Below are 144,179 nucleotides of genomic sequence, written 5' to 3' on the forward strand. Positions count from 1 at the left end.
TGTGAAGATCAAGAGAGATGAACCTCTAAAATGTGACCGGCCTTGGAGGACTTTCCATTTTCAGTGGAAATTCAGCCCTTTAGTGTTTGCCAAAATGAATCACAATTCCACTGTTCAAAGGAACGTTTCCTCTTGGTAATGACTTGAGCATGGCAGTAATTTAGACACTTAAGAAAAGGAGAATTCTTTTCATTGTCAGGATGCTGTGTTTGTAGTGCCAAGGAGGAGATGTATTTTGGGGAAAGAAGCCTGCAGCTTAAACCCTAAAACACCGAAATGGAATTATGGGCTGCTGAGTCTGTATTTGACAGTGGTGCTGGTCAGGATGCACATTTGTCTCTGGAACCAATATCCAGAAGTGCACCTTCCGGAACAGAAAAAGAAATGGCTCTAATTTTTGCAATGAGAGCTGCTCTAGGCTTGCTTATTTTAAATGAAATTTAGGGCATAACGTTCTCTTCTGCCACAATCTAGACTAAATTAGTTTTCCTTTAAATTAGTTTCTTACTGTGTTTGTTTTTTTCTTGTATAGGCACTAAAAATGGTACGGAATGTTGATTCCATGCTAACTTTAATGCATATTACCGAAATCCAGTATCGTGAAATCATGTAAGTGCTTCTAATGTTTGGTTTGGGATGTTTAATAAGAAAAACTACCTTTATTGAAAAACAAATATTTATGGATGTTATTGCCTAATGCCTGCATCTATTTGAATGAATCTGGAATTTACCCCTTTCTTGGACCTTTTCCTTGGTTTTGCTTTTATTTTACCTAAGGTTTTAAGGTTTACAATGTTGCTAGGTTTACTAGGCTTCCAATAAAGGATTTTTTTTTAAATAATGATTTGAAGGTGTGTGGGGTTTTTTTTTCTTCATGTTATAGTTCTACATTTTTTTTAAAGTATGATCTTCAAGCCTGTTTTTGCAACAACCTACTCACTTAGGAGACTGATCCAAAGCTCTCTGAAATCAATGGAAAACATCCAGCAGGCTTCATGAGCTTTGGTTAAGGCCTTTTTTGAGAGCCTAAGAATGAAGGCTTTTTCAGTTTTTCACTGTTGCATTCTCAAATCTGAGTAAGTAGAAAATTGGATTTATTATTCATAGAAGTGGATCTAAGTAACAAAGGACCTGTAGTTCTCTACTGTAAAGGATATAGTTTGGAAAGATGTGCAGCAGGTAACTCTTGTGATGTGAAAAATGTAGACAACTGGAATTAACTGTAACTGAACATACCCTGGAACCAAGGCTGTAATTTATAATACAGTCAAGAATGCATTGCAGACTCCTCAATCGATAAGCTAATGAGAAAAAGGTCTGTAATTAATTACAAATCAGCTGGGTCAATATTCTGTAAATGAAATATATGAAATTACTAACATTTGGATGAAACCTCTTTGCCAAGTATATTTATAAACCTCATATAAAATATGATATTTATAAAAAGAATAAAAGCTCCTTTCACTGTTCAAAGGCAACACCATGAATGCTTGATTTCCTTTTGCTCTGAAAATTCAACTGACTTTATTTCAACCAGTTTCCTTCTCTGTATAAAGTAACTGAAATAGTCTTTTACCTTTAATTTGATACCTTACAATGAAGCATAAGAGCTATAAATAGGACTCTCGGGGTGCTGCTACTTATGACTTACTGGTCAAAACATCTAAAATGTTGAAAGTTTGTAGCCAAATGATTCTCCTACTAGAATGCAGGACCTGAAGCATTCTAATTGGTAAACTTGGCTATCTAACGCCTTGTCACATTGATAGAAATAGTCCCAAAAAGGACAGCTGGGGAGTAAGGACATGGGCTAATACTGGTGCTTGAAAGCAGCACATTGTCTGCATGGGTCTCCAACTACGAACAACTCTGTGCTTTTATAACTTGCAAAACTGGGAGTGCTGCTCACCCGAAATCCTTTTCATCTGGCAGTGGTGATTTTTTGCTTATGTATTTTATAGTAGTTATGGTTTTTATTAAGAAGGCAGAGGGTAGTCATTTCAAAGGAGGAAACAATAGTGTTAAACATGTGAATCTACTTTTTTGTAAGATAAGTTTTATTACCTTGCCGCACACTTTTTAGTGTCTTTTTTGTGGAGGCAATGAATAACGGAGGATTATATTGTAATTATACGCAACATCAATGAGAGTTCAACTGAACAATGACTATTCTTAAACCGTAACACATTCATTGATATTGGAGACTTTTTTTCGAGCAGATGGACAAAATGCCCTAAAAGACATTGAGAATAAACAAAAAGGTTAGGCTTTTATGACTTAGTTTCCTCCCTGTATCTTCACTGTAGATGCTGCTGGATTTAATTTTTGTCATCGTAGGATTTCACAGAGTTGTTACTAGGCTTCTTGGGTTGTCTGAGTTTCCTAGAGTTGCTTGTTCACATTAAAAATGTACCAGTGCTGTTTGTTGTTGTAGAGAACAATTTATTTGGACACGCAAACAAGGAAATCAAACTCTGCCCACACAATGTTTCTGGTTTTGCCATGGAAATCCAAACCACAGTAGCCATGGGAGTTGCTGAGATATGATGTGTGAACAGGATCCTTTTGTTTTCTTCATCTTTCAGGGCAGACTGAGGCTGCACTTTTCAAGTTAGTGGAAGAAAATATGAAAATGAGGAAAGAGAGAATCTAGAAGAGCATGTGGAAGTCACTGAGCACTGAGGCCCTGAAAGACGGTCTTTTCTTTACAAGGGACAAGTGTCTGCAGTAACTCTGAGAAGCAAGTACAGGAATAAAGATCTTTACTAACTTTTTTTAGGCTTTCCAAGTTCAAAAGTGTGTTGTCGCTCAATTTTTCTTTGCCACTGCTTTATTAACTTTTAAGAAAGCCCCTGCAGCCCCTTTTTATTGAATAATACAATACTAATAAATCAAGGTCTTTTCATTTATATTAAAATGCTGGTATTCATCATGTAGACTATTGACTGCAGGTTTAAAACACCAGAATGTTTGATACAAAAATGTACTAAGTCTTGAGTCTTTTCTTATACATTGGGAAGGATATGTAGTAAAAAAAATATATCTAAGGTATGTAGTGTTGCGTGGTTTTAGAGAAAAATATGTCTGTTCGACAGCGTACATCATAAGAAATGATGGGGTGACATTTGACTCCTGTCACTGTCTTCAATTGCAGCTCTAGCTTAGTGCTTTTTCTGTCTGGCTTCAATGCAACTATCATCACACCTGAAGTCAAGACTTTCGTGCCTACATTTGAGGAGCACTGAGTTGTTGCTTTTCCATCTCATGCATCTTGATGTTTAGAACATCTTTCTTTTTTTCTTTCCTTTCCAGATTGTAATGATTAAGACCTACCCAAGCCTTCAAAGCCGTATGAGTAGTCCCACGAGGGCAGCAGTGAAGGAACCCTTCTTGGAGTCTTGGCTGCTGTGTGGGTTTCCTGAGACTTCCATGAAACCTCTTCAATCTGGGCTGTGGTTTTCTTTTCAAGTAGCACATTGCTGAGCTAGGCTAGCTCTGCTGAGGCTAGGAGTATTAAATCATGACCAACGTTGCAATTTCTTAGGTGAGGGAAGCATGGTCTGTCTCTACATGAATGATGTCCTTGGCTCACAAAACACTTTTGTTACTTGAAACAATACTGGGACCTGTTTCTAGTCCTATTTGTTCTTTCTTGCCAGCCTCTTCCAACAAAATCTTGGGTTTTTTGGTAATGTATAATAAAATGTAGGTATGATAGTATATTGTAATGGGTTCATTAATCTAAAGGTAGGAAGAAAACCATAACGACTGTTCATGACTACATCAAAGAAAACCCTTCTTCGAATGGAAAATGTGTGTCATGATGGTTGTGTGTTATCAGATCAACTAGAATTTCCTGTATGATTTAATTCTCTCAGTATATGTTATTAATATACACAGCCGAGAAGTTGTCCTGCCATATATTTTTCACTTCGACTTCTAGTACTTCTGTCTTGGTCATTTAATCTCTCTAAAGATTCAGGTCTGATTTGAGTTGCTATTTCTCACTTGCAGTGAGAAGTATAGTCACTCTCACTTGAAAGAAGCATCGCTGGTGGTGATAGACACCTGCAAATTACTAGAGAAATTACCTACATTTCACATGTATAGAATTAGCACTGCAGAGCTGGGACTGCTTGTATTTCAAACACATTTCACCTGTGCAGGATGTTGCAGATAGATTAGAAATGTCCATGAAATCTGTCCAGGAAGAAATTCTGTTACAGTACCACTAGTTGATTTCCATTCAAGCTGGAGGAGCACAATCATTTTTTTGTCTGCGTTTTCCTCTTTAGATATTCCAACAAAATTTAAACACATGAAATCTACATTACTATGAATATATATTTACATTAAGCTACAGAAACTAATTGGCACTGAAATTAGATTTTACATACAATTCATGAAGTCTTTCGAAAAGCTGAAACCTAAAACAAACACAAGAAAGCCCAATGAACCAAAACCTACTAGCACTTTTACATAGCGATATCCGCATTTTTAGTCAACTAAAGAACGTTGCCTCCGCAACTCCATTGTAGGCCGCATGTCATTTCTTTTGACTTTCTCTTCAGTCATTGTGTTTCCCAAGTATAAGTGCATTATGATAATATGTTTCAATTTAAATGCATTCCTTAGTTTATCAATTGAAGCAATCTTCAAGGTAGCATCACAGACTTTTTTCCCATCTCTGTCATTGTTTATTCAATTATTCTGTTAGGGACAGACTGCAAAACTTTTACATTCATTAGTATAATTCTTTTGGCATTGATTGGTCTCATGGTGCAAATGGGAGAAGAAAAGAGTCTCAGTATCACCTTTCTAATGAATTTTTAAGTGATGCAACACATATGAGTTGAGAGACCTGGAATGGGGAGACATCTTGAAATATGAAGCTAGAGGTAATTTTTTCTCTTATATACTGCTATTTCAGGAGTTGGCAGTGGTCAGTTATTTTTTCTTTTCCTTTTTCTCTCTTGTTTTAAAGAAAAATGAAAGAAAATACAGCAGTATTATAGGCTGCTTGTACTTCTTGTACTTTTTTGTTTTAATGACTAAAATTCTGAGACATATTACAGTATGGCCATTCAATAGCTGAACAGATGACAGCAAAACAGTCAAAGCAGCCTCCTTGGTGGGGTTATCTCTCACCGTATAGGCATATTTTTCCATCTAAATTTCAAAAGTAATGCAACACTTTCTTCTTTTAAAAATGAAAATAAAATAAAATAAAATAAAAAGTAGTATATATTGCCCCTTTGCAGTTGCATATTCCTCATTTCCAGCAAGAGCAGTGACTTTTGTGTTGGCAGGTGACGTTAAGCAACAAGTAACGCTCTGGACAGCAATGAGCTCTAAGGAACATCTGCTGTATGGGGAAGGCATCCACCAAAAAGTGTGTCATATGTGTGCTGCTTATATCCGGTGGGCTTAGTTAAAATAAATAGTGAGATAAGATTTCTTGCTTTGATTTTCAAGTCTGCTGTTATTTTTTTCCCCCCTCACCTTGGTCAATTCAGTTCAGTTTGCCTAGTTGTAAAATGTGTTCCATAATATTTACTTGATTTACTGTGATTAAATCTTCTGTTATTAGTTTAGGTCCCCTTTGTTCTAGTTATTGTATACATTTATAAAAAATCAAAGTCTCTGCTTCAGGGAAAGTATTACCTTCATAAATAACGTAGGCAGAGGTAGCAAGGAATTCTAGGATGTATAAAGGGAAGCTGCGCAGCTGGGAACACAGCTAAAACAAAATCACCATATTTGCAAATAAAGTCAGGAGGTGTTTGGTATTGAACCAACATCTAGTAATTCATCAATATGTATGCTATCTACTCTTTCTTATAAAGGGGTTAATTTAAATTCTCTCACAATTTGGTAAAGGATTTTCTGAAATCCTCAAAAGCTTCCAAAAGTAATTATATAAGCCAAATATGGTTTTTTATGTGGGCAGTACAAAGTAAGCCATATAAAACAATATATGTTAGAAGTGGGCTTTTTTAAGCATGTATTTTATCAAATTGACAAATGGAGAAATGTGTATTTTTTAAATTGAAACAACAATTTTTCACTAATTTTAACATAAACTAACTTTTGTTCTTTCTTCCTTTCATGCCTCATGGAATTTCTGGAACTGGTGTTAGCAGCTATGTAGATTTATTTAAATTCCATATCTGGAGTCAAATACTCCATCCGATATAGCTTTTAAGTTAAAAATACACATTTGTGGCTCATACAGAAATCAGCCTATAACAAAGCTCAGCTTTATTATTCAGTTCTCAGGAGATAACAGTGTAACAATGTTATACATAGGTTACTTGAAACTAACTAAAAATATAGAGCACTCTCCTGAATCTTTAAAATCTATTTGAGTGTCCTGACACTGTGTCTCTTTGGTATAAACTGCCGCCAACAATAAATATAAATTAAGTGTGTTCCCCAGCCTGTTTTGTGAAATTATGGCACAATATTTTGAAGTTCTGCCAGTTTAAGATACAAGCAAAAGTGCTGCTGGCTCTGGCTTGCTACCGTAAATGTAAAACACTAAAATGATGACTAATAAGAAATTGATGGAATTCAATCCTGCCCAGGAAATTCAAAGACCTAACAAGAAAAGGAGATAGAAATATGTGCCATGGCTCTGAGACCTGGTTTGTTTTCTTGAAACTTGATTCTCCCCTGCCTGAAATCTACTGGAATTTAGGGAAGATCAATAGCATTTGATGGTGCACCCTAGGAAGGAAGCGACTGCTCTAGATGGTGGTGAGTGGTAATTTGATTTTGGCACTGTTTTTCCTCCCCTCTCTTTTCCCATCTGCCAAATTCAGGTTACTTTGGCACTGTTTGGTCTGTGACCTTTTGATCCATCTTGCTTCTGGAGGTTGTTAGTTATTTTCCTTCATCACCCTCACCATCTAATCTGAGTGCTTGCCACTGCTTATACACTCTTCTCCAAAGGTAGGGATCATTATCCAAATCCATGAGAAAATGCTTGGCCAGCATGAAGAGCTAAACATCAGCTAGTGGGTCAAAATCAAGCAGACTGAAGAGTTGATCAACATCAGCTTTTTTCCAGATTTTGACCGTGGTTAAGTGACAGCTTGGAGAGTTTCACTTTACTGTCTGAGAAACTGCTTATTCTTTTCTTGTACTGATTTCATCCCTCTTCTAAAGGTTTCTGTGGCTACCTCTCACCTTCCTCAGCTGTAAAATAGCACTAACAAGCATGCCTAGCTGCTGCTCAGCTGAGTGAACATGTTTTCAAATTCCATTCAACACAGGAAGTGTTATTACTTATCCGTTGTTATTTTCCTGGTGAGATTCCGCTATAGGCATTTGTTTTAATTGCTCAATATATCTTCCCTATAGTCTGGGAATGTGGATGGATCAGGATGATGTACAAGCAAAATCTGACTTGGGACATACTGATATGCATAGAAGATATATTGATATGTTCCTTTAATGCTATATTTATATGACAGGTGAAGTCAAGAGAACAGTTATGTCATTTATGCCAAAGACTCTTAGAAAAACGGTATTCACTGACACTAGTAGAATTATCCACAACTTCATTCTGATCACATTTAGGTAACTTGGTACTTTTGTAACCAGTATTTTTTGTTTTCTGATTGTGTAACAAAATTGAAAAGAAATAAGTAATATATTTTGGGTGAATTTCACATCGCTAAGTTGAAGCGTATCATTTCCTTAAAAAAAGTTAATGTGCCAAGAGATTTAAAATGTTTGTTAGTTAATAGATACAAATTACTATAATCACATTGAGATATAAATTACTGTAATCATGTCCACTGAAATCTTTCAGTGATTATAATGCCATCATTTCAGTGTCATGCTTCTAACAAGGTATTAACTTCATGTCGCAAGTAGTTTTGGAATTGATAGCTGTGTATCTTAAAGCCCATTGGTCTTTGGGGAGACAAATGTCACTTTTAGTGGGGGGAAAAAAAAAAAAGGAAAATTCATAAAAGCAATAGAAATTAGTGTAGGTGGATGTGCAAGTCAGATAACTGAGTCCACACTGACCAACTGCTGGTGTGCCATGCCATTGCTGCACCTTCTGGGAAGCCAGTTGTGGTGGTTACCCAAGGAAACTGGAATCCAAGGAGGAATCCAATACTAACATAGTTGCGACAATGAAAAGGGCTGCTACTTTCTACAAATGTAAGGATGAACTGCTATCTGGCTCCTGCCTTCATCAAAACTAACGTAGACTTTTGTAAGGCAAAACAAGGGAGAGGAGCCTGTTTTGTAACATTTTTCCCAGCGTGGCCAAGGGAGAAGGAACTGTTTTGCACAGGAGGCTTTTGCATTGTAGTCAAAGGAGAGGTTTAATGCTTTCACAAGTTACATATGTTTACTGTGTCAATGATTTTCTTTTTCCTTTTAGGACAATTTTTTTTTAAAATAAGTTTTTAAAATACATTTTTAAAACTGCTCCCTTAAGCCTAAACTGATTTCCAAACTTCTGATTTAATTTTAGTGAACTCCTTGCTTGATAACATCTTTGACTATCTGTAATTTAAATCATTGTACTTTTGAGAAATGTATTGTCTAGTGAAAGCTTCTCATTTCTTCTTAATGACTGCCCCTGTTCATTGAGAAGAAACATGTAAACAGAGTTATTAGCAGGGAAAAGAACTAATAGCCTTTAGTGGCTTAAATTGTTTGAACAATCATGCCCATGAGGAACTCCTTACACAAATAGTCCTGGTAAACTCAACAGGATTCTTCATATGGTGAAAGTACTCATACAAGTAAGTGTTTGAGAGCAAAATGTCAGTATTTCTCTCCCACATTCTTCCTGTTCCTCCATGAAAGAAAACCAGCACATGAACATCAGAAGACATTTTTAGTGTAATATGTCCCAAGCAAGGATTTAATCTAGACTAAAAAACTGCTTTGAATACTTGCTGTAACTATTAATTATTGTAAATGTTTTGATTTTTTTTCTATTACTTTCCTAGCTTTTACTTCTTGATTTAAATCATTTGTAGTGTTCCTACTTATTGTGTTCACTCAGTATTTAATGTTTCTTATATCTGTTTATTACAATTTAACAACCTCTACAGTCAGCTGCATTTTACTTAAAGTGAATTGATTACTCTAAAAAGGTTCTGGAATTAGTGATTTATCAAAGAAGTAAAAATAGCTCAAGCTTTGTGTCCTTCTAACAAGGCACTGTATATTTGTTTAATTGTGAATGCATGTTCAAAGCATATACAATAAGCCATCAAAGACATACTGCCTGTAAAAAGCTGTTATTTTTGTCTGACATGAGGTTACTCCAAAAGTTGCAATTTCCCTTGCAGGTACTGAAATAATCTTGTTACACTTCTTATTTATTTATTACAATTAGTGCATTCTTGGTACAGCTACTTCATGGATACATGTCTTAATTAATTGATAAAATAGCTATTTTTCTGAACCAGGTAGCAAAACAGGTCACAATGGACATGTGAGATTTTGGACGTAGATATGCAAAATTTCCCATAGTGCAGTGGTTTTGGGGTTTTTTTTTTGTTTGGTCTGGGTTGGGTTTTTTTGTTTGGTTGGTTGCTCTTTTGGGGTTTTTTGGGGAGTGGAGGAGGTCTAGTGTTTTGGATTTTTTTGTTGTTATTGTTCACTGTATTATCCTTGACCTAATGGCAAAATAAAAAGGAATTGTATTTAATTTAGGCTGATTGAGAGTCAGCTCTGTATCTGATCTACAGCTGCTGAGGAAGTTAACTCGTTCACCCTGTAATTAGGTCTCTACAGCACCTTCCTCCTACATAAATGGGCAGATGGATTCTTGGTTGTTTTCCTGTGGTCACCAATGCAACCAAGGGACCCATCGAAGTGACAGGTACTTAAATTAATTTGGAATTTTTAATCATGGCTTAACACTTGTCAGCTTCAAACTATACACTGTTGGGAAATCAGTGTCACATTATGTGATACAGTGGTTGTAAGTCTGCAAAGAAAACAGATTGTTTGATTTCTATTTTTTTCCCCCCCTATTGCTAAGGTTAACTGTCTGGACAGCTGTGAGTCGAGCCTTCAAGACACGCTGCTTTATCTGATTGGTCTCAGTCTTGATCTGGCACATGAAAGGAAACGTGAGGAAGTTTCAAGCAGAGATCATTTTGCAAGTCCAAAGATGAGGGTAAGGTCAAGTTCGCTTGCATTTTCACAGTATCTCATTTTAAACATAAAACAAAGTGCCATGCAGACAATATGAGATTTACTTTTACCCTCAGGAGATACACATTGCTAGAGTATTTTTCATGTTCTGTTTACCAGCATCAAAGAAAAATACCACAATAGAGAAAGAGCAGTTATATTTTTGAAAGGTGATTCTTCCTTCTAGGGAACAAACATGAGGTGACTCTGAGTTTTGATGTTCAACTTGCACAGATCTTGCCAGCATCTCATGGGGCTGCAGGGCAATGACAGCATTTACATAAGGAGAAAGTTGTCATTACTCATGTGACATGATTTTAACCCACAATTTTACTTTCCTTCTGTAGGAAACTACTACTGCTTCCATGCATTCAGAACTGTGGAGGTTGATGGGATCTATGGGATGGAAAACTAATATATATATTATATATATATTTATATATATATATATATACACACATATATATATACACATATACACACACACATATATGTATACATACACACACACATATATATATATACACACACATATATATATATATAAACAGTGTACCTTATGGTTATTGTGAGCTATCTATGAAACTTAAGAATTTTAGCCTGCAGGGTGGAAGGACACCTTTCCTAATCCTTTCGGTATCACTGTTCAGAGAGGTAATTATAACAGTGCAAACTATAACATAAAAGTGAAATTGAACTAAAGTGGATGATGCGTCGCTCAAAAAAACTTGAAAAGACACAGCATTAATCTGTTAGAAATTAGCTATGGTTTTATTTTATTATAAATTTGCAAATTCTCCAAGGTTTCTGTCTGTTTGGGATTTGAAGAGGGGTGGGCGTGGTGGTTCTTTTGTCTTCAGAAAAGCATGGTTTATAATGAAAAGAGCACAGTTTTGCGATGCTCTGGTCACTTGGGTGGTTATTAGGGAGAGCTGTGCACAAGCTGGAAATAAACTAAACCCTCAGTTCAAATTCCCACTTTGTTCTGAGAAGAGGACTAAATACTAAATACTAAAAGGATCATGATATGTCCTCCTATCTCCCTTTCTTGCCTTAATAGGTGCAGGGAGGATTCTGTGGGCAATAATACATCCATGTTCAGCTGTCATAGAGAAATCAATACAAATGTGCCCTCATGTTAGGTGGGGGCAGAGTATGTTTGAAAGGCGTGATGGATTAACGTGTTATGGCAATTCCCGTATAGTTTTTATTTGCTTCCTTTACGAGTCCCTTCATTTACAAATACTGAGAACCCAAAAGAATTCCTCTGCTTTTTTCTGTGCTGTTTTGATAATTTTTTCATAATACCATGAAACTATGTTTAACTTACTGTAGCACTTTCTTCCAGGGAGAGCTGATCTCCACACAAATTTATCCTGATCAATCTGCCTCCAATCTGTTACTGGCTTGATCAGATAGAAATGGATGATATCAGTGAAGCTGGTAGATTGCTCCTAACCCTTCCTGATGGTATATTCGATATCTGAAAATAGCAAAGGTCTAAATTTAAAGGATGTTCTGTAAAATCATTGTCCCCTTTCCAAGAGAAAGGGGCAAGTCTTGTAATACGTCTCTCTCTAAAAGTCTTAGTTTGAAACCACTTTTTGCTGCTGTTTGGTCTTTATTCCCATTTTACTTCTAGGGTATGCTATAGCCTACCAAGACACAGCCCTGACTTTCAACTTTTCCTAATTATTTTCCAGGTTTTTATAGGGTAAACTTAGGGAGCATCTGCCTTTAAGCAGATCTATTTTTCCTTTCCAAAGCGGTGTCTTTCATTATTAACTTTCAAAGAGCAAATCAATCCCACTAAGCTGCCACACTTTTAATCCTAATTATTTTTCCATTTACTGTGAGTGTTTCTTATTCCACATCTGCATTAATATAATTTTGATCTTCTCCCTTTTAAAAATAATATTACTAATCGTTTATGTCACTTTACTTTCCAGTTCTATTAAGGCATTATTTACTCTCACCTTTGTGAATGTTTGCCCTTGAAGTTTTTAGTATTTGTGCTAAACATGCACTTTTGCTGCTATCATTAGCTGGTATTAGCCATAAATTAACTACTTCAGCTCAAATTCAGCTCCTAGTTCTCCTCAGGTACCAGCAAGAATCCTGCTCCTAGCCAGCCTTACACCCAAGGAGCTGGAAGACCAATTTCAGCAATTTAATAGCTCTGTCTCACTACATTCTTGTTTGTAGGCAAGAATGTCTCCTCCTTAAGTATTTTCTTACTCTTTCTTGGCTAATGGAAAACCTCTGGATATTTCTGATAGTGTTTGCCCCCTGTACTGTCTGTGCTAAAACATCCAGACATTCCAAGACAGGGGTATTATGAGCCAGAATTGTAACTGTAGTAAGTTTTTGTGGGTTACTGCCTTTTTAGTTCTCTGTGGCAGATCATATATTTAATATATGCAATCAGACTCTCCTCTGTTGTCATGTCTGTGACTGCGGATGAAAAGGATAGCTGCCCAGTAACATAATACGTTCTAGTGATTTATACTTATGGCTTTTCTACTTCTGAGGTGTGTTTACTGACTACAAGAAGAATCTGGCAAGATACAGGTTCTTATTTTTGCCCTTGGAAAAAAATGTCATGCCTTCCATAAGCATGTGATGGACTATATGAAAGACAATATTATTTGTGTTTGTCTGAAAATGTACATTTGAGCTCATTCAGTCAGTTGTTTGAGTTTGAAAAGCAAAGAGAAAAGCAAATAAAAGATGAGTTTTGGAGAGAAGTGAGATCCAATCCGTGACACTATTCAAGAAAACCTCAGGGGTCTCATGAGTCAATTGTAAGGAGTTAAAAATATCTTAACAAGGTCCCCCTGTCAACAGTTTATATTTTACAAAGTCCGTATATTTTGTTGTTGTTTGGTAATTGATATTATACACACATATATTTTTAGCAGGTGAACAACACAGGTTGTTTAGGTCTCCTGGCAAAGCCCATTTGTACATCATGTACAATAACTTGACCTCACTACAGTTTAGCCTTTTTGTTCCTTTCCTCTCCAGTTCATCTGGATTCCTTCTGTGCTGATATTTGTGCTCATGATGTGTAACTTTATCTAAGGTTTTAGAAGACTAGTATTAGCATCTTCTTACTGGAACAGGGGAGACATCTGTCTGGGTTACAAGTTGAGAAGGCAATCTAAAAAGCTGCAGAACCAGGTTTTAAAATCTTGGGAGAAGCTAGAGCAGGATCAAGTGATCCTAGAGTATTTGATTCTGCTGCAAAAAGATGTGCTAGACTCAAATACATTGGAAAGCTACATATTAATACGCTTTTATAGGGTCAGTCTGTGGGGAGGTGCTGCACTGTATAGGCGGGTACAATCTGTCTCTGAACACAGGCTGCCTAAGAAACCCAAATGCTTTGTTGCCTGATTTTTTTTTCATTCTACCCAATGTGTGGATTCCTTTGCTAAGGTTATTCTCTAATTTACTCATAACTCTGCCAGCCCCTTCCTGTTACTGTATATTTTAGAAGCATAATGAGAAATCTTTTTCTAGGCGTGAGCCAATTTTTTTTCCCCCTAGCTTACAAAGAAATACTGACTAGATAATATAATCGTTGAAGCACACTGAGATGACCCTTAAATATACATCTTGTATACCTGTGCACGTTGCAAGCTAACGAAGAAATCTGAATACAACCTATCCTTGGCAGTCATGTAGATTCTTCAGGTATCTTTAGTGTATAAAATGAAATAACCCTTATACAATTAATAATGATGACAGAAAAAGTTCTTAGGATGTAACTTTCCTAGCAAATACATCCTCCAGTATTTCAATATATGCTACAGTTAATGCCTTTAGGAAGGTTGCAGTAAAGTTCACCCTACACTGACTGTAAGAAAAGAGATGTCTGTGGTGTGAGGGCTGCTACACATACCTATCTGTTCTCCTGGAAACTTGAAAGTAAATGCTTCTCTTAGGCTCATGTAGGTGTATGTGGACTTTCAGGAGGGACATTCACATGTATTTCATATTCCCTGGTAAGGAATGGACATAATAAGTGGAGAAGTGTTAGGAGAAAACGCTCACCATATGCCTCTGAGCCAGTCAAGGTGGTACTTTGGCAGCCTTGTGCAGGACTGATTTTTGTGTGAGGCGAGGATGTCTTCAGTGACAACACAAATGACTATCAGGAAACTGAATTCACTATATTGTTGTCTAAGGCTTTGTTTCATTTCTGGAGGAACATAGAGGAAATGCATGGAGGAAAAACCCACCAAGGGATATTTAACAAAAAGACAATGTCTGACTTGAAGTCCATGAGCCAGAAATTGCTGGAAGCTAGGAGAGGACACCTGGGAAAGTATTGTTTATTCTCCTATTTCAGTCTTCTGCATTGTATCATCTATCACAGAGGATAATTTGGCTTAATGTAGTGCAGCTGTTCTTACGTCTTGCACTCAGATTCATATGGATTTATTGATACATATTGGATATTTACATGTCCATTTTGGCTAACATGTGGTAGACTTCTTCCTAAATCCCCTGTAGAGCCAATGGTGGGAGCAAAATATTCCTGCAGAAAGTGTTTCAGAGAAAAAGTCTAGCTTGCATTCTCTTTTTTTTCCAGGTAATCCCCTATCCAGTGATAGCAGAAGGAGATAAAATAGCTGAGCTATACTGAATGTACCCGCTTAATACAGAACATGCATAAACTGTGGCAAGTCCTGTGTAACCAAAATTTGTGTTGTGCTGTATCAAAATACCACATCAGATTTAACAGAGAATAACAATCATAATGCAATTACCCTATTTCATAGCCACAAGGAGAACAAGGCACAAAGGGGCTTTTTGTTGGGTGGATGTGTGTTTTTATCACTATTAAGCTGCAGTGTAAAACCGCCTGTATCTCTCAAGCCCCCAGGGGACATCTCTTGACCCTTCCGACTGCTTCTCGGCATGGTGGATTGGGCAGCTCGGCGTCTCTGTGAATAGCTGTCATTCTGCTGGCGTGCTGTTTGCTGCCAGCACAGCTGCAAGCAGGGAGCCCAACAGAGAACCAGCCTGCAAAGATTTGCCGGCGCAGGGTGGGACAGAGCAGGGACACTGTGGTACCCGGGGTGAGGCTACCTCAGTTTGGACTCACTGGTGTGTTGATGGAACATGCACCTTGAGCTGTGCTGGAGCTGCTTTGGCTTCTTGTTCCATGGGCTTCCAGCCCTGCATGTGTTTTCTCACTTTACATGAGGAGAACCAACAGAATAACAAAACTGTTACTAACACACTTCACTGAGGTTTGGTTGTTGTTTTGGGGGGTTTTTGGTTGGTTGGGTTTGGGTTTGTTTGGGGTTGTTTGGTTTTTTTTTGATTGCTTGTCTGATTTGGGGTTTTTCCACTTCTTCATCTTGAATTATTCTGAAAATAACTTAAACCCTAGTGCCCTCTTCTGATCTGGAAATAGGTGTCGGATCTTGACACAACTGTCCCTGCAGCTCCAGCTCAGCAGATATTGCAAGCCAATTGCTTGATGTTAGAAAATCATTTGGGGACACAGATATTTTAATTTGTAATCAGCTTTAAAGGCTTCAATGTTTGCTCTGATCAGAAACAGAAGCTTAGGCAGAAATTAGTCTGTCTTATTTATAAAAACCATTTTTTTTCTCCCCTGGCAGAAGCAGTAGGCTTGATCTTAAGTCCACTGAAATTAAAGGGATAAACCCTTATCAGCTCTGGCCCAGCCCTCCACACAGCAAGTCCTTGGGCCAGTAGAGCTACTGAGCCTGAAAGAGCCGTAATATTACCAGATCTTCAAGCGACAAATACTAATTAAGGATAATTTGTAGAAAAATGTTACTTTTGGGGGCATAATTAACATAGGTAACACTGGTAAGTGATAATTTTACAATTTCTTCTCTTGGGAGGCTTTTTGATGCCACTAAACCAAATTTGGTTTGTGTGCATACCTCTAGACAGATGTATGTAATGCATATAAGGTATATCTCTTATGTAGGTGCATGAATAAGTTCATTCATCGCATATAGGCTGCCACCTCTGGGCTGGAAGGCAGCAGTTGTCCTGGAGCATGCAGCAGCCTCAAGGCGTATTCAGAAACTCTGCATTGTAGGGTGATTCCATCCCAAGGGAAATAGAAACCCCTTCTCTATAAAAATGTTGTTTTGTTTTGTATTTTTTCTAAAATCATCTTAAAATCATATTTTTTACTGAGCACCGTTCAAAAAAATTCTAATAAATTATTTGATTTTAAGGCACTGATACGCCTAAAGTATTTTAAACGTTACTAAATCTTGTAACACTAAATGTAGTGAGAAAAAAAGGTTATGAGTTAGTTTTCACAGTACTGGCTTTTCTAAACTGCGGCTGTTTGGTTATGTTTCAAGCAGTTAATATTCTGCAAACTGAGAGTTATGCAACTGCAAATAAACGTTCTCTGCTGACAAAACTATTTGTTGATAAATTTAGATGGGAATTGTTGAGAGACTGATGGGCAGATTAACACTAGAGGCCTCTCTAGCAAACGGTTTATCAACACATTAAGCAACAAAAGGGGTTTGTATAGTATTTTTCTGGAATATGCTTTTTCCAGCTCTCTATTGCCATCTTGAGTCTCTTGCCTTCTTCAGCAGAAAATCCAAGTTGGGGCGTAACACATATAAAGACAAAGGAAAAATAGATTTCCAGTCCTGATGACTAGAGCCTTTTCCAGACATCAGCTACAAGTCACCAAGTACAAGAGAAACAACATTATTTAGTTAAATTGAGATTATACACATCATGAGAAACTATAGCAAGAGGTGAAGTAGAATGCCAGGACAGTGTGATAGTGGAAATTCGTTGTAAGGGGTGGCAGAATAAGGTTCCTGGAAAGCACCTGAGATCAGGTCCAATGTGGAATTCTTGGATATGTGTATCATGCAGACACCACCAGCAGCAGCTGTCAGAGGAACTAATCAGAGTTCAGAATATATTTCCAGGGGAATAGAGAAATACCGAAAGCATTATCTTTCCTGTTATGCAGATGTTTCAATACCATTCGCTTTGTCCTAGAATTGCCCTTCACAAATTTTTCACCTTCCTCTGATAATAAATAAGATAGGACAGATCACGTACTGTCGCTTTTATGATCCTAACTACCTGCTAAAGAAAATCTACAGATTTCCAAGTCCCTTGGGATAGATGGCATTAAAAGTAGAAGCCTGAGGCCTCGGCATTTCTCCAACACCTCCTGCTTTCTACTTTGTAATGTTAAGATTTCTTTTTATAGGTTTATAACTTTAATAAGTCTTATTCTTTCTCACTGCCTTATTTCACACTTGATGACAGTATTTTCAGCCAGTATTCAGAACTCAGTATTTTATGAGTAATCAGTGTTCCAGGCAGCAGGAATATTATTGTGAGATCATTGTTACTAATTGAATACTTGGTGGGGGATCTTTTCCCCTCCACTGGGTGCTTGACATATGCTAAAAATAGGTTGCTAAAATTTGATTCTAATGAAATCTACTGTCCATTGCCCATTTTGGAGTCTGAACATATTTAGGCATAATATTAGCAATCCCATGTACTTTCCTCTTCCAAACAGAGGGTAGTGGTTTAAGGTACCATTTACACTCCTTTCTAATAAATCTCATAGTAGCAGCTGGCACTAACAGATTTTAAACTGTGCCAGCACAGGGTTAACTTAAACCCTGATGGAAACAATCTAAGCTGGATTTTCCACCCCGCTTTCTGCTGCTGCTCTACTGCAGCAAATATTGATCCTCCCTCTTAGCTTGTTGACCTGGGAATTTCCGCAGTGTGTGCCAAGCCGGTACAACCAGCTTCTAGACCCTCCTGACCAGTGCAGGGGGGTCACTCATTAGTGCCCAAACACGAGTAAAACTTTGAAGGTGTTAGGCCTAAAGAACATTACACTGGCACAAAGGAAAAATGTATGTTTTGCAGCCACCACAGCTGAACAAATAGGTGTCTCCCCAGTCCTCTAGAAACCTAAATTCACTACTCTGTGTGTGTGTGTGTGTATGTGGTTTTATACTCATTTCTGTGCTCATGTTGCCTTCCTGGGATTTGGGTGGCTCTTCAGATGCTGGTTATATATCAACCTTACTATTTCTTCAAAAGAATAGCTTAATTTATTGAATCCTGCCTTCCTTATAATGACTGCTGGTAATGGTCTTCCAAAGAGCTACTCAGGTACTTGTTAGATGCACCCATCTTAGGCTCTCAGAATTCATAGAACTGATTATGTTTAATAACATTCCTGGGAATAATCTTTGCATGGTGAGTATTTATATTTGATGTTACCACACTGCTGTAGTGCTGCCTTCAATGCTACTTTTTAGGTATTTCCTGCTAGTGCCACATTAAATGATTACTGGATTCTTGGAAAAACAACAGGAAGTGATATAATCATGCCCACAGGCTCTGCGTATTGACTTTTCCACAGACTTGGTAGTCTCTGAGTCTAAAAATTGTTGGCAAAACAAAGGTATTTGAGCTTATTCTCTATTCTTGATTCTTGTTGCTAGAAGCCCTGACCTTTGTTTGCTTTATTGGGGCGTGGGGTTGTAGCTTGGGGAGAGAGAAAAACAACTAATTATAGGTATTATTGCATTTTTTTATTACGAGGCGAGCTGTTTAATTTTGTTGCTTAACATTCCCAAGCAAATATTACCAGGAATTCACATGAACACACTCTGTTACCTGCAAGTAAGTTACAGCTTGCATTGAGATGCAGCAGAAACGTCTGTATAATGGAATCAAAGCACTGCTATAAAATTCGTATGACACGGAATAAGTCATTGCTTTTTAAGCCTACCTCAGTGTATTCAAATCTTAAAGGATAACACATAAAAATGGAGGAAAGCTACAGGGGAAACTGTTGTTTGTGGCGTTGTTCCTTGGTAGCCTTACAGGGGTCATGAGCTGTGGAGGACAAGACAAAGATTTCAGTGGAAAATTATAGAAAATCACTCAATGCCAACATCACAGAAGCAAGAATAGCTGGAAGGTCTGTGCTTTTGGCCATGTCTAATGGTATCTCAAAGCGCTTCTTGGAAGATTTTCAGTATTTATAGCTGAGAATTCAAAATCCTTATCTTTTTGTTGGCCTGAAAATAGCTTTGCTTTTGAAGATATGATGACTCTTTCTGGTTTATTGTGGTGAATTTAACAAATAACTTTCTTATGGGTTTAGTTTCCATCTGACGGATAATTTATCCCCTAGATGCTAGCAATAAACAGACCTATTACACAGCTTAGAGCCTTCCAGCCTCATTTGGATAATTCCTTCAGTAAATTCCCTCCTCATCCGGGATGATTCCTCAGTAAATTCCCCAGGCCAAGTTGGGTTTTCACCACATTCCCTTACAGGGAAATCACTGGATGAGTCCCAATAGATGTATTAGATTAGTCTGGCAAAGTATTGGGGTGGTGAAACCGCATCCTTGCCTGCCAGGCAAAGTGCTGGCTCTGCACTCGTGCCCTGCTGTTGGCAATGGCTTGTTAGGGGCATTCATCAATGCTCCTACCTCGTGCATTCCCCATATATGTTTCTTTAGAAGATATGAATATAGTTTAAACCGATAGCCACAAAACCCAGGAAATGAAAAGAGCAGTCTGTCTTCCCTGAAACCTGCAATGAATTCCTTCATTGTGTTAAAATTACTCTGGTGCCAGGAACAGCGTAACCTCACCAGGATGAGGTCAAAAAGTGCTATTTTACCCTAAAGCAGGATATTCTACCCAAGCAGTAGATGGAATAAATCTTTCCAGATCTCTCCGTCGTGACTGCTGGATGGCTTCCAAGACTCAAGCAGGCCTGCGTAGCATTAGCTTGAGGACCTCAGGATGCCTGTTGTCCAAAAAAAGACATATCCTATATAAACGCTGCTTCAGCTCTTCATTCATTGCACTGGCAGCTCTGTAATGAGGCAGAGGACAGAATGCAGTGGCAGATCTTGGCAGTTGCATTTTCTGAGCCTTTCAGAAGGGCTCAAACCAAGAGCAGTTGCCCTGGTTATAGTTCTATCAGTCCCAGGCTTTACCCTCTCTAGAACAGAGGCACTGACAGTTGTCCTAAATCGTTAAGTACCTTCATGATGATTTGAAATATATATATAAAATAATAAAGTAATATTTTTAAAACACCCACACCTACACAAAACCACAACTACTTGATGTGCAAGTACTATGATTTGCTTTCACTTTCCTGTAAAAGATGTAAGCTCTGACCTACAAATATTATTATTTTTCCCTTTGAAAAATCTAGTCTTCTTTCCCCACCCCTCTCCCTTTTTTTTTCCTTTCCCCTTGTGAATTGTCCTATTGATGGTCACTGATTATGTAAAGGTCATCCTGGATTACTGGTGTTTTGCATACAAAGTAGTAACGGTAACAGCGGGGTCACAATTCACTGCAGAATTTATCCCCACCTTTGACTTTTTTTTTAATAATTTCAGTTGTAGGGGCTTCTGAACATATATTTTATGGGGACACTGATGTCACTCAGACGGTTTAGCTATTTAATTACTATCATTGCCATACTATATCATTTCCTTACTAGGCTGATTTTACTCTGTTGCAATGATAAAAACTAAACCATGTTTTTGTTTTTTTGAGGACATATTAACTCCACCAGCACCACATTCTCAGACCCACTGTGGTTCCCAAGTTTCCTTCTTCACAATTAATTGAAATAGAGTGTGGATTTGTATTTTCTGAATAAGAACAGCCCCTCCTCAGCATTTATTTTGTTAAGATAGACAACGTGCAACATAAATTCTGGCTAAAACCAACATCAGCTCAATGTAGTAATACACTGAACAGAAAATTTACAGAAAAACAAATGCTGTATTACTGTGCTACAGAAGCTATTTGCTTTCTACTGCTTGGGAGTTTAGACTGTTTGGAAAGTCTGCAAATGAAAACAAAAAACATTCAAAACCTAAAAAAATATCACCCTTATTTAGTTGTTCACTTAAAACTTTTGTCGCAGCAGATTTTTGTAGCCATGTTATGTTACTATCAAAAAGATTTGACTTAACTGAGGAGGTAAAGGAGATCAATGTGTTTGTCAAAATCGAGAATGAAGAAAAATGAAGCCTCTTTCCATTGTAAATACTTGTTGGGTACTGCAAAAATTTGCTTTGGGATAAGTGTTTACAGTGGAAACACTGACCACTCTTTAGTTGTAAAGTTCTGAATGTTGTTGCTAAAACTTAGTTACTCTTTCTTCTTTGTATTGTGACAGACTGTAGGAAATGACAGATAATGTGCTTTCAGAGCATGAGCCATCATGCCACTTTATTGTTTTAATCAGTGTGAAAGGAATTATTTAGTTCACTATCCAATTACATTTCTAAGTATTCTTATTTTAATAGGCTGAGTACCTGAGAACAAGTAGGTCTGATTGTTTGTATGCTGAGAGTTGTGTGTACTCACCTACACATGCACCCATAAAGGTCAGGAATTCACTGGTTAATGTAGCTTCCTTAGCAGGACTTAAATACCAGAAATAAAAATAAATGTAATGACAATAAAGTCAGTTTATCATATAATTAAATTGTTCTTGCACTGTTTCAGAGAGGTGTTCTTTCGCAAGGTGAATAATTGTATGTATTTTCATTGTAGTGCCTGTTACTGTAAATGGATTCATGTATCTTCCCTGGAATGGAACATAGTTTTCTGAAAATTTACCACCTGGAAGGAGTTGGGAAAGGTGAGATTAACTTATAGCACTATCACAAATTTGTTCAGCAAATATCTGCAAATTTTATATATAAATCAAGGATTAGTTTTGTTAGGATCCCTTCCTCCCATATTAAATGCCTGAAAACATTGCCCATTGTTCTTCTCTAACATAAAATAATCCTTATTATTCGTTTATGGGAATTTTGGGTATTATTGATTTCTACAGCATTAACTATATAGCTAAATATTTATTAGAAATAAGCCAGTGCTATTAAATGAAGGAGGCTTTTTATATGTCTAAAATTCGTTGATGTTTTTATTTGAATCTGCTATGAAGATAGTACTAAGAAAGAGGTTTCTAATTAGCCTCAGATCACACTGCTAAATAGAACTAGTCTCAAAACTAATCTGTTTTATTATATTATTAGGTGCTTTCATAAAACCTTGACTATTAATTTCACTACAAATGGCCATGCTTGGACACGATAATAATGTTCTGTTTCCTGTTGGGCTATTCTTAGATGTAGAAAACTAAGCTTCCCAGACCTCCCTGGAAAAAGACTTATTCCCAAAAAGAAAAGCTGACAAGAAGAATTATTAACATACCCAAAAGCTAACTCCTACTCTGCAAGATAAATAGAAATAGTTCAACCATCTGCAAAAAATGTCAGTAGAGTTAAACGGCTTATATAATAACTAGAGTCAAGAAGAAAAGATAGAGAAATAATAAGTCATCTTATATAATACTTTGGCAGCTACAATATTTAGGAAGGTACATATAGACTAAGCATAGTTTTGATGTCACTTACAAGACATCTCCGAGAGAAATTATATAATCTTAACAGAGCTCCTTTAACTGTGATGAAATGTCTGGTTTGATCCCTTCTTGGAGAACTATGTCTTCATGTTCCAGGATGGTGTACTTGTTGCTCAGCTTTTTGTTTTTGTTCCCAGATATGCAGTGAGACTTGACTGACAAACGGCAAATGTCATAAGCCTCCTCCTCACCCTGCAACCAGAAGGTTGGGTTTAAAGTGGGAAGGAAGAACAGGAGAGGAATAAATGAGAGCACAAGAAATTGGGCAGCATCAGAAATCTGTATGTACAGTGAAGTGCTGAATGACGCATTAAGGCGAACCACCTTAATTATAAATTACATGTGGTAAATTACAAGATAAAAGTATTTTAGAAAATAAATCCACCCCATATTGGTATGTTCCTTATCCTGAAGTGATCCTGGGCAGCCAAATGTTCTTGCAGTCTGTCCTTGGCTCCTTTTTGTGCTATACGGGTTACTTAGCCAAATTTGCTAAGTTACACATCTGAGCTGTCAATAAAGATCCCCAAAGCCTACTGTGTTCTCCTTGTTCTAAGATTCCCTTCACAGTGTGGCCCCAATTGAACTAAGTACTTAATAAGTACTTAAGTCCCACTTAAATCAATGAGATTTAAACATTTGCTTAAATGCTTTGCTAAATCATGGCCTATTAAACTGTCTGTGTTGGAGATCACATTTCAATTTATATTGCTATGATTTTTTTTTTTTCCTGGTGTTAACATGAGACCCCAAACAGAAATATATAATTTCTGTATTCTTGCTTGAACCAAAGCTGGAGCTGCTTAGAGAGAATGTGTGCATGACCTGTATTCATCAAGTGCAAGAAATAGGTTTTAATTATTTTGGGCATCAACTACTGTGAATTTGTGTTCCTGATAAAGTACACTAAACGTTTTTCAAGCACCATCATTTTCAAGATTAATAGCATGAAACTTTCCTTTTTGAGTAATGATTACACCGCCTGGTAAGTGTGGGGACATATAGTTTTTATAGGATGCAGATACATGAAAATATTTGAGGATGAAGAGAGTTAAGATTTTGTTCTTCGGCTGACTTGTTGGTAATCTTGTCTCCACTGTTTATTCCACAAACGCAACTAGGATTGACAAGGAAATCAGCCTTTTGTAGCAGAGGAGTTGGCAAGAGAAGAAGTTGCCAAAAGGGCCATCAAGAATCCCCAAGTAATTTGATGTGTACAGAAAAATGTGTCAAAAATATTGCAACTGTATATGCTATAAACTTTTTAGAAGAGAGTCACATGTCCCATGCCACCTAGAGTCCCTAAAGATATTATTCTGGCCTTATAACTGTTTTTTTGGAAAAAGAGTGAGGATAGACAGTGGGAAAGTGAGGACTTGTCTTGACTTGTGCTATAATGCAAACTCTCTGCTTGTAGTGGCAATCAGCCAAAAGACGACAGCTCATATGCCAAGAAAGCCCAAATTAAGAGATGAGTTGAAAGTACCAAATGCTTAAATTTGTCTTGGATTCTCTCAAAGATGCTAATACTGTTTTTTTGCTTAATTAGCCAAAAAAAGAGGATGGTTTGTGCTTCTTTCATGTACGGATATTTCTTGGATGGTATAAGCATGAGTTAGCCCACCTCTAGGGCACTGTTGTCCATGTAAGAGGAAGAGCTAGGTGTTGGTTTCTTAGTTAAACAAAACTAATAGGAGATAATTGCTGCAGAGCGCATCCCATTCTCCTCACACCCACAACACAGCTGCCCTGCCAGAATTGCCCCAAGACTGGGATTTCTGAGACAGCTCGTTGTCTAGAAGTTAGTTTAGGTTTCTATCCTGGAAAGAAATTACTCTCAATGGATATATTTTTCCCAACTAGGCAAGATTTATTTCTAGTCAGTGTTGAGTCTGTTGTTCAGAGCTTAGTTTTCTTTCAGGCAGCTAGGCTTTCCCAAGAGATCTCAGTATTACGTCTATAACCTCCAGGGTGTGGGTGGAAAAATAACTCTACCTCTCTTGGACATGAAGTCACCTTTCTGTAAGGGATGTTTTTTGTGGGCATCCGTAAGCATTCTTAAGTGATTTTGTACCTCCTGAAAGGTAAAAATAAGTCAAACATGCATTAAGGTTGTTTAAATGTGCAGAATCATTAATTTACTTCAGAATGTAAAACATTCAAAAAATTAGAGTTCATCTCTGATTGACAATGCTTGTTATGTATTAATTGATATATGTTATTAAAGTGTTTCTCACCAGGATTTCTTAACATATCTAGTGAGCTATAACAGGACTTCTGTGAAAGGGGGAAAATAGTAATCTGTTGAGCAGTGGAAGTAAATCTTTTCTTATACTTCATCTCATTATATGATTTCTTCATCTTTATGTGTTCATGAGGAATCTTGCTTTTGTAACTTCCGTTATTCCCAAGCCTAGATAAAAATTATTACTTCTTTTAAAAAAGCCTTCTAATATTGCAGTGCACTTTATTTCATCCCAAAGGCTGATTTGTGAATTGTACGCAAATGTGTTCCAGGTTTTCATGTTGGTTTTGAAGATTTAATGTTTCCCCAACTATTTACTACTACCCACTCTTTTCTCACAACTATGAAGTCTGGATATAAAAAAGATGTCCCTTCCTATTTTCATACTCTTTATCACATATCAAATTAAATTAGAAGGGAAAATGGAAAAGAAATTAAATTGCAATTATATTATTATCTTCAAATTATCATCCTTTGATTTAATTTCAAATAAAATATTAATAAAGTATTAATTTTTCTTGGTGGGAAATTCCATTAACGGAACAGTTTCCCAGATAAACAGAAACAAAGTGATTAACTGGCCTTTCTGTTTTAGTAATGAGATATTTCTAAAATAGTTTTGGCTGGTTTAGCATTTGTCTCTTACGTATTTATGCACAGGCCTAAGACCTCAGCCTACACATGGTATGTTGTGGACCTTATTTTGGGTGTCTCTCAACTCTCTGTCTGTTGTAATTCTCACACCTTTTAGAGGTTGTAAATTGGAAACAGAGGCTACGAAAGAGTCTCCTTCAGAATCTACAATAAGAAATACGGAAAAATCATACACATCTAATTTCAGTGACACAATGACCGAAATACAGATGAGAAATATGTCCAAATGCAAATCCTCATGAAAAGCTTCAGAGTTTCAAAATTAGGTAATTTTCATGTACACTTATGGTTGTTTTTCAGTTAGAAAATTAAACTCCAGAAATGTCCCCCCTAGCTAAATGAGGTTTCTGCAATGTTGAGATTAATCAATCAACTCTTCAATAAGAGCCAATCCTCAAATCCACAAGCATGAAACAACAGCTAGTAATGGCTATGTAAATTGATTTCAGAAGGTTAAATGTGCACATTCGAGGTTCAGAGAACAAAGTCTATATGGCCTTATCCAGCTGGATATCTGTGTGACTCACATTACTTTGCATGCACTGTAATCAGGAAAATTAGGGACTGGATTTAGCTGAGGCCATCAAGGTTGATTCATGTTGGAAAGTTGGATTTGGTTTTTTTCTGATGAATTTGGTCCATGGAGGTCTGATATTGAATCAGTTACTTCGCTGCTGGGACAGGAATAGGCATTAATATATATATATATATATATATATATATATATATAAATTAACTATGTGTGTAAGGGTAAAATTTTTTGGCTGATGGTTGGGCACATTTAAAGGATAACAATAGCATTTCTCATTAGACCTAGATGAAAATGAAATTTAGCAACTGTAGCTGGCTTCCATGCTAAGGTTGTGGCTGAGGTTGGCATCAGTGTTTTGACCGAAATTTAGAAGAACAGTTTGAAAAATGGGTGTATGGTAAGAAGGGGTTGTAAATCTGTAAGTAATAATTCCTAAAGTCTGATTAGGTAAAAACAGGTTTTTGATTTAATGTTTAACCAAAAGTTTGCTCCAATATAGCAATTTTAAATGGATTTGAATAAGCATAAGACTTTTGAATTGCAGAGAAACCTGATAAGAACTAGATTTCAACTAAGAAAGGGAAAGGGATGCATTTTGGAGAAGTCTTCTGTAGGTTTTCTCTGTAGGATGTTCCAAACTAAGGCTTAATTGAATACAGGATTAAAAAAGGGACCTTTGGCTGTGTTGACATTTAATATCTGTTACGAAAGAGGTTCCCAGGCTAAAATCAATGTCATGTCCTTCAGACCTCAGAAAATTACAATTAGGGTGGATAAGGGCATGTAGATCTCCCTGGACTACAGTTTTAGTGTTACCCACACTAAAAATATTTGGGGTAAGACGAAGCAGAATTTGGATTGCAGCTGTTGGCAAGAAAACAGAATGAGTTGAGTCCTCAGCTTGGATTTCTGTTTAGGTGGTGTCAGTCTTTGTCAGGGCAAGGTTTCCAGAGCTAGGTAACTGGCCGAGATTTTCTTAACCTTAAGTTAGTCTTTGCACTTTACTTGTGTTCCTTGTCTGAATTTAGAGCTTAAGACCCCCAGCCAGTGTCAAGCTAGGGCATGGAATAGGCAATTACCACAATACCAAATGCAAATTGATAGGTGGGTATAGTGACCAGGCATGGTGAACAGTAATAAGAACAGCTGAATGACAGCTGACCACAACAGGAAAGACAAGTTTGACAGAGTAATCAACACAAAAAGCCTCATCGCAAAGGACAGAAAAGTAATGGCTTCAAAAGATCTTCCAGAGAACATTTCTTTCAAAAAAAAGCAGAAAGAAAAGATAATCTGATTGTGATGATGTGAAACGTGCTTATGTAGCATGTAATAATCTAAAACTGAATGAGAAGGGAAAAAAAAAAAAAAAAGAATCAAAACCCACAAACTCATAACAGGAGGAATTGTTTAATTTAAAAATCTCACAAGGCATTTTCATTTTGAAAGAAGCGACTTTCCGGAGCGCCCATGTGCGCTTGAAGCACTTGGAGCCCGGTGACTGAGATTCAGCGCTGTCAGCGGTCGCGCCGCAGCCTCGGCAGCCACCTCGTGGGGACTCGGCGCATATTGCGGCAGAGCCCGGGACGCTCCTGCACTGGGCAGCACGCAGCCTGGTGCGGAATTTCTGCTAAGTGCTGCAATGGCCAGAGTGAGAATATTACCATCAAGAATGGTGCATGAGAATTTTCACTTTTTAAAACACAGATTTGTGATCCAGTGACTTGAACCTTTCCCTTTCAGGTATTCTCAGTTCCTAATTGGTCTATGGCAAGTCACAAGAATGTTAAATGTTCCAGGCAATCAGTCCATGTCATCTCAAATGATAGAATCTTGTTTAGCTACACTCATCTCAGGTTACAGTTGTTCGGTCTCTGTGTGTGTCTGTGGATTTATTCTGTTGTTTTGGTTTTGGTTTCTTTTCTCTTCTCAGAGAAGTGTAGGTTCCTAATCTCATTGATCTGGTTTCTTCATATTAGATCATGTTACAAATTCCAAATCAGATTACCATACAATCAGATTAGTTTCTTCTCCTTAAACAGAACAGCTTAAACGTCTGGACTTGGTACTTAAAAACACATTTTGGAGAATTTGTCTACTTTGAGTGTGCACAAGTAGCAGAGCACTCAGTATTGAATGTATCATCCCCTTAATGTTATTTCAAGGAATCTTTCTGTAGTTAGTAAGCAGCGGATTAAACTAATAGCCTGAGTAAGCAGTTTTCAGGAGAACATTCTGGCAGTTGCAATGTCACTGCTGTTCCCACTGTAAGTATCCTTTGCCTTCTTCAAAAACTCCTGTGAACAGGGTATATCACACGGTCTGCACTCCAAGCTTGTTTTATGATCTGGCACTTGCAATATATTGATTTTATTATTCATCATTACGAGAAGAAAGAAATTTCATCTATGGAAGTTAGACAATAGAGTCACATTTCTAGGAAGCACATTACTCATCTGAGTCAGATGTGTCTCTCTTCTGTATCAAAACATTCAATTACTTATGAGAGCTTCACCTTTCAGTAAAAGGTGTTGTTTCCGTAAATGTATGAATTTGTTTCAGGCCAGAGAACGTTGGGACCAGACTTTGAAGAAAGCTGTATTGCATTCTCGTATTTTCAGCTGCTAAATGACGGGCAATTAATTTAAGGTGCAGTCCTCATATTGTAGAAAGGATATTTCCAAGGTCTTTATGGCTGGAATCTTTGGTCCCACTAGAGCATTTTCAAAGCCCTCAAAAAGCACTGGAACTAAATCAGAGCTAAATACTCTTTCATTTAGTTTAATAATAATAATAATCATCATCATCATTTCCTAGTTATCTGCAGATATTAAGCATTTAATGTGGCATTGAATATTTATGCTGTACTGAAGAAGTAGTGCTTAAAAATTCACTGAAGACTTAAGCAAATGGATAAAGTAAAAACATTCTATTCTTAGTATTTCTGATATTAAAATTAACCAAAAAAAAAAAAAATGAGTCAGCGTTATTGATATTTGAATGGACCATACATTAGAAGTCCCAAATTGTACCAATTACTTGTTTAAGAACTGTCATCGTGGCAGAGTAGTTAAACAAATGGCCAAGGAAAACATTTCAAGTCTTTTAAATGAAGCTGTGATAGGTGAAAATATATATTCAGGTCAGAATATGTCCTAACAAACTATATAACCTTTTTCTTGTTTAGCTGAAAACATCTTCTTTCCAGCGTTTTGTTTGTTTTTGCAAGAGCCGATCTGAATATTTGCCAAAGGAACCCGTTAATTCTGATAGCAAGCAATATACAAGGACCAATTTGGCCACACGGTGGAGCGTTCTGCTTTCTGCAGGAAAAATTGTTCATAAGAGGAGTCTGACTGCCAGAATCCTCCAGCAGAGAGAGCTGTGAAGTCCAAGTTCCAGAAATACCGTTCTTTATGGCGATTTATGCTTCTATGCGCAACAAGAGAGGTGGATGACTTGTTTTCTGTTGTGTTTTGGTGGTTGTTTGTCTTTATGTTTGTTTGTCTTGTAGGTTTTTTGGTAGCTTGGGAGGTGAGGGGTGCTGTGGGGTGTTTTCTTTGTTTGTTTGGGGTTTTTGTTTGTCTAGGGTTTGTTTATTTGTTTTTCCCTGGGCCTGGAAGTTGCATGTAAGGGTGAAACTAATTATCAACACATTTAATTCAGGCCAGCAAATTCCAGTTTATTTCCAGCATTATGGTTGCACTCTTAACCTACTGTCACATGCATATGAAGGGGTCCTCAGACTATGCATCGTCCCTAGGTGCTTCAAATTCATCATACATACACATTTCTTTCACAAATAAAAACAGTAACCTATCCTCACCCTCTTTTCCTCACTGTATTTCTGCCTACAAGAAGTTCATTGTATGTTTTGCCTTGCTCCAAGTTCATCTTATGTCATACTTGACTTGGATCACATTGAAAGGAAAGGCTAAGGACCAGCAGCAGATGCACAAACGTTACTTAATAAATTGCTAATCCATCCTCATTAACAAAGAAGTCCTTCCAGAGTGGGTATTAAGAGAAAAAGCTTTTGGTATTTGTGCAGACTTAAGAGAACATCTGTGTTTGTGATGGCAGTGGATTCATTGTGTGATAATAGAAATGAAGCCTCAAAGAAACATCCTTTTGTTGATTAAAGATTTTTTACAAGAACCATCTTTCATTGTTCTTTTTCTTTTTGCTGATTTTTTAACTTTTATCTTTTCTTCCCTATTGGTAGACACGTTATCCCATTAGAAATGAGTGCTCATCTTAAAAGAACTAATCAGATCATACACTAATACTTTCAGTGGTTCTGTTCTCTCACTAACTTTTCTGTGCTTTGAATTAGAATATGAACTTAAAGATCTGTCTGTACATACAAATGCTCAGGCTGAATTAGATAACCTCCTAATTTGGAACTGGTTCAGTTTAATTCTTTAGGTGTTTAAACCAGTTACCCAATTAAACAAATCAGTATTAGTTACGGCTAAGATGATTCACAAGTATACAAAGGGATTGCATTCATTTAATTAAACCTACAAAAAAACTATTTAATTCCATTGATATAATGTCTGCATTTAGGTTTCACCTCAGAAACATTTGTAAATTGTGAAAAGAACCACACATCTTAAAACTTTGAGAATATATGTTTTTAAAAAACATATGAAAATTATATTTTGGGACTAGAAAATAACTTCAAAATTATACCACAAGCAGGAAAAGACAAAAAAGAAAAAGTCAAAATGAAGCTGATCAGTCTAATTTTGTTGTGCAATGTTAATGAAAAACTAAATATTAATGATAGGTCATGAGCCACAATCCTATTATTAAGACTTAAACTCCTTTGCATGAGCTGAGCTGTAGAGGATGTCCACATGCATCTTCGTAGCACATCTCAGATCTTAGATGAGTGAATTTAGCTAAGCCCATGCTCTCTATTATAGGACTTTTTCAAAGCTTTCCACCTACGCAGCATATTATAAAATATCATGAGACTAGTGAACACAATAGAGGAACTTACAAAAAGTAGCATGTGTTTAATGTGTGCTGGCAGGAAGGAGAAGATCATTTCCACAGTATCTACTTACATAATTGGAGGTTTTTCTTCTAACTTCCGGGCTTAAACACTTGACCTCTGTGACTTCAATGATAACATTTAATTCTGCAGCAGAATAAGGCTTATGTATTTGCAGCATATGAGGTCCTTGGAGGTAAGGACTGTTTTAAATATATATAATATTATTATTTTGTTAGGGTTTGCTTGATGTTTGTAAGCCATATTTTGTGGATTTTTTGCATTGTTTTTATAATCCTTTTGCACTGAGGATAGCACACACAAAAGCCCCCAAATCCAAACAAGCAAAAAAATCCAAGATCTTTATTCTGCACAAATGGTTTAAGAAATTATCTTCCCTTGAAGATGTGTGTTCTGTGCTCTCTTCTAAAAGCTAGGCTAGAAACGTTTAATGCAAAGACTATGGGTCTGACGTACCATCCACTGAAGTCAGAGGCAGAAAAGTGATTTTATTCATCACTGTAGTGCTCCTTCTGTTCAGCTGAATCACGTCAATTCAGAACACTTAAAAGCTCTATAACTTTCTTTTTTCCTTTTGAGACAAAAAGCTACTATGAGGAAATTTGTTATCTTGAAAAAGTGAGGGTGATAATGGATTATTAAGCATCTGGGCCAACCTTACTAGAGAGGTTTTCCTTGGGATAACTCAATTTAATAGAGTATAATAGAATTTTCTAGTATATGTTAGAGTCCAAATGTTGATGTGTAAAAGCAAATAATGAAAGTCCCTTTGAGAAATCTTCTTGATTATTTGAAATTGCTGTAACCTTATAACTCCTTATTCCAGTGATGAGATAATGACATAATTTCGAAGTGGGTGGCTTAGTGTAATACACGTTTTATTTAGATTCTTCCTAATAGGTGACGTTTATTGAAAGCTGACTTTTGAACTGTATTCTGCGCCTTGTGCTCTCTATCTGCCTTGGAGCCGTTGGACTTTGTAATTACATTTTGCTTCATTTCCTGTATAATTTATGTGGAAATCCTTCCATGGTAGGAAAGTACAAAGCCCAGATAATGAGAACATGCCAACATATAAGATTTAGGGTGGTTGTTTAGACTGCAGCTCAAACTGCCCATGACTCATGCACTTCCAAGGTCGTCCAGCACGTAGTGCGCTCAGGAAGAACAGCTCTTCTGAGAGTGTATAAAATAAAAACATTTTGCTGTTATTAATAAACATCAATCTTAACATCATCATTTCTAGAAATAGAGGTGTGTCTTATGGGTAGAGTAAGAAGAAATGCCAAATCTTTTTGTGTTGAATTACTATGGCATTTAGCCACTGGCACACTGTGTGAAGAATATTAAGAATAGTTTTGTGCCAGGGCATAATGTTTTGAAGTCTCCAAAGCTTTGCTAATTTATTTTGTTACACTTTCCAAGTTTTCCCCTTGGCAGTTTCTTGATATGACTAGATGGGGGTGGGGGGGTTAATTAACGTGTTTCTTAATGCCTTTCTTCTCCCCCCCACCTTTAGAAAACTCTTGTAGCTAAATCACGATGCTGCCAGTTCCTCTCGTTACCAGCCTGGTCTAAATTACATCCAGAGACAATAAGCTGTATTTGTTTTCTATGCTAAGGTATTGTATATCTTCATTATGCATTGCTGGCTCCAAGAGTTTGTGGAATTTGTCTAGGTAGAATCTCTGAATCCTGTTTTAATACTGCAGAATCTGTATATACCCAGATGTCTTTCATTGCATTCTTACCATATATTTCATGTGCTAAGAAGCAGAAATGGGCCACACGATAAGTGCCAGTCAGCATGTTGGCCACCAAAAGTGACGTTTCATTCACTTTGCCTCCTTGGTCTACTGAGAAAGTTTGCTCCAAATTCCCTGTAGGAAAACTAAAGGGAGCAACTTTCCCCAGAGAACAGAGAGACTATATTCATTTACTTTCTGTGATTGTAAGTTCCTTGAACTTTTCTTCTAAAATACGAAATTTCTTTTTATTATTTATTTGTTAAATGTTCTAAAATTATCTTCTTCATTTTCACTGAGTCCTAGGTCTGGCTTGTAATGACTCACGTAAGTCTGGAAAATAATTTGGTTACAGTGCTTTCAAAAAGGTCTCTGGTGAAATGAATATGCCTGTGGGATGCACGTCATACTACTGATAGAAAAAAACAGCACAAAATACAGATTCTCTTGTAGGAGAAGTAACTACAGCCTATGACACCTGAAAAATAAGTTTTTGTATGTTGTCTAATTACTTTCTTGTCACCTGAAAGTAAAGAGCTGCAAGTCCCAGGGACAGTGTGTCATGCAAACCAGGGCAGTGCTGCAAACCGGCTGCATCGGTGTTGTAAGAGCTATTGGGGCCTCCTCTGCCTCATTGTGGATACCTGGCTTGGCATGTGGCTGCTTCTGTTTGTCCCCATCCCCTCTCTGCTCCCCTTCTATGTGTCCTTAGCCACTGTCTTAGCACCAGGCTCTAAAATGCTCTCAACAATCTTCTGAATTTGATATACTCTGTTGTGAATTGTACTGTCACAGAAATGTATATTTTAATAGTCATGATACTCATCTATGAATAAAAATAGTCAGGATGATGTAAGATCAGTTAACTGCACAGGAGGAGCTTTTTAACGGAATATTTTTCATGTGGAATGTGAATTCACAAAGAATATTGAACCATGATGGGAGTATTCCCGTTGATGCAAGTCTGATAAATGTCAGCAAGAATTATGAACGTGCTGAAATTGAAGAGCAAAACGTAGTGTATGAAATTAAACTGTCCAAACAGGCTTATGGGGAGACAATGATTTAACAGAGTTCAGTAGATCAATTTTACTCTCAGTAAGTGAAGACAACGGCTTTGGCATTGTTACCCTGGAAATCCCATAACTGCTCTTACATCCAGCTGCACATCTATGATATCTCTGGGGACTAAACAGGTGAACTGAGATTGTAATTTGAGAATGGAATGTCTTTCAAGTCCAACTGGATTGTCTTTTGATCTTAGTTCTTTCAGTTCTAAAAATAAATGTCCTCAAACTAAGGAGCTTCAGTGTTTTCGCATGAACTTGGATGCTGTACATCATCGTTACTTATCACTGGTTTCTATGGGGTTGAATGTTTTTAGCACTACTGATAATTAGTTCACTTAAAGATGCACAAGTCTCCTTTTTTCAGTGCTTCCAAATACCTTATTTCTCACCTGTTTTATGTACTGAAGGATCTGGAGGAATAATATTCGCTTGCTGCAATTTAAACTGAAAGTCTATGGGAATGGACAAGCATGGAGAATATAGCCTGCTGTTTGCTTGAATTTTCACCAAGCAGAGTTCACCAACCCAGATTTTTCCTGGATAAATGTCTGAAAATGCAAAATGATCCTATGGATTAAATTTGAGGCTTCCTGTTACACACCGAGAGCTGCCACTAAGTTTTGCAATAAAAGGTTAATGTCCTGGTTTACATTCAGTTAATGGCAATTGAAATCAAATCTATAATCCTTGTAGTATTCATTCAGAGTAAAACAAACCCCAGTAGGTTTCTGGATTCAATAGAGCATATTGAAATAGGCAGCTGGGTGTTCTGGCTGCTAAACTGCTGAGCTGAAAGACAAAACCAAAACCTTCTTTGTGATTCAAGTGAACGCTTCAGTTCTTTAAAGAGGCCATTGCAGGGGTCATGGGCAACAGAGGATGGCACCAACTTCAAGGATGAGCTCTTGAAGACTGCTTTTGTTTTCTCTTGAAAAGCACTGTGCATCCTTCCGTCAGGTGGGCTCTGAATCCATGAGTCTCTTGCTGCTCGTTGTGCTTTTAGTGTTCAGTAGTAACTTCAGATTATGTATGTGGTTCCAGCACTGTCAGTATTAGAGCTATATAAATGTCAGGCTCAAATTGTTGCTTTTTTTTTTAGACTTCAGGCTTCCTTCTAACAAGCAGAAACAAAATAAATCTTTCTTGTTGACATGTTAAGATATACTCCCTAATTAAATCTATGTAAATCATAAATGTTAGCATTTTAATGGGTTTGGTAGTGCTGTACTACCATCATATTAAAGGATACTGCTTTATCTGTGAAATATCGTAATTTATGTGTGCTACCAATGATGATAAGTCTTAATCTCTCCAGTGTGGTTCCTTCAAAAGAAAACTAAGGTATCCAAAATCCCAGGGAGAAGTAGGAATAGTAATACAGAGGCAGAAATAGCTGAGTTTCTCTCCTGTATTTTTAAGAGATCTAGCTTATATTCTCTAAGGGATTCAGGACATTACTGTGTCAAAACCTACCTTATGGGTACACAGGAGTTTTCCTTAAGTGTCTGTCTGCAGCATGAGTTCAACATTTCTGCATGTAGCTGGAATAAGCAGGCTGCTAATGGACTTTAGTAGATGGACCTGACTAGAGAAGCACTTATTCTCCTGAGTTAAGGCAGCAGAATCTGGCCCCCAATGCTTTGCTGACAGCTGAGGTGCCAAGGAACAATTACAATCCAGGAAATATATTTGAACTGACACTGTTGTTTTTCAGTTGTAAAATGCAAAGCATATCTTGTAGCAAGTCAAAAAAAATGATGATGTGGGCATATTTGCAGTACACTCTGTGCATCAAAGTTCTAAGGGGTGTTTCTGGCATTCGAGGTAGTTCCTCTGTTGTTTCTTTTTCCAGCTGGAAAGAGGTGAGAAGCCTTTTTGGTGGAGACATGTTTCTGGGCTGATACCCATTCCTTTCAGCTGTTTGCTTTTACTTGATGAATGGTCTGACACCCTGAGAGGATGGTAGGTTGCTTCTTCCATCCTGTGATCTAGAAGACGAACAGGTAAACCTTTCCAGCGCTGGTGGATTTAAGTATGGTACAGACAGTTTAATATGTCAAATCTCTAACAGCCTCTATTTTACAGATTTTACTATGAACAATAACAAAATGCATCACAGAAAAAAGTAAAATTTATTATGGTCCACCCTTCTTGGGAAGCTGGAAATTGGAGCCCAAACCCTTTAGTCTCTGTTGTGGCTAAAGGAGGTGTGTACAAGAGATGCTCAGAATGGAGCTGGGACTAGCAAGTTCAGTTCCTGGAAGAACCCATGTAGTAAGTAGAACATGGCTAATTGGTGTTTCCACAAATGGCTTTTATTATGTTTACAACTCATGTACATGTGACAAAAGAAGGGGTGAAAGAGGTGGTGCAGAATACAGCTGCCTGGTTTTACTGAACGCTGAATAGGGGCATTATGGGTATTCTTTATCGTTTGGATGCTCTTCTGCCTTGTGTTAATGGAACTCCCACATTTCTGGGGAAGCCTCAAACCAGACACACCTGGGGCTCTGGGATTTACTATTGGCTACATTTTGGAAATGCAGAGTCATTTTTATATGGTCCTTCCTTGTCATCTAAAAAGTGTGGAGTGAATTACATGAAATGGACTTACTCTTTCAAAACTGTAAAGCTATGTATCAACTCTCGGACTATAAATAATGAGGCTTGTTACTGCTTAGTCCTGTAGTTAATTTAATAAGTATACTACAAGGGGAAGAACCATGATTATGGAAAAGTAACATTTCTCAGCAAGTGGCAATATTTTACACTAACTGAAGGCAGAGGGAAAAAGCAGCCTGTGCTATTCTCTACAGGATATCTAGCAGAGAGAACTTAATGTTCTTTCTTGTCAGGGGCTGCAAATAAAAGTTAATTACAGCAGACCATTGATTTATGTAACTGAAACCCTTGCTGCACTGTGCACAGAGCTATTAAGGAGAGAAAATACCAAGTTAGGAACAAGTAAAGACACTCTGTAAACTTTTCCTTTCTCTCCCATGTTTGAGAGTCAGATTATGGCCAGAGAATCTAATCATATCAAGTTTTCTTGATCTGTTTTAACAACACAACCCAGAATACCCGCAACAGGATTGGAAATGAGGCCTGAAAATGCAAGAATTTGCCCCAGAACATGCAGAGAGGCAGAGCAGTTATTCAAGACAGGGTTCTTGAGCTCACAGCACCATCCATTTGTTGTCTTTTAAAGTGATTCTCTGTTAAATACAGTTTTAGTGCCTATTAAATTAATTTTGTAATAAAATTAAGTAGTAGAGCTGAAGAAATGGAAAATGTGCATCCGATGGTAATGTTTTCTAGTGTTTTAGCTCTAGGAATTGCCATTACTATGATCAATAATCCAGGCAATGCTTATTTTAAGTGTAAAAGATGATACAGTAATTAACGGAATTGAGCATAATTAAGATACAGCTATTGAGAAAAAGTTAATTGCTTGGCAATCTGTCTGAATAGCAGGTATTTTGATACTTCTAAAAGAAAAGCCGTAAATTTAGGTACAACAAGGGGAGGTTGTGGAGAGGTTGGGGCCGGGGCCCAGGAAAGCAGCAGCCGCAGGTTGTGTCAGGGCTGTTCTCTGGGAAAGGATCTGGAAGTCCTGCAAGAGAAGGACATTGCATTTTTCTGTTAATAAAGGCCAAAATGCAAGCTGTCTTGCTTTACCGAAGCAAGAACGTTCTTCTCAAGCACATAAAGCAAAGATATCAACAGCATGTCCAGTGCATTCATTGGAAACACCACCCAGAGCAGTCCAACGTGGTACGGTGTGATGGTGCTTTGAGGGAAAACACCTCATCCACGGCAAGGCAAATTTGGATCTGAATTATAACCCACAGCTGGCCAACCCTTGGACTCTGCTCCCTACCTCACTTCTGGGCATCTCACCCCAAAGTTGCCTGGCAGGGGCTGCTGTGCGCTGCCGCTTTAAGGCAGTGCCAGGCAGCAGGTCCTGTCTGCGGGAGCAGCAGGCAGCGATGCAGGCGGCGATGCGGGCAGCAAACCTCTGCTCTGCAGGACTCGCTGTCACTCGCTGCTCTCAACTTAATAACATTTGGCTGCTTGCGAGACATCTGACCGGCGAGCTAAAGGCTTCCTTCTAGCACAGCAGAGTTCCACCTGCTGCGGGCACAGCTGCCAGCATGGCAGCAGCGACGGGCTCTCCTGCCCCAAAAACTGCCAAGTCCTGCAAAAAGTATCGCACGGTGAAGCGGCACGCCGGCATCTACACCTACCAGGAGCCACCCCACAGGTAAGAGACCCTTCTCTCTCCTGAAGTGCAAATCTGCCTTACCCAGCACAGAAGTGGGGGTCTTGTCTTTGAGCTTTGATTTAGACAGAGCACGGTAAACATGGAGTGTGAGAAACATCACTCTTCTCTCTATATTTAGATCTATTTCAAAACTCTTTTTTATGTGTGTTTTGTTTGGGGTTTTTTGTTTGTTGGGGGGGGGTTTGTTGTTGTTTTTATTTTCACAAAAGTCATGTTTCACACTGCAACATAAATGTTGAACTTAAACACTGTAACTCCCATGAGGTCAAGGGTATGGCAGAGTAAGAAATCTCTCTATATTTTTCCTGTGTAATTACACATTTCGCTTAGATGTCCTCTGTGACTGAGGGAACAGGACTGTGGACTGACGGATCAGTATGTCCTTTCAATGTTATCACAAGGCATGGATTAGGTTATGATTTATTTCTAAATGATTAAAAGGTGTTGCTCTTTCAGCAAAGTTGCAGGGAACTTTCCCAACAAGTACACAGCAATATAATTAGAAAACTTCCTAGCTGGTGGTTGCTGCAGTACATCAGATCCCTTCATTTAATTCCGGGGAGCAGCAGTCACCACAGGTTTTAGACCTAAGTGAAAAAGGTTATTAGGAAGGCGCTGGAGAGAGACTCGAACTCTCGTGGGTTACTCTGAGCAGTATTTATTGTAGAAGATTTGTGGGAACAGCAGGGTTGGATCACCTCCTCAGAGAGTGACAATCATCCAGCAATACAGCTAGTCATTATATAGGATTCTAACAGGTATTAAGCAACTAAGCAAAATTTATCACTGTCTATCACTGTCAATGTCTTCAGGTTCATTCCGTCTCAGTGGTCTGCAGGTTTCACTTCTTTCTTCATGTTCCACTTGGCAAGTACCGAACGAAAAGTCCTTGGGTTGCAGGGCTAGCTTTGAAGTTCTACCTGTCTCATTTGTTATCCATAGTTCATCAGTCTAGTACAGAAATCAGCAAACCTAAGAATAGCATTTATCAATGTCTAAGGGTACAAAGTAAGCATAAGGTAACCAGGCTCGTGGTTCTGGGCAAGGGCTATACAGAGGACAAGCTGAGACTTGCAGCCTTAGCAGCACAGCTTATAACACTGATACAGGCCAAAATCCTAATTCCCTATTTTCCTATAACATTAAGCCTCTACAAGCGTGAATATTGCTGCTGTTTCTTATACAGTACCCTGTTTCAAACAGGGAATTGTAAGAGCTGTAGCTTAACAAATGTGCTGACAGCATCAGAAAAGATGATTGAATAATCATCCACAGAAATTTGCATCAAAGCATATTAATCTTTTTCAAGGACAAGTAATTCTTGGTGTGCGGGTCCCACGCTCCTGTCCCTCTCAGAAAGGAACAACAAAGAGCGACACGATCTAAGCATCTGGTCCCCCCCATTCTTATAAGAAAATATTTTATCGTTACTACAATCAAAATAAAAGGCCAAAAATATGTGGTGAATAAATGAATGTTAAGTGCACTTGCTGGGAATATTTAGACAGCACTTTGCTCCAGAAGAATATACAGAGTGTCTTGCTAGCATGATGTACAAGCTGTATGGCTGCAAATGCTCAGAGAAGAAAGACTGAGATTCGTGTTGGGGAGCTGGGATGGTTTATGACTGAGCAGCAAGCAGTGGAGAGAAAAAGAGGCAGATTCTGGAGATGGGGAAATCATCTGAATTATTTGTCAACTTTTAAACAATAAGGTCATGTGTGTTCCAGAGCTCACTGCTGTTATATTGCTCTAATAGGCAGGACCCTGTGCATATCAACAGTTTGCTGGGGATCTGAATGGGAATAATTTGTCTTATTTTTCTTCTCGTGGGGTGTGTGCTGGGCTGCCAGCAACTCAGATGATGATATTGGTGGAGAAAAGGCTGAGAGCCATGACCCAGAGCAGATCTTTCAGAACATCCAGTACCAGAAGGAGATTATATCCAACATCCGCTGTCGGCCGTGGCCGATGAGGCAGAAGCTGAGGGCACTCAGGTAAGGCTGTTGATAATGCTTAGTAATATGTTTTTTAGATAAATTATTTCACTCTGTCCCAAAAAGGAAAAACTATCTGTCCTTTGCAAGCTAATTGCACGTGTTGATTACATGGTAAGAGGACAGAAGCTGGCCACAATCTCCAGGTAATATATTACAAATGGCAGTAAATACTGGAAACTTGTAGGTTTAAAAGATACATCCAGTGTAGTAATAACACGTTTCACAGCTTAAGACTGCAATTATTATATTAATCCAAATTTACAATGAGTGTGTGCTCTTTGGGCCACCTGCCTAATTTGTGTCAGGTCTTTCACAGCATGATCTGTTTGGGGCTTACTTTATTTTTCTTTTTGTATGGCGTCTTTCTCTTAAAGCCTTGAATGATGCTAGGATGGCATTTGAATCACGAGGAATCCTTACCAGCAGCGGATCCTTTGTGTAAGCTTGTAGGCAGATGCTGTGAGTTGCTGCCTTCCTGCTTCTGCTGATGAGATTTTGGTGGTCCCCATCCACCTTCTGCTGAGGTCAAAGACTGTGTATGACCAGATGACTATGCACCTCTCTGCATCTTACAAGATCATTACAATAGATTTGCAGAAGAAGTGTTAGCATCCACTTGAGATTGACTAGGCTGTAATGACAATATTTTTATATTATGCATTTGGGTTGAAGCATTTCAAGACTTTGAACCAAAGGGACAGAGAGAGAGAAAAAACAAACAAATAGAGGAATACAACTCTCCCTGCAGTCAGACTTTCAAATGCAGAGTCTTCTCAGACAAAATGCTCAGTGGTTTTAGGGTGTCAGTAAAAACTTCAATAGGAAAAGAAAAAAGCTTTGCCTGGGAAAGGATTTTATGGTGAGATGGTCCATGATTGTATTTCAAAGCTTTTCACAACTTTGCCAGTTGCTGCTTGTGCAGAATGAGGGGCTCTGAGTAACACGATCAGTGTAGAATGAACTTCTATGTTCTTGTGCAGACAGGCAAAGGAGATTGTGCTGAAGTATGAAGGGAGGCTCACGAGAACAAGAGGTTATCAAGCCGCTGGTGCAGAGGTACAGCTATATTTTCTTAAACTACAGCTCTTTTCTATACCAACAGTCATCTGCAGTTTTCATTCCCAGAAAGCATATGTTTGCTGTGCAGTCTTGCTCTCCAACTCAAGAACTCTGTAGAGGGAAGAAAATGCAGTTAAAGTATTTTTTTTTTCTATTGTGAATTTAGTAATTGCATTTTTGCAGACTAATTTGATGTGTTGAGGGATGGATGCTCCTCTACCAACGCAGTATAAGCTTCCTTCTCAAATAATCTACAAATATTGGTGCCTGCTAGAGGAGGTGATGGGAATGGGATACCAACAGCACGATGCCAGTATTCTCTGAAGGGCTATTTCACCAAACTCTGGGGCCACAGTTCAATAGTTCTGTATGAAAAATGTGTCTAGCTTTTAGTTTGGAAGATAATCCTACAATAGCATATAGTAAAGACATTATTAAAAAAAGGTTTTAGCTTGCATAATACTCAAAGAATTTTAATCTAATCTTAGTAAATCTATTTACACCACTGAAAATAGACCTTGGCCCTCATTTCTGGAAATTAATAACATATAGGAAATTGCATAGGTATTATTGTTCTGTTGATACTGTAAAGTTATCTAAGTCAACAAATCAGAAACTGCATTCAGTTTTGCACATGTAGATTTTTTTTGTTATCCCCCCCTGCACACCACGCTGTGTGCAGGAAGATGCTTTCCTCTGACCATGCAAGAAATGGAGGTTGAATAAAGACTGTACAAAATATAACCACAGGTTTCTGCAGGTGTCAGATGTCATACACAGAACTGAGAATATAATAGTTAAATTTGCTGCTGTTGAATACAAAAGCTTACTTTTCCACTCCAAAAATGTCCCCTGAGGTATCATATTTCTCTTAAATTTCAGGTTAGTTGTCTGTTCATTTGCTTGTCCTAGAAATCAGATTCATTGTGTGTAGTGTAGCAGGATTCCCTCATAAATTACACAGAAGCCAGGTGTCCTGGCAATGCCCAACTTGGATGATTTCTGCTGCCCGGCCCCCAGCCATGGAGAAGGTGACAGCGAATGGTGCCCATTGGCTTCTTCTGCTGGTTCCTTACAGTCTTTATGTGTAAAAGGTGTAGATTGGTGGCTCTAGACTGTACACTCAGAGGTATATAAAAGATGCTTCTGTTTCATCTTTGTTGGCAATTGAATGGTAAACAGAGTCAAGGACTCCTGTGTCCCACCCCTGCCTCCCCATTTTGTGTGTTTCTAAAACCTACCGTGGTTTGCTTTACCCACAGACACGCTCTAAGGTCTTAGTAATTAATGCTTGTAGTATTTCTTGTGATACAAGATGAAAGAGATGAGAAAAATACTCTGCATTTCTATTTTTCCTTTTTTGTTGTTTGTTTGTTTGTTTGTTTCTAACATACAGAAGTGTCATATTTCTCATTTTTCTGCTTTTTTTTTTCTTCAGCTTTGGAGGAAGTTTATTCGACTTGCATATAACTTTGTGGTAATCTTTATTCCTTGGGAAATGAGAATTAAGAAAATCGAGAGTGAGTATAAAGATTTAATGGTATTGAGCAGTAAAGCACATGCTGGGTCTTAGGGTTTATTTTTGAATTTACTGAATTCAATAGATAATATTTGGGAAAAAGAGTTAGATGTAAACTTTCACCAGTGATGTTTTTGTTTAAAGTTTTGCTTTTTCTTCTTTTCCTGGTGCCTTAGACACGGTTCTCATCTCTGGTCCTAGTGGCAGGTAACTTTTCAAAAGTCAAATTTGTGCCATCGTGGTTCTGAAAATGCAGCAAGATTTCATTACAGTTTATTACAGCCCATGGGGCAACACCCTTGGGCTGACATCCCCCCAGGGTTGTTAAACGTGGTTGTAACCTGCGTCACCAGCCTTTGAGTCTTTGAATGGAATTAAAGCTGCCCTTAACATGACATCCGCAGCGAGGTTGTACATCTGTGCTTTGGTGGTAAAGAAAAGCAGATGCATCATGTTGCCCAGCACAGCAGCCTCATGTGTAAATGCTGCTGGTAATCATCAGACTTCCCCAACAGAGTCTGTGTTGGAATTACGTTTTCCTCAACGACATGTTAATATTTTGTCGAGTTTGCTGTATGCCCTGCATGAATAAGAAGTGGTTTTCTTCTGTTTTATTGTTCAAATAATACTTCATGAATAAATGACGTGAGCTTTAATAGACTGCGTAGCTCAGATAACTGTTTTCTGTGGTTTAAGGTCATTTTGGGTCTGGAGTTGCCTCTTACTTCATCTTCTTGAGATGGCTATTTGGAATCAATATCGTACTTACCATAATGACAGGAGCATTTGTAGTCTTACCAGAGGTAAGAATATGTTGTTAATAGTGACAGAAAAATGTTTACTGTTGCACTTTCCTCTCTGAATTAAACAGATGCCACACTTAAAGGCATACATCAATTTCAAATGTACAATTTAAAATGAATTATTTAAAATAAATTCCACTATTAAGAGTTTTTTTCTGCCAGAGGATAAGAGATTTTTGCTATTAGTGTTAGAGATTATATTTTGTCCACATAGTACTGATGCTTTTACAGAATATGTTTGTATCCAATTACTAAAATGGAGAACCAAATCCTAAAAGCTGTAGTTGGTGTTGAGTATGCTCTAGTCCTCTAAGTGTCATTTACAGGCAGAAAATCCCTCTCTGGGCTCTGAATCATTGTCCATTAGAAATAATTTTCTAGAAGTTCTGAACAGCCACAGCTTTATTTGTTTCTTGCAGGCAAGTAAGTCTATTTGTTAACTTTGTTAAATTATTCATAAATAACATTTTGCTTCTCCTAACCTGTGCTTCAGTAATGTTATCAAAAAATGTGGGAATATCTGATTTTTCTTCTCATTGGCTAAACTAAAAAAGTAAATATCCCCAAAACAAATGAAAAAATAAACTGAAATTAAAAAGGTGTTCAGAGAATCACAGAACGTCAGGGACTGGAAGGGACCTGGAAAGCTCATCCAGTGCAATCCCCCCATGGAGCAGGAACACCCAGATGAGGTTACACAGGAAGGTGTCCAGGCGGGTTGGAATGTCTGCAGAGAAGGAGACTCCACAACCTCCCTGGGCAGCCTGGGCCAGGCTCTGCCACCCTCACTGAGAAGAAGTTTCTTCTCAAATTTAAGTGGAACCTTTGTGTTCCAGTTTGTACCCATTGCCCCTTGTCCTATCTCTGGTTGTCACTGAGAAGAGCCTGGCTCCATCCTCCTGACACTCACCCTTTATATATTTGTAAACATTAATGAGGTCACCCCTCAGACTCCTCTTCTCCAAACTAAAGAGCCCCAGCTCCCTCAGCCTTTCCTCATAAGGGAGATGCTCCACTCCCTTCAGCATCTTTGTTGCCCTGCGCTGGACTCTCTCCAGCAGTTCCCTGTCCTGCTGGAACTGAGGGGCCAGAACTGGACACAATATTCCAGGTGTGGTCTCTCCAGGGCAGAGCAGAGGGGCAGGAGAACCTCTCTGACCTACTGACCACCCCCTTCTAATCCTCCCCAGGCACCATTGGCCTTCCTGGCCACAAGGGCCCAGTGCTGGCTCATGGTCATCCTGCTGTCCACCAGGACCCCCGGTCCCTTTCCCCTACGCTGCTCTCTAATAGGTCGTTCCCCAACCTATACTGGAACCTGGGTTGTTCCTGCCCAGATGTAAGAGTCTAAAGATCTCCAGAGAGCATCCTCTGTGTGGCAGCTCTCGGTGGTTCTGCCCAGCAGCCCCAGGGCAGATGGGGTCGGGCAGCTCCTCAGACCTTCTCTCTTCTTTCCCAGCTCCTGGCCGGAGCCCCGTTCGGCAGCACCGTCAGCAAGACCATTCCCAAGGAGCATATTGAATCTGCTCAAGACCTGGACACCATCTGGTCACTTGGGGCAAGGCTAAAACCGCTCTTTATTGTTTTGCTATCGCTGTTCTCTTGTAACCATTAGTTACTGCTCTTACTTACGGGCTCTGGTCTCTGCAGGGCTACCTCCAGTACTCCGTTTTGTTTTATGGCTACTACGGTCGTGACAGAAAGATTGGGAAAGCTGGATATCGGCTGCCTCTTGCTTACTTCCTTGTTGGAATGGCAGTGTTTGCTTACAGCTTTATCATTCTCTTAAAAAAGTAAGGCTCTCTGTTTATTGTTGTTTATGAGCTTGAGTGTTCAGGCAATCAGTAATGGTATATTTATCTAATTTCCTCTATTAATCCTGCATAGTTCTCTGTTAATCTCTTCAAGCCTGCTAATACCAGGGAGGCAGACTGAGTTTAATTATAGCTTGCCTTTTCATCTTGCTATCATTTGACTTTGTTCTCTCCTCAGTTTCACAGTCTATAAAAGTAGGGCAGAACAGACAATGATCTTTGTGTTTGTATAGTGTAAGGTGCAACACCCATGGAAGTCCTTTCTGTTTTCCTCTCTTCCGGCATAAGTATTGCTACAACAAAAATTTATATTTTAAGTATAATGCTTTCAATGTTATTATTCTAATCTATTGAAAGACAAATATAAAAATTCCATCCTAGATGTAATGTTTGTGGTTTTTTAGCCAGCACATGGCATCTCATTCAAGGGTCAGGAGTAGGAGTTACTCAGCAGAGAGAGCAAGACTACTAGAGTTGGCCATAAATCCAGGATTGTGCAATTCTTGGAGAGGGGCAAGGTCACTCTATTTTTAGCACTTCCCATAATAACTCTCTGATTTGTAGCTGAACCTCCGCTTTTTATTTTCATTCTACCTCCTGGTTTGTGAAAGGGTCACTGATATGTTTGACACCAATCTATTCATTTGCAGTTTCTGAAGATGATTAGCTCTTCCTCTGACTTAGCTCACTGACTCTTAGCTTATCTTCTTACAGTTCCCCTTTTAACATTGTCCTTTTGGATGGCCTTTCTTTCGTAAGCTATTAATTTCATTTCTTACACTTTGTCATATTCTGCCATCTTGCACATCAGAGATTAGCAAGTAGGGGTTTTTTCTGTTTCCCAAGGTCTGTAAAATGGCACTGAGTTTCTATTTGACAATGACGTTCATTCTGAGGGTGAAAGCAATACAGAAAACAAACAGATCTTGTGCACAATAACAAGTTTCGCCGAACTAGCTTGTAATCACAGTAATAGTGATCTTAGTGATAGTATCCTCCAGCTCGATCCTACCCAGAGACTGTAAAATGTTTAAGTCCACAGTTCTAGTGAGATTTATTTGCTTTGTTTTTCAGCTATAAATAGAGTAAATATCAAAATGCCCTTCTGCAGTGAGTCACTTCTGCAACAGAGCAAAAGTGAAGTTCATGCTCTGAACCTCACCCAGTTTTATTTTTCCTTCATAAAGTTGCCAACAATGACCATAATTGCTGCAAACATTTGGTAATTCTAAAGATGTAGACAGCTGAAAACTATGAACCAGACCGGTGATTTCCTTCATATTATCTTCACACATTAACTACCATTGGATATTTGTTTGGATTTTTTTTACAGAATGGCAAAGAACTCAAGAATGAGTTTAGCAAGTGCCTCTGATGAAAATTACACTTTCTGTTGGAGACTGTTCTGCGCTTGGGACTATTTAATAGGAAACCCCGAGGCTGCAGAGAGCAAAGCTGCTGCCATAGTTAATAGCGTTAGGGTGAGAAACTGACCTTCTAATTATTTAGAGTTGATTTGTTTGTTCATCTGTAAATTATATATATATATTATAGATATATATATATCTTTCTTCTCATTCCTTTGCATTTCCTGTTGTTTTCTAGTATTCATTTACAGATTTGTTTGCCTAGGGGAGGGCTGGGATTGCAGTGACATCATACTTGCTGGCACTGTCATTCTGTCCCAGCGAGGCCATTGTGTTCTTCAAGAGTTTTATTTAATGACACTGTATGTGGGACAAGAAATTAGACAACTAGAAACAAATTTCCTTCTGATGCAATTTCATTAAGTAACAGAATCAAATTCATGTTAACCATGTGAAAATGCTCATTTATTTCGTCTCTTCATAACAAATGGTCCAGCGACATCTTACAGGTCTCTCAGTATTAGAAAATTGCTTTAAATACAGATGTTTTCCATTTAGAATTTAAGAACAGATGTTGTTTTCATCAAAAGTATTTTATTTCCCAAATTTGGTGTATTAATTTCTTCAAATTGTGTCAAGGATAAATTAATAAGCTATAATATTTAGTTATTTCAATGACGGAGGATAACACCTGACAATTCTGTATTGTATTACTGACACATGGATTCTATAGGCACATTCTGCAAAATGATCTGAAAGTGTAAACCTCTGGTTGTAGCCTGTTGAACGTGCATGAATGAAAGTGCACAAGTATTTGATTACTATGTATTTGTTTCTCAGAAATTTCCTTTGCTATGTAAACTCACTTATCACTCTAAAAAGGTATGCAGGACAAAGAGGTATTTAACCAGTCACACTTCCAGATTGTAAACTTTTTTCTTAGTATACTTCATATTTTCTGTGAAAGATATGCATGTTATTTTTGCTGAACACTATAAAAATGTTAATGCTGTGTTTCTTTCAAGGAAGCTATATTGGAAGAGCAGGAAAAGAAGAAAAGCAAAAACTTGTATGTATATAAGACCAGAGATACTTTTCAAAGCACTGTTTCAATGCAGATAGCAATGCTAATCTGCTTTGCTCATACTTCTAAAAACAATATTAGAAGAGACTCCTGGTGTCCTAAGACAACCTAGTCTTTTTTTATTTTATTTTCCAGGGCAGTGACTATAAGCTTAAGAATTATTGCAAACATCCTTGTGCTTCTTTCACTTGCTGGTAGTATTTACATCATATACTTTGTTGTGGATCGATCCCAAAGGTTAGAGCGCACCAAAAAGGAGCTGACTCTTTGGGAAAAAAATGAGGTACTCTGTCTTTCTGCCGGTTTAATATTTCCTACATTTTCAGTTTTTATCTTAATTAATAAAGTAATAACTTTAAAGCTACAATGTCTGGAGTAAAGATTCCTGAGTGGTATTCTAGACCTATAATTTTAGATCACAACTATTGTTATTATCAATGTCAATAACAACTTTTCAAAGCATCTCCTCCAAGAAAAGCAGACATGAATGCATGTACATCAGCAATATTTCAGTCAGCACTCAAGGTTCCACAGATCTACATGAAAATCTACAAAAATGCAGCGTCTTTCTGTTTTTCAGGTAAGTGTGGTTGTGTCACTGATTACAATGATTGCACCGTCTGCTTTTGAACTTGTGGCAGCTCTGGAGATGTATCACCCAAGGACGACTCTTCGCTTCCAGCTTGCTAGGTATGGGCATTAATCAGCATAGAAAACATGGGGGGAGAAAGGGAGGAAGAGGAGAGGTGTGTTCTGGTCATATGTTTTAGTCCAGCCAAGACAGAGAATGAATGAGAAGTCCATGGGATGACAATGCCAATAACCCATATCTTATTCTTGCTGTTTTTAGGGTTCTTGTCCTATACCTTGGAAACCTCTACAGTTTAATCATTGCTCTCCTGGATAAAGTGGACAGTATGAGTGTCACTGTAAGTTTAACTTGTTTTCTGATGTGTAAAGCTAGTAGACTTTATAGAGTTTCATTTATTGTGATACATGTGAAGTCAGATGAAAACTTGTTTGGAATTGATGAAAACATATTACAGTTTGACAGAATCGTGAAGTTTAGCTTGTAGTGTTTGTTCACAACTATTTGCAGGTTTTTAGGGTAATTTCTGTGCATTGCTTAATGACTAAAAGCAAAAAAGTCATCACTTTGTGCCAAGTATTTCCAGCCACCTAAATTCAGCTATCAGTACTGTCCTTACAGGTTTCATTTGTATTTGTACATTGACAGCTACTTAACAGTCACCTAATTGCTGCTTGAAAATACATTAAGAAATGCCTCTATGTGTGTATGTTTTAGAAGGGACAGGCATCTGCATTTATGAACAGTTGAAAAAGTAGCTTTTGGGATATATATTATTTCAGGACTCTGACGTTAACAGCGATGCAAGTAATTCAACCAATTTCTTGGCAACTAAAAATTTTTCTAAAGAATACAATTTATCTACAACTATTCCTGATGTACAAATTAAAAGAAACAGCATGGTGACATTGGAAGAGAGTCATGGTCAAGGCTCGCTGGTTAACAAAACCGTTTCCTCCGTCACCCAGAACCCACAGGATCAGTGCTGGGAGACGTATGTTGGTCAAGTACGTAACTGTTTTATTATGTCGTCAACTTATTCCTAATCCATATTTGACAAAAAATAAGTCATGTTGTACTGTGTTCAATATTAGAGCTTTTCTTTGTATAAATTCCAGGATTTAGCTAAGGATTATGTAGAAAAGGTAAAGACTATGCAAGGTCATATGGCCACAGATACAAGCTTTGGTTTTTTGTTCAGTATCTACAATGTGTTCAGTGTTGCACAGATGTTCTTTTGCCAGGCTTTGGCCTCTGTCTTCAACTCTGCACAGGCAGATCTCTGCAGATGTGTGATACAGATCCTATTTTAAGAGGATACATCCTATTAAACTCATACAAAGAAACGCGACTGTAAAAATGCATAAGCGGTAACATGCATCCTGTGCAGATTCAGTTTGCAGCCTGGATAGATGGAGATGAAGACTTGAGCCAAATATGAGATTGTGCTCTTGGTCATTTGTACAATATATCCGAAATCCCTGTTCATTCTGCTTTACTAAATCACTGGAGAATTAAACGTTTTTCACTTCCTTAGAGAGAAAGAGGACAGCAACAAAAGGTTTCAAAATCCTGTCAGTTCATAAGAATGGAGCCAGCTGGGTGGCAGCACCACGTATGCATGTTCCCACAGTTAGGTTGCAGAAAATCTGTGGACTTAACATGACACTTGTTGCCTTCCTACATGCGAAGCTGTCGTTATTTGTGGCCTTTACTTTGAGTGACTAGCAGTGGCAGCGACACATACAGAGAGAAACGTTAACACAAAATTCAAAAGATGCTATTTAACGCAAATGTATTTTGGTCTCTGTCAGTGTTGCACTCCTGTCCAGGCCACTAGATTAAGAATGATGCCTATGGGCTTCTGCCTTGCTCTCAGCTCCTTGTTCCAGAGGAAGCAATATTAAAGGCCTTGTTTGATCGTCTGGAGCAAAGGACTCCTCCTAGGCTTATTAGCCTGCCTCCTGTTCTTGTTTGTAACCCTCCTATTGCATCAGCAAATTTTTAGAATCAGTGTTATTTAGAATCAGTGTTATTTTGATTGTTCGCTTTTTCTTCCAGAGCGGGCTAGAGAATTTAATCTTTTCTATTTAATTGTACATTTTTAAAGCCCAATTAAATACAGGATAACTCCATTCATTTCAAAGCACTAAAAAGGTTTCTTTTATGGCGTGACGATCCTACTGCCACTGGGTTTTGGTTTTGCATGAATAATAAGCATTTCTCACTCTTAGCAAGTATGTTTACAACAGTCAATATGATAAAGGATTGGGTACAATAGCAAAACCAATCCATTTTGGTTTATCTAGATATATTTTCAGAACAGTCATTTAAAAGAAAGCTTGAAGCCATCATGACCAGAGTTTTATTGCTGCAAACAATAGAAGGCACAATGGAAGCTTGATTATATTTGTTCTCTGTGCTAGAACAAAGACAATAAGGGAAAAGTCAAACACGAAAAGCTTAACAGGGAATAATTAATATATTCAAATCCTATTTTATGAGAATACTAAGCTTGAGTCAAAATACAGGTGCAAATGCAAAAGAGCCATACGCAGTCCAGAACAACTCAGTATGTGTGAACAATATGTATTTCAGGAGATGCTAAAGCTTTCAATTATCGACATGATTTTCACAGTCGCAAGCATCCTGCTGATTGATTTTTTTCGTGGACTGTGTGTCCGATATTTAAGTGATTGCTGGTGCTGGGATCTAGAAAGCAAGTTTGTAAGTACAGACTTTATTTTATCAAACTAAAATCCTAAAGATGGGTAGGCTCCTTTCCTTAGTACTGAACATCCTTAAAGCCTTTCAACAGAGAAATAATTTCTTGGTAGCACGCATGTATAAATGCACAGCTCAGACTGAGTTTAAATTGCTGCAACTGGATGTTTTTCTCAAGCCTCCTCCCATGGCCGTGGTGCAAAACTCTTTGTCTTTCCCAAAATGAGATAATGGAGCAGTCCCAGAGTGAAGGATGAGACAGAGGGCATGGAATTACTCCCCATATTTCATCTTCTCTGTAGGTGTGTAATTTATCCATAATGTAGATCGTGGTTCAAGAAACAATAAACAAAAAGCATAAAGCTCTTTAAGAAAATTATAGTGGTTAGCAAGGAGCTGTTGGCATGAAAGGCTGAGGACTGTTCTTTGTCCTTAACTAAAGACATGAAGTAAACTAGAGAGAAATTAGTTTATTGAATCCCCTGCTGCAGAGTAGGTTTTACTGTGTTCCCACTCTGTGCTGTCTGCAAACTGATTCAAATGCTTCTAATAAATTATATGGAAAAAAATAAATAAATAAGACAAATTATTCATCCTATGCTGTGTTTCTTGTAGCCAGAATATGGAGAATTCAAAATTGCAGAGAATGTCTTGCATTTGGTCTACAACCAAGGAATGATCTGGTATGTGGTCCATAAGTGATTTTTCTTGTCCTTTGTTGGCGGATTACTAAGTTAATCTGATGATTTCCAGTGAAACCTATTCAAGTAGGATATTGGCAATGCAAACTTTTATACTTTATTATCATGAGATTGTCTGTTGATAGTGAGCTATTGTTTACCTGATTTGTTTGGTTGGTTTTCATATGTTTTGCTATTAAAATTGCTTCTGGCAACACTGAGCACTGACATGATATTATTTTTCCAGGATGGGAGCTTTTTTTTCACCTTGCTTGCCAGCATTCAATGTTCTCAAGTTGATTGGACTCATGTACCTGAGGAGCTGGGCAGTGTTAACATGTAATGTCCCACATCAGCAGGTTTTCAGAGCATCTCGGTTAGTCAAAATAAGAACAAAAGATAAAGAACAAATCAAATGCAGACAATGGAAATGTCTTTTGTGCATAGGAACAAAATTACAGGATGTTCTAGCTCTTAAAATTGACGATCAAATTTGACAGTAATACTGATAGCAAAGGTCTGTGGAAAAAAAACCATAGTTACTGAGAAACAGAAGGGTTTGTAAAGTGAGGTAGTTAAGGGTGCGCAAGAACTGGAAAATGTCAGGGAATATTACTATGGCCTAACATAAATGCTTTTAATCTGCATGTCTTAACTGTTGCAAGTCCTATTTCTTGATGTTTCTTTCTTTGAAAGCTATGAAGCATCCGATTTTTCCTGTTGTGTTGCACAACAGATGTCCCCATATTTCTTCTATCACAGTTAATATCTTAATTGTTTACTCAAAATGGAAATAATTTAGAACACCTTTGATTCTTAAGAATCGGTTGTTTCTAACATGTTTTGAAGACGAATCAACTTCTGCCACTGTTCTTTTTCTTCCTGAACACAACCAGGCAGGAAGATCAGGTTTGATATTACAGAAGGGTGCTATGAACCACTCTCTGCCTGCAGCAGTGGTATCTGGAAAGCAGCGTAAATAGGATTTTGATCATTAAGAGGCTGTTCAAACTGGCTCTGTTCAGACTTTCTAATCATAGAAGAATGATTTTGATCTTTCAGAAATGTAGATCTTGAACTTGTTAGGTAGACACAGACTTGCACCTTTTTATGTTGCCTCTGTTTTTCTCTCTGATTAGTGTAATCTGAAACACGTCTACACCTTCTTGCAGATCCAATAATTTCTACTTGGCCATGTTGCTGTTCATGTTGTTCTTATGCATGTTACCAACAATTTTTGCTATTGCCCGATATAAGCCATCTTCAAGCTGTGGTCCCTTCAGGTGAGTTATAATGGACTAATGAAAATTGCAAAGATTTTATTTCACCCTCTTAGAATAAATTGATCAAGTTCAATAATACTAAAATTACCAATTAAAAAGAAAAAAAAAAGTTGATAGACAGGACAGTTTTTTCTGCTGCCAGTGTTTTCCAGTGTAAGATATAAATAGGCGAATATGTCAACATTCTGAATGAGGCTCAACATTTTGCTTAATGCACATGGTTCAGTTATTTTATAAGTTTGGGATGAAACTCTTTGTTTATTCAGTGCAACAGTGCTTAACAAACTGATGTACCTAGGATCTCTTACAACTTAATTTTACTTAATTGGGGGGACAAAGGAGGATGGGGAGGGAGATGGGTAGCGCCTTTTGGGGGGTGGTTTTGTTTTCTTTTAATCATTTCTTTTCTTTTTTTCCTCCTCTTGTAGTGGACAAGAAAAAATATATGATATCGTTTCTGAAACAATTCAACATGATTTTCCTGCATGGTTCAACACAGTGATTACTTACATCAGCAGTCCTGTGGTTGTCCTCCCTGCACTACTACTTTTATTGTAAGTACTGTGGTTTTCACAGGCAGTTTAAATTGATTGTAGCAATAGTGGCCTTATCCCTGGAGACTCAAATGCTGACACTGAGAAACAAACACTGTGTTATTGTAATAAGCACATCTGAAAAAAAAAATACATGGTATATGGATCAGACAGGAATGAGAGTATGTTAAAAAGACTATCACCACATTTTCAAAAGACATTTCTTGTTCTGGGATAGTGTTAGAGCAAGTTCACTATATGGTGTCAAGGCTTGCAGTGCTGCTGGTTCCAGGAACTTTTAAGATCCTTCTTCCCTCTCAAGACCTCCTCAGAAATTAATTTTCCATTTCCTCACAGTCATTAGTTCAGTTTGACTGTGAACAGGGCTCGGTCTGTCATTTAAAGAACCTACTGAGTCATCTTGATTTCTGACAAGATAAATCAATTATGAAGGTCTGCTCTTAATGTAATAGAACTTGCTGCAGACTGTCCGGTGAAAGCCTTTTATTACTGTAGTGTCCAAATAATTGTTCACAGCTGGGAATTAATATTTACTTTGACCTGTTTGAAACTCACTTTGTTTCTATGAAGCATCATTTGTCTTGCAGGTATTTTTGTGTGATTCTTTTTCCCTGTAAACTTCAGATGAATGCAGTTCATCCCACCAGTGGGCTTTTAGACAAATCAAAAGGACCAAAGCAATACTTCTTATTTGTAACTTTTTTCTCTAAGGTCCCAGCCATATAAATATGAATGTATTTACAAATTTAAGTAGATCTCTTGACTCCTTCAACCCAATGGCTAAGTATATATGTAAATGTTTGTGGTACAGAGTCTAGCTATTACATAAGACTTTACCTCATCTGAAAGCCAGTGTAATCCATGTTGTCAGGCCAGATCTGACCTCAGTTGTGCCAGTGTAAACAAGGTGTTATTCCAGTCAGTCAACAAAATTACATTGGTATGAGTGTGTGAGCTCAGCTGTAATTCTGGTATCTCTGTTCCATAACTTCGGACTTGTAAAAAAAAAAAGATGAGAAAATATTTATCAAAATTTTGTATTTTCAGCAACAACAAGACAAAAACAACAACGACAAAAGCTAGAAATGCACTCAGGGTTACATGCATAATGAAAAGACCTGCAAAATACACAGGCACAATTAGAACTGCTGTTAAATCTGTTTTCAGTCTCATTTCTTTCTTTCATGTATGTTTGCTTGAAAGAAGGCTGTGATCCATTATCACGGTATAAAGGAAATGCTACAAAGCAGCAACTGAACCTGTACATCATTTTGATGACCTATAAAACCCCCAAAGAGAAAACTCTCCAGACTGTTTGAAGTGACTCATAATCACCTCTTTCACTTCTAGCATGCTAATCTATTACCTACAAAGTATTGCAAGATCATTAAAATTCACCAACAATCAACTGAGGATGAAGATCCAAACAGTAAGTACAGCACAAAGCACTTTTACATGCAATTCAGTGGGTCTTCAGTAAAGCTCTAGTTATTAATAAATCTATAAAGTTGCTTTCAGTGTTTCACAATGTAAAACCGATCTACAGCAGTAGATTTACTTTCTAATCCATAATTATTCACTGCTTCTCATTGTTTCGAACGTATTTTAGGAAAGAACTGAAGATAAGAAAAAGGTGGTTCAGATGGCAGTAGGTAAGTTGGTAACCTTTAGAAATAACACTATTGAGACAGTGTTTGGATGCAACCCATTTTGATTTCTCATACACACAGAGAAATTCAACTAAATTGTAAAAACTGTACTTGCTGTAGAGTCCTCCTTTTAGATTAGATGGGTTTTAAGCTCAGCTTGACCTAATTTTGGTGTCACTGAAAGGCAGAGTGTGTAGTTTATAACCAAAGTCTGCTGGGAAATTTGGACTGAACAGGGCAGAACCTGGGAGGCATCTCTGATGATTCAAATCCTGACAGACCTTGCGTAAAATGTAGAGGCTAGGAATCCAAAGAGAAAGAAAGGAATGGCCCCTACTGTTTGACCTGAGCAGGTTGAATGTTTTCCTCAGCAATGAAAATATTTTAGACTTGTCTACTGTGTCTAAGGGAATTTGAACCTGCATCTTCCACTTCTCAGATTTTAGCTATGAGAAACCCCAAAAAGGATGCCGTCCTTCTGGTACCTCCTAGTGAAAGGAACAAGTAAAAATTTGTGAAGCCAAAGAGAAGCCATGACACAGCAGCTTTGTGGCCAGGTCTTAATGCTACTGTGACCACTTTATAGCTCTCCAGTGGACACTTAAATGGTGAAATACCTGATGTATAACAATATGGTGACCAGGAGTAACTAGTAAGGGCAGAGGGGTATGGGTCCTAGTTGGATTTCCTTTGTTACAAAATGAAATTCAACTTTGGGCTGTGACCAGCACAGTCACTGGAGCCAATTTGCTGAATTTGGCCACCTTCATATTGGAAGTGGTGTCCATTGCGAACTAAAATGAGGCTCTTGAAGAGAGTCATTGGCTTGTTGACTGTTTTGGAATCCTACAGTGTAATGTCCAGTGTTTTTTCTTTTTTCCTCAATATTATGTCTGCAATATACCCTAGAGCACTGATGCACCCCTTTTTCACCATGTCTCCCTATGTGACACCAGCTTCTCTTCTCTGAACACAGTGGGGTTCTGTCAGCCCTGCCTCTCCTGACCGAAGGGTGAATTTGAGCCACTGCATTTACAAAGCAGTTTCTAAATTTAGAGGCCTGGATAGTACTTGTAATAATTTCTGTTTTCTAGCCAGAATCCAAAATCTGGATGGGAATGACAAGAGACCTGAGCAAGAAACTGATATTATCAGCCAGGAGTCTTCTGTTCGGTCCTCAACTCCCCGAAAGAACGGCAGTGTCTTGAATTTTGAATCTCCTGTGAGCAAAGGCACCAGAATACAAACCATTTCCCAGTCTGTGCCCCAAACTGTGCCTTCAACTGATGTTGCAATACCTGTCAACACAACTCCCGCAACTTCAAGCTCTTTAACACCAGCTCCCTCAGTATCAAGTGTACAGAAACCAAGAAACAACCATATCACAAACAGGTAAGACTACTTTGGTTTTGAAACGGCATTTCTTCCATCAGCTCCATGACATACCTGTGTTTATTTACAAAATAGCAGTGTATTCAAACTGCCTGGAGTAGTGAAACAGCTGATGATAGGACAACCAATGATAGGACAAGGGGTAATGGGTACAAACTGGAACACAAAAGGTTCCACTTAAATTTGAGAAGAAACTTCTTCTCAGTGATGGTGGCAGAGCCTGGCCCAGGCTGCCCAGGGGGGTTGTGGAGTCTCCTTCTCTGCAGACATTCCAACCCGCCTGGACACCTTCCTGTGTAACCTCATCTGGGTGTTCCTGCTCCATGGGGGGACTGCACTGGATGAGCTTTCCAGGTCCCTTCCAATCCCTGACATTATGGGATTCTGTGAATTTTTAAAAGCAGATTCATTCATGAGTACTATTCAGAGTAGTTGACAGAGTTTGCACACACCTCAAGGAAAGATAAATACTGTTTCCCCTCAGGCATATAACTGGAAGAGTTTGTGCAGGATACGGTTTCCATGAACAAGACGAACCCAGTAAGAGTGAAGGAACTCTATGCAGAATGTCTGTGCAGGTCTAGTTGTAGGACAACCAGAGTTGGTCATCTGAAGGCTAATGCTTTAAACTATCTGTTGGGTTTTTTTCCAAGTGATCAAAGAACAGTTCTCAGAATAACAAGAAAACAGCACGGGAACATAACTTGAGAGGTCAATTGTCTTCTGCATTTTCACAGGGAAAAGCAAATATATGTCCTAATTTCTAGGGTATGTTTCTCAAACTGGTTCTAAAAATTTGGAACAATGGAGATTCTGTAAGCTCCACCCATTTTAAAAATCTAGTGTTTTACTTCCAGAGCAATAATTTTTGACACATTTTAATTACATTAGATAGATAAGTTTGTATCTCAATAGTTTGTTCATTTTTTTTTGTTCTTCCTAAAGGTACCCAAGTGTTGTGCATGGGAGTGCAAGTGAGCTCTGTAAAACAAAGCCCTACACACCAGTGACTTTCAAGAAGCACACTGAAGATGTTCATTCTGAGCCTCTCTTTAGAAAGGGCATTCGGCAGGTAAATCCGGATACTCTTGGGGCAGGGGCTCCTGTTTTTGTGGGACGTAGACCATACACTACCAGATATTTTGTTGTTAATGAAAATGAGTCCCACAAAAAATCACTCCGTTCTGCCTCCCGACTCCAAAGGCACTTCAGAAAAGACGAATCGGGAGACATTATTGAGTTGTATCCACGCAATGTCAGAAGATATGTGGTTCGAACTCCACACCAGATGTATTCCCCTCATCCCAGTGAAGACGAGGAGGATGAAGAGGAACTTGAGAGAGAATTCATTAACAGGTCCCATCGCCCTCGCTCACTGTCTGATCTTCGCCCAGCACCACGATTTTACATTGGGGAACGTGCTGATGGCCACATCCTTATGAGCAAAGATCTAGCCAGAGTGCATTACAAATCCTGGGATGATGGTTTTGAGCTGGATCTGGACAGGCCTCCATATGCTTACAAAAAAGTGCACCTGAACTATCCCGAGCCACGTGTGAAACCAAAATCAAAGCAAAAGCTGGAGCAATCTCTAACAGAATCTGATTCCGTTTCCATTGAATCCAGCAGCGATCCGCAGAACAGCAGCAACGACCAGTATATTCAGGTCATTCATAGCAAGGAAAAGTATCCAAAACCTGGGACAAAACTCACCAAAAATAAACCAAAAAACAGTGTTGATCTAAATATGTCTGAGCCTAATGAACTAGTATGTTCAAATGTCTGAGAAGGTGCCCCAGTGTCTTTGTGTTTTGAACAAGTATACATGCATTTGTTGTACTTGCTGTTCGAGGTCTATCAGAATAACTACAACATAGTCTTTGCAGCAACAGCGTATGCAGCCACTTGCAGTGGGAAAAGCATAGAATAGCCTTGTGGCTTACTGTTAACTGTACCTTGCTTTGCTATCACAACAGATACACTGAATAATTTAGAAGAGAAAATTATTGCAATTTTTTTACTTACTGTTATGCTATTAAAAACCAAAACCTCCACATAGTGGAAAATCAAAAGCTATGTACTTGGGGCACTTTAATTAAACCAGTACAAAAATATGTTAATAGAGCCTTTCTTTGACATGGTCACAGCTGAAGATGTTTCCACTGAATAAATTCAGCAGGTAATCAGTTTCCTACAAATAGAGTTGCTATTTACAGTGTGATTGATAACAGCATGGCTAGTTTGAATATAATAGAGCTGGAACAAATCAGCAATGAGTTAATTACAGAGAATAGTGAATTTCTTCAGGGTGTACTGTATGGGCAATGGAGTTATTTGACTGTAGCAATGCATGCCAGCCTTTCGTGTGAAATAATGGATCTTCTATTAATTTGCTGGTGAGACTCCACAGCACAGCTTCACTATGGATGTCTGTCTTTCTATAGCCTTTAAAACAACTTGATTCATTACTCCTAATTTAATTTTGATTTAATTTTATCGTGCTTTTCACACATCTGCAATTTTACACCTTCTTTAGATTGTTTTATTTTTCATCTCATTTGGATTACACCGGGATAAAAGAACTGTTGGCTTTAGCCAGAACCGAGCTGTCCCGTTTCCTCGCAGCCGCCCGTTGGCCGGCGGCTCTTTTCCGGAGATGGGGCTGTCCGGGGGAGCCAGACCACGCCACCCGCGGCTCCGGGCTGCCGGGGTTGGCCGCCCCCAGCTCCGCCGCGGTTCCTGGGCCGGGCCGGCTGGAGCCGCGGCCCCTCGGGTGAGGAGGCGGCGCCGCCGTCGTCCCACGGGGGCGGTGCGAGCCGGCGGCCTCACAGCCGCCAGCCCGACGGCTGCTCCGCCCTGCCCGGCCATGGACTACGCGGGGCTCGCCGAGGCGGCGGTGGAGAAGGTGTGGCGGTACCGGCGGGACCCCGACGGCTGGCGGAGCAGCCAGAGCACGGTAAGCGGGCGGGGGCTGCTGGTTCGGGGTTGGGGGCTGGCCGGGCCCGGCGGCTGAAAGCTTCCCGTCCTGCAGAGAGAGGTTTCGGTTTCTTGGAGACCCTCCGAGGAGTTCGCTGGCAACTTGTGAGTACCCTCGTCTCCCCCCTGAGCTGCCCCAGATGCCGGGGTGAGGGATCGGCCCCCGCCGTCCTGCCGCGGGGTATCGGGGCCAGGCGGGGCGGAGCAGCGGGTTTGGTTTCATATCGTCCCGCCGCAGGTATCGGGGCGAGGGGATCGTGCCCACCAGCACCCAGCGCCTCTGGGACTTCATCAAGCCGGAGGTCGGCGGGCTCAGGACCAAGTGGGACAAAACCGTGAAGGATTTTGAGCTTATCGAAGCCGTCAGCGATGTAAGTTCCTTTAAAAACTGCTCCGGTGCAATCGATGCAGCATTGTGTTCGGAAATACTGGGCTCTGCACTGACTTCCCGGTTGTAGTGCCTCATGAAATGGCTTATATGCTATGTAGAGGGAGGAATTGAGGAATAATAATAATACAGAGATCTCAAGGAGTTGTATAGCCTCTGTCTGGATCAGTCTGACAGTACTGGGATCAAGCATCTTTTTTTTCTTTTCCATAAATTGTATATATTCTCTTATCAATGGTTTATCTCCCTGTAAGAACTACTAATACATTCTTGGCTAAATACTGCATACTTAAAATATGCAAATGCATAACATTAAAGATTCCCGTACTATGTTGTTGCTAATACCACAAATCAAGCTAAGCATGTTTATTTTTAACAATCTATTTGTGAGAGAAGAGGAGGTTTAGAGAATACATAGACTGAGCTGGGCAGTGAAGCGGTCAGGTCATCAGGTGTTACTTTAGGCCCTGAATTTCACCATGGCAGCACACGATGCTCCTGTCACACTCTGCCTTTAACAGACTGACTGGCCCTGGGACCCAGCACTTTGTCTCAGTGTCTCTGTCATTAAAATGAAGATGCTGCACTTGATGCATTGCATGTGAAAAGAGCTATGTATGAGCAGTAGTTGCTGCTGCTGTGGTTATACAGTCAAATTTCTGTGTCTGTTTTTTGTTTTAAGTGTGTCAGAAACTTAAAAGGGCGTTTGATTTAGATCCCCAAATCTGAAGTGGATGGAGATGCTTAGAAGCAGCCAGGGTGCAAACACAGCCAGTCCTGGGAATGTTTGCTCAAGTCCTGAGAAGATGATTTTGGGGGCAGAACCTTACAGTTATTTAGTATTTATTATAAACTTGAACTTTATGAATGCTGCAACCTGCCACTTGAAATTCACAGAATTTATCAAACCTGCCAGCACTTAGCAGTGTGGTCGAAACCTCTGTTTTGGGAAGTGTGTCACTACAGAGTCCCCACAGAAGGGGATGGTAGTGTTAAGCTTCCTGCAGTGTAACAAATCTGGTTATCAAGTTGTGATATGATACAAAGAAGTTACCTTTGTTAGCTTCCTAGCAATGAGATTCATTTTGTCTCTTCTATGAGGGTAGATGTGCCAGATTTGCTTTTCAGTATCCCTTGTGGTATCTATCCTTAAATAACCTGTGAGCAACACATGATGTTGTTTTTCTCTGTTAAACTGTCCTTCATCAACATACTGTAGTGTATTTTGACTGTGCTGGTTTGCATTTTGTTCAACAAAGGGTGAATAGAACTCCTTGATACAGTTTTAAGATGTACCTGAAAGTACAGAGATTTTTTTTTCCTGCTGTACTTTTGAAAGCATCAACTGATACTACTCTATTTTGTGATTTCCAGAATGTCTCTGTATGCAGAACCACAACCTCTTCAGCTTTGATGGGGGCTGTTTCACCAAGAGAATTTGTAGATGTGGTATGCATAAAGCGGTACGAAGATGGGACGGTGCTATCTGCTGGTAAGAATGATTGTGTTCTCAACATGTTCGCGTTATGTTAAGCGATAATCATCAGGCACCAGAAATAAATATAAAATTAAAAAGTAATATGCTGTTTAGTGGTTGTTGGTCTTGTTTCAGCTGTCTCATTTTCCCATCCTGTTCAGGAATACCTTGCCAGGAATTTATATACTTGCTAAGAGTGCAGCTTCTCAGCAGTCAAGCAGCATATACCTTTGTGACATGGATTAACTGGAAGTAACTTGAGTGACCTCTCAAGAAAAGCAGTGCCCTCACACAACATGGGTTCAGTGAAGCCCCCTCCAAGTGTCTCGATGCTTAGTTCAGAGCTCAGTAGCAGTTGCTTCTAAATTTAACACTTCTTTGATTTCTCTATTCCGTGACCAGAGTGGTTCCTTTTAATGGTCTTTTCTGACCACTGGTATGGCACAGCCCCGCATTTAAAAGGTTATACTGCCATTCTTCTTAAATGTTTTCTCTTCTCAGCTGGTGCTTTGAGTACCAAGGGCTTTTTTTCCATCTCCTGTGAAAATGACGTTTTTCTTGAATGCTTTTCTATATAGGCACCAATGTGGAACACCCACTGTGTCTTCCTCGGCCAAATATCGTGAGAGGTTTTAATTATGCCTGTGGTTGTTTCTGTATACCTCTACCAGGGTAAGAAGTGATCTTTTTGATGTCATGTGTTCTAAAGCCCTTCTTATCCATTGCGCAGTGTGTTTGTGTGTGTATGGCCACATGTGATCTGTAGCCTCTTGGCAGTAACATCTTTCTGTCTTTGGCTGATAATCATTATGACTTGAGTGCCCTTTTTGTTCTCTTGTTTTTGTGCAATGAAATAGTCTCTCTTCATTTCCTAGAGCAAAGTCTTTAATGTTACAGGAACTATCATCATGGTAGGATTCTTGCTGACCTCTTAAGAGATTCACCAGAACATGCAAATATGGTCTTAATTTTTGGTAAATGAGTATCTGGTTGTTTATTACATTGCCATAATTCACAAACAGAATTGTATACCTAATTAGGGTTTAGTTTAACTGTAATTTGACTTGTGGGGATAACCACATTTCTTGAAATTTGGAATTTATGTCTCTTGTTTGTTGTTTTTTTTTTTTTTTAAAGTACTTAGAAATATTTATCATTGGACAATAAATATAAAAGTAATTGTAAAATTCTTAATGCTTTTAAACCACTGGCTATAAAATCATTTGCATTGTCTTTGCAGGGAGCCAGACAAGACTCAACTCCTCGGTTTCTTTCAGTCAGATGTTGGTGGCTATCTTCCCCAGTCAGTGGTGGAATCCTTCATTCCAACTACCATAACTGCATTTTACAGCAACCTGACTAAAGCTGTTAAGTCATTAAAAGTGTGACAAGACCAATTGCTGACATCAGTAGCTGAGGGTAGGAAAAAAATGTCAGCTTGAGAGTAGAAATAGGAAGTGGACCTTATGGGACTTTACTGCCAGCAAAGATACTTATGAAAGGTGGAGGGGAAGCAATGGCTTGAATGAAGTAAATTTTTAAACCAGCATTTCCTACCTGTCCCTGTGCAAAGCACTGTTTTCTTTTCCAATATGATATCATTCATTTGCATTAGCAAAATATCAGACTGGAGGCTGGAAAAATCCTGGAGACAGCTCTGGTGGCTGTCTGTGGGGAGAAGATACACAAATGACATTGTTCTGGGCCACGCTTTGTCAGTGTCTGCGAGGAGGAGCGTTGCTAAAACCCACTTAGCACTACAGCATCAGCCGAGTGCAGGTCAGCCCTGTTTCATCTCTGAAGCTCCCCGCAGTCTCCTGTGGAATGATGTTCCTTCCCCAAAAGAAGAGGTAGCTCTTGTGCTGCTTCCACTCGTAGAGCTGCTAAGATGCTTCAGTGGGTCCAAGCCAGCAAATGGTAAAAGCCAGAGCAAAGTGGATTGTGTGAAAGATCCTACTTGTTTTTTCCAGCAGACTTCAGTACTAAAGGTAAATACGCCTTAAGTGCTTTTTTTCCTGAATCAAGGTCTAGCAGTGCAAATCAATTCATATGTCTGTGGGCTGGCAAACAAACATTCTTCCTTTCTTCCCTCTGTTCCAAAACCTGTGGTTTTCATGTCATGAAACAAACTGCACTGACACATTAGCAATAAATAAAGAGTATTAAGCACTTTACCTGCCTTTCGAAAAACTGCACTTGACTATTTTTACCTGCATTTTTGAACCTTTTTCACTCTCTTGTGGTGAGAGTTTTAAACGGGTAAATAATCCATTCTGTAGCTTAGTCTTGACTTGACAGACCCTAAGGACATGCTTTTTCTCTAAGACCTGTTTGCCTCTTAGCATGATCTTGGGAAATTGGCTTCTGATTTTGTGTGCAGTGATGTGTCCAGTTTTAGAAAATACTTACGGTGCTGGTTACTGCAGGAATATCAGACGTTACTATAGAGTACGTATAATTACAAAAGGAAAACTAATTGGTGAATTAGGAATTTAAATGCAGGTTGTGATTTTAATTCTGTACCTTGATTATTTGACAAGGTTAAGACGCTCTGCTTTCTGTCCCTGTGTTTTATATTTAGTGTAAGGCATGGACCTGCACACAGTTTGCCACTGTCAATCCCACCCTATGGAATAGAATTTTCAAGGAATCGATTTTTAATCTAGTCTCCTTTGTGTACAAAGATTTTAAAATTTGTATGTGTGTGATGAAATAAATATTTTTCTGCTACATTCTGCTGTTTTTCCTGGATTATCCTTTGAAATGGTTCCTCATGCACCTGCTTTGCCAGGAAGGAAATAAAAGAGCCACTTGGACCTCCAGGATCTCTCTGAATTCAAGGCAACAAGAGAGGGAAAAGCCTTCACTCCTGTTCACACTCCCTTCTAACTGGGGATAAAGGTGTTATGGTGAGAGCACTCACCCTCCCAACTTCTTTGCTCTTGATTCATTCTTATTTCCAATATAGATTGCTGCTTTCTGTACTTAAGAAGAGTAATAAATTCACTGAGGAGATGTTTGGACCCTGATATTACGGAGACTCATACATATATTTGTCTAAATGTACCAAAGTTGTTAGGCACGAAGTTCAATATCTCAACGCTTCTTTGCAAGATTATTATTTGCTTAATTTGCAAAAAGTTCAAGGTGCAGAGCTCAGGTCACCACTTGTTATTCCTGCAAGTAAACCTTTTACAGACAATGGGGCCTTTTCTTCTTTATTACTCTGAGCAATAAAGGTGTTAGGTGAGGCTCCTCTTTGGGATAACTTAAGGATCCCTTTTCTAAGTGTTCAACATGTTCTACCCAGAAAGAATTAAGAGTTCTTAATGTTCAGCCTTTTGCCCTCCAGAATTGGAGATGGAAAAGTCTTGGCAAAGATCATCTTGTAAGATTTTGGAGGACTCCCCAGTGAGACTCGCCACCTGCCACCCAGTGTGTTTTGATGCAGACGCCAGGAAATGCAGAAGCATGCAAAAACTGAAATACTTTGCAAGTGAAGTGAGGAGACCCTCTCTGGAAAAAAGTGAGAGCAAGCCTGTCTTGGTGGTTCTATGTCAGTTCTTAAATTGATGACATTAAAGAGCTGTTTCAGGTGAGGACACCTTCAGCAGATGTTAAGTACAAGAAATTCTACCAAAAAGAAAAGAGAAATATTCAGAGAATTTTAGGTAGGTACCAGTTAAATGTACGAAAAGATTCCTTCTCACATTTTTTTCATATTCTGGTTCCTACTCAATCTGTAGAAATTCTGTTTTGAGGATGGTTTTGTTGATCTGTGGAAAAAACAACTCAACTGGGGAGAGGTTTAGAACTGTGGAGGTAGATGGTCTGTCAAGAATATTCTTTCTAGGATTAACATAGAATTAACTTGTGAGGAAAGGCCAGAGCAAGTTCTGTGCCAGTGTCCAGTTAATACCTTCTGCTGTCTGTCCTGCTTCCCTTTCTCTCAATTGCTGTTTCTGTGACATTGTGGTAAGTGCACGGAAAACAGCTTCTGAACTCCTGCAGTTTATGGTCTGGTGAAATTAAGTATTCGAAGAAGGATGCAGCAATTCCAGGCTCTGGGAAGGTGAATGGCCGAGGACAATAACCAGTGCAGCCTTCTGGCTTTCAGCTGCTGAGTCACCTCCATCCTGATGTTGCATCTCTCTCTTCAGTGAAACAGGGCAGAGAAGACCAAATGGGTCCACAAGACCACCTTGCCATAGATACACATGCTGCTGCTGGTAGAAATCCATATGTTGCTTAGAGAGCACTGACAAAATGCCGATAGCAGCATCTGAAGCATGGATTTATCTCCAGGTTATTTAGTGCTTGCAGAATAAATATTTGGATTCAGAACTTTTAATTCCTAAATGCTCTCAGTGGTACTTTTCCTTACAAAAATAACAAAAGGACATTTCAAAAACTGCATGTGGTGAGAAGGTAAGAGTTGGTTTTAAATGACCTTATTACTCTCCTGCTGCAGTCCTCTGAGACCTTTGGCTAGAGTAAAGTTAGAAAAACCTCTGCTATATTATCTTCAGCATCCTGCCTCACCCTTGCAATACCATGGGACACTCCTTCCCCCTGCCCTCGTGTTTCCCTGCAGGACCTGAGATGCTTCTGTCAGCTGCTCCTACAAAGTTTCCTTATTCAGGTTCTGGCTGTTGTGTGGTTTGAATAGAAAAGCTGGAGTTTTTCAGAACAAGTTGTCCTTTTGACACACAAAGTTGTATCTAGCTTTCTCTGTCCTTTCTACCTTGTCTAAGGCTTTTTCCTTTGCTGTAGCATTCAGGCTTTTAGACACATTGCTTCCTCCTGGGAAGGTAAGGCATGAAGCAAGGCTTGTATGGTAGGACTGAAAACTTAGCACAGAATGTGCTTCTGATATCTGTTAATGGTTTAAAATAGGAGAATGCTATAGTTGTCACATATTTTATTACAACCAGTCTATTATTAACAGTCATTCTTTTATAATTCTACATTTTGGAACATCTGTTTCTGAATGTTGAAATAAGAACCATGCACATTTCGTGCACATCTGATTTTATCCCAGACCGCTTGCTCTGTAACTGGCAGTAAGATCACGCATACTTTTCATATGTGCCTTCTGAGTATCTTGCTGTGCTAGCCAAATGGCTGCAATCAATAAAATCCTTTTTTTTATTATTTTTAATATGGGCAGTAGTCTAATCCCTCCTCTTACAAAGTTTTAGATGATCTGATGGTAACAGAGCTTGGATTCTTCCTCTTGATGACAGCTGTGATGGGCCCATCAGGTAATGCCTTGATTATATTCCACGCTTCGAAACGAGTGAGTCCTTGCATGACAGTTGTGTGCACTTGTAATAGCTCATCACCAGGCTGAACAGGGCTGCTTTGTTCTAATGCAGTCCCTGGAGAAAGAAAAAGGATTTCCTTTAATTCATTGTGCGGAGGAGTCTTTAACAGATCTTTCATTTCTTAAGGATCACCAGCATGTTTGGTATAAACCACCTGGGCTCAGCAAACAACAAATTACTGGCACTGCACAGGGTAATGCTACATTTACAAAAAATACTCTTTTCTTTGTATAAGCCAGCAGTCAGTTATGAACTGCACAAGTTTGCATCAGCCAAGAACCTGCTGTGTATCCATTTATGTGTGTTTACCTTTAAATATTCTGTTGATCATGATGGGTTTATCTCCGTGAACAGAGCCCTTCCCTCCTTCCAGACTGAATCCTAAACCAGCAGGTGTTTTCTCTAGGGTTACAGTGTAGATTGTATCTTCATTTGCTGGAAACAAATGGAAAGTTAGCAGATGGGCACCACACAGTCTGGAAAGCTAAAACATCTGTTACAAAAAATGAACTTCCATTTTGCTCGTAAAGGCACCATAAGCTGCCAAACGAAAGAGAAAACTATAATTTTTAATTTCTCATTTTGTTATTGTAAAGCCCTCTGGGAAGCTGGGGAGAAAGACTTGAGTTTGAATTCATGGCAAAGAGGAAATATAAAAATGAAAGCCGGTGACATTTACTAGAATTAGAAAAATCTGTTCAATGAACAGAATTTAAGGTAAACATATTTGTCTTTATGTTAGTTATGAAATTGTTATCGACTACAAAGCTGCTAATGTTTATTTGCAGTATGAAAATAAAGTTACAGATCTCTAGATTATGCTTTAGAAAAACAAAAAAAGCGCAGAAATATTTTCAGAATGTGACAAGTTCTGTAAAAATCTGACCTTGCTGTGTTTCATACGTAGCCATCTGCGATGTCAAACAATAGCACATTGTTTGTGCAAACAGAAATTCTCTTTCACAGAGGAAAAGTCTGGTAAACTAGTATCTAATAATATTAGAATAAAGAATCACCGTCCACTGAGTTGTCATTATATCTTCAATTAGATGTGGTATTACAATAATAAACGTTTTATGTCTACAGACATACAGAGGATCACATGTTTTTTTCAGAGGGTTCTTTTATTTTAGAAATCCGTTAAGTCCTTCCCTTTCCAACAAAGTTATTCCAAATGTCTGCTTCAGGAATGTTTTATTAACTGTGCTGTCTTTAATCATGGTTCTCAGATTTACACAACCAACGCTGAGCTGCTTTATGAATGCCCAGGATTTCAGGAGGTGAGTAAACACTTAACAGGTGGGGGCTGCAAGGTAACACCACTGAACTTACCAGACTCTTGTGAGGCATCACTCGCTACTGAAGATGTACTGGAGTCAATCAAAACACTGTGATTTTTTTCTCCATCTTTAGCTTTTCTGGTGACAACAACAGCTTGTCTGGGTTGTCGAGCCTGTCGCATGATTGCTGAGGCATCGTTGTGAGTCGCACCTTTCAGGGACTTTCCATTAATGGATAGTACTTCATCACCTTTCTGAATAGTTCCTTCCTGAGACGCTAGCCCATTGGGAAACACTTTGTGAACCTATTGAAGAGCCCAGTCAGCACACACACAAGAAAAGAGAGAAAAAAGGACAAATAAATAGATCACTTAGTTAATACATTTTACCATGTGTATTTTCCATTCTTTGCCAGGAGCACATTGCTTCTAGTGTGTTTCGGGACTGAGGGCTGAATAAATTTGTACAAAGGAGTTCTCCTGAGCACAGCCCTCCTCAAGCAGCTCAGCAATCTCCTTCGCCCCACTATCAGATGGCCAAGGCCTTGCTGCCCATGGTACGTACCTTCCCTATGCTGCCTCCTGACCCCTCGCTGCTCTGCTAGTGGGAGGAAGAAGGCACGAAACTGGTTTCTAGCTTCCAGGTGTCTTGTATGTCTACACGCTCACCTCATTCCTCCTGATCACCCTGCATGGTCTTCTAGAAGCACGTGAATAAGGTGTCGGTTACTTTCTGCTGAGGGCTATGTGTTCTGCCTGGGCTTGTTGGGGGACACCACTGCCCATCACCTGGAGAGGGCAGCTCTGTGCACAAGGATCCTGTTTTCACCCATTAAGACCATGATTCTTCTGACTCTCAGTACAGCTGTCTACTTTGATTATGCCAAAATCTATCTCTGTAGTAGAAAAGCAGTAAGCTATAGATTTTTAGATACAATGGTTGCCTTTTGAGTATTTTTAAGAAAGCTCCTACTTACTGTTATCACTTTGTTTTCTAGATCAATGCCCCCTGCCAGGCTGAATCCAAGCCCAGTATCTTCTTCTTTATGCAAAATTGTAACATGTATGTCATCAAATTCCTAGGCAGAGAAAGAAATAATGTCAAGAACTTCCCAACAGATATGTCAATATGATTGAAAAATCATCATCTTTTCTTTTTGTCCATTGTGTATTTTATAATGATACTTAGTGGCATAAGCATAATACTGAGACATGTTTAGTAATTGATTCCTATCAAATTTACCTATCATTTACCCATTTTTATAAAACACTAGTTTGTGTCTAAAATTGTTCTGGTTTGGTAAACAGGTTATCGGTTGGATCTGGACCAGAAATTGAATGATATTAAAGAGTATAGACATCAGGTACTGTAGAAATAGAAAACATCGCTGAGTCATATTAGAGGACCTTTTCATTGAAAAAGTGGAAGAAGAATCTGGCATACAACTCATGTGTCACAGCTTAAAAATTGCTTTTCAGTCTTATTTTTATTTTTTAGCAATGTTGTAGTAGTGGATAAACTGTCTCTGACAGTGTTATACCAAAGACGAGATTATATAGGGTAACAACTCCTGTTTAACCAAGTTTCCGAAGGAAACTCTTGACCACAATTTTGCAATCATGTTCAGTATGTGAGCAACTGTATTTGCATCTTTTGATAGGGTGTCATTTCCTTCCATGATCAAATCCTTCCACAATCGAATTCGATTATGGAATTTCCTTACACGATCAAATCGAATTTCCTTCCAAATCAAATCTGGGTACCTGTTGCTCAGAGATTGCCCTGAAAGTTCCATGAAAACAGTTGACTTAGTATAAGACTAATGTCCATTGAAGGCAACATTGCAACAGAGCTCTTACTGCTCATCAGACCAAATACATCAACTTGGGATGTTAACAAGAAACACAAATTGACACAAAATTCATCTTTCTTAAATCCTGCTTGTCAAACTGTTTTTGTCTGCAACATACTGGCCAAGTTTGATGTAGTCTGTAAGAATCTGTCTGACATGAGGATATGTGTAGCCAGCGCTCTGCTCACGCTCTGTGTGGTGCAGATAGGAACCAGGACTAACTGGGGACACGTGCCACTGCAGTCAACTAAGGGGCAAAAACCATATTAACTCTGATTTGTTGGTGCATTAATGCAGTTATGCTGCTATTTCACAGCTTGGAGTGTCTTATAACACCACAAGCATGCAGCTGCCAGCAGAAGCTGAAGTGTTGTCAATGCAGAGTTCTGGATGTTATCTGCTTTTTCTTTTAGTGTGAGCAGTCTTGAAGTCTTTACGGTTCTGGAATGCACATATTTAACCTTGATTTTGACTTAATCTGAGCTTTATCACAATTTTAGATGAATCCAGTAAGACTAAAGGTTGCTCAGTATCCCAAAAATGAGGCATTGGGTATCTCAGACTGGCAACTTAAATGAAAAGAAAGGCCTCCAAAATATCAATACCTACTTCTGCATGTGCTAACCTCACCTGCTGAATAACTGCTATCCCATTAGATAGATGGATATTACTCTTGCTTAGTTATCTTTTGAAGACTTCTTTGAGATTTTTGAGCTAACCATTACTACTGGTACATATTGAGATGACTTTTATTTCTTATAATATCAAGTTGCAAAGATTAACCAAACGCATCCACTTCACAGCTTTCTGAAACACTTGCACAAAGAGAAAAAGCAGATTTACCTTTAAGGTTGCTTCATCTAGTGATTTGACTTCCTCTATAAGCTTTGCTAACTCTTCGGGGGAGAGCAGAGAGATGACGGACTGCCCTGACGTGCCAGATGCTTGAGGTGAGCCACGTTCCTGTTCCTCTCTCTCACTGTCTGCTAGGCTCGCGGTATATTCTCTCAACTCAGAGAGGCTGTCCCGTGGTGACAAGAATAAAAAAGGCATGTTAGTTATGAAAGAATATACCCACAAAAGCACAGCAAAATTTTGGAGCAGTCCTCTTTTGGTCTTAGCAGCATTTAATTGGGGTGGTAGCTCCTATAATAAATATTGTGATAGATACAAATGTAAATTAATCATGCTAGCCTAACAGAAGAAGGATCTATCACATAAAAGAATAGGACTAATCAGGCCCCAGGCAAAACCAGACTTAAATCTCCTTTATCATGGAGGTGCTAGAAATATTCCTCAAGTAGGAGGAAGCTTGAAATACGCATGCGCTTATATAATACAAATGAAAAATCAGCCTAACAGTCATGCGAGTCATCCAGCCTTCCTGCTTTAAAAAGTTCTTAACTTAGTCTGTGCTTTACTACTATCTGCTACTGCCTTAGAATGTTCATCTGTCCGTGGATCAGCACAGATTCTCAACAATGCTGATCTGCAAATCTGATTTTTAAATATGGTGTCTTACTTCAGTGAAAATCCAGTGTCCAGGTGGTGATTCTCACTTGCAGGTGAGAGAGAAGTCCCATCCTCCTCCACGGAGCACTGAGACAATGTGTCCAGAGTCTCCCATGCGCTGTTTCCAGAAGAGGCTGGAGACTGAGGAAGGCAAAGCAAAGATTTCATTAAAGCAGATGAGACCTGGCTACTGATGGAATAGATTTTGCTACACTTTTCATCATATGGCTTCATCATCTCACAAGACTGGGACGCAGTAAGTGGGAAGCTTCGTGATCTTAGGCTGTGCGCTTTTGCTACTGATACAAGATGAGGAGTTGCAACAGCTTCTGTAGTTAAGAGACCCAAGGAATTTTCAGCGTTGACATCGTTAATTTTCTCTGAGCCAGCTGCCGGAACCTCCCTGGGAGAGGAAGATCTGTCCAGGCTCTTGGTACCTGTGACCACAAATGACTTAGACTGTGGGCTTGTTTCACAATGCTGGAGAAAGGCTTGGCTTAAATGGGCTGGAGCCACTTCTGGCCCTGTTGCAGTGGGACAGGGTTCTTTCTGGGCCGATGGTTTTAGGCTAAACCTTCGGTGTATTTTCTCGGGTGACTGCGGAGCACTCAAGGATTCAAATGAGCTTATTCTTTGTTTTATTGATGATCCCCTAGGAGAGACGCGGGATAAGCTGGATTGCCGTTCTTTGCTGGAAATACTCTCAGGGTCATGAGGACTTTGATCTGACTGTGTTTTCAGGTCTGAATTTGCTTTTCTCAGTCCCTTCAGACTTTGGCGAAACCAGGCTGGCTTAGGTGCAACAGGAGGACCCTTTTTCACGCTGTCATTTTCGTCGGGTTTTAGCACTTTTGAGCTGACTATTTCTGATTCTGATTTCTTCAAAACTGTCTCCGAGCTGCTTTGATTTTGATTCTCTTTATTTGTGTTGATGCCAGGTTGCAAATCTAAGTGGATGTTGTCTTCACTCATGGTAGGGTTAAATAAGCTTTTTATGCAGTCAGAAATTTTAACCCAAGGGTCTTCTGTTGTCGTATCAAGACTATAATCTACCCGTGCTTGTCTTTTAAGTATAGGCCTTTGTACTGATGAAAGTGGACACCCTGTATTAGAAAAACATTGATTATAAAAAAGCCTCCTTCTCTGTCCCTTATCTATGCATTGTTATTAATTCATTAAATTCGAATTTCGTTCAATCCCCAAAAGGTATTTTTTTAAAGCTTCTGAAAAGTTTAAACTTTTCCAAAATTCACATCTCTTGATCCACAAGTTCCAATTCTCAACACTGAAATTAACTGAAAAACAAGGCTGTTCTGTGCTTATATGCAAAAATCCCTTTTCTAAAAGGCCTGCAACTTCTAAAGGTAACCTGAAGTTCTGGAATGTTGAAGTCAAAATATAGGATATAACACTTAAAACAGAAGGCTAAAATTGCAACGTTGTTCACAGCCTAGTAAAAAAGTTGGTGTTAGAGTAAATTCTTTTTAAAAGTATTTTTTTCTGTCATACCTCTATGAGTATACGCTACTCTAAGAAGACTCTCCCCTGAGAGCCTTTGATCAATATTTATTCTTCCTTAAATTTGTGCAGGCATTTCATGTTGCATTTGCTAGCAAGTAAAATCCTAATTGTCAAGTAGGAATATTTTTTACATCACTGACTGATTAAACATTTTAATGTCAGCCATGATAGAGCTGAAAGGCAGCAAACTGTTGTTTGTGCAGTTACACAGCTTCTCTGTTTCAGTATGAATAAAAATATTTTTTAAGGCAACATTTTTTCAAATGATCTGAGCCAGAAGTTATAGAATTACTTACAGTTTAGGTTGTAAGAGTTGTCTAGTTCCCTTAACACCAAGTTTCCTTCATTCTAAGTAGCACAACAAGATACTAACTTATTATCAGTGGTTTATGCCATTGCAAAATGTAAGCCTTGAAGCTATGCATAAAAATGTACTTTAGAAATGCTAAAACTAACCTTTAATATAAAATTTTCGATATAAATAAGGAATTCCACCTGGAGAAATACAGCAATAATATGCCTATCCATTAACATAAATTCTCAAAGATTAAGCAATAGTTTGAAATCTCATCTGCTCACCATAGAATTTACAGATAGGGGTTGAAGTCTACAATTAAAGAGGAATGTGAAGTCAGCTTGATACCCAGTTTGGAATCCAAACTAAACGCTAGGGTCACCTGCAAAAAAAATTCCATGGAATTAAATGTACCTGAATTTGCTTTTCTTTCTTGATCTCTGGCCGCTGGAACAGCGGCGATGTGGCTGGTATCACACGCTGTGGGAGAAGTGGTGAAGACACTCTGGGTTACATCAGTTTGATGTCTCTCTAGCGCTGGTTCTCCAGCTTCCTGCTGAACAAACAGGAAATAGAAATGAGACAGAATGTAATCATGCAAACCTCACCATGTATGAATCTGAAAAAAGAAGATCATTTGTTTCCAGTCTGAAAAGAAATATTGAATAGAAGTCAAGCTTTCACTTCTGCTTGGGAAGTAATCCTCATAGGACTTAATTTATTCTGTGTTTGAAGAGTGCTGGCGTGATACTTTATGGTTCCACTTGTAAACAGATTGTGGAAAAAATGCAATTACAATCCCAAAAAAATAGCACTAAACTTTATAATAAGCTAAAAGACTGCCTATTATAATTATCTTTTTTTTTTAAGAAAAATCAGCTGTTCAGTAGACTTTTGCAAAGCAGTCATGCAAATTTCCTCTAACTTCATGTTAAACTATCTTTTCTGTTGAAGCTTTTTGCCCTTAAGCACCAGCTAAATTGTTGCTGCAGTTTCAGAGCTTTCCCTTTCTTGTTTTTGCCTGGAAACAGGGTGAGAGGATTAGTTTGAGGTTGCAGTAAATGCCACTCTCAACATCATTAAAATGTAATCTGGAATTTGCCTTTGTAACCAATGATACCGAGTTACCATCTGCTCTGCTCTGACACTGGACATACTTTCTGCTATGTAGTTAAGCTCCACAATTACTAACAGGAACCAAAACCAAACAAGATAGAGAGTGAAGGTCTAGAAACAAACAAGATTGTCCTGAAAAAAATCAGTGATTGAACAAATTCTTAGATTTTTGGTTGGTGGGTTTTGGTTTGGTTATTTGTTTGGTGTTTTGGGTGTTTCTTTGGTTTGGAGACGTGTTTGTTTGGTTTGGGGGTTTGTTTGTTTTTGTAATGTGTTGGTGTTTGTTATGCAGTTTTCGTATTCTAGGACAAGCTTTCTCCATCCCCCGCTTACTGGGGTCTTTCAATAAAGCTGCACTTGTGTTCTGTTGCTGTTGGATATGGACATCAGATGGTCAGTAAGTAAAGTAGCTAATTTGAAAGCACTAGTAACAGACAGTTTGGTCTTTCCTCCTCACTGATGGCAGCTATACCTACCTTTTTATTGATGCAGTTTAAAGCATAGTTGAAAATGTCAATTAAGCATTCTTGGTTATGTCAAAACAACCTTACAGTCTGCAGAACCCCCACATACTGTGTCATGCAGGCCTTAAACTGACTAATACAAAATGTTTCTGGAATAAAGGTGAAAAAAACCAAAAAGACAAGCAGTAACAAAATCTTCTCTTAATGACCTGCAATACATTCTGACAAGAAACCCTCTCTCCTGGGGACTTAAAGGAGCTGTTGCCCTGGGATATACAGACTTACTAGAAGAAGTTATCTGCATTAACAGAGCTTGACTTTTCATAGACTTCGTTGAACTTGATTTATTTTTTCTCCTTATCATTTAGAATAAGTGAGTACCGAAGAATAATAAGTTGCATGCAGTGATAAGTTGAACATGTACTGATTTGCCAGAATTTTACTTTAGAAAGTTCATTTTCTGATAGCTGTTGATGAATATGTTTGTATTGCTCTCTTTTTAGGGGATGGTAAAAGTGCGACCTTACCTGAAGTGCTGAATCAAAACTTTCTTGGATATTAACATTATACTTGGACTTCAGTCTGAGCTGTATCTTTTTATTTTGATCTCTGCAGTTTGGGAACTGTGGGGGTTTTGGTTGCATTGCATTGAGATCTGCTCGTCTCTGCTGCTGTATTACTAAACCCAGGGGAAAGAGGTTTCTTTTTTAAACAAACCACAACTTCATTTCAGCGTGCAGATCTCACAATCCCTCACGCTCATGCAAATGTGAAACAACCTTTCTGTTCTATCTTGGATGAGAAGGAACTGAAATTTAGTAACGCACAAATACATACTTAGTTTTGAAATACTGTAGCTTATCAACAAATATGTATATGCCTCACAATTTAAATAAGTTTATTTTCTACCTCCTGGTCTCCAGAAATGTACGTGAACCCAATACTGCCTGCTGCACATAATGTTAGTGCTTTCTTCCAACAGAAATTCACCACTGTAACAAACAGTTTTGTGACTTCTTAGCTTCATAAATGATTTGCCTCTCTAAGTGTTGAGGTTGTGACCAACCATACCGAGCTGACATCAGAGGCTGTGCAACCCCCTCCAGTCCCAGCCCAGAGTCAAACTGGAACCAGAAAGGGTCCAATACCACCAGTGGCACTTGTTCATTAGGAATGACAGAGAGGGACTCAAGTTCATTCTTGCTGCTGCTCTCACTGGGATTTTAACTCAGATTCCTTGATATGGAAGAAAATTTCCTTCAGGCACTTTTCTGCATTCTGACCTTATTTTGAACATCATATTTTGACCTAAACTGGCTTCACTAAGGCACATACTTGAGCCTCATTCCCTTCACCCAGTTCTCATATAAGTATGCATACTTTCTCTTTCTTCCCTGCTTTTCTTTATGCCATCATACAAAGTCACGTTGTGTTCCTCAGTCCCCCACTCATGCAAACACAAGAGAAATGTTGCTTTACCTGAACACTTGCAGAAGGTGATACAGCCACTTCGGATACAAGCTTTTCTCTTCTGTCTGCGTTACGCTGGTCATCACATGTACAGTCCTGCTTAAAATATTTCCTTGGTGGAGGTTTGGGCTTTGATGATTTAGGTTTTCTAACGAGGATCTCTGATGATTTCTTAGCATTTTGCAAGGGCTGACCTCTCTCACTACAAGTAGGAGGGGAATTTCTCTCTGAGTTGTTACCAGACAATGAGTACAGCAGGCCAGGCTGTCTGGTGATCGGTACATCAAGGCTGTGTACTCTTCCTTTCAAGTCGGTCAGTTGGTACCCTGCGTTGTTACTACATGAGGGCCTGGGGTTGTAGCTGCTGTCACTGCTGGAGCGGGTCATTAGCTTCTGCGTCCTGCGGTTGCAATAAGCAGCATTCCTTTCAATATGTTTTTCACACGGATGTCTTCCATGCCAGCTCGTTTCTAGTTTTTTCACACCTGTATCAGGATTATGTTCAAAGCATCTGTTCAGATACATGCAAAGTGCTCACTGCTAAGATTCAGCTGATTAAATTTGCAGCTAATACCATCACCAGTTGATGCTAAGGTATGATTTATGCACTAAAGGCTTGTAGATTGAAGAGTCAACAGTTATATTCTTGGACAGCAAAATAATGTTACATTTTCCCCATGGATATATATATCAGCAGTATAGTTTTGCTGATGATTATTCCGTTACCTTTGGTCCTTTAGGAGAAACAAGGACGCTAAAAGGAATATCATTGCAATATGTTACTGTGAGAGGATATCACAGGTGAACTGGGCAAATAGCTGCAAACGTGACTGCATATGCCTTTACTCATGAGGGGATTAATAAGCTGTCCCCAGGACATCACCTCCACTCTGCAGTTCCTTGCTATCATGGTCCTGGTCATCTGCTGACTATTGTTTGAAAAGCTTTAAGCAGAAGTTATGAACTGGAAAGGATGAGAAAGAGCAAGAGGCAGTTTGCACAGAAATTTTTGCTGACGATCAGACAGGTGTGGTCTTTTCTCATCACTGTGGTAATTTATCTTAGGAGGCACTTTAGGAGCACTGTCCTGTGAGGTTTCCTCCTCTTCCTTTCTGCTCTGGGTTGCTTGACTCTTACCAAGGATTCTAACATAGCGTGTACTCACCCTGTCTGTCTTTTAAGTCAAAATTACCATGTCTCAATGAATGCATTTCTTCCCTTACCTTCAGTACTCCATTGATGTCTCTCCTTTCCAAATCTGTTGTTTTCTACAGCTTGTGCAACAGCTTCTTTTAGCTGTTGCTCAGACACCTAGAAAATATCGTGCCATTATACTCTTAAGAGATTGCTGTGGGGTGAGTAACATTTAAACATTTATTCCTTTCACAAAGATTTCCAAGTCCTGCAAGTTCTCTAATGGAGATGAGTGGACATAGCTATACCACACATAAGCTAATTTTAAAGCTAAGTGCACACCATTAGATTTGTATATATTCCAGTATAGCTAAAGTATATCTATGGATTACTGTTTATATTGTTTTTTAGATAAAATGGGATCTCTCGAAGATAAATATTCTTTTGCGTATTTCACTGTGAATGGAGTTCTGGATTTATCATTATAATATCATTTAATACTATGTTTCTATTATCATTTATGCAACAATTTAAACTTGATAATCATTTATACAGTATTTGGTATTGGGAAGCATTTTGTAGAAAAATCTTGCAAGAATTAAATACTTTAATATTAATTTAACTACAAATATTGGCTGAGCAAGACCTAAATTTTAATTACCGAAAGATGGGTATATAAACATTTATTTGTTTGGGTGGGGTTTTTGTTTGTTTGTTTGTTTGGGTTTTTTGAGGGTGGTATCTTCCCCCTTTCAAATTATTTTCTTATTATTGGGAATTCTTTCTTGAATAAGATATATATTTTCATTTATTCCTTATATGGTATTTCTGTAGCTTCCTTATTCACAGCATATGAAACCCATGCAAGACTGTCTGCAGTGATCTTTAAATTTTACACAATCATATTTAAGATTGTTTTCAAGGTTATATCTCAGGTTTGTTTGTGAGCAGCATCTTTTGTTATCAACATTTTTCCACCTCTTTTAGATTAGTACCTGCTCCATCACTTAGTTCTCAACATATGCTTTATCAGATGTCAGAAAGAAGAGTCTGCTACCTGTGGTTCAGGGTGTCTGCTGATAATAATCTGCACCGCACCAGGATCGCAATGGCTTAGCACAGCATAAACTTCATTGAGAGTTGTATTTTGCACTGAAGTTTCATTAATTTCAATAATTTCATCTCCACACCTACAGAGATGTTTAAAAAGAGAGAGAGGATCTAAACAAAACAGATTCTCTTTTCTTCTCAACCTTGCCTCACTCATGTGCATATACACAAGCAAATTCATGTGGTTGACCTTTAATTCAATCACAGATTAATCATTGTACATCTCCGTTCCTGTTAGAGAAAATGAAATGAGAATGAGCTGGATGTCAAGGCTTTTTGATACAACTGCCTTGTTGCATGCAACCTTTGAGCTTTCTTCATCTTCAGCTATTCTTGCTTTGTGTCTGATCTTTCTGCTGCTTGCAGCTTAGCTGCTGCTTCCACCTACATCTTCCTTCCTTCCTTTCAAGTCAACGCTTCACTTTTCCTGTCTTTATGGTCTGCTAGATTTATTTAAGGTCAGAAAAGATGTGTTTCTGCTGCATATGAATAGCTTGTTAATAGAAAAATTCTACCGAGATGCCATAGTAATCCTGCTGACTGCTAGACTGAATCTTTCTAGGTGAAATCCAAATTGGGCCCACATGGAAACCGAGGCTGCCCTTCTCTTCTCTACTGCAAATACCCACATGCATTAAGATTCATGTGATTCATATCATACTAATTTTCGCATAGCTAAGACTGCAGTTCTTTCATCTAAGGTCTTAGTCATGTAGAAAGGGGTGTTACAGAGCACCTAATATTAATCAAAAGGCCTTGACTGAGAATGCTGTTTTCTGTTCAATTCTAAATATGTTCACTACTCATGGATCATAAATCTTACGAAGTTAATTTCTACATTTCCAGTAAAAGTAACTTCAGTAAATCTGTATTTCTATTGGGCAAGTAGTGGTAGAATTTGAGCTGCTTGTGTCAGGAAAAACTGACACTCAAACAAGCCAGAATACGCCATATGTTTGGGTTTTTCCAGATACTTTCTCATTTGGAAAATCTCCTCCAGGAAGCATTCTATATGCTTGTCTAAGACCCCCCAAAGCTTGCCCAGCCTGAACAAGAGACAATAATTTCACTGGGTTGTGATATATTTGGAAACCCGACGTATCTTAAATACGCATGCTCAAACTCTCCAAATAGCACATATGCTTTAAACCCCAAATCCTCAGAAAGCACAAACAGGTCAAAAATAAGCCCATAAAAGAGAGCAATGAAAACCTTGTGATGTAAGACAGACACTCTTTCTCATCCTACCTGAGTCTCCCGTCCATATGTGCCACTGAGCCTGGGGAGAGGGTGTGAATAAAAATCCCCGAAATACACTGGAAGTATGGAATGCTACATAACCCGATTCCAAGGCCAACACCTGGCTCTGAAAGAATAATTAAAAATTTAAAAAAGCAATCAAAAAACCACATTGGAACATTGGAGAGAACTTTTTAAAAGCTGTCTTCAATTTAATTAGTTTTCTCTATGCAAACTAGATATTCAGTATGAGATTGTTCAATATTAGCTGCTACTCCTACTGCTTTTATCTTTTTTTGTGTTTTTTTCTATTTTTTGTTCCCCTATAATTAAATTGAGTGCACATCAATCAAAATCTGTTTTGCAATTCATTAGTGGTGTATCACAGACATAATGCAAAGCAGGTTTATTTTGCAAAATATCTGTCATTACCGAAGAATTCAAATGACTTTACAAGGACACAGAATAAAGGAGAAAAAAAAATTAAGGAGGAGCAAAAATTAAGGAAAGAAAAAAAGTTAGGCATGTGTGTCTATTGTTTGCTGTATCACCTCAATCCTCCTTCTATTTTGTATAATGCAGTTTATGTTTTTTGTGAATTTACCCTTTTTGCTCTGGACAATCACTCTGTTGGATCCCACATTGTGTTTGGTAGGTCACACTGTTACCTCCTAGAGACTTTGCTTTGTTCATTGCTTTGATGCTCCCACATTTAAAAGTTTATTTCATTCTGCCAGTGGTTGGTTATAAATGGAAGATGATGACAATTGGAGAGGAGGTAAAAGAACTACCACAAGATATAGATATGTATTTTATTTGCTTTCGAGCCTTTTCAATAATGAAATGGGCTGCTTGCACAATTATTGGTGAGCTGCATAATCTGCTTAATAACTGGTAGTTGTTGCCGAGAAATATACTTTCTCACACTTGGTGCACTGGTGGGCACCAAGATCTGATTTAGGGTATTATATAAACTTAGTTCAGGAAAGGAATCAGGTTAGTGAGGAAAGACATTCAGAGAGCAACCAAACAATTAGTGTCTTGTTTGCCAGTGCTCAGTTAATTTTACCACTTACCTTTGTTTAGGGTAACTTCCATTATGACCCTGTCATTGGGCTTTGTGGCACTTAATGAGAACGCTGCCCTTTCTGAACTGAAAGAGCTGTTTTCTTTGGTTATGCATGTACTAGAGTTCAGTGAGTGACACAAGTGGGGTGACAGACAACTGGAAGCAGAATGAGGTGGGCTGAAGCTTGTCCTGACTGTAAGTGTCAGAAGACCCTTTTTGGCCTGCTAGAAAGAAAAGGGAATGAATGAATCGGTTGAGTTCACATGCACATTGTGTGTAGACTGAAATTGTTCTGGAAGAACAGTATGTAACCTTGAATTTTTGTAGAGCATCATAATGTGTTAATCCATGCATGGATTCTCCATTCAGTTCCAGGATTTCATCACCTGTTTTTAAAGAGAAAAAAATGTACTGTGTTACTATTACTGTATTGTGCGGTAAGTTACATGATACATACATGTACACAAAAAGAGTCTTACAAATACAATAGTGGATGCAGGTGTAGAAGTCACTTATGGCTCATTTCAGCTTCACTATAATCTCCCTTTAGGTATCGTTCTTTGGGAATCTGGAGTGGGAAAAGGGAGGAAAGAAGGATTTCCCACCTTCTTGTAGCCTTCCATCAGCAGCAGCAGCTCCACCAGGAAAGATGGTTTTGACATAGATGCCTATTGGTCCATAAATGCTGTCTTTCCCTCCAACAATACTGAAGCCCAAACCCTGATTTATGAAGAAAAACAGCATGTGAGAGTCCATGTTCAGTTCTCATAATGGTTCATTTGCAGTTTCTTCTGCGTTACCTACGTGGGCAGCATTAACAAATGGAATAGCATAATCCATTAAAAAAGAGTTAACTACATGCCAGTAGTATAATAAATCTAGAATTTCAGCAGAATACCCTCATGATTTGCTTTTTGTTTGCTGCGATCGATTCATTATTATAAACACACAGGAAGGTGTCTAATTTTTTCTTTTTCCCCTTGATCCAACAGCTACCTTGAGAGATAAATTTATCTGTTCTTCTCCTTAATTTTCTCTCCCATAAATGAGATTGATAAAAAACACCACATAAGGTTTTGATATTTCTACTAATTTCAGACATATGGGTGTCATGGAGATCTCTCTCACCCTCTACCAAAGAGTTAATGCATGTTGTAAATTTAAGCAGCACCAACAGACCTTCATAGGTAGCTACTTGCTCACTTTTTTGACCTTTTTTCCCTTATATAAAAGTAAAACACTACCTGCTATTCTTAGAAGGATGTTACAAGACTAATTCACACCTCTGGAGCCATTTAATGTCCCTCAAATGTAACGTAAACGTACTGTGCTGATAACATCCTAATAAACTTCTAAAATACAGAAAACAATTATTTTGTAAATTATGATGATGATCCTACTTCATGGAATGATTCCTGAGGTTCATCTCACAGCTTAAATAGTTATAAGTAAAATAGTATATATTCTTACTGGAAAGGTTATTAATGAACAAATTCAGAACCTTATCCAACAAGTTCAAGAGCTATGTGTTTATGTTCATAGCTTCTGTATTCTTATTTTAAGCATATTCTTCTGTCTTTCTCCAGGCTTTGTGATCATTGGGTTGGTTGGTTGTTCTTGTTTTGTTTTATTTTTTCAAATGTTTATTGTTTTTTATTGAGATCATGTGCATTCCTGGTAGCTGTTTTTTTCCTTCTCAACAGGACTGTCTTTATGGCTCGACTCTGACTTGAAGAAAGCTTTAGGGTTGCTGTGTGAGTGCAACTTGCAGATGACACAGAGTTTATGATTTCAAGCCCACCTCCAGTTGCCAAAACTGGGTAGCAGTGAACCTCAGTGATGGTGTTGGTAGCTTGATGTGGAGCTGTTGTTAGAACCCGAAAACTGTGCTTCAGCAAAGAGATACTTCAGAACATGAACAAAAGCAAGTGAATTATAACTAATCACAAATTTGCAACCCAGAAGTAGCAACCTGAATACTTGAAGTCACTTCCCTGCACTTTGCAGTTCACATTTGTGAAATGGAGTAAAACTCTATGGTAAATCAACAGAACGAGTCTTACCTTCCCTTGTCCTTTCATCAATACAATGTTTGAGATTACTGATGCCTGTGAGCCGCAGGATGTGTGTACCAGTTGTGCAGTGCTTAGTGATCTAGATGGCCTTGAAATTGCCTGTGAACATTAAAATAATAATAATAATAATGATGATGATTAATAATTTTATTATCATCATTATTATCATCATTATTATCATCATTATTATCATCATTATTATCATCATTATTATCATCATTATTATTATTTTAAAACAGCACCAGAAATTCATAGACATGCATTAGGACAACTTGTTTACGTCAAATTTTCATCTTTATAATTAATGGTACTAAATATTTCTTAAAAAAAAAAAATCAATTCTCTCTAATTTTCAGAAGCCAGGCAATAACTCACTGCTCACTGAAAGTGTCCTGCAGTGACTAAACTAAAGCAAAACTAGAATGTTGGCCATTGAAGTGGTGTGATGGTGTAGAAAGATGTATTGGTGCTTTCACTTGCTTCTCCATGTCAAAATCCCATTTGTGGCCTTTAGGCATCCTAAACAAGTATTGTCGTATTTGCCCCTAAGAACTGAATTAAGAAACAAGAAATTCCAACCCCTTCCCTCATCTTGCCGCTACATAACTTTATATTGGGACAAACAGAACCTGATTTCAGCATTTCCCCAAAAATAGGAATTAGCGCTCACAAAAGTTCTTCAGACTGTGAAATACCCTCTGCTGCCTCCATTAAGCTGTGACGTAGGCTTCTTTCTACATCTGGAAGAAGTGAAGCACATCCTCTTTGCTTGATATCCTAGGTAAGCAATTTCTCAGCGCTATTCCTACCTCCATTTCACAGATAGTGGATTTCCTAACTCCAGCCTCTGAGATTTGACTTATTTTAATGGACATTTAATGAAATATTTAATGAAAATTTCCTATTTCAACATGGAATGGGGTATTACAAACTAATTTAAGCACTAACAAAAGTCGTTACCGAAAGCTGTGCATGAAGTTCATTGGGGCCGGACTTAATTGTTCTCATTACAAACCTAAGAGAGCTCAACAGTTTCTTTTTTAAATGGAGCAAAGTGAAACTAACAGATGTCGAATTTCAGAAGCCAGAATTTCAGAGTTTTGAAGGAGTTTTGTCTGGTTTTCAGGTGATTTCCTGCAGCACTTACGGGAACTCTCCCTCCAGAGCACTCCAGCTGTTGGGAAAAAGATTTGCGGCTGGTGTGGAGGGCGTGGGGCTGCCTGTCCCTGAAGGGCACAGCTGGCCGGGGTGCCGTGCAGTCCATCTCCCTCATCCAGTACGGGTTTACACCTGCTTATTGTGGAGAGAGAGGCTGCGTTATTTCGCAAGCGTTGGACATGTCTGCATGTTCATTTTGTCAGGTAAATGCTACTTAGAAATGCTTTTCCTCCTGCAAATCTCTCGGTGGAGGGAGTGATCTTCTCAATCCATACTGGGCAGATAGCCATTAACGTTAAATATAGTAAAAAGCAAACGTTCCCTACTGAAAAAGCATTGGCCTTTGAGAATATAACTTAAAAAACTAACACACAAAAACCAACCAAACAAAAAACAACAACAAAAAACCCCAAACAAAAAACAAAATCACCAAAGAAACAAACAAATAAAAACAAACAAAAACCAACAACAAACAAACAAATACACATAAAATGGAATGCTTATGCACTAAACCCTGACTGTAGAATATTGTGAATATAAAGGCTGATGCTGTTAGGTATCAGCAATCTTAGCTGAGGACCCCAGAGTACATGTGGAGAATAGCTGCAATTGCTTTCAACGTTGCAGTAACATCACAGGATAAAGTGCTGTGCACTCCCTGAATATAATGAGAGAAAAGATTACGTCTTTGCAACTTACTGGTTGAGTTACTGCGAGTCCGTTGACAGGCAGCTTTACTGTGCAGAAAGCCATTTAGTGCTTCCAAAGGCCTTTCCTTACATGTTGGTGTTTCCTAAAATAAATAAATGAAGAGGGATAAGGCTATTGTTATGCAAGAAATTCTCAAAAGTGATTTGAACTTAAAAACAAAATTTCTCCTAATTTGACTTGCACAAATTTCAACATGAATTAAAAAAAAAAAAAATGGAGCAAAATCAATTATTTTAAATAAATGCATTTATAAAGATGAATGCAGCTCAAAACTTTGTTATAAACTTGATTATAACTTGCCAAAGTAAAAAGAGAATCATAGATTCTTTAGTCAAAATTGATAGAAAATTAATTGGGTATCCCTAGGTGGTTCAGACAAACTAATATTTTGATGTACAATAAACTGTAGCCATGCTTGTCTATTTTCTGGAGATAACTGGCACTTTGGGATATTCAGTTTCCATCATCTTAGACAGGCATTATTTTCAAAAGGAGAATTCTTAGGCCTGGCTTTGCAATGGTGGGTAGGTGCCTAATTTCTACTGTTTTCAGAGGGATGCTTTTTAGTCAAAATATGATCTGCATGTTTAAAAACCTTAAAGGACTAGACTTGAGTTTTTTCCAAAAATTCAGCCCCTTCTGCTTGAAAAATTGTAGTTGCTTTTGAAAATATGGCCTCTAATCCTAGCATTTCAAAACTTGTAGATAAAATGTTTAGTTTCTAAATGCAAGTTTTTAGAACGGTTTGAAAGTAAATAAATGATTGTATCTGAGCAACAAATGATGCTAGGAACAATTTCTGGATGTGCATGGTTCCTGACATCCCGCTTCTGTTGTGACACAGGGAATGCCATTGATCCTGAGGCAATCACAGTTAAAGGAAAAACATTTCTAAATGCAGGCATCATACAGAAACTGATTGAAATATAGGAAAAGCCCAAATATAAATGGTTTTGTTCTGCGGGGACTACGAAGGCCACAAGAGCAGCATCAGAGCAGGATCTATGTGTTCTAATCTGTCTGGAGCCAAACAAGGCACTTTCTTCCCACAGCCTGATTTTAGCAGTGCTGTTTGGAGATTCCTCAACTAATAAATGATCATTTTCCTCTTTGACAGCAGGTGGGGCCATTGCTAAGTAGCAAAATCCTACTCCGCAATAAAAAATGCAGAGAACATCCTTAAAAAGGCATTTTGAAAATGATTTTGTGATGTGTCTCCTATCAAGCTAGCTAGCTTAAAAAGCCTTTGCTATTAACCCTTAATCAATTAGGTGCAGGTTTTCTTTAAATGCACAGTTCACCTGGCTGCCTCTTAGGTGGTATTGTGCTTCTAGAGTTTAATATAGTTCCTTTCTGGCCACTTAGGCATTTAAAGGAGAGAAAATAAACAAAAATCTTGGCAGAATCCAGCAGACATCTGGGTAAGACAGTTGTTCTCTGCCATCCTAGAAAGAGGTGCATTCTACTCAGACCTGATAGTAGCTACAGTCAGGGGTGTTTTCTCAGTCTAGGTTTATATCAGTTTTCTGTGTGATCCTACTGCAGAGAACAGGAAGAAAGTGCATTTTTGTTTTTTCCTTGAATATAATGATCTGAAGTCTGTAACAAATCTCTGGATGAGCTCTGTTGTCCTCAAAGTGGTAAATGTGTGTTAGGGGCCTAACCCTGTCCAGTCATCATCCTTGGGTTTGCTACAGAATTTGCAAGTGAAGAGCCTTTGGTGCCATCTAGTTTGGGTGGGGATGAGAGGACAAGAAACCTGAAATGAAATGCCTAATCCAATGAAATGGATTCTGTGAAAGAAAGATTAAAAGATCACTGAACGATTTGGTGAGAATCCAGGATTGCTGACCTGTTAATGCTCTCCCGTGTTCCCTTCTCTCTGTAGCAAATTCCAGCAATACTCACCATGGGAAGTTCCTAGCTATAGATCCTAGATCCACAAAACTTCTTCAGTACCCTGCTCTCTGGCTTCGGGATTCATGGATCTTCCCTTAAATCCACTTCTGCTTTTGCTTATCTTCCAAATGGAAAATCAACATTGTCAAGCTGTGTGTTTCTAAAAGGAAGGGTTGTGCAGCCCTTGCTAGAATTTCCCAGGGCCTTGGCCTCCCCATAGCCTCTGTTTATCTGGGAAAAAAACTATGCTGAAAGTCACCAGCGTCTGACCACAAGAGGTCTGGGGTTTTGTCAGGAAGAGCAAAAGCATGTTCTTCAGATGTCTGATGCACAAATTCCCCATCTCTCTCAAGTAAATGTTGTCAAATCACCCCACCGTTGTGGGAGGGGACCACAACTTTGATGCTTACTTTGCTAGACATCATGAAGTTCATCAGCTGTGTTCTTGGGTGAATAAGAGATTCAGTCTCCTTGCTGGACAGATCTTTAAGTGACTGTCCTTTTAGTGTTAACAGTTCATCCCTTGGGCTCAGACGACCGTCCTCTGGGCTCAGACGACCATCCCTTAAAAAAAAAAAAGAAGAAATTAAAGAGGAACATACATGCCGTTTTACAAAGAACAGTTAACAGTTCGGCACTATTGTGCTGCATGTCTCATTGAGGAGTGGGCTGTAATCGTTCCTTTGCCTTAAGCAAACCTGCCATGAGTCATGTTGATGTGTGATGCACCCCATTCCCTGCTAGATTGTTTTCCTGTTGCTGGTCTCTTCTGCTTAGTCCTGGTGATCAGTTCTTGCCTTTCCATATATAGCTTATATCCAAGCTAAGGTAGCATAGAATAGAATAGCCCAAGTCAGGCAAAATATTCCTCCTTTCTCATCATCTTGTGTTTGCAAGTTGATCAGGGAACATATGCTTTACTCCCTTTCGGGAACTTTGGCTCACATTGCTTTCTTATGGCCTTGCTAGGCTGGTGACATCCTACATTGGGCGTTAATAGTGCAAATAGCAAAACACTGTTTGGAAACCTGATGTTATGTACAAGCTTTCATTCTTCCAGGTTTTATTTTTTAATGTAACTGAGAAGCATCAGATCTCTGAATGGTCACAGTTTTATTTTTCCAGAACTTTGACCTGTCCTTTTGACTGGAAGCATTGCAAGAATTTATTCCCAAACATCACCATCTTTCTCTGAAACTGAACCTCAAAGCATAGCTCGTCACAGAAAGATGGTCATACAAGATGCCTGCAGACCAATGGCTCCCTAACAAGCCTGCTGATTCCACATGTACCGTACCTGTTCGCTGTGCCTCCAGCAGCAGGCGCGTGGCTGCCCGTGAGCCCTTTCCAGAAAGATGCACAATTCGGGCTCCTCGAGAGCTTGATTCCTGAGCTGCTGCTCCCTGTGCTTGTACACAGCCTGCAGATGCAACTGTCCTGATGCAGAAGACAAAGGTTTTGTGAAAGAAATACACACTGAGGACATTAAATGTTACTTACAGTTATCCTGAGCCTTTTTAAGAAATGCAGAAAATGTTCTTGTTCTTAGAACCAGATTGCCTCCAAGTCGAACAGGAACAGGCCTTTAACACTGTGCATTTGTGAAAGAATAATTGTTTTATAGAGTCAATGTTTTAAAAGAAGTTGTTTTCCTTAGGACTTCAGTGGCTTCTGGCTACAACAAGGAAGTATTGGAATAGAGTGCCCTTTGCATGCAGGGGAAGAGCAGATAATAGACTTTTCACAGTAAGTGGATAAATTTTGCCTATGCCAACTATTATAAGAAAAGACAGGGAGGAAATTAAGTGTATGCCAGAAAAGGAGGTACTCTGGAAAGCAGAAAAGGTCTGAATGGAAAATAAGTGTATACAAAACACTAGAAGCTCCACCGCTGGTGCAGACTTGTTAAGTGTGGGCAGGGAGGCAGAGAGGACTGCAACAAGAGAAGATTCTTTGTGCACTCCAGACTGGTTGAGGTTGCCGTAGTCTGTGTGTTGCATCTGGAGGACTAATTGTAAGCACATTTTTAACAGTTATGAATCATTAACATATGGCCATACAGAAAGAGAAATAGTGTCTGAAGTCATATGAGTAAGTAAAGCAAAGAATGGATTGACTAAGCACATGAAGGTCAACACGTTTGTCTAGGACATATGCTCCTGCAGCACAAATGCACGAACACTTAAGAATTCTCAAAAGACACGGAAAGCTAACACACCGTTTGTTTTCCATTTGCTTAGTAAATCTCCTAATTCAAGTATTCACTTGTTCTGCTCCCAGCTGAACCCACCTCCTCTGCCCTGGCCAGCCTCTCCATACTCCACATAGTGAAGGGGACTCTCAGTGTATCCTGGATCCAGGCTTGTTCCCAAGAGATTTGTATGACTGAGGTATAGATTTCTGAAGGGGAGGCAAATTTCATATGTTAGGACAGGCCACAAAATATAGCAGTGGTCAACTGTCTGTATTGTTCCCAGGTCCCCTGCTCAGAGTGGCATGATCTATTTCCAGTAATCCATAGTTGTCTGACAGTAAAAGGAAAACTTTATGACAACTTTCTTCACCATCAGCAGGGTTTCCTTTCTGCCCTAAGCAGAGCTCATCCAGCCCTGAGAGTTAGAGCCATTATACCCTTTCACCACAAATCAGTAGGAATCACATCGTACTTGACTGACAGCAAACACAAACTTCACATTTATGGCAATGTCAATAAAGGTCATCATCTTCCAGGCTGAGTGTTGAAGCCTGACTCCAATTCTGAGACCTACCAGAGTAAATCTAAGGCTGTGAGTGAATGAACAAATGAATGAATGAACGAATGAATGAAGTATTTAACTTGGAGCCCCAGGCTCACTGCAGGCTGAATTCAGTAGGTAATGGGTAAGGACTATACTTGTATTGACTGACTGGTTAACTCTGTGGTTCACTTGCATTCCAGATCGTCTGCCATTAGTGAGGAGCATCTCAATTTTACGAAGCCTGTTTTGTTCATGAAGCGTTCTCCAAGAGAGTAACCAGTAAGAGCGTAAGCACAGACAGAATTCTATTATAAACCAGTTTTTTGAACTCTGGTATTAGTTTTGGAGCTTCCATATTTACTTTTCACCCAAGGTAAATATCTTGGGAAATACATAATTTAAACCAGGGCTACATTATGTTCCTTTTTATCTTATGTCAGTGCTTTGAAGTCTTTGGCGTGGTAACATAATAAAGATTAGAATTCTGATGTCTCAAAATTTCATATCCTGAGTAGCAAAAAATATGAGCTATCTTTTCTGTTTGTTTGCACTGGTCCTTTAGATATCAGTAAGAAACTAGACGCCAGATTCTGCATACATGAAACATCCATTAGATTCACAGGATTTTCAATAGAGTAATGTACTTGTTCTAAAACATGAGAAATGTAAGACAGATAAGCCAGGTAGGAAATTATTCTGCTGGTTAGCTAAGTATTTTGAGATGTCAGCTGATCGTGGGTTGGGGCTGTTGTGAAAGAATAATTGTATAACAGAGTCAGTGTTTAAAAAAAGCTGTTTCTAGTTTTTTCTGTGGTCAGAATTAAAGTTTGGAATTGCCAGCTTTTCTTTTTAGGAGTCCTTACTCTTGTGTACCGGTCCCTTAAAAAATCTATGTATCCTCTCACAGACACTGGTCAGGCACACACACAGAGCTTTGCATAGCTGTTGTCCTCGTTTCATTTTGTTCTTGATTTTAAATTAACAGTGGGCCTTTTCAGACTGCTCCCAACTCATCTCTGTTAAGAGCAGAGCATGCTTATGCCCTTCCTATAACTTGCTTGCAGTGTGCAGCTGCTGCGATCATAGTGTTTGTAAAACGCTTCATAGTTAGTTGTCCAAAAGTCATTTGGCTCTCATCAGTTTCACAGGACATCACAGACTGCAGTGGGTTTGGCTCTGAGGTTTTTCATTGCAGCACCATGTAAGTCCTTTGGGGAAAACATTGTATTTTGTACAATGGGACACATGCCAGGCTGGAAATTTTGGGTTGTTTGGGACATACATGTGAAATTACACCAAATAAAAATTGATGTGTATATTGTTTCCAAGAGCAGTAAGTTACATGCACTTAGAAGGAAATGGAGGTTAAATCCATTGTACACTGCAGAAAAATCTCAGGAACAATTTTTGTTCAAATCTGTAGTCATCTTACCAAGTTGGGCGACATTTCAAATACACAACGTGTGTCGGGTAGTTCTGCAATTCATTTATGTGTATTACTTAAGGAAAAAAAGGTTTTTGCAGGGCTGAAGGGACATGAAGCAAATATCTGTATGTTGTCAGCATCTGCACTTTTTTGGATCCAGGATATAGATCACTATATCCACATCCAAGTTATTGCAACATGACAGAAAATTAATAAAAGCTGTTCTTTAGAAAAATAAACATTTGACCAATTCATGTGCCAGTAGCCAAATTACTTTGGGTTTTGTTCTTTAATATCTTTTATTTCCCATCTCACTTATTATTTTATGCATAGAAATACTGCTGATTGTTCCAAGAGTAAAGACAGTGTTTATTTTGCATCCTCCTCCTCCTTTTTAAAGTGTCCTGACCATTTTGAAAGGCGATTTATAGTGCTGAAAATTTGCTAATATAAGGTTGGCAGGTTTGCTGTTGTGTGGGCAGGTGGATTCTAGGTCAACTTTGGCTGGTTATTGTTAGAACTTACGCTTAAATGTATATTTGCTGCCAGTGAATAAAATCTCTCTACCTAGAAGGGGCTTTGCCACCGAGCACTTCAAGACTGGAAAAACTGTGTTATAAGTTCCACTCATCGCTGTGAAAACAAAATGAAGAAAGCCTGTGGGAGTGCATTATAAGCAAACAAATCTTTAAACTGAATCAACTTGGCTGAAAGATAAAAGTCGGAGGTGGAGTTCAAGAGCCTCCTGGAATGCATGTTTGTCACAGGTGAGATTAGATTAATTTTTTGTGTTTAGTTCTGGAAAAGTTATTTGCACGACCAGGCCAACTCTCTCCTCTTGCTCCCCTTTTCCTGTCATACAAAATGCAAAACTTCTGAGTACGTTTTCTCTCTGCCACTTAAAGAATTTCTTTTTCCTTCAAGCTCTTATTAGACATTTCTAGCCCACAGTCCTGTGTCAAAACATCTAATTCCAGATGTTGTTTAGAAATAAGGGTAACCATGGCATCTGTGGAAAACTGAAAACTTTTGTGCAGTCTTAACATACGACACAGTAGTGAGATTGTCTGAAACGAAGTGTTATACAAGGCTAGTTCAAGTAAGGTCTTTGACTCGGTTAACCAAGCATGTGACAATGAGCTGATTGACTGCTATTAAAAAAAAAAAATGTAACAGCACAATAATGAATTTAAATATTTAGCTTTTTTTGCCCCCCTGTCTGTGCAATGGCTGGAATTTCCAAGTGTAAGATTAAGAGAATACAATCTTTGGGGATTTTCTTCAAGAAGCATTTTCTTCTGCATCAGTTCTAATAGAGAAAGGGCCAAAGTCTCTCTGGCATAAAATGACATGACTCCACCAATTCTGATGTGCCCCAGCCAATGCCTCGGTCTTTTCAAAATATTTATAGTAGATGCAATTTATTTTCCCAGCAACATATTCCCATTGCAATTAATAAAATGGTAGAAGCTAGAAAGTCTTTGAATGGTGCAGTAGTCAGGCCATGGGATTAAGGTTCTGCCCTAGACAACCATTCAGCACATCAGATGTTACAGATGTTTCCACCCATTATCTGGATTTTGGTTTGTTTTTCTGGGAGCCTTTGCCCTGGCGTGCATTTTGCAGTACACACTGTCTTAATGTAACAGCTCCTTTCTCAACTTGCTCTGGGGATAACATGGCCCTGAAGTCACAAAAGCGAGAAAGCCAGGATGACAGAAAGAGAGAAAAAGTAGGAAAAGGGCAGCGAACATACAAATGTCTAAATAAACGCAATCTTCTCTTCTGGCTTTGTTTTTCTATCCTGCCCATAGGCTCGTGTTTGAGACATTACAGTCTGTTGCCATAACATTTGTCCTGGTACCAATGGGCCAGCTAACCAGTGCTTGCATAAAAGCGAGTTGATAAAAACATATTCTAGTGATGACCAAGGGAGAAAAATGACCTTTTTACTTTTTCCTTCTTCAAGCAGAACGTCAGGGACCAAAGGAAGGAAGGATAGAGAAGTTTCTAGATCTGAGTGGAGCCATGCAGTCGGATCAGCTTGGATCCAGTGTTTGTATACAGAGTCAACCCTTCCTTTTTATAGTTTGTTTTAGATGCTACTTCAACCAGCCCCTCTGGCTGGTAACTCTCAGTGCTTCCCAGGGTGCTGGTGGTGCAGGAAAGAGGTAATGGGAGGTTCTTGAAGCAGCTTTCAAACCCAGCAGAGACTGCTGTTCTCTGAAATATCAGATTTGATAGTCTAGTTCTCTCCATTCTTCCTACAACTGGCATCGTTTCAGACTTTGTTATGATATGAGCAGACAGGGCCATCTTTGGCAGCTCACACTGTGTTAATGTGCAAGGTATCAGACACCACTTACAATTTTTGTGTTTTCCTTTCAGGCCACCTGAATGCTGCTGATTTTCTGAGAAGGGAACTATAAAGGACATCTGCTTGTTTATAGATGGACAAGATGGCTTTGCACCTCTTTCCATACCACCCCGTCTTGGAAGGTAAGTGGTCCAGAAGCTGAACAGATGACACCCAGGTAATCATGGGTGCTCTAGACACAACAACCAATAGTCAAATGAGTGAATATTGGAACACAGAAATGAAATTAATTCAACGTCTAATAGAGGTTGTGCTCATGCTGTTATGCTTCTCCCAACGGCTACAGCAACATTTTCTATTGAAGACTGAAGTGAAAGGAACTGATGCCATGATTTATAGATGCCCACTCTTCAAAAATCCTCCTCTTATCTCTCATTTCCTTGTTGTAAGTAGCATATAGTTTCTCAGACTGTTAGTAATGGGCCACAGGACTACTCTTTGGGATCCCAAATATTTTAGTATCAAGAAAATGTGCCTCTAATACATATGCAGTAGTCCTGAAACACTGTTTGATTTCCTGATGGTTTATGCAATAAAGAATCCCATACAATCAGCAGAGTGTGGCTCAAAGAGATACTTCAGATTTTGAACAGAAGAGAAGAACTATTTGGGATACTGATGTTCCAGGTTCCACTTCAGCTCTGAAGAAAAGATGCACAGGGAGCACTGAAAGACACAGCACTTGTAAACATTCTTCTTTCCTTCCAGAAATTAAGTTGTTGAGTTTTGTATGAGTTATTAGCACCTTCAGAGTCGTGCTTAAGGCTGCAGGCACTGGAAAGGAGAATAGTGGAATATCCTCAGCAACACCACAGAAAGAATGGAATCAATTTTCTTGAACAAAGACAAGGATACTTCAGCTCTGAGTCACACAGCATGAATTTCTGAAGTGTCACATGGAGATAGTGAGCATTACACTGGAACTTGAAAAATGCTGGTTGACTCCTTTCTTAAAGAGAGCTTTTAAGCTCTCTAAGACATGTGGTATGGGAAGATGGTTCTGACAGATTTGTACTTTATATGGAAGATAGAGATCACCACTTTCGTAATATTGGGCAAAGCCTCAGCAACAGTAGTACAGGATAATGTCAGTGTTCCTGTTACCAAATTTCATCCTATTTAGCATGCAAAGACTTTTTAGAATCACTCACTGATCCATGACTCTGAAAGGTATGGAAGATTAGCAAGTGGCATCTGAAGAGGTTTATATTGCTTTGAGAGCTCTGGAGAGGGCATTTAATGTACCCATTGTCTACTATGACACTAAGCAGCCCAAATGCTACTGTAAGGGACTGGGCTGCTAATTAATGTGTCACCATCCATGCAGGCTCCTGACCCATCCTGTTCAGTGAAACTAACACTCCAGCCTAAGAGTGGATTTATACCCTCAGCACTTATATTTTGTCAGTGCAATGGCATTAGTTATGAGACTTACTCTGTTCCCCAGATTCCTATTTGAGCTACTCGCCAGATATAAAAGCAAATTATCTAAATTTACAGTCTGCAATAAGATACTGAGTAGTTTCATGTGGGTATGGATCACAATAGTTATTGGAGCCTTGCGTATTTTGGAGGTACACAAGCAAGTAGACTGTGGCAGCTGATACACACCTAAGAAAGTGCTTCAGCTTTGTTAAAAGAGCGAAGGAGGGAGACCAACTCCTTCACTCCCAGAACAAAATCATCAGAGTGCATACGGACTGTTTCCAAAAGGGAGATGGCGGTACAATTTTGCAGGTGACTGAGTGTATTTTGAGACTTGGGTCAGTGTCGCCTATTTATGTTTTCTGTCAGAATGTAATAGATAGTTGGCTTGGTTTTGTCCTCATGCTGGGCCTTTGCCAGGGGCTGGAACATGTCACATCCAGAACTCTGTGCTGCTGCAGTTCTTTGCGATACTGGGCTGCATGCTGTGATTATTAGCAGGAAACTCAAGGAGTAAGAGGAGATTCTGATTTTCTGTGCTACCGTGTCTTTAGATGTAGAGGTCTAGTTTTAGCTAATTTCTATTGAAGGTATGTAAAATAAAATAGAATATCTAAGAAAGAAATGTTATAGGTGAAAGAAACAGTTCTTTTACACAAACTACTATTTGCATAGGTAAAAGACATAATAATAAAGGAGGTGCCAGGAGGACACAAACTGTATTTAAGACATGCCTTACTTGCAAGGAAGACCCTTTTACACATCACATCAACAAACATAGAGAAAGTGGAAAAATTAGGGTATGTCACTGAAAAGGAACTTCCTGACAGCATCTAAAATATATTGCTCAGACTGAAAAATTCTTCGGACCTTTAGGGTTAATGTAGATACTTCTTGATTAAAGAAAAATGTTGTGACATGAGGCTGTTAAGAATTTTACACCTCTAGGAAAAAGTGACATCTCTGGTGGTTCTAGAGCCATCAATACCTCCTTCCTGAATCAAAGAGAAAGAACATCTGCTTGCTGAATCTCCCATGTCTTTCATAGTAGTAATATAATTCTTGCTTCCATGGCTTGTGAGATCTCCTGGTATCACACTTTACAAATGCACTTTACTACAGCTACAGTTTTATATTTTGAGCTGAATACCGTATTTCAGACAGAAAGCACCAGCTGTGCTAGTTCAGATACACCGAGAGTGTCTGAGCAGTCACCGGTTTCAGCAGAACATCAGTCAGTAGAGTGCAACATCCCAGCAGGGAAGCTAATATATTTTCATGCTGCTTATGCAGAGCAGGAACATTGCAGGCTCACAGGGTCAAGTACAACCCTGTGTTCCTGAGAAACATGAATTAATCCATTTAGAAACTACTGCAATAGGAAACATTACAATATATCGCACTGACTTGCCTACCTTGGTGAGTAACTTTCCTCTCAGGTTGTTGCAGTTCTCATTTGCGGCAGCTTTGGACTGGACCATGCTGGTGATCACACGTGGAGGGTCAGGTGAGCTGTCTTCTGTCTCTGATGTGCACGGTAGTTGTGTTCTAGGACAGCAGTCAAAATCATCTTGACCCCAGCTGGTAGAGATCTCAAAGGGATCAGGGTATTTCTCATCCGGACTTGACCCATCGTCGCTGTTTTTGGCATTGCAAAGTATAAGTGATCTTGAAATGGAGCGAAACTTCCTTGACCTCCTGTTCCCAGCATCGCTCTTTCGATCCATCTTCAGAGAGCTGGTGGTGCTGCTCTTTTTCCTATCGTTCTCCCATTTATGCGGCATGATACTTTCAATAACTTTCTCCGCTTCTCTGGTGCTAAATATCCTCCAGGAAAGGAAACATAAAAAGTAAGTTGTAATATACCCCACTTTCTCCCACTTAATAACCTACACTACTGGAAAGCCCTAATGAATAAATCGAATCAACAGAGCCTTTCAGTCTGCTAACAGCCACGTGATCTCTCATGACTTGCTAATTCTGTTTCTGTGCAGTGCTCTACTAAATTCTCCTTCACCTTTTCATTCTCTTCCCTTGCTTCCCAAGCACAGCAGAGTGCTTTTAATAAATGTTTTTGATGCTTCCATTTGTGCTACTTCTTTTGGGCTTCTGCTGAATTTGCATGTTGAAATCCCAAATTGAAAAGGAAGATACTTTAAAAGCATTACTCTATCCTCCTTACATTATTTGGAAAGAGGAAGCTCCTTCTGAAGTTTGATTCATGAAACCACTATAATTCAAAGAAGATTAATCAAATTGTCGAGGTTAAGTTCTCCGCCTGGCACATCTGATTTGTAAGTGGTTTAGCAAAAGTAGATCTTAGCTGTGAGAGGGTGAGGAATGTCAGGCTGCTATAAAGCTCCTACCTTTGCAGACCATAGCTCACTTAAGACCACGCATTTAACAGCAACAGAGAGATCCAGTGAAGCACTTAAGATGTGAATATCTGATTAGAGATTGAACTCTATAAAGGAATACAGCTCCAATACATCAATCAAAACATGTCCCATTACAGAAATGTTTTGTTTCAGCCTATGATTCAGCATATGAAATTAAGAGGAAATGGAAGAAATGCTACACAATCAGAATCGTTGGAACATTTGTAAAGTTGGAACTTTTGTAAAATGAATAATGAGCGCGTTAAGATAGCAAAGGGAAGATTTGTTAAACCGTTTACTTTTTCTCTCAGAAAAAAGGTTTGAAGAAATATTTTGGTAGGTATGTGTCAGTGCTGAAAATTCAACAAGAGGAAGTATAAATTTATTACTTTGTCTTTCTCACTTATTTTTTATTATATTTATTACACAAACTTTTCTGTTCTCTTCACAGCACCTATTTGATACTGTATGCTGCCATTTCCAAGAAAATACCTATTGAAACAAGAGGATTTGCATAAATCAAAGATCCTATAAGGTATCACATGCAAAATTCAAAGTCAACGTAATTCAAAAAGCACTTCTCAAAGATATCATTGAGAGAAAATGATTGTACATTGTGCTCTAACCTAGGTGGTTGTGTTTGGTTCAGTGGTTTGGTTTGGTTTTTTGAAGGGGGAGTTGTTTGTTGGTTGGTTTTTGTTTGTTTGTTTCGCCCATTTCTATGCAGAAGTAGGTAGGTAGGTATGTACTTTGTACCTGAAATGCTGTTGGTGATGCAGAAATAGAAGAGGCAGATCTTCTAAAAGCTCCTTACAGCCACAATAAACACAGGCCTGCCAGTTCTGACCAAGCCAGATCCGTATAATAAACACAAGCCAGCCTTTAATAAATCTGCAGGATTATTTTTCTTTTTATTATTTTTTTTACCCCCTTTCATACAAATAACCAGGAAAACCAAAACCAGATGGTAAACACTATGCCATTGAGTACCTGTCTATAGGAGCTATATGGGGTTGCTGGAGAAATACACAATTCAGCATGAATCTGAGTTTGTGTTTGTAAAAGAAAAAGAAAATGTACACATAGCTTTTCCAGGAGGAGCAAAGAGGTCCCTTCATCTCCCAGGGAGAAGGGTGTTTATTTGAGCAGTCTTTTCTGGTATTTTTTGATAGGTAATGCTCCTACAGCCTTCAATTTATAACTTATTTTCCATCATAGCAGTCCTAATATTGCTCTGCTCCCTGATGTCTCTTTTCCAAAACAAAATCCCTAACATTTCAGAAGCTCGTGCCCTGCGTATTGGAACTTGTCAGGGTGCTATTCCAGGGCAAAGCTGAAGTTTGAAAGTATCCAGAGAACACGTCAAATTCCACAAACCTGCTGTGTTTTCTGCCCCTCTCGCGTGTGTCTCTGGGATCCACTCAGCTCCCGTGGGAGTGTCTGACCCCACTGGATGGGAACATTGGAACTGGAGTCACTGGGCTCCCAGCCGGCCTCGCACTGGCACAAGAGAAGCTTTCGAGGTCACACTGAACTGGCATATTCTCCATTCCCTTCTGTACACAAAATGTTCTACTTTTTTCTTTTTTCACAGTGGCCTCTCTTATGAATGACAAGATTTGCAGCCACGATGAGGATGGAGGATGCCCAGTGGCACGGCCACACTCCCTCCCTGTGACACGGAGCACACGCTGAATAAAGGGACATCTGAACTGTTGTGTAAGGACACAGAGGCCAGAGGGGATGGAGAAAGGTATGACATAGATGGAGCTCATCTTTAACCCATAGACTTTGTGGCTGACGTGGGGTCTTATTTCTCTAGGATTAATCTCCCTTCCTGTACTACTGAGAGAAGCTGCTTTTCAGAACCTCTATGCGGTAATTTATTTTGAAGTAGAGAGACCAAAAGTGCTATGAATTATATTAGAACAATAATTTTGAGAACTTAGTAGTTGTTGGTGTAATTCAGCATGACAAGTGTGCAATTTTTTGTACACTTTTTTTGCTGATTACGTTAGTTAAATGCTGACTGACACATTCCTGTTAATACTAAGAGACATTCAAGGTTTGAAGATTTTTAGAAAGAGACACTTTTTAGTGCTAAGCCTAAAGCTTTAGTCTGCCATAATATACATGTACCCATTATAACCGCAATTTTTGAGTTGTGAAATCCCTGTTAACATCCAACATGCATTAGGAAATGAAACTTGTAAAGCTTGATGTTGCTTTTCCTGCATGTCTGAAGGTAGGTAAAAATGTAATCTGGCCTATTAGACCAGAATGTGGAGTTTAAAAACCAATAGGATGGCTAGGACGAGGGGAATTTCTGCAGGTGCATCCCCTCAGCACCTGGGTAGGAAGCATCGAAGCTATTAATGCTTGCTGAAGTTGTGTGAAATGTGCATCACTTGAAAGTCTGCAGCAGGGGATGGTGCTCTTCTGTGATTCTGGCAATTGCTAATAGATACTAGCAATAAGAACATCAGAAATGAGCCCAAATTGCACACAGACCTAAATAATCTTGCCTGTGGGAGAAAATTAGAAGAAATAGCACTTTTCTTTCAAGGATTTCAATGCACTCTTGCTTCCTCAAAGGATGAAAAAAGAGCTATTAAGCACATGGGTCAGTAGAGGACTTGATAGCTTAATGGTCAAAATGCGGCTCTCTGGAGACCGGCGTGCTAGAATGAAGGATGGAGAGATGCAGGAGCCCTTTCTCACTTTGCCTGAAGCTGCTGAGCTTCAGAAGGCAGCACTGCCATCAGTACTAAATGCTCCCAGAGATGTCCCTGTGACTGTGCTAAGCAGCTGGGATGCAGCGAACACATAGGAGCACCTGTTGAAAACATTGTTTTAAGTGCATTCTGCCATTCCACCCCTCTGCAATGCTCCTGAGAAATTTTACTTTATGCAGAGAGAACATCCCTTTAGCACCACTGCATCAGCTGTTTCCTCCTCCCCAGCCCCCAACAGAGTTCCATTGGCTCAAAGACCAAGTTTAACCCTGAATAACTTACCTAGTATCTCAAAGCAAGCCAGGGGCTGAGGTGAAAATAAGCTCAGTAGACCTGAAGACTTCCAGTTAAATACTTGCTCTAAGATTAGATCACAGTCCAAGTCTTAACTAAAGCAACATCCTTTCCAGAGCTGCTGATTCAGGGTTGCGTAAGTGACAGAAATATAGGAGGTACCAAAAACATAGTCTATAAGTTTTCTGATAAAAATATCCAGATATGTTCTTTTACACAGAAAACAATATCACAAGTACCAGAGAAGCTTTATGACTCATTGCCACCTTCCACCAAATTTAATTCAAGGTATCGCGAGCATGGACAATTACTTCAAAGACAATGCACCAAACTATTCATCTTTCCCTCCAGTGCACTCACTGCTTGTCATTTTCTCTTGCCATTCTTATACCTCCAGCATGCCTGATGGAAGTTGTCTGTGGTTTGTAATGCAAACCAAATGTTCCTTCTCTGTTTCTTTTCTTTTTTTTTTTTTTTCTCTCCTAGCTTTATTTTTCCAGTTTTAAGTCTAAAAACTCCTAACACAGTCTGTCTTCTGCAAACAAAATACATGATTTGAGCTGTGCCCATTTGGTTCAGATTTTTGGTTGAATATTAAACCCAGCATTTACAAGATGCAATAATTTGGTGTAGCTTCCAGACTGAATGCAAATGCTCTGCTGTTAACCAGACAGTAGGAAAGACAGAATTTTTCTTTACTAGCAAGAACAAGATGAGTTTTACATTACCAAGTGCTAACAGCGTGATATCTTGCATGCCATTTTAATCTAGATCTTGTGATCTTTATCGTATTTGTTACTGAGCAGTACTATTAGCACTGAACTATTGCAGATGTCTAGAATTTCCAGGTAGCAGAAAGAGCTAGACATTTGGAAGTTTTCTAATAAAGAGTAAGAAACTCTTCAAGAGGAGAATTTAGTGTTAAAAAATAATTTAATAAAAACCCTAATTGTAAAATGAAGATTCAAAAGGAGGAACTTAAAACAGCGAGGCAGACAAACCTGACTCCTGCAGAAGGCTGTTCCTCTTCATAGGCCTGGCAGAAAAAGACAGAGTGAATAATTGAAAACACACTCTCATGGTGTCACGTGGCTCGGTTTCAGTAATTCTGCTCAGTACATTGGAACGGAGCTATTGTTTCCTAATTGAAGAAAATGTCAGCAAGGATAGACAAACAAAAGCAATGGGATGCAGTATTGGGGAAACTGTTTCCAGCAGGCTCCCAGCTACCCAGAGAAGGCAGGACCATTTAAGGAGTTGGTGTCACCGGTTTTTACCCATCAATCTCTGGTCCTAGGATTGATGGGGTTCAGGCATGTTGAACCTACTTGGGGGGAGCAGACAGAATCTGTGCTAATCAAATGCAGGTTTTTCTGCAGGAGGCTGACATGGCAAGCATGTTTCTCATAATTTTTAGCAGATATTTGAAGTATTAAGTTAGTCAGAATTTCATAGGCTGCTTCTGCTCCAGGAGTAAAACATGCTAGGAGCCACTTCTGAATGCCAAGACTTAGTATTGTGCACCAGTTCTTAAAATACTCTCCCATTTATGGACTAGGCTACAAATTTGTGATCCAACCTATTCAAGGACTCAGAAATTGTTGCTTTTCCCATCGAGTATCTTGGAAATGAGAACTATGACATCAATTCCCAGTTGTCTCAGTTACACCATTCATTCTCTGCAAAGTAACTGGTTCAGTCTATTCTACTGTTGTGGTGAGTGCCACCACACTTGAGTTACATCTACCACCCGTTGTGGGAGCAGGAGTCGCCTTTCTGCTGTGGCCCAGGACACACTTAGCTGTTTTCCATCCTTCACACAGATAAGTGTGCCAGTGCCCACCTGTCAATCCTCAGTTCTGCTCACACTGACAAATAACAATCTTGCTGCAGAAACCTACTTTATTTCGATGAATTTGAGTGATAAGATACATAGAGAGTTTGTAAATTTTTTTAAAATGTTCCCTAACAAAAATAATTCTCTGAAACCGTCGTTGTTAGTTTATTAAAATAGTGAGGCCTCTTTGGAATGAACTCACAAACTTTAAATCCTATACTTTTCAGGAAAATGTAAACAGAAACTTGAATTTTACATCTGAACCTGTCTGGTCATGGAAATGGTCAACAGAAGAGTGCTAAGACACCTGCTGCCCTCAGTGTTCTGTGCTTAAAGGTCCTGGTTTTATTGCTCTGTCACAAAAACCACAAAAGAGAAAAATTATAAAATAGGTTTAAAACATAGTACTGATATAGTCTCATGTTCAGTGCTCCTGTGACCTCTAGATAAAACACGGACTGTGAAGCATTTGCCCCATGAGAATGATGTATGTGCTGGGAGAAAAAGTGAAGATGAAATCTCTACTCTGTACAGTGTCTATAAGAGCCTCAAAACACTCTATTCCTGATAATACAGTTGTGGGTAATTTATATTTTAAGTGTATACAAACAGAAAATAATTTTACATTCTTTTCCCAACAATTAAGTTTCCAGGATGTTAGTTCCCCAAAGGAAATCTTTTGTAAAGGAAATGAGTTTAACCTGGATCACTGGATGACAGTAAACATGGAATATTACCCAACTCTTTTAAATTCTAATCTTGTAGAAGAGACATAATTTGTCACTGAACAGTTATCCAGTAGCTTTCCTGGAAAGGAGGAGAAATAGGAAGCTGATTTTGTGTTTTTGGAAAGAGTTCCTCACTGTATTTGAATAGAGAGGACAGTGGCCTTGTACATAAAATGGGGTTTTGTAGTGCTAGTGCTGTAAAAATGAAATATCAATGAGGAAGCAAAGCCACATACTGTTTACCACTTAACTGCCTTACACTGTAACACACACGTGTTTTTGTTTAGCAATAGAGAACTCATTCACACAAAACCTCAACAGCCCCTGAGTTTCGGTCCAAACTGATTGAGCTGGAAGCTCAAAAGCATTGGAAAGCTCTTTTTATTTCTTCCTATTGTCACATGCTATTGCGTTTCCCGACTATGGGCTGAATGCTGTAGTCCTTAAGCCACTGGGAGTTTTGTTCATTCAGAATCTGGACTTCTGCCAGGGCCAGCAGCAGAAACGTAAATATCACAAGGAGGGGCTGTATTTTCATGTTGTTTCACTCCTAACCTTTTGCAGTTTTTTCCATCTTCTCTGTACAGTTATTGTTCAGTGTCCAGTAGTGAACAGAAAAGCACATTTTTAGAAGCCTTAAGGAAAAGGAGAGAAAGAGAACCTCTGCTGTGCCTGCCATGTTGCACTATTGGTATGCTTTGATATTGGATACTGTGGTTGATCTTTATTACTTAGCTCAAAGGTATAATACCAGGAAAAGGGCAATGAACGCTGGTCATAGGCTGGAATTTTGTATTAAAAGATTGAAATTATGTGGACTCTCCTTTGCAGAAAGGATCTGCCGTGATAAAGGTTGATGAGATAATAGGTACTATAGGACAAATCAGCTGGGTTTCGTTACTGCCTTCTCTGGTGAAGGACGAGAAAAGAAGAACGCAATAAAATGAAGAGAGTTGAAAAAATAGGAGGAAATACTAAAACATAATAATGTGTGGAACAAGAAGACAGCAGAAATTCTGAGCCCTTTGAAGTTAGCTGGTTTGCATTTGATTTCAGCGGGACAGAGATTTCACCCCAAGAGGTGAGTTGATGAAAATAAAATCTATAGTCAAAGGGAATAGGGTGCAGAAGAAGGAGCAGCTCTTGCCTCCAAATGAAAGTCAAAGAGTACCATCAACAGGTATAATGATACCTCTGCCCTGGGACAGGGTCCTAGTTACCATAAAATAGAGGAACTTTTCTGATGTCTGGATTTAGTGTCTATCGGAGATGGGAAAAGGAAATAGAGGAGCCATTGAATTTATTTTTTATGACAGTTCTTCTCTTTTGCCTGACTAAAATCAGGGGGTGTGTGGAATTACAGCAGATATAGGAGCTGATCCCTCTTTTCCCCAAATTATTTTCCGTATCCAAAGGTTTGAATTCTAGAGGACAAATATGCAGACTACTCAGTACTAAATATTTTGCCTGTTGCTACTGGTGATAACCTTTTCCAAAAAGGAGCATATAAATTTAAGCAGAACATTAGTACTGGGCAAAGCAAATCTAAGTAATGATGGAACTTAGCCTCAGTCCTGATCTCCGCCCAACTCCAAATACTACTTGTGTTAATAGGAAAGACAATAGTTTGGAGCAATCTAGATTTGGTCCTATCCTTACATTGCTCAGTAAACAGACTAATTACTTTTGTCTTAAACACAATCACAATTTTCACATTTTGCCATATTCCAGTCAACAGTGATGTCGCACAGGACAATCCTGCTAAGCCAGGACTGGATTAGTCATCTTAGTCTTGGTTTTGCAGTTTTCACTCTGCCCTTCCATCCGTCAAAACATAGTAACATGGCACATTGAGTCACCCTATAAGCACAGTAAATCCAGCATCCTTCTCCAGCAATGGCTAACAGCAATTACTTCAAAGGAATTACCTTGTAAAAAAAATGTTAAAAAACACACATATATATATAAAAAAATATATAGATACATCTATAAATAAATATATATATAAAAAATCAAGAGAGAGCTTCCTTTCAGGAAGGGTTTCTTCTGAGTACCTTATTGGTAAGAGTATGCTGGCACTTTGAGGTTTTGTATGTATTCCAAATTTGTTGGAGCTTTTTACATTATGATTGGTTAGTTTTGTTTTAGCAGAAGCTACAGCTGTCCCATAATGGATAAATATTACATTATGTCAAGTTAGGTAAATCTCTTTTTAATTCCTTTCGTCACTTAGTACCTAACCTTTGCCAGGAAGCACAAAGGTTGTTGGGTTTTTTTTCTACAGATGAAATTAATCTTGTGTAATGTAACTATAATTTAGCCATTTCTGGCTCCTATTAAGCTTTTGATTTCAAGAGTATCCAGAGGCAATGAGTTTCACGTGTTACATAAAAAATATACTTCCTTGTAATTGTTTTAAATTCACTGCCTCTAAGATTTGTTCCATTCTTTTAGTAGGAAAAACATCCTGATCTTCAAGTCTCTGTAGAATCCTTTTCTCATTGATCTCTATGCTGGTGTCATCCTCTGTCTTCTACACACTTTCACCTTTTCTTCTTCTGCGCCTCCATTCTCTCAGCTTCATGCTGCTTTCATATGTTTGGATCTCCTTCTTTTTCTCCAGATCCTTTTTTGCAAATCTGCTTCCTTTTGTGAACTTTATTACCTGACTCTTTCATACCAGTATCCAGCTCTGCAGCATTCTAGCCTGTTTTCCAGTGAATTGCCTTCCTGGGAATTAATAACGTTTCTACACCTTGTCTTCTCGAACACTTCTGTGTTGCATAACATGCTCACACTCTGCATGATTACAAACCTTCTTCTGGTGTCCTTACTTGTTGCAGTGCCTTAGAGATAAGCTGTAAAATAGTGCTTATACAGTTCCACAGAAGAGGGTCTTATACTAAGTGTACACCCCTCAAAAAGTATTTTTACCTCATCTTGAGAAAATATCCTGGAAATCTATTAAGAATATCTTCCTGTACACATACAGTGTTTTGTTTACAGAAGTAGCCCATGCAACGTTGATAACAGCACTATCAGTGTAAAGAGCATTGACTGTAGCACTGGTGTCATATATGAGGTAGAGCAAGAATGGTGCCCTTTTGACAAAGGGTACTGGGTAGTGTTCTGTTATTTTAATAATTTTTGTACAGAGTATATAAACTACATGTAAGTGATTATGTTGGGTTTAGAGAAACTCTACAGAATATTTGTGTCAGCTATGAAGTTTTTAAATATCTGGTATTGAAGAAAAGGTCCATCAATATTTTTAAAGCTATTGACCAACACACAGTTCATAACTTACTGCAGCACCAGAGTGGTAAAAACATGTGAGCTCCCCTGTGCGGTGTCATTCTAATTTAAAACAAATATTTTAAAAAGTTTTGACTTTACCTCTTCTTCCCACATTTCCAGTCACATAATGTTCCTTTTTCATGTGACTTTGCATTCCTTTTGATTTATATGCCCCTGAACTGTAAGCTGACATAAGGGGCCATTTAGATGAATGAAAGGAGAATTATTAATTGCCAAAACTATGATTTATCAGGAAAAAAGTAAAGGGCAAAAGAAAAATGAACTTAGTATACATACAAGAATCATATAAATTTTTTCTCTGTATTTTTCATTAGTTCAATGTAAAAAATGTATTTAGACCCATCTAGTTTTACATTTTATTGTGAGTCCACGTTGGATTCTGTCGTATTCATTGTAACGTTTATTCCTTGAACATATGGATATGAATGAATGGAAGAACTTAAAAGGTCAATAGATGGAGTTCATCTGAGTTACCTGTGGCAGAATTTGCTCCACGTTTTACGTGCTGGCACAGGCACCACTTTCTGCAGCAGCCTGATCTCTGTCTCACTGAACTCAGGAGCTCGTTGTCCTTCGGCATGTCACAGATCGCAGCATGGTCCTGTCTTGGCTGCTGGGTTGGTTGGTTTGGTTGTTTGAGGTTTTTTTGGTGTTGTGTGTTTGTTTGAGGGGAGATGTGGAGTTTTCGGAGTTTTGTTTGTTTTTCTGCTTGTTTGTTTTAATTAGCACTGTCAGTGATTGATGTGCAATTATGTAATCTCTTGGATATCTATGACTAAATAAGGTCACTTTACCATATTTATAAGTACAGTTGTCATTTCAACTGCAAGGCTTTAGCAGGAACTACTGAGTGTTATGCCTGGTGCCTGGCACATGCAAAGCTACTTACACAGGCTGCAGCTTAACTCTGTACTAAACCAGTCTTGAGGACTCCTCACATTTCTGCTGCTTTTCTTTATCTCTAAGGCTGTGACAATCAAAATGAAGCTGAGTGAATAGTGTTTATTTATGGCGTTGAAGATAACAATATAAAATTCCAGTGGCAGCTCTCTTGCTCTTCTGCAACAGTGCAGCTTTTAACACTATCTTTAGTTGTAATGCACACCACGTATGTTACTCACTAGCATTATTGTTGACAGCAAAATGAGACTAGATTATTTTCCAGGTTTCTCATGAGTAAAACAGTATAATCTGTCACATAAATTGCTCCCTGGTAAGACACAAACCACAATGTTCTGGTGCTTTGTGTGATCTTGTGACACTTTGTTCATAGGTGTGACAGATCATACTGGAATCAGCTGTAGCAGCCTAAACAGTCTAGAATCTGGTGTCTCTGGGAGATGACTTTTCTTCCATGTTTAGAAATCAGCCTGAACCCTCGGAGCAGTATCTAATGTTAAAGAGCTCGGAGCTAGTGACTGAGAAATCTCAGCTGAGAACTCCTGATCTTGGTCTTTGTTTTCTTCCTGTAGAATCACAGGTTTCAAGCCGAGCAGAATTTGTTCTATTGAGCTAGTCTATTTGACCTGTCAAAGATAAAAAATTAACCCGTAATTCCTGTACTGACGGCAATAAGTTCTGCTCCATATATTTTAAAATATATATATATATATATACACACACACACACATATATATATACACACATATATGTTAAAATAAGCTCAAAATCTTAATGTAAAGACATTATTCCACCCTAGTCTTGAAAACTTGATGTACCCTCAGATAGATTGTTCCTCTGGTTAGTTACCATGTCTTTTAAACATTGCTGGGTCCTTGCACTCATATGCTTGTATTTCTGTATTTGTCCTGGAGAGCTTTACTTTATTATGGCACAGTAAAGGCTCGTGATCAATTCACCAGCACTTTCTGTGAAGATAAGTAAAGGGAGACCATGGGGTGGGAGGTGTCATGGAACTCTATTGCATGACCTAATATTTGATTGTGTCGGGGTTTTATGATGACCTTAGTTTAAACAATGGCAAAATAACTGTTAGTTACAGTACAGTGTCTGTGGTCCAGGGCTCTAAGATAGTAGCTAATTAAGCTCCATAGCATTAGGGAGAGGAAAGGGATGCCTTAATCCATAAGAAACTTGTACAACTCATATTGCAGGTACTGTATTTGTTTTACAGCTGGTGGAGGGGACAAGAGCATCTATACGATTGGGTTGTGTGACAGTTTGTCTGCCTCCTGACCCCATGGCTGTCTTGTGAATAGTCTGTCCGGAAAGGCTGTCTGGATATGCACAAAAAGCTGCTATGTCTGTGAAAGTGTAAACCAGCATGTTGAGGCTCACACAGCCCATGTACCACAGGAGGCTTGGTCCCGAGGGCAGCCACTGCATTATCCTGACTCTGGAGCAGAGATGTGCTCAGGGAGGTCAACTTTTCCAGTGCCCATTCCTCACGTCTGCTCATTTTTGATCGAGATAATACTTACTCATCTCTCCAGAAGAATCAATACTATATCCTTTGTCCCAGTTTGGATTTAACCAGAAGAAACAGCCTCTTCTGGAATTTAAGTCCCAAATAATTGTCCAAAATCATGTTCAAAGACAATCATACAAGCACCAGCGTCACTCAGGATTTCCATTCTGATTGCTTCCTTTTTCTTCAACATGTTTTAAACTGATTGGAAATTTCGTCTTTTGATTCATGGAGTAAATCTTAGAAGACTTGACTCAAACATTCGAGAGGTAAGAATTCCCAGACCTATGAGTGTTGCATACAAAACCAGGAGTTTTTAAGTTGTTGTTTTCATATTTCTGGCTAAAACAAGGGACCCCAAGTGAGTAAAACGAGTAGAGCAAAAACGTTAAGCAAAAACTGACAATACCAGTTTAGGCTCAGTGTTAATCTTCGGCAAAGGTGTAAGCTACCTACAACTGAACCTTATCAACCACATCTAATACACATCACGCACCGTAAAGCAGTAACAATCTTCCCCAGCTCATTTTTTGACATATCGCTGTATTTAGTTTGGAGATCTTCTCCCAGTTCTGATAGCGACATGCTGTTTTGACCTTAGAGAGCTTTACTTTCCTTCACTTCTGAATCCTTGCCCTCATCATTGAAATTGTGCTGTGGCTGTCACATTGTTTCTTGGATGCGTGGGCTGGGGATTTCTCTGATGCAAATTACTGTAAGATATATATATATTTTTTAATGGGACAATGAACAATATTATTAACAAATACTCTTAGAAAAAAAGAAGAATTTGCTGGTGTCGAGTACAACAACCCATGTTGTATTATGCAGAATCTATCACATACAAGGTTTATTCTATATGATAAAGCAGGCGAATTATTTTACAGTGTACAGTATGTGTCATACTGTAACACAGAGCATAAATGTTATAACAACACTGGGCAAATAAAAGCAGCAGAACACATCACTGGCACTCTCTAATAGGAAAGAGCTGTAAAAGTGATGGAGACAGCATCGTCTGTTGGGTTAGTCCTTCAGCAAAAATTGAAGCAATGTGACAGCCCCACAGCTCTGTGTCACCCATCCACAGCCACAGGCTGGTACAGTGGGGGTGAAGGGAGGTGTTTGTCCCCCACCACACTGAGACTCCCCTTGCAGAGGAGCAGCAGGGGCTGCTCCTGGAGCCTCCTGTGTGCTCAGCTCAAAGCAAACACAAAAACCGAGGTTACACTAGCAATGTGGAGAATAAATCATCGATATCTGTGTGCTGTACTAGCCTGCATGTTGTTTTTCTGTAGGCTCACACTGTATGAATCAGTCACTAATGAGGGTCATAATAGAGGGTGCTATTAAATGAACACTGCATTAATGATGCTGGCAAGGTTTCAAGTCTACAGATGTTATTTATAGCGTATGACTAAACAGATACGTATCCCCTTTGAGGCTGAGACTCTGGAGCAATTTACTGATTTCCTGTATAGGCTGGTTCACACAGAGATTCAAGGAAATAGTGCATTTGGATGTCTTGCTTGGAACTGTGATCTGAAACTGTAGTAGATAACAATATTAATGCTTAATTTTAAAATGGTTTGGAAATGTGTGTGTATTTACAGAGGGTTAGATCCTACCCCTGTGCAGTTCTCATGGAGAAATGCCTTTTTTTTTTTTGCATTGCTTCTTTAATAAAAATAAAATATTTAAAGAATATAGCGTGCAGTTACACAGAAGACTTGAAGTGAGTAGGAAGGTTAGAAACAATTCTGGGGGAAAAAAAAACAACTTAGCAAAAACTAAAAAAATAAGTCCATATCCTCTCCTTTTCATCTGGATTTGAAATTAGTTATTTTATTTATGAAGATGAATTGCAATGAAATAGATTTTCTAGATTTAAAATGCTTTTGAGTAATCAATCATTTGATTTGTGATCTTGTTTCTTTTCTGTCTCTTATAATATTGCAGGTTTACAGAGGCCTTCGAAACTGAAGAAAGCTATGAACTCACTAAAGTCTGTGCTCTACTCTGCTGCCTTTTATATGTGTCAGGAGAAACATTATACAGCAAAATATAAGTGCCCTAAATTAAGGTACTTCCATGTAGAGTGTCTCTGGCTTAAGTCATAACGTTGGAAACTGAACAAGAATAATTGAATTCAAATTTCTCATATTATTTAAAAACAGAGCAACAATGACAGTGAACAGACAGAGACATAGTTTGTGAAACACCTCTGGTTTTGCCACTTTTCTGTTTACCTTTCTCTTTTAAATTCTCAAATTAAAACAGTTGAAAATGATACATACTGACATGTAGAAACAGCTGACTCTATGATGCCTAAATAATTGCCTATAAAAATATCACTTACCATTGCCAAGTATCTTCTTATTTAAGTCCACTGTTATCATGCCTTCTTGGATGTGAAATACGCAGCAGAGTGAGTTCCCAGTGTGTTAAACACTTGACAAAATAATAAACGCAGTGGAACTCCACAGTGTTTGGATATTTGACTGTAACTCCTGAGCATGCGAAGAGACGACTCAATATAACAACTTTTCCTCTGCAGAAAATGCCTTGCTATTTGCCAGCAAATCCTTAATGCTTTAGATTGGGTATTTCCAACTACCGCCCTACTTGCTAGGCAGATGTGTATAAAAGAGATGTTATTTCACTGAATCAACCACTGAGATCGTAACCCTTTTCCTGTACCACAAACAGAAATGCAAAACCTCAGACTTTCCTTTTGGACTTTTACTGACTTGTGTCTGTTGTAAGAAAGCAAAACACAACTAGTCCGAGGGCTAATAGATGGAAAATGTGCTAAAATGTTTTAGATCGTCTCATTGCTTCTCATTCCTGCAATTCATTGGTTAACTGGCTCGTGCTGTGTTTATGTAGTTGCGTGGTACAAATACAACACCTAAACTTCTTGCCCAAAGTTGAAATGATTCATTTATGACTTTTTACGCCCCCCTCAAAAAAAAAAAAAAGAAGAAAGAAAACACACAGTGCTCATTTAACCCAAGTGAGTGAAAACGCCTTTCATAAGGTCTGCAAGGGCTTTGGGAGGTTTTTCTTTGGTGAATAAAGTCTGTGTACTTGAGGGAAGAGTGTTGTCTGAGGATGGCAGAAGTCAAGCTAAAGCAAACAGACACAAACTAGGATCCTTTTGCTGTACGAAAATAAGATAACAGCAAAGGAGGTGCAAATGTTATATCAGTTCACTTGAGAGGGATTCATTGTTTTGGGGAACAGAGTGAAGGCAGAAAGAGAGAGGAGGTATTTTTGCAGGGGTTTGTAAGACTCTGGTAGTGGTTTGCTTTCTGAAATTACATCATTGGTCTAAGTTTATGTCTTTCTGTGAGGCAATTACTCACCTTAAATAGATAATATGCAGGCTTTCCATCTTCTGGATACTTACAAATATTACTTAATTAAATGTTATGGCCACAGTGGAGAAAGCACAAAGGAAATAATGAGTGATTGCCATATTAAGAAGTGGAAAACAGGACTGAGTAAAGCCATTTACTCTGCTCCTTTTTCTGGACTGGAGAGAACAGGGCTACGTGATAAATCACTATTCCATAGGATGTACCACCCTGATTTCTGATACCAGCTGTGGATCCAGTTACTGTCAGAAAGAGGGGATTATGATGGGCAACACTTGTTCTCCTGCCTGAGTCCCAGCCAGAATGAAACCACCCCAGCACAACCCTGATGGGACAGTGTTATTCTGCCTTTGTTCATCATCCTCTCCAGATGGGTATTAGAATTAGTCAAAATCTAGCACTAGCAGCTTGTTTCAGAACCACAGCTGGAATCAGCATGTCTAGACTAGCACCGATTTATTCCTGGCTTTCAGACCTATGTGCACGCTACTATTCCATATGCTTCCTGTTAGAGAGGCAATAATGCCATTTCACAGTGTAACTTCAATTTTTCTTTTGTTTTTCCCCTCCCCTTTTTATTGTAATTAGAATTTATTTTGCTTATGTGGGAAAATACTCTGCCTTTTCTCTGGACAGGACTCCTGCCAGTTCTGCTGGAACAGAGCAAACTTCCAGACCGACAAAATAAAGTTCACAAAGGAAACAGTTAAATTTTCTGACTGCGTTTACTGTCACAAAAAATGCTAAACACATTTGAAAGTTATATAAAACTGCATCAGTTCATATTTTCCCCTTCTGGTTTCACAGCCCAGTACAGCAAAAGGACCTTGTGACATCTCTAGGCTCTCAAGAGCTTAGTAATAAAAATAAAAATCCTGAGCAGAAAACAACACTCCACAGCCTCACACTGCTGGGCAAATGAGTTTCCCATTTTCCTCACTTATCCTCAGACTAAACAATGTTAAATTTACAAATCTGACATCTATTTATAGCAAGCATTGTACCCCAGGAAGCACAGAGGTTGGTGTATATCATTGTCCATAATCCACAGGACAGCTTTCAACCTGGCATGTCAAGTAGTTAGGAGAGAAACCTCCTGCCTTAATTAACATCTAAGCAATATATGCACTGAGGCATACTATAGCCCTCAGCTGGGTGGTGTGCATGTGTGGGGCGGTGTTCCTTTGCTGTAAATTAATCTCTGATTTTACTTTTCCTCGTTTGCCCTCAATAGTAATTGATAATGTCAACAGCATTGTGCGCTTCTATCAGCAGTCTGCAGAGCATGGAGAAGCAACCTGCAAATTAATGGGTGTCCAACAGCGCTGATAATCCCAACAGCAGATGCTGAAGTAACTAAGCTGGTGAGCTGTGCCTGCCCTGGGGGGAAATTGGGCTACAAACCGTGTGGGGAGCAATGGGTGTGAGACTGTGGAAGCAGCAAAGGGAAGTTCAGATGTGTAGGTGCAGGGCACAAGGCGAAGAATGGGATTAAAGGAGGAAAGGTCTCAAGTTCAGGTGTTAGGCTGGATTTGAGGAGGTTGGTAAAGACTGAGTAGAAGGTGCTGCGTATAGGATGAGCCTAAAGTGGGTAAGATGTGCTGGGCTCAGGGGAGAGCAGAAAAGAGGTTCGGTGAGGAGCTGATCCCTTCCCTTTTCTCTGGAGCAGCAGGGAAATGATGTTCAGCCCATCCACAGTGTGTGTGCCACCTGCCATCTGTTCATCTCCACAGATACACGAAGGTCAGTGGATCCCACTGTCCTGTTTACAAACTGATGACCAGGGGAGCAGAGACATTGTTCAGAGAAAAAAACCCCTTACTTTGAAGGGTGTTACAATTCTCACACCCTTTAAAACTCTTTCTATATCCCTAAATCATTTTTAATTCTCTTTTCCAGGTGATTTCTGTTTCTTTTCCAATAGGAAAGCAAAATAAAATAATCTTAAAATGAAAAATACTTTATTAATGTATTTGAAGGTATTCTTATTTCCGGTGTTACTCTCCAATCCATCTTTAACATAGCCTGACATCTTGTTTGCTTTTTTGACCACGACTGTGCACTGAGTAGAAGTTTCCACTAAGCTGTCCACGGTAACGCCTAGATCTTTTTCTTGAGTGATTTTGCAAACCATCAGTGTATATGAATAGTTCAAATTGTTCCTTTCAAACACATTACTTCACACTTAACCTACGCTAAATTTCAGTTGCCGCCTTGTTGCCCAGTCCTTTCCTTTAGGGTTGTTTTTTTTGTTTTTTAAAAAAAAAGAAAGTTGTGGCTTTTCTAAACAATGACATATAATTTCCCAATTATATTGTCTCTGCTCTTGTATGCTTGCTTTCTAGGTGAGTAGTAAATATATTAAATTAACAGCAGTTTTGGTGTAGGTCTTGGGATCTAACCTTCTTAATATCCTTCCTAGCTGAAAATATCCCTTAATTTGTATTTTTAATTTGATCTTCACTACTTTCTGAGTTATAATATTTGTATTAGAACTCAGCTGTTCTTTACCTTTAAACAGCTTGTGTCTTTCAAAATATACAGCTAGTTTATACTTCTAAAATTACACTTTTATCTATTATTCTAAGTCTTTATCAAATAATTTAATGGCAATTGGCTGTTAGAACTCTGTATGAACATGTAGAGCCAGAATAGCTGCAGGCAAAGTCAGTATTTACCCAGAGCAGCAGAATGGTGGGAGAGAGAAAAACGTAATCTCAATGCGCAAGAATCCCTTCCACTGTCCTAGGAGCACTGTGGAGTAATTAATGAACAGCTGAATTCAGTAAAGCTGCTCCCAGGTGATCTCAGCCTAACTACTGAGCTCAAGTACCTTCTTCTGTGCATCCAGTCTCACTTCTCCATCTTCCCCTCCCGGCTTCCTTGACCCTGGGAGAACAGCATGTGCTGGCTCAGGCTGCTCAAGCAAAGAGCAATGAGAGCAGGAGAGGGCTGGAGGAGGCAGCTCTTTCCTCCAGCCAGCCCCAGGCCACCCACCCTCACGGTGGCCTTGGATGCAGCCTTGAAAATGGATGTACATGCCAAAAACATCAAGGAGAAGCAGCATCCTTACTACCGAATGAAACTTTAAACGAGCCACTCTATGATCAATTCTGGCATCCACTTTTTTTAGCACAGATGTTAACAAGGTGGGAAGAGTTCAAAAAACAATTATAAGAAGTCTGAGGAGCGTGATTTGCAGTAAGAGACTAAGGAATTTGTTTTCTTCCAGCAGATGGTTGCAATGTGTTTTCTTTACTGTCTGTCTACATAACTTCATGAGAGGGAATGCAGAGGACTGGGATATGAAGGCAGATGCATTTCAATCAGAAATATGGTTAAATGAAAGTTCATCAATAAGGTAATTACAACTTCTTGGAATGTTTATTCTTCTCTATGCAATTTCCCACACTAGGGATCCACTAGTGTGGGGATAGTGGCTAATCTCATTTCAACAGTTAATACTCTCCTAGCCAATTTAGGGAGCTACATTTCTGTCTAGTTCTTTTTTCAAAAGCCTGCCCAGCCATTCGTATTTTGCATTAATGTTCTTCTGGATTAGAAGAAATTTCATTTCCATGGATGCATTTTCCGAACTCTTTAAGAGCCCCTTTCATTGCCTATCAGTTCAGTTTTGACTTCATTGTGCCACCCTCAGGAAGCCTATCTGGGTCAATGATGCTGCTATGGGGCAGACACAGGAGCTCCAGATGGTGAATACTCCCTTCATGACAGTTACACTGGAGGATTGTGCTCATTTAATTACACTGTTCATTTGGATAAAATTGCTGCCCTACCCCAGCATGTTAATAAGTTCTCTTTCACAGAATAACTTCAAATATGTTTGAAAAATCATTATTGTGTATTTATACCAGTTCTGACAACAACTTTCTTGACAATATGAATCTTGTGTTATTGCAGAAAACCTGAAATTGCTATAGGTTACGTGGGCTGATCAAAAAACCTTCACCGTTTGCCGGCTAAATCCAAACAGCTAATGGTTGTGCCATGTGACATATCAAATATGTGGTATAAACCAACTTTGCCTCAATTTTTCTGTGATGAATGAACGTTCTGTTCTCAGAAATAATTGCTTAGATGAAAAGGTTGCACACATCAACTATATAGTGCAAATGGTTACTCCCCAAAACCTTGTTGAGCTAATTTCATAGGAAGCAGGAATTTGTGTTGGTGTTTCTGAATGCTGTATAATGCCCAGTGTTCAGTAGAAACCATTCACTAATCCCAAAGTACGACACTGTTTAAAATCAGTTCGCACTTAAGGACAAAATTCCACAACTGCCCAACATGGCACAATCAGTTGATCTATATGGATTAGCATGGGACAGAAGAAAATGTTGAATTACAAGTAGTTCCGAAAGCATTAAAATTTTCAATGAGCAGTGAGAACACTAAGCTACATTGTATCCAAGGTCATACATTGTAATTGTTGAGATAGCTACATGGATCCCTTTAAACAAATTCTCATTAACATCTGGAAAATGAATGTGAGGAAAAGATGATAGATCAAGATAATTTTTGGCTGAATAAATTAATAACTTAATCAAACTCAATAGCTTTATGAATTCCATCTGTGAAATCTGATGCCATTTGAGACAAAATATATGCAGAAAAATTTTATGGTAAATTGTAGAATGCCAAGACACTTAAGAGCTATGGTAACATATGCTTTGTAATGTTTCTGTGTTGTTCTTACAAGCACTGATGTTATTCTGGATTACCATGTGATGCCTTGGAGTCATTTATAATTAAACCTGAATATGTCCCTGAGCACTTAAGATTACGCTAAAAGAACTAGGTAGTTCAAAAGGTAGTTTCAAAATAAACCAATTAATATTTTTAGATGAGGAAAGATTGTTCTCTTGCAAATGCTCAACTACATACATGTTTTTTTCTATGTCATTATTAAAGTATCTGGTGCGTGTATGTGTATATAGTGCTAATTCATTTATATTTCTCTCCATATATACATACATATATATGTATATTTATATGGCAAAATATGCCTCTTTTCATGGTCAGTTAAATTCACTGGTTATTTGCAAGACTATAATACATCTTGGGTGTTCTGACTAAATTAATGCTGCCAAAATTGTCAGGAAAAAGACCAGAAAAGCTGACGAACCTTAAACTTTTCCCCAAACAACTGTTCAGTTGTTTCTTTGGGATATAGAAGAGGCAGAAAGCCCAGGCAAGAGGAGCAGTAGGAAACCAGGGAGGAAGGACAGAACCTGCTGTCTGATGTGGATTTCACAAACTGTTGTGTTTAATCTTTTAGAGACCCTATAACAATGATCAATGCTAATTAGCATTTCAGGGGTTTTAAGAGGTTTTGCCCGTAAAGGAAAGAGGACTCATACTTTAACTCAGTGTTTTGCTTATTCACTAGATTCTTGCTTTCATTTTTCTTAGGGATTTAGGGTTTTTGAGAATTTTACAGGTAACATTTTCAGAAACTGCTAAATGCATTTTCTAAAGTGATTTTCTTAGACTAAGATCTCCAAAGGTATGTACAACCTATTTCTGAACAGTTTTAACTTGAACAAGCTCCAGAAACAGCTCTTCAATTTCTCAAGACCGATGTCACTTCTGCAAATTGGACTTAGGCTAACAGTTGGTTAGGTATTTTTAACTAGCATGCCATATAATTAAATAACTAAATATATGTATAAAAATAAATACTGCCATGTATAATTCTTATTCCCCTCCGTGGGTTTGTCAGACCCACTGGGACAGCACTGTGGTTTGTGGGCTCTTCTCCTAGCAACTCCTATCAACGTCAGAATTACTTACCCCTCACTAAGAGTTTACTATTTGTTGCTGGTGTGCATGTAGAATTCATATACCTGTATCTCTGGTTATTTGCATCAAGTCTACTTCAGTTTCTTGTCATCTTACAACCACTTTTAAAAACAGCTTTATGGTATTACTTACTGTACTTCTCTGCTGTAGTTGTTCATATTTGGAAAAAAAGGTGAAGATATGGTCCTGGCCCCAAGGAGACTATAATTAAAACAAGATCAGCATTATAGAAACATATACACTAGCAGGCCTGTAACTGGATGGTCTGTTTAGTTTTGCTTTGACGTACTGCATGAAGCAGCATTTAGCAGATGGTGGTAAATTACCTCTCTGAGCTTTTCATATAAACATACAGTAGAGATGCATGTGTATGAATTAATTTCGTCATTGTATGTGGGTATTAATGTCATCAAGTATTTTTTGATGTTTGGGCCTATTCTACTGCAAGCTGAGCTCTCCTTGCCAAAAAATACAGAAACTAAGTGACTCTGTTCTAGGAATGCTTTCTAGTGTAGTACTGATGACTCTGTTCTCTGGTATAAAAGACATTGTTTTGTACAAGACCAGCAAAACGTGTCTCCCTTGGTCTTTATGGCAAGCTGTCCCTCCTGTTATAGGTAACACTAACCTATGATGCAAATCATGTAGTTGGCAGTATTATGACTGCTCATATCCCTACTGAAACAGCACAGCAGACATCCAGCAAGGTGACAGGTATTTCCAGTTCTTCTCTTACCCAGGGGAATGCAGTATTGAGGATTAGATTCCCTTTTACAGCTTCCAGGACGAAGTCACGCAAGTCAGGGAAATAAGGTAGGTCAGGCAGAGACTGGAGGTGAGACCTGGGACAAAGCCTAACACAGAAGAGAAGAGAGGTGTAGCAGGCAAAATTACATAGAGGTTTCCTGATTTCCACTTGTATTTAATGTATTTTGCATTTCACATCTGTATTTTTATTTTTATTTATATTTTTGTATTTATATTTATATTATTATATTATTATATATTATATTATAATTTTTTATATTTATATTTATATTTATTTATATTTATTGCACAGATGTTATCAAAATCACCCTCTTACCTCTCAACTCCACCAAGTTTCCCAATGCTTGGATATTTCCTTCCATTGTTGTATGGAATTTCTTATTGTAATGTTCTCTGAGAGGTTTTTTTTCTTCCTCCCCTCCTCCCCTAAATGTTTTATGCTATTACCAAACCTGTACATGGCCTCCTCCTCTGATTAGCTGTCTGTGCCAAAACAATACTTCATGACAACCACTGAAAAGAAAAGCAGCCTCTGAAGATACTGATGTGATTAGGGTATGGGGCCAGGGACTTGTGCTGAGTGCTAGAAGAGCACTTTATAACCACGGATAGAAGACATGGCAGAGAGGTGATGGGATGTGATATGAAATATGAGTTGGGGAAACATGCAAGAGGCAGGAAGTGAAAAGGCAGATTTAAAGCTGGATTTTCATTTTCCAGTGTTACCAATGTGTAAGTTTACTAGGAGGATGATGCTTTTCCTTGCTGACTCTGAATTCTCTGTACCTCTTCCTTACTTTTAGTCTTCTGCTGCTAACACACATCTGTACAGTAAAATATGTGCATATGTGAGATCTCTCTTCCTCAAGCCTATGAAAATCTATATTAGCACAGCACTAAATCTGAACTAATGCACCCCATCCCTCAGCAAGGACTAATAGCTCAGGATCATCTTCATACTTAGAGCTTTTGAGCAGCCTGGAATGGAAGGCAGAGTTTTATCTTCCCCAAATGTACTTTGTAGAGCCATCTGTATTAGACCTAATTTGAAAGAAGCATTAAAAGCTTTCTTAATACATTGTTTTGCTTTTCACTGGTATATGTCAAAGTGCTTTGCAAGAGAGGCAAGCATCATTGTCCATATTTCCTTACATGCAACACTAGGACAAGCAAAATACAGCACCTGCCCTTAGCTGCCCAATGGTCAGGTCTCCACCACCCTGTCCACTAAACCCTCTTGTGTCTCTAACTGGCAGTTGCAGGATTCTTCAGATTCTGCACTACTATTAAATCCCACCGTTCTTTATATTCAATCCTGTGTTCATCAGTAAATGTCCAGAGTGGCCGAATTAGAAACACTGCAGTGCATTTTACACAGCCTAAGTTTTTTTTCTAGTTTAATACCTACAAAATCAAAGCAGAATTATGTCAATCTATTGTGAAAACAGGCAGAACTTTAATCTCTTAAATTGGAGTAAGTAATAACGGTGCTCCTGTAAAAGCATGCATCACTTATCACACATCAGATTTCCTATTGTTACACAGAAAGTGAAAGAGAAAGCTCCTAAAGCTGATTTCCTCTAAGTATGTTTTGCTTAAAAATTAATATTCTAGTTAAAAGAAGTTGGTTGCATGCAACACGCAACGCTCCGTGTTCTTCCCTCTACCTTTGTTGCTTATTTATTTTCCAAAAACATAATAAAACATTTAATGCCATCTCCTAGCCCAGAATTCAAGCCTGATTTAACTTGGTCAGCTTTTCTGGCATTGTATCAGGGACTCATTTGGATGTGAACACTTCAGGTTGTTTTACATATAGAGCGATAATAATTTAGAAAAATGTGGCGCCATCGTGTGGAGAAAACGACGAAGTGTAAAAAAAAGATTTTAAAAAGCTGGTTGCAGAGAAGTATCTGTGGTTTATATCACAAATTAGCTGAATTAAAAATACGTACGATATAAGAAGTTATGCCCGAATCTGTGGGTTAAAAACTGTATTAGGTAAGAGGAAAAACTGATGATTGAATCAGGAATTGTTTCTTTTCCAACAGCTTGGGAAGTCCTTTTCTATGAGCATAGTCTGATCAAAACTCTTAATCAGCGTCTAACTCAGGCATTATCTACTTCTGTGTTCATTTCTATACGTGTTTATGTCTTGTGTTTTCCTCTAGGACTTTACAGAACCTGGTTTTGTACAGGCTGCATTGCTCTTCTCCCACACAAACACACACACAAGCGCTCCAGTCCCTTCTGTCAGCCAGCCAGGGCTCTGCCCACACAGTTCTCATTCCTGCGGGAGCTCACACAGAGCTTTGTTTTAGCAATGGTTTTGGTTTAAGGCCTCTTCTTGTTCCTTACGTTTAACCAAGAGGAAAGAAACTCTGCAAGATTCTAAATAGCAGCTCCTAATACCAATAAATGTCCACGATGCTCAAATTAGAAGCACTGTAGCGCATTCACACAGCCTTAGTATTTCTGCTTTAATGCCTACAAAATCAAAGCAGAATGGTGTCAATCTATTGTGACAATGTGAGGAATTTTAATCTCTGTAAGGCGGAGTAATAACGGTGCTTCTATAAAAACGGCCATCAATTGCCACACCTCGAGTTTTGTATCTTTACATAGAAAGTGAAAGAAGAAGTTCCTAGAGGTCATTTTCTCTATAATAACAGATCAGTGAAGGTTTGCACATGAGGAGTGTGACTCAAAAACTGTCCTCGATGATACACTCCCCCAAAGCAAACCTGCCTGTCTCCCACTCTGAGACCCTGGATACCAAGTGCTAGTGAGCCTGGTCTGCAGGCTGCTGGTTTAATTCATGTTGAATAAAGGCAAGAGCTTTTAAAGCCTTGCCAGTGGGTTTGAAACAGATTGTCTGGGATAGAGCTTGAAGACGCAGCATGTTTGCATTAGTTCCTTCTGTGAAAGTTCAATGGTTTCGTTGTGCTAAAACTTGAAAAGTTTTATTTGACCTTTAGGAAGATTGAAGATCTTTGGAATCCTTTTCAAGAATGGAGCTTTATGGAGTGTTTTACTCAGAAATTCACTCACTGTGTGCAGAAAGAGCCCACTCTTGTGGTACAGCAAAAAATGGAATATGTACAGTTGTAGCTTTAAGAAATGGATCTAATGGAAGGTCGTACATCAAGAAGATTCTCTGTGGTGCTGTTTCAGCTTCCATATAAAGACAGGTAACTCTATCTGGTTTCCATATATTTGCATCTCATGCTTGGTTGGTTTGGGGGACTAAGAAAATGTGAGTTCCAGCTGAAATTTTTACCATTCTTGGGCCATTTTTTTTTCATGTGGATTTTTTGGTGTCTAATTAAGTATGAACATAGACTCCAATCTTTTTCTTATTCGATAAACTTACAGTGTCTCTTACTCTTTTTCTACTTTGGCATTTATTTTCATTTAAGTGTTTGGAGCTTAATGTTCTTTGACAATTTCACCTTGTCATAAATCTGAAGCCAATCTCAAAATAAAGAGATCCCACTTGTGATTTTTTTAATAGTTGGCAACTTTGTGCTACACAGAGTGTGGAACAAGCTCAACAAGCTCAGCTTCCTTTCAGATGAACTTTAAATGTCAAAGTATCCCATGATAGCTTGTGTGAGTTTGGGTTTCAGTGTTTTGGAAACTGTACACTTCTCCTTTTAAAAACTATGGCACTTGTTTGCAAGAATTGGTTAAATACACTCTGAAGGCCAATAAGGTAGTGAAAATATATTCAATTTCCTGAGTTCTGACATCTTTTGCCATCAGTGAATGTGAAAATGGGAAAATGAAACTTCCTGATTCAAGAATTTTTGATGTTGTGCATCATTCATCAAATTTTATTAGGTTTTGCCCACTGTATAACCTTAATGAGTTATGATGAGACTATGCAATATTATTAATGGTAGACTTTCATTTCCATTTTTAAAACAAACATCTCTAAAACTAAAATCTGAGCAGAAAAACCAAGAATCAGAATGTCATCAACCTCTGTAGGCTGTAGTTTGGGATTTTTATATTCTATGTTTCTTCACAACACCCTTTCTTTGCGATCCCACTGGGCTGAGGCTCAGGTCTATCAATCATCAAACCATTCTCAGGGCCGGGATTTCTTGTAACTATTACCCAGTAATTCTTATCTTCTTCAGCTTTATGAGAGTCCAGGTAAGTGTGACAAACTACTTCATATTCTTTTCCAAAATAAGACCTGCAAAGTCAAAGAAAAAGTGGATGGTCAGGGAGAACATACCCAAATTCAGCAAACCTGTGTTATTTTTAAGTTTTTCAAGGTTTTCTCATGTTTCTCTTGGCTCATTCAGAAATATCACCATGCACTCGCAAATATCAGACCCTTACAAGAAACATAATAGCCTGCTTTATGTCCTATGAATAATTTAGGAATTTGAAATTGAAGGGAAATGCCATCTTCCAAGTCTCAGAAGTAAAGCAGCCCCATCAGTACCAGGCTCTGATACACCCACTCAGCCCATACAAGCTGGTTACGTTCTTCCCATCACCAGCCCAATCACCATTTCCTTCTGACTGAGGAAAACGCTTAATAACTGTTTCAGCCTCAAACTTCCTGCGTATTAACCTGAATTGTTAGATTAACTTTAATTTGTTGAGAGATTGATTCATGTGGACATAAGCAATATACAGTTTTGTGCAGCACGTTTTTATTTAGTTCTCTTACTCCTTACACTTCTTAGTATGCCATTTTTTTCTTAAAAAAAAACAAAACAAAAATCAGGTGTATTTGCTTAGGATATTCAAAGGGAGAACCACTAAGAAGCTAGAGAAGGCTGGAAGAATGATATGATATATGAGATATGATATACGAATTTAAAAAGACTGAGCTGATTGTCTGCAGCATCACAGTGGCACATATTTCAGCCCAGAATTAAAATAAGGGAAAAGAGAACGTGCATTCTACATTCATTTCCATTTCCTCAGTGAATTCCTAAAGCAACTATCTTGCTTCTTACAGTAATTCTTGATGTTGGCACATCATTATGTACATCCCTGCCAACTACAAATTATTCCTACCTTGTCCAAAAGTTCCTTGGAATGGCTAAGCTCCGATTAGTATGGCAATGAGTAATAATGATTTTAGAGTTTGCCTGGAAAAAAAAAAAGGGAGGAGGGGAGAAGACACTTGACATTTTTTACACAAATTTTAACTATTCTTACTCAAATTAAATGCTTTTATTTACTGCTTAGTGTAAGCCCGCATTGCACTATGTCACTCTGAGACTGCTGTACATTGATAGTGAGATATTTTACACCCCATCGGTTCTCAACACAACTGTCTTAACAGTTCAGAGCAGCCAAATGCTCAGTCCTCAGGTCAGACACGTTCTCCTGTCCAATACATTCCATTCCACTCACTTGTGCTGGACACTTAAATATAAAGGTCAAGCAAGAAGAAGAGAGTTATTCCAGTGGCCTGTGCCATCAGGATTATTCCAATTACAATTGATATTTGCCATATGAGAGATCCAGATGGTTTGGGGACACAGCCTAGAAATGGACCTTTATCTTTGACCAATATGCAATTTTTTGTGTACAACAGAATAAATTTTTAGTCACTCCCATTTACCAGTACTGTGAATAACAAATGTTTTCTTTGACAATTACATAATTTTGTCTGTGTTTGCTACTGAGCTGATTCATGTAAATGGGTTGCAGTTCAAGGCTGTAGAGGAGCAGTTGTATTTGTGATATTTTGCTATACACCCAGAACTTCAGGAAGTCTAGTAGTGATGTGGAACAGGAAAATACTGCATCTGCTTGATGTATTTACAAAAGGTTAAAATCCACATGTGGAGAAGCATCGGTTTATTCAGATGCCTTGTTTTTTGTGTTTGTGGGGTTTTTTTATATATACTTTTTATATTTAATGTACAGAGGTTCCTCATTAATCACAGCCCCTAATATTGGAAATGGAATTTAGTGGTCAGAAGTCCTAAAAAGCAGATTCCAAATACTACATTGTCACAACATAATTTCGGCCTTTAAAAAAATTCTGATGAGAAAAACTGATCAAGTCAACCTCAAAGTGAACACCAGAACCTGATAGTTGTATATGCAGAGTCCCTGGTTAAAGATACCATTCCGTCACTCTCCCCCTTCCTAAAGTTACAGGTCAGAACTTACATAAGGATGTAAATATGTGAATAAAATGAATACAGCTTTTTTTCTAATTACTCTATGTACTGTTTCAATTAGAACTGTAGAAAATGTTAGGAAGATGAATTTCTTACAGGAACTGGAAATCCTTCAGATTCAAGACGCAGCTGGGGATCCAAGAAGGCAGCTTGCCAGCAAGTCAAATAGGAACGCTCACTTGTCAAAAATACTTGCTGAAGGTAAGATTTTTTAGCAAATCTTATAAAAGATTTATGGTCACTTGCTAGATATAGCTGTAAATAAAAAATATATATTAAGGATTGTATAGAGATAAATGAAACAAGATATGTAATTTTAAAAAATAGCTTTCAACACAAAGTATTTTCACTCAGCTCCTGAAAAATCATTCTGCCAAGCTAAAGCTACACATACAAAACCCATAACACGGGTTCAATATTGTTGATAAACTTATTAAGTAGCTTTTCAAAGAAAATGCAAAAAAGTCCCTCTAATAATGAATTCTTTCATGATTCACAAGCTAATTTTAATTTCCAGCACACCTGATCGCAGGCAAGTTGCATAAACATTCTAAATAGCTATTTCTTGTCTTGATCTACGTGTGTTTGAGGATCTGTTCTGTAAAGCTAAGATGTTGAACTACTGTACAGCTTTATATATATAGTAACTAAATGCACAGTATCAGTATATGCTGCCACTGCTATTTGCAACTTGATTGCCTTACCATTGGGTCAGGAAACCCTCCTGTTGTCCCAAGACCAAACATTTGCCCAAATCTAACTGGTTCATCCACTGCACTTCCATCAACACTGTTAAAATTGTAGAGAGGAAGAAAGAGACATTCAAATAATCATCTTTACTATTATTTTTTGTTTGATTGTTTTGGTCTATGGTTAAGTTTTGTGGCAACACTTTTTATTGGGTTTACCTTTAAAAATAGGTTAAATAATTGAAAAAGACATTTCATACTTGACTTACTGGTTGAAGTATTTAACAGAATAGAAACAGACTATATCATTTACTTTTTATGACATATCCATTAACATGCAGGGTGGAAAGATAAAATACAATGAAAAATCAATCGGAATTCAGCACTGAGGGCCTCTTTAAAATATACTTAATACAAGCATTTGAAAAATCAAAGACTAAAGGCAGAACAGTGTGTGTGTGTATTTGTCTGTAATTTAACATTAGCTGCTAATAATAGATGTAACTGATGTTCAAGAATTTGGTTCATTACATCAACATACACGTTGGTATATCTCTATTTCCAGAATTATTGTATGATGTATTTTATATTAAAGAATCACTAAACTAAGTGCTAGGCTTTCTAAGTATATTCAGCTTAAAAAAACTACATAGCTGATGAACTTAGTCTGTTAATGAGGGATTTGCTAGTGTTCAGTGCCAGCCACTCTAAGATCAGACAGAAGCTAAGCAAAATTATTTGATTCCAGTTCTAGAAGGCCTATGACTATGCTCTTGGCATCAAAATTCTTCCTTCGGTCTAACTCAAAATGTTTTGTTCAATCAGGATTACATGGGTTAGTTTGTACTCTTATGCACTATGATTATAATAAAATACATGCACTCAAGCAGAATCTTGCTGAGCAGGACCCTGCTTTTCTGTTTCTTCTCCCACGAACAACTGGAATTAAATATATCTTTGAGAGAGAGAATGTGTTCTTTGGTTAGGTTTTTGGGGTTTTTTTTAGGACAACAGAAACACTGTCCACTTCATGTACAACAAAAGCATTGACACAAATCTCTGCTTCAGAGACCTTATCTGCAGGAGAACAAATAATAAAACTAAGCACTTTTGGGACATATTTTGTATTCTACAGCTGAAATATGACCCTATTAAAAAGAGCTGCAGAGTTTACCAAATGATATAGTGAACTCAATTCTGTTTTCACACCAGCTTTAAGCTGATTTAAACTTCCTTGGAATTATTCACAGTAATACGCAGAGCAGAATCAAGCTTGATGCATGACCCAAATTAAAGACTTAAGTAATTTGTATATTAGCAAACTTGAGTGCATATTTATCAAAACAAGATACTGAAAGCTAACATAATAATGGAAAGCAACTCAGAATAAAGGACCAAACCTTAAAATACAAAAAGTATTTCGACCCACAGGGTCTGCACTCTCGGCTGCGCTAACTCCACAAGGGGCTCGGAGTGATTCAAATGAATATATGGATATTTCATCCAGATTAATTGCCAAAGTCAGACTGCCGCCCGCTCCAGCGGAATTCTCCACCGAGGATTTGCCAGCGGGGTTCAAAAGCATCACCGTGTCTCCAAAATGAACAAATCCATCCTTAGATACCGACAGCTCTATCTAAACAAAAACATACAGATATTTTTACAGAATTATCTGAACCTAGTATCACAAGTATTTTAGCATTTAAAATACTAACCCATAGCATTCTTGATGCGTAAAGAGCACTAATAACCACTATGCCAGTTTGTGGAGTCATAAACAAAAGCTTCTTTAAAAATTACCTTCTTTAAAATATTATCTTGGAGCTTCTTTATTTTCTGTATTAGAAGTTCTCCTCGTTCTCTTTTTTGTATAAAATCCCTCAGGCGCTCCTGCTCGCAAAGAAAGCGGGGGGGCAGACACGTTATTCCGCACTCACACCCTCAGGTTTTAACCGAATTTAAACAATTACAGGAGAAACAGCGTGAGGTGCAGAGGGGAAGGGAGGAAGGGAGGGACCCGTTTCCAGCGCTACCTCCTCCAAACTCGCGTCCTCGCTCCAGTTGCCTATCAGCACCCCGGGCCTGTACACGGACATGGTGGCGCCCCGGCTGCTCCGCGTCCGCCGTCGCCATGGCGAACGCTCTAGCTCGCGATTGGGCACTAGAGAGGCCGAGCCCGCCAATGAGCGGCCGCGAGGGGAGGGAGGGGGCGGGCTCTTTCTGCCCAGCGGCGGCACCAGCCGAGCCCAAAAATGCGATAAATGTGAGAAGCGGCTCAGACGAACCTCTGAGTTCATGCCCAGCGGGGTGGGGTTAGTGCAAATGGGAGACAGAAGCGAGCCTCTCAGTCTGTGCCCTCTTAGGAGAACCTGCCGGATCACGATCACAGAATCACAGAATATCAGGGGTTGGAAGGGACCTGGAAAGCTCATCCAGTGCAATCCCTCCATGGAGCAGGAACACCCAGATGAGGTTACACAGGAAGGTGTCCAGGCAGGTTGGAATGTCTGCAGAGAAGGAGACTCCACAACCCCCCTGGGCAGCCTGGGCCAGGGTCTGTTGCCCTCACTGTTAAGAAGTTTCTTCTCAAATTTAAGTGGAACCTCTTGTGCTCCAGTTTGAACCCATTACCTCTTGTCCTACCATTGGTTGTCACACAGAAGAGCCTGGCTCCATCCTCCTGACACTCACCCTTTAGATATCTGTAAACATTAATGAGGTCACCTCTCAGTCTCCTCTTCTCCAAGCTCAAGAGACCCAGGGAAAGGCCTCTGCAAGTGAAAAACAAACAAGCAAACAAAAAAAAAAACAAATAAACAAACAAAAAAACCACAAACAAACAAACAAAATGAAACAAAACACCCTTGTGAGGGGCCCAAAGCAGCTCTTCATCTCCTCACGCCAGTCCGAGAGGTTGCTGATCCCCTGGCTTAATGCTCACATGTGTTTGGATGTCGTTGTATATACAAGTACTTCTGTTCCTGGCTCAGTGCTGTGATGGGATAGTTGCACAAAGGGAAGATGCTGAAATTCAAGAATTTGAGCCAAGCTATAGCTTTATTTACAAACAAGTAGCCTTTTACACTCTATTTGTCATGCAGGTGTATCGGCTTAACGCAACAAACAAGCTTGTGCCACCAATGTTACAGTATTGGTAAATGTTGTGAATGCTCTAGATGAAAGTTTTGATTCCAAATGGTTAGGTTTGTTATTGTTTTAGTTCTGAAATCTACTATGGCAAGATACCTTATCGCTCACTACAAGTACCCAAAAGGAGGTTGTACCATGGAGGGTGTATGTCTCTTTTCCAAATGACAGGATGAGAGGAAATGGCCTCAAGTTGCACCAGGGGAGGTTCAGATTGGATATTAGGAAAAACTTCTTCCCAGAAAGGGTTGTAAAGCCCTGGAACAGGCTGCCCAGGGCAGTAGTGGAGTCACCATCCCTGAAGGGGTTAAAAAGATGCGTAGGTGAGGTTCTCAGGGACATGGTTTAGAGGTGGGTTTGGCAGTGCTAGCTTAATGGTTGGACTTGATTATCTTAAAGGTCTTTTCCAACCTAAATAATTCTATGGTTCTATGAAGACAGGCTAAGTTAGTGTACTATGTGTTTACTTTCCAGATAGCTGAAGCAATGATTCTCAATGATGGTGTAGATCTTTACACAGGACATTTAATCTCTTCACAACTGTCATGGTTTTCTTGCAATTTGCAATTCTTGCAATTGCCATGATTTTCTTACTATTGTAAGGTTTCAATGCTGGACAACTCAAGAAACTTAAAAGAAAACGTGTTGTGGTTTGGTCTTTTGTTTTGGTTTGGGGGTTTTGTTGTTGTTTGGTTTGTGGGTTTTGTTGTATGTTTTGTTTTGTTTTTCTTTTTATGGATAGCTGAGCTACATGTTATCATCAGCCAGTTCTAACAACAATTTACATGAAATCTGGCTCTTTTGTGAGTTGTTTTTTACAACCAAAGGTTATTACAGAAAAGTGTATTCAGTACATCCCAAACCTTTTAAGCAGGAAACTAAATCCATTTTTGTTCAAATAGCACCACTTTGTGGTGAATTGAGGTAAGTGACGCTTTCCTAAACTAAGCCCTGTTAGAAGCAATGCCAAATTGTTTAATTTAAATAGGGAGGAAACTTTGCTCATCTTGGCCAAACATAAAATATTTTCAGAAGTATTAGATGTGATTTGAAATCTGAAGTGTTTTCAGAAAAGGATATTAAATTAATCTCCTGTGTTGATAGTAGTTTATACTTAGCACCTAAAGTTACATTCATGCTTTTTACAGAGCTAATGTACTTATTAGGGTGACTGGTTAATCATACTGGTATGCAAACGATTAAGTGCATTTATCACACTTTTGTTCAAAGCTGCATTATATATTCGAGTTTAAATGATTTACTTATCTCAATGTGCGATGTCTAAGAATTTTCAGTTTTTGTTGTTGTCATTGTTTGTTTGTTGCAGAGTTAAGCTACTTTTAAATAATCTGGCAAAAAGGACAAGGTCTGAATAGATATGAACATAAATGAAGTTCAAGAAAGAGGTATGCCATCTTTATTTAGAGGAAGCAGCAGAGCATTAAGTTTCTCTGTGAGCTCTTCCAATCATCTACCTTCTTATTTCGCAGTGGAAAATGTTCTTTTTATTTGTATCTGCTGTTTGGCAATTTATTAAAGTTTATTCATAGTGAAAAAAATACCAAAACAATGTTTAATCATATGCAGATTGGATGAGAATATTTTTAATACCTACCTTTACTGCCTTGGGACAGTATCTATGTTTTTTCCTGTTTCCCTTTGTTTTTCCTCTTGAAAATTACGAATGTGCCAAATATGATCAACAAAACAGCACAAACAATGCTGCACAGGAGTAAAACGTATGTTCTTCAGGACAATTTGTCTCCTTTCATTTTATTATTTCACACTAGCATTATTCTGGCACATGCTATGAATTAGAGCATAGCTATCATTTTTCTTTGCTGTTATTACATTTCTGGCTATTAAAATGATTAATCTGCTTGTTAATAATACAGCTTCAGTTTCTTGTTCTAACCTATTCCCCAAACACTCATCTGTTCATAGCATGAAAAGAATTAAGTAGTTTATGGGATAAGATTTAAGGATTGTTGTTTTGCCAGACAGTTGTACTGATGTCTCCCATTTTGGCTGTGAATTTCAGTGTGGAGTTTTCCTGCAATGCTGAGGAGCAATCAATCTGCTCATGGTATCGTAATTTCTGAAATGTAGTCGTCCATCAAACAGGTCTCTCAGTCTACCTGTTACAAGAATGGGGAGTAGGACGCTTGTGCGTTGTATTGGCAGTAAGTTTGCTGATGTAGGTGCACAAGTGGAAAGTTTCCCAATATTAGATCTGAATGAAGACATCTAAAAGTGCTATGATTGCTCATTTGGTGTTTTATAACAAAAAGGTTCTTATAGAAGGAGAGGAAAGGGGGAGGGAATAATTTGCAATATGTCTAAGACTACTGAACACTTGCCAATTAAAGTTTGGATTGAGTTATCTATATCTTCATGGTATTCTCATTCTACTGGGCTCTCATTTAGACTTGTACAGAGCACGTCTTCTTGAGAAAGTGGTGTATAATGGAATATATAACAGCTTTTCAAATTGAGCTTTTTCATCATGACTGATCATGCTAACTATTTGAAGGCTTTCTCCTCCGTCTGGTTGAATATTATTCAGGAGATGGGCATGAAAAATTACCAGAGCTCTGAATCTCCCAGAAAAATGTTGTCATTTCAGCAGTAACTTTTGAAAGGAATATAGAAACGTTAAAGTATGTCTCCAAGGAATAACATTATATTTTGCAAAGAGATCTGTATTAACTCTGAAGACATTAGAATACTTTCATTGGCAAAAATAGCTCAGCTGAGAACTACTGACTGAGTCTGGTGAAGTTCCCCCTGACTGGAAAAGGGAAACATAACCTTCATTTTTAAAAAGAGAAAAAAGAAGACTCATCTAGAAAATCTTTAAGGTCCCTTCCAACCCAAACCATTCTATGATAGCGTTTATTAGCACAAGCAGAAGCACCATTAACAAAGCTATATTGCTGATTACATTTACCTCTTCACAGGACCGTGAACTATGTATACCTACACTCAGGCAACTTAAAAAAATCTGATTTTTCAAGTTATAGAGAATTTATCCAAGGTATCATGACCAGAACAACAAGACTGGCCACATCATTGGCTAGGCGAAAGGTTTATGTTTAATTTGCAGTATTTAATGTACGTGACACAATCTCAGCTGGCTTCTTTTAAGTACTAATTACCAGGGACCTACTTGGAGAGACTTTTGTTAAGTGATGTTTCACCCTACTTCCAATATATTGAGTGCATTGAATTTACTGAGCTACTAAGTTCTGTCATCACCCACAGGCACTGACACAAAATCATTGTGGATGAGGCGTGGTCCTATTTATAAAGGGTGGAAATCAGGTCATTGTCTCTCTTGTTTACTGATCTGTTTAAACTTTGGTTTCCATGAATACTCATACTTGAGATTTTGAAATTTGCCTTTTGTTAGCAATTTTTGCATATAAAAAGCAATTGCAAGATTGTCTGTAGGGAGAAAAAAAGCCCTAAACTCCATGACTTTAGCTGATTTGACTATGTCCAAGTATGCAGACCTGCTGATGTGAACCTACTGCTCCTGAAACCGAAAAGCAACGATTTTGCGTGACCTCTTGTGAACCCAGATCATTCTGTTTCTTCCCACTTTAGGGCTAACTATAGATAGTGCTCAGGGCTGCCTCTGCTTCCCTGTTCAGCTTTGCCTGCAGCACGATCTTTATCTCCTAGTGTGAATCACCTCGGTGCATCAATCATGACCTGGTTATGTCACTTCTCTCCTTTGGGATTTTACTTCCCTGTGATGATAGTGTTAAGATAGAAAACAGTCTTTTACCTTAGTTTTCCATGGTGGAAATATCTGCTTCAGTCTCTTGAAGCAAAGTAATGATGTTTACAAATAATGCTAGAGATCCATGTCAATCCATCTTCCTACCTTTGCTAAATTTGCTTGTTAGAAGCCCTGTCCCACTGGGCCTACGTCAGAAGTTTATTGGTGGTAGCCAAGGTTCAGAGATAAAGAAGTGTCAGAGATCAGAATGCTTTACTTTGCTTCAAATGAATATGTTACATTAAAAAACAGGAACAGAAAGTGACTTATGTATTTATACCACAAAACATGAATCAGTTAAATATTTCTGGCATAACAAAAAGGAACATGATGAGAATCTTTTGTCCTAAAGGGAAAAGAACATGTGTATTGTAATTGTTTTTAACATTTTCTGCCACCATCCCACTATTTATGGTTTTGATTTGGATGACCTTACTCTGGCAGTGTATTTATGTCAGACATCACAGCCTACAGAAAACATTTTATACATCTGAAGACCCAAGTAACTGTTCTAATTCGAGGCTCTGAACATTCTTATATTTCTTTGTCTCTATTGGCTAGTAAATTAGCACTTCTAGGTTGGTAGCTATTTTTTTGAGCTGTGAAAAGAAATCTTTCAATATAATACAGATGATATTCCAATATAATACTGAAGACTCAAGGAAGCACAAATAATATGATAAATAACAAAATTACTAAAATGGTCACTGTAAGGTACAGTGTATTTGCTAGTTTGAGAGGGAAAGCTAGACCAGTCATTCTTTGAACACCTGTTCTGGGGAGAAATAACTCTCTTGCTGAAATAAGTTTTAAGTCTTGGTAAATGTCCTCCTGTTTGCTCTTTTCAGTGGAACCAAATGATACAAAATTGGTCATCTCCAAGTTTTACATGAATCTCTCTGAAAAAAAAAAACAAAAAAAGGGGGGTGGGGAAAATCAGTATAAAAGCAAGATTGGGGCTCTTTAGAAAGGGGTCAGAATATCTGTCCGCAGGAACAGTATTTTTTTGCTGGAAGTGAGCACACTGCTCTGTTGGTGTATGCATTGATGTATTGCCCACATGGAACACTGGGCAGCTCCCACAGGGGGGGTCTGTGCTCCCTTCTTAGTAGAAAAGCCCCTGAAAGCACCACAGAATTGCACAGCTGTCTCACCACATATAGGGAACTCTGGACTAAGAATAAAAGGTGTTTGAAACATTATTTATGTTCATTGAGAAAATTAAAGCGTAGCTTTCCCGCTTCCTTCAAAAATGTATCTGATAGCAGAAAGCTATTTTCAATAATATATGCAGAACTAACCAGAAGGTAAGGATATATTCTGAAGATCACCAGACCATATGCATTGTCATTATTTAAACTTTTGGGAATCCTTCTAGGAGGGAGGAGTCAGCTATACAAAAGAATGTACAGAATTGTCCTAATCCATACAAACTGTTCATATCTTACATGGGCCCTGGGAAAATTTGTTTAATTCTAGTAAGAATTACTGAGGAGTAAGTAAAATCAAATAAATTAAGAAGTTTCAAGGCTATTTAGGTTTTCAACCAGTGCTTGTACATGGAAAGTGAAACCTGATTGTCTTTGAGCAACCTTAAGCAGTAGTAGCTATAGGAAACAAGAAATGAAAGAGCAAAATTAGTCATATGAAAACTAATGGGCTATATTCAATAAGAGAAAACAATTATAGATTTTTCTTCTTGTTGCAAGGTACACCATGAAGTAAATGGATTTATATTTCCATAAGATGATAATCAAAGAAGGGAGTGTGTTTGCATTTAGCTCCATTTTATGTAGTCTTTTGGCGTTAAAAGCTATTCTGTCTCTTACAGAAGTCTTGTGGGGATGGAGTTCTCTGTGGAGAACAATCACTAAATCCACAAAGCAGTTTTTAGTTTCTGTTTATCCTGGCAGCGGTCTTTGGCAAAACTTAAAGCAGCAATGGTGTCTCAGAGAAGACTGGCATGATTTCCCATGATGTAACAGGGTATGTAAATGATTCAGTAGAGCCAACTTTGAGATTAAAAAATTCTCAATAGAGATGGTCATGCAGGAATGCAAATTCCAATGCTTAAGAGTACAAATATACAGTTAGGGCGATGATGCAGGCTTTTATGTCAAAGTATCGGTGAATGTGCAAAATAAGGAACATTGGAGAACTAGTTAAGTTAACAAAGAGGTTTCCTGTGGTAATCTAGGCCACTTGCATATGATATTCTGGGAAACTGAGAATAAATTCGGAGAGAAGAAAGGCAAATTAACCTTGGGAGACCAGCTGGATCTGAACATTGGCAGTAAGGAGAGAGGAAAGTTTGCCTCTTAGTGGCTGGAGGAGGAATAAGTGGCATTATTCTGATTCTTTCAGACTCAGGGCATGAAGAAAAAAATCAAATCTGGCCATGTGGTTCTGGTTGATAAGGAATGTAAAAAGTGTTATCATGACAGAGAAGGAAGCTTCAGAATAAACCCTTTCCCCTCACTTCTCTTTTCTTCCGTTGTTCTGCTCCTCTCAAATTCCATTTCATTTACTTTTGCTACCTCTCAGGTTGTTTTCTTCATTTTGTTATTTTTTCCTTTTCCTCTATTTCATAATCCCTTGAGAGTTCATACGCACTTCAGAGATCACTCCACTGTTACAGGTATTTTTGTTGATACGAATTCCTGCAGGAATTCCTACTTACTGAATATCATGCTTATTCTCATTATTTTATCCATTATTTTTATAGTCACCATTCTTTTTCCCTCCTCTTGTGCTTATTTGTTACACCCTGTCTAAAATGTTGACCACAATAAAATTGAAGGGCAGTGCCTTAATCTCTTCTGAAAGGTACATTGAAAGTCCTGTGGTTTTTTACATATATTTTATATCACACTTGGGCATGTATTTATAACATTATTTTTGTAGCAAGTGTCTTCTCCTGGCTGCATCTGACATATTATGGAGCATGAAAGTGACTAAAAGCAACAATAAGTTGTGGAAATTAGGTGTGGCATTTCACAAAAGTTGCAGGTACCTCCCATGGTTGGGAGAAGCTTGGCTAGTTTATTTTCATAACAAGATTAAACAATTTCTTACTTTCAGTAAAAGTCTTTTTAATATACAGTCTGCACTGTCTTATAATTATTATTTTTAAATCTGTTTTTCTTCCCCAACAATACTTGTGAAGTCTTGCCAAGGCAAAAAAAAAGGGGGCAGGAGCGCAAATAAACTGAATAAACATGTATCTGAAAGAAGAAATGATTGCAACATAGAATGCGTCTGACTCTTCTTTCTGTATATGTCCAGGAAATGTCAAACCAAGACCTGCAGAAGTTGTTAGGAATAGCCCTGCCATTGTCAACTTGTAGCAGAAATTGATCAAAGTAATGGGCCTCATTCTGTAAAATCATAAAGGATGATTCTTTTCCCATCAGCAGGAAAATATTCTGGAAGCCTGGCAGCATCTGTTCCTTCTTACGTTTTTTGCCTGTCTTATTTTGTGTTGTTAGGAATCCTGCACGATTTTAGTTAAATTTGGAAAGCTGAGGGACATATTTGTCACTTTAATAACTTCTGCTGCTTCCATAAAATGTTTATATTTTTATGTTTAATTTACTACTAAGGTTCACTATTCTCATTGTTTCACATATCCTGGTATGGACCGGCCACTCATCTATTTCTTCGTTAGCCTATGTTCAGCTGGGGAACTGGTAACCCAAGCGAAAACTACCAGATGTGCCTAAAATTAAACTAGAATTTTCTTCAAGGAGTAGTAAAGAAGATATTTGAGTACTCTATGATATCCTTCTCACTTTAATGACAGGTAACTCTAATATTAACCTGTTTATAATGCATAGCTGCGTTTACTTCAAAGCATGCTCACAGTTAGCTAGAGGAACTTGAGCAGTTATTTGTCTTGGTGCTTTACAGGTAGAGAAACTGAAATAGGGTGTTTGTGCTTTACAGATAGAGAAACTGAGGTAGGGTGAGCAGCTCCATGACATAAGTTAGTCATGAACTTTAAATTTCTGTGCTCAAGAATAGAGTCCCAATAGGGTTTGAAGGCTTTCCAGCTAATAGAGATTCTCTGCCTTCTCAATATGTTAAGTGATAAAAGTCATAAAATAATAACTCCCCAGCAATGCCTCACATCATTCTATTATACTTAGGTGAAGTTATAAACAGATTTTCAATTGTCTGTGGAAATATAAGTGCGTAACTAATATTTTAATCATTTCCTCATTTTTTCCTTTCTCGCTAAAAAATACTTCACTTTAGTTCTGTGCTCAGTGTTCTTTTCCCCTTGCATCTCTACCCAGCGTTTTCCCCTATGTATTTCATAACACATCCTCCTTTATTGTGTCTTCCTGTAACAATAACATACCAATGGGATGTGTAATCTTTCAGAGTGGGGAAACGGTTTTTATAACCCAAAAATTACAAGTTGGAACATAGGGAGGAAATGTTATGCATATTGAAAACTCCAGGAGTTTGGGGACCACAGACCACGCTACAAAACTCCAGTGAGTGTTCTCTTCACATTCAGCCATTTTGGTGTCTTCAAACTGGGGCTGAGCAGCAGAGAGGATCAACTCTGGATTGGCATCCTTATGTTATCAGGTCAGGTCTTAGAGCTGGAAAAACTTTCAGCAGGAGCTTCAGCATTCTTCACATATGAGAAAAAAAAACAGTATATTGGGCACATGGGATAATACATATTATCCCTGGGAGGTGTCTGAAAACGTAGATTTTGCTGATTTTTTTTGCAATTATTACAATGATCGTTGACACAGGCTGATAAATGATGCAATTTTTGGTCACGTATAATAAATTAACTTCTTTTATGTTACTGTTTCCACTGTTAGGAATACTTGCAGGCTTGGAAAGATAAGTGAACCTCTGAGAAGAGAGATTTTAAGGGCAGTTTTCTTCCACTATAGTTCATAATTGCTTAATGATTTAACATAGGCACTTCAGTATAGGATGGTTAAGTGGTACCTGAACCTCTCCAGATTTTTTATCTTATATTTGGAGTAGCATTGCTTATATGCTTATACCAGTCATTGGGGCAAAAAGGGAAAAAGGTAATTCAAAGCATTGGAATTAAAAACTATCATCCTTAGAGTAATTTATGTTGCCTAGACTGTTACCTGTAGTGTTTTCATGCTTGTTGCTGGAAGGGGTTTGCTGGTAGCAGGTGGAATCTTGTAGTGGTTTTACCATTCTTTTCAGCCACATGTTGTTCTCATGTATCCCTGTGTTGTTCTAATCCCCAGGCTTTGACATGGTGGTATCCTGAATAATACACTTGTATATTTTCTGAGCAAAAGTAACGAGCTGTGTTTTTCAACTCAGCTATCTAGAGAGCACAAAAATTTAGAGACAAAACAGACAAGAGAGGTGGCGACAGAGATGTTGTGTGGACACAAAGGGTAAAGACAGGGAAGTTGAAACCTGTAAATGAGATTCAAAGAGGAGATGAAATATGATAAGTGTCAGGCAAAGTAAATGATAATTCCAGCAACCTTGCAGATACACTGGAGAACAAGGCGAGGATTTCAGGAAGGAAGAGGAGGTGGTGAGACAGAATGAGTTTTCTCCATGTGGTCAAAGTAGCGCCTTGGTGCTTTTTTATAACACTAGATATTCCAAAGCAGTCTGGTCCTTAGTAATTGATTTGTGCTGCAAGTTACACTGATTATTTCTAGAGATTTGCTGAAGGTAGGAGTAGGAAAATGGTTTTTAATGGCAATCGGTCCTGCAAATAATGGTTATAGCACCACTATGTAATTAATGCCAAATGTGTCATCATGCCTTAGTCACTGAAAGGAATTTAGGATGGATGCCTGTATTCTCAGTGAATAAAATTACCGTTTCACCCTAATTAGACACATTTTTACTGGGGACAGTGGTTAAGTTATATTAACAATACCTCCCCCTTCAATATTGTGACAAAAAGAACAGAACACATAATAAATTCTACACAAAAAAAGAAGCAGCATCCATCTACAGTGATTTTAATTCTTTGCTGTATGATAAGTGAAAAACAAACTCTTTTGAGTAGGCAGCAACGCAGTTGCTGTGAACAGTCCACTTCCCAGTGAGGACCATTGTGACACACACCACCAGTTCCTGCTTTCTTGATGATAATCACAGTGAAGAGGGAGAAAACAGATTGGGAAGTGTAATCCCATCAGGCCAGGGCTGGAGTCTCATGGAACAGTGCTGTGGAATAAACTTCATTGCCTTTTACGCTTGCATTAAAAGTGGAGCTGGCTTCTAATGTTGTACTTCCATGAAATTAAAGTAGCTGCTTTATCTTCCATCATATTATAAGAGCACAGATTTGATAAAACTGAACAGCAATTTACTTTTTTTATATTTTTAAAAGTGAGTTACAGTTTAGATTGAAAAAGTACAGGCAAGTGTTCATCCTTTGACCTGGAAGCCTTAAAGGGATCCTCTTGGCAAGGGTTGGCAAGTTATAACAAGCAAGGACTCTCATTCCTGGGATCTACTGCTGTGAGAACAAAGGGATCTAAGAGAGTTATCTACACCAGCAGTTTGGTTTGAAGGCATAGCATTGTCTTTAGGCAAATCTCAGTGTATTGGATGGGTTTGCAGAATAGTTTTGACACACGTTATCTAGGCTGTTCTTGGAAAAAACTAAACAAGAAACTTCACTCCAGGTTTGCTCCATGCGCTGATGGGGACATTGCAGACTGTACCAGTCACTGATTCTTTGGTTGATGTAGAACCATACATGTGGGAGACATTTAATCTGGGGGTCAGACTAAATGCAGTCCAAAGTAAAACCCTAGAAAAGTAGATTGTGTAAGCACAGAGAACAAATTGGTTTGGTGTACTGATCCATTTCTATTGTGCCCAAATTACTGGCTAATGGAGGCATAACATATGTTGACAAACTGGCAATTACTCAGTTCTATTTTTACCTTTTATTCTGAGAATTACTCCAAACCACTGCCAATGGATTTCTGAGTCTCCCACCCAGCCATAGATTCAGGAAAGGACATGCCCAACCTGCCTTAAAATCCTGGATTTAAATGTTTGTGATTACGGCTGGAAAGATTAACACCATAAAGACACAACGGAACTGTGTCATCCTTGAGATTCCCATACATGTCATGTCACTCATTCTCCTACTCATCATTCCATTTTCCCTCACATTTTGTGGTGTAAAGGTGATTCATTCAAGCAGAGAGAATAGAATATAACTAGGCAGAAATCAATCTGTCTGCACAGAAGCTATTTTTAAAGCTGTTTAGAGTAGCACACGCTTTTTCCTGAAATGTGTTCAAAGATCATAATTCATATGACAGAATGGTGTGTGTGCTCATGTAATTTCTGTTGGATATTTCAGAGAAAACAGGAGATTCTTGAAAGCCAAGAATTGCTAAAATGATCAACATGCTATCATTTGAACTCTTGAAAAAGCCCATAAAAATGACATGTCAGTAGTGGATTAGTATTAAAAATTCAGGTATATGACAGGAAATGATGCTTAAATGTAGGAAAAACAATAGGCAGTAAGAGCTTTCATATCTGGGAAGGATTTCCTTATTTTATATTTGCTTGTAAACATGGCACAAATTCTACTGAAACATGAGCATTTTAAATGATTTACATGTCTGAGAACGTTCCCTGGTGACAAAAGTAGCAGGAATTTTGTTTTTAAAACATAAATAAAATGCAACTTAATCTGATTGCAGGGGCTACAGAAACTTCTGTTTCCACCCACTACATTCAGATTTATTAAACTGTAATATTTCCCTATCAGATATGTAACAATGCTTCTAGTTCTAAAAGCCAAAGGACTCCTATAGAGACGGTGTAATAACCAGGTCCCAAGGGGCTGGTTTTCTTTCTTCTAAAGAAAATTAATGATTATTTTAAAATCTTACCCCCAAAATTAACCTGGTGTGTAATCTGTGCCAGAAAAACAGTGGTGTGAGCAGAAGTTCTGATTGTTAAATCTTATATCCCTCTGTTTCTGGCTACTAATTGAAATACTTAGGATATGCCATCTCTTTTTACTAAAACCATATATCTGAAGTCTCCTTGTAGCTCTTTCCTAGTGTAGCCCTGAACTCACTGTTCACAACTGTTTCCTGGCAGTGCTATGTTGTTATTAACATTGTAACTTTTCTGTCTGGCTATTGCAGAAATATCTGAATTGCCCAAACCCCTCTGATGGCTGCAACATGAAAGAAAAAGAGAAAAGGCTGAAATGAATGCCCTGAAATGGGGAAATCAACAGATTGCCCAGAATCACACCTGAACCGTACATGAGTCAGCCAAAGGTCTGAAAACTCCCGTGTGATTGAGTTTTACTTGGGGGATCTTTTGTAAAAATTCAGTTTCACACACATGTTGTTATAAGTTTAAGTTAATAAGAATTTAATGAGAATTACTGTGGAGAAAACAAGGCCTCCGGGACTATCTGTGTTTTTCTGTTTGCCATCTTTGTAAAAATAGAAAATGGAACTTATATATATTTTCTTTTTGATGTTTTGTTACCCAGTGGCACAAGTACTTCCAGTCTTTTAAACCTGCCCTGTGGTTTAGACTTAGTTTCAAACAGAAACTGATTGATTTATTAATGATTGAAGACATTTAATAATGCAGGATTTCTTTGAGTTTTGCCAGCTTGGATCCTACCACCTCATCTAGCAAGATACATAATCTGAAAAATAATGCTTGCAACAAGCATTGAATGTGAACTAATACTTTGAATTTCAAGGTCTCTAGTACTTTCTTTGCCTAGACACCTGTTGGTGCTTGGCACTGCTGACCTTTGCAGGCCAGAATATGGGTTTAAATAGCAAGGTACAAAACCCAAACACTACTGAATGACATACATGTGGTGTCTGAAGACATGGTGCTACTGGGAAATTAATCAGTTCTTTAAGTCCTCTCATAATTAGGTTTGCAGCCTTCAGGGAAAAGCTATGGTTAGGAAGATAGAGAACAAGTGCTTCTAGAAGGAAGGAAAAAAAAAAGCCAACCTTGAAACTCTTTCAAAAATATGACCAAGGAAATACAGTCATTAATTTATGAGCTTAATTAATATCTAAATATAAATGCCAACCTAGCCTCTCTCTGCAGTCTAAATACTCACTTCGCTGTATTTTGATAAGAACCTGGAGGCCATTGAGGCAACTGTAAGAAAGGTGTTTTCATGCCACTATTTCCTAGTAAGTGCTAGTTTGCCTAATGGAACCTGAAAGCTCCCGAAAACACTGCACCCACTTCCACGCTATGCTGTCACATGGAAGCAAAAAAAACATCTCAGAAAAAAATAACAAATCACACCAGAATATCCAATTTATACACCAATCGGAATGAGAAGACACAATGGGTCTGCTACACAGGTTCCTCTTCGCAGAGATTTCAGAGGGTTTGAGCGAGCTGAGGAAACGCTGATTAGCTCAGGGTGCAGAGCAGCACAGTTCGCCTTGTTCCAGCAGACCGGGGTCAGCAGCCTCGCAAGCTTGCCAGACAGTATTTTCTTTTCCCAAATTAGAAGCTGAGCGTGCCAATAGTAGGTTTCCTGGTTAATTCCGAACTGTAAATTGAGGCAGAGCCAGGTGCCTTGGCCTCATCCCGAGTCAAGATAGAGCTAATCAGCGGGGCCATAGTGTCTCACTGCTGCCAAATTCAGCAGGAGCTGCAAAGTCCTGGTTGCCGCACAAGGGGTACGTGGTCCAGTCGTTGGTGAGTGTATGCCAGAAGTCACCCCCTCTGTTACAGCATCTGTGTTTAAAAATAAAGCTTTGCTTTTAAAAAATCTACTGATTAAAGAAAAAGGGAAAAAAAAGAACCCACAGCACTTTGGGTGTGTGCAATATCAAGACGGGAAAATGTAAGTCATGGTTAAAAGTACTTTCTCGGGTTGAGAACTCCTTAAGTTAGGGAAAAAATAAGCAAATAATTCTGATATTTCTCTCCTATTGGACTGAAACATCAGCAAAGTTTCTTTTTCAGTTCTTGATAGTCCTTCGGTACTCATATGACAGATAACATCATCCGGGTCACTATCAGAGACTTGTTTAGTATGTGCATACAATGATGGCTTACAAATTTGGGGGTATGGAATGAATGTTGTATGTTGCATTGCTGGAATCTGCTGCTAATATTAGAGCAGAACAAACTCACTTCCTGGAGGCACCAGCACCCTTCATGTGCAAATTTTTTTCAGTGGTATCAGACATGTGGAATAAATTACCATAAATTGCTTGTGATTAAATGTAAAGTACCAGAAGGATTTGCAATAGTTAATCCCTTTATTTCTGGGGTCCGTGAAGAGCAAATTAAGCTGAAGACTGATATGTAACTGCTTTTCATTAAAACTAATGCTCTCATATTATAGTACTGTTTTGTTTAATTATGGAATATAATTTTAGAAAATATGAGCTTTAGGAATAAGGCAGTGAGCAGTGTGTACTGGCCTGTAACTACTGTTATTCTGTATAAACTACAAATAGCAACAGTGGTATTAGAAACATTAAGATTTGCTCCCACATTTCATAATATATTCAATCTTACTTTGTACTAATATATTACATGGCTGTGGCCAAAAGCAGGATTTCCTCCTAAATTCTGCTGCAGGGTAATCTTCTATTTCCATATATTTTTATTTCAATAAAGTTTCGGGTGACAGTTTTCTTGCCATTTAACTAAAATAGATGAATTTCGGACATCTGAAAGGTTTTCCCAAGATAAATGTGAGCCTATGTCAAAAAAAACAACCAACCAATCAACCAAAACAACCCAACAACAACAACAAAAAGCAAACACCAAACCCCAAACAAAAACACAAACAAAACACCTCAACATGAAGTGAGATTTTGACAGCATGCCAAACAAATTATTCTCTTTTCTGGGAATCTGTGCTACTCAATACTTTTAAAAGGCACATTTGTTTGGAAATCAGTCCCTCTGCAGCGTTATATACTACACAGTAACATGATTATATCTGAAAATGGCTCACTGGAATGACTATGGGTTGTATGGCATAGCGTGAGACAAACATAAGGCCAGCAGAAGCAGGGCAATGTGAAGATGATGTGCTATGGTGTTCTTGAGCGTGCACTGATTCACCCAGATATCAGGAGAACATCAGCTTCCTGGTTTTTAGTTATGATTTCAGCTATTATTCACTTCCCAAGATCATAAAATACCAATAGTTTCTCTATGGACTTCTTTGTGTAATTTAGTTACCGCCTGTTTTGAGGAAAGACAGCTGAATGGAGCAGATCAACCAGGGAATTGGTGTCCAGTAATCGTATTACTCTAAACTGGCCCCATACTACTAAACTGAGCTATTCTTTTGTTTTGTTCCTGCTATAGAGAAGCAAAACCCTGAAGTAATCCTTTCACAATTTATTTAGCGAATTTGCTTCATTGTTACCACTTAGAGTGCTGAAATGTGAACTAAAGATAAACAGAAAGCAAGCAGAGATAAGCAGATGCACTCAGTTTCTCATTTGGTCCCTTTCTTTCCCCTTCTCATTTTTAGGTACCTACCAAAGGAGCAGCCCCTCCTTGATGTTTGGAAAGTAAACACAGCCATGTCTTGAGACCTGGACAAGAGGTGCCATCAGGTTGGTGTCCTGCTCATTCCATGGCCAAGAAGGGAGATGCAAACGGCTGGAAGCTCTCCTGGGTCCATACAGCAGTCCCATCCTGTTGGCTAAAGCTCATAGGTAAACCTCTAGGCTCATGGTTCCATGAAGCAAGGTGAGCTGATCTCTTATGACTCCTGGCAGGACAACCTTGTTCCTTTGCTCCCAGCAGACCACATCAGTGCTTACTTTGCGTCTGGTCCAGTCCTCGACAGAGACCTCCATGACCCACTGTTTACCCACTATGAAATTAGTCTTCTTGAGTTAGCAAGCTGAATTGTTTCATGCAAATAT

At 38.7% G+C, this 144,179-nt stretch overlaps 4 protein-coding genes across 4 annotated transcripts; 2 read left to right on the forward strand and 2 right to left on the reverse strand.

Moving 5' to 3' along the window:
- Positions 1-38,098: 38,098 nt before the first annotated feature.
- Positions 38,099-58,532, forward strand: TMC3 (transmembrane channel like 3; the record flags this gene model as incomplete). The annotated part of the gene is made up of 22 exons (XM_080351452.1): positions 38,099-38,208; positions 40,083-40,226; positions 41,210-41,285; positions 42,727-42,808; positions 43,504-43,610; positions 45,070-45,168; positions 45,261-45,403; positions 46,758-46,905; positions 47,817-47,860; positions 48,011-48,158; positions 48,456-48,565; positions 48,726-48,804; positions 49,247-49,471; positions 51,063-51,191; positions 51,804-51,871; positions 52,116-52,244; positions 53,041-53,151; positions 53,580-53,705; positions 55,056-55,134; positions 55,315-55,357; positions 56,449-56,746; positions 57,692-58,532. 22 exons carry the CDS (start codon positions 38,099-38,101, stop codon positions 58,530-58,532), a joined length of 3,339 nt encoding a protein of 1,112 aa, XP_080207578.1.
- A 1,080-nt stretch (positions 58,533-59,612) lies between these two features.
- STARD5 (StAR related lipid transfer domain containing 5) lies at positions 59,613-63,997 on the forward strand (the record flags this gene model as incomplete). The annotated part of the gene is made up of 6 exons (XM_080350882.1): positions 59,613-59,702; positions 59,778-59,827; positions 59,961-60,093; positions 61,485-61,602; positions 62,166-62,259; positions 62,828-63,997. The coding sequence occupies 6 exons, from the start codon at positions 59,613-59,615 to the stop codon at positions 62,973-62,975; spliced, it is 633 nt and encodes a 210-aa protein (XP_080207008.1). The 3' UTR covers positions 62,976-63,997.
- Positions 63,998-66,684: 2,687 nt separating this feature from the next.
- On the reverse strand, positions 66,685-101,224 carry IL16 (interleukin 16; the record flags this gene model as incomplete). The annotated part of the gene is made up of 21 exons (XM_080351167.1): positions 66,685-66,968; positions 67,224-67,349; positions 68,247-68,499; positions 69,171-69,272; positions 70,890-71,067; positions 71,569-72,661; positions 73,789-73,927; positions 76,434-76,909; positions 77,648-77,735; positions 78,616-78,748; positions 79,917-80,034; positions 80,984-81,197; positions 81,289-81,362; positions 81,582-81,696; positions 83,040-83,150; positions 84,199-84,341; positions 84,909-85,002; positions 87,254-87,363; positions 88,112-88,256; positions 96,201-96,612; positions 101,178-101,224. 21 exons carry the CDS (start codon positions 101,222-101,224, stop codon positions 66,775-66,777), a joined length of 4,365 nt encoding a protein of 1,454 aa, XP_080207293.1. The 3' UTR covers positions 66,685-66,774.
- Positions 101,225-122,491: 21,267 nt separating this feature from the next.
- CFAP161 (cilia and flagella associated protein 161) lies at positions 122,492-127,423 on the reverse strand (the record flags this gene model as incomplete). Its single annotated transcript, XM_080351378.1, has 7 exons — positions 122,492-122,678; positions 123,518-123,591; positions 124,735-124,893; positions 125,343-125,427; positions 126,728-126,963; positions 127,128-127,217; positions 127,361-127,423. 7 exons carry the CDS (start codon positions 127,421-127,423, stop codon positions 122,492-122,494), a joined length of 894 nt encoding a protein of 297 aa, XP_080207504.1.
- Between the last annotated feature and the right edge of the window lie 16,756 nt (positions 127,424-144,179).

This window comes from Nesoenas mayeri (assembly GCF_963082525.1).
Source record: "Nesoenas mayeri genome assembly, chromosome: 11".
NCBI lineage: Eukaryota > Metazoa > Chordata > Aves > Columbiformes > Columbidae > Nesoenas > Nesoenas mayeri.